This window comes from Xyrauchen texanus, chromosome 30 (genome assembly GCF_025860055.1).
Source record: "Xyrauchen texanus isolate HMW12.3.18 chromosome 30, RBS_HiC_50CHRs, whole genome shotgun sequence".
NCBI lineage: Eukaryota > Metazoa > Chordata > Actinopteri > Cypriniformes > Catostomidae > Xyrauchen > Xyrauchen texanus.
Genome location: NC_068305.1, coordinates 10,191,948 through 10,331,119, shown reverse-complemented (window position 1 = coordinate 10,331,119; position 139,172 = coordinate 10,191,948). Strand labels below are relative to the sequence as shown.

Below are 139,172 nucleotides of genomic sequence, written 5' to 3'. Positions count from 1 at the left end.
GTTCTATAGTCTATACAGTATTTAACACAATTACATCAGAAGTAACTGTAATTAAATAACTGAAAAATTAAGAGTAATCCCTTACTTTACTTTTTTCAATGAAAAAGTAATTTAATTACAGTTATTAATTACTTAGTAATGCATTACACCCAACATGTTTCATAATAGGGTTGCTTCTTTTGGATTTTCTGGGCATCCGGGAGCATGTAAACTGTGCATACTCCTTGACCACGTAACAAACCATGCATGACCTGCGTGATGGCATCTTACTCGACTATCACTATCACTGAACCACATGAACTTTACATTTGCAGCCGTGTTATTTTTTTGTGGTGTGCTGCATGTGAAAAAGTAAACTAAATGGTTTGTAGAAATGTATTGGAGAAATGTATTATTGTCATGTTAATGAAATCGGTTTGAGAGTAATTTAGCTAATTTTGACATGGTGCACTATCATGCGGGAAGTAGCCATTAGAAGATGGGTAAATTGTGGCCATGATGCACATGGTCAGTAACAATACTAAAATAGGTTTTGGCATTCAAGCGATGATTGATTGGTAATAATGGTGTTCCAAGAAAACATTCCCCACACCATTACACCACCGCCACCAGCCTGGACTGTTGACACAAGGCAGGTTGGGTCCATGGATTCATGCTGTTGGTAACAAATTCTGACCCTACCATCTGTGTGCCTCAGCAGAAATCGATGATTCATCAGACCAGGCTAAGTTTTTCCAGTCTTCAACTGTACTTTTTTTGGTGAGCCTGTGCCCACTGCAGCCTCGGTTTTCTTTTCTTGGCTGACAGAAGTGGAACCCGACGTGGTCTTCTGCTGTTGTAGCACATCCGCCCTAAGGTTCGATGTGTTGTACATTCCGAGATGCTATTCTGCTCACTACAATTGTACAGAGGGGTTAATTGAGTTACCATAGCCTTTCTGTCAGCTCAAACCAGTCTGGCCATTCTCCGTTGACCTCTCTCATCAGTAAGACATTTCCTTCCACAGAACTGCCCCTCACTGGATGGATTTAGTTTTTGGCACCATTCTGAGTGAATTCTAGAGACGGTTGTGTGTGAAAATCCCAGGAGATCAGCAGTTACAGAAATACACAAACCAGCCTATCTGGTACCAACAATCATGCCATGGTCGAAATCACAGAGATCATTCAAAATCAGTTGGATTGCTTCAGAAGACATGGATTAAACCACTGGAGTCTTGGAGCTTTAAAGCTCTGGCCACCTGCATTGTATGGACCTGCAGAGCTGAGATATTCTTCTAAAGATCTTAATTTATTTTCTGCAGAAGAAAGAAAGTTATACACATCTGGCATGAGGGTGTGTAAATGATGAGATTGTGACATGGCGGAGGGTGGGGCCGGGTCATGATTCTACACACCCGGCCCCTTATCAGGCTAATCAAGCCTCCGAGAGGGATAAAGGCCAACTGCGGACAGTGGTGTGACAGAGAGAGGGAGCGTTTATGGGCAGCTGTCTGTAATATGTGTGTGTTTGTGTCTTTTGATTTAAGTTCTTAATTAAATGTAATTTATATTGTCAAGCCGGTTCTCGCCTCCTCCTTTCCCTTGTTCCCCTTACAGAGATATTTTAAATTTTGTGGGTGAACTATTCCTTTAAGTACAGTAACATACTTTGAACATACGTACTTTGATACACACCTCTGAAATAAAGGACAAACCTCCATAAAGATGTGCTGATAATAGGACAAGGCAGTTACTTTTATGTGGTCAGCTGTCTTTTAAAAAAACAGTTGCATAACACCTTTGAGATGGAACTTGAACAACTTGCCAAACAACATTTAACTTTTCTAAACATAAAATTGAGAGAGGAAACATAAAGAAAAAGGAGTATAGTGTTAGTTAGTCAATGAGTATCTTCTGTTAGAGAAGGCCTTTGTGGTTACAGCATTCATGACCACACTGGGAATTTTTTTTTATCTGCTTTGTATTTCATATCCCCCTTATTGAAAGAGCTCAGACAAGCCCCCTAAAGTCACAGATATGACGGAGATAACATTAATTAAATAAAAAAAAAAATGAAATTAATTTTTTAGTTAAAGAGTAATCCTAATTAAAATATTATTAAATTATTATTCAAGTAGAAAATCAAGTACAGTAATTATAAAAACATTATTATGTATCACATACAATCAATAATTTAATCAAAGTGTAACATTGGTGGTGACACTTTGATTTCAATGGAGATTTTCACCACCAGATGTCTCTGTTGTGGCATAGAAAATGTTCAATGTGACTATAAGGTTCCTGTTAAAAATGCTAGTAAAGTTAATTAACCATGAAGGTAAAAATGCTACTGTAAAAACCGGATTACCTACCGTGTGTGTGTGTGTGTGTGTGTGTGAGCATGTATTTATCACTTTGTGGGGACCAAATGTCCCCATAAGGATAGTAAAACCCGAAATTTTTGACCTTGTGGGGACATTTTGTCGGTCCCCATGAGGAAAACAGCTTATAAATCATACTAAATTATGTTTTTTGAAAATGTAAAAATGCAGAAAGTTTTCTGTGATGATTAGGTTTAGGGGTAGAGTTAGGTTTAGGGGATAGAATATAAAGGTTGTACAGTATAAAAACCATTATGTCTATGGAAAGTCCCCATAAAACATGGAAACACAACGTGTGTGTGTGTGTGTGTGTGTGTGTGTGTGTGTGTGTGTGTGTGTGTGTGTGTGTGTTTGACAGTTAAGTTATGGCAAACACTGCTGCCAGTTTTTTTTCTTCTTCCCAACCACAAAAAAATCTCCATATACAATACGTGAAACAGATTAAAAAAACAGATGCACTTTTTCTCTCGCTGTTCTGTTCATTTCATACTGTATACAGTTTTAGTATTTGTGCTGTTCAATGTTGTACCATCCATTTACAGTGAAGGGTAAGTCAGAAACAAAGAGGCAGTACATGTTTATTTGTCTGTGACCTTCTCCGGAGGGGGGGTAGGAAATCTTTCCGAGTGGTTTAACAGACTGAAAATACTTCTGTGCATTGCCTTGTGTACATTTCTTTTTGCAGTATTATATATCTATAGGAGATTTTATAAATATGATGTGTACATTACAGTGCCACTGGGGCTCAAATCATTCAAAGTGAGTGATGGAACGTAAGACACATGCACAGGACTTGTGAGCTGTTGGCTCACAGAGACACAGGTTTGAATCTGTCCTGGGTCATGTCTCAATTCCAATCACTCACTCTCACCTCTACTATCTTGTCTATGCTCTACTGCCCTCTGAAAATCCACAATAAAATGATAAATGAAAGATGTCAACTGTTTCTCCCTTTAAATATTTGTACAGTTGTAGTGGGAGGAGGAGGTAAAATGAGGCACAAGACAGGTATCGTGTTCAATGAAGCTCCCAGAGGCCATTGCTGAACAATTACACCTGGTGGAGTCCTGATGTCATGCAATGTGATGTTGGTCCACTGGGAGTTGTGGAGAAAAGTCACTAAACTGATGGACCAGGGCCTTCAGCTCTTTCTTCTGGGCTAAGGAGAGATGTTAACTCCTGCCGTTTTATCGCTGGCCAAGAGAGCGGGGCGGGTGGCAGTGTCTACCCATTGCTTCAGGTGGTAGATCTGCTAGACACGACATCTCCCTGGCTGCTTCAGCCAGTAGGTCACAGGCCACACCCTCATCACAACAGTATACTGTAGAATCCCAGTCTAGATGACAAAATAATAATAAGTGCAATAAGACAAGGACACGGTCACACGGGTGGAGCTCACAAGCCTAAGCCAGTCCGTTGTATGTTTGCTGCTAGGCTTGCTGGAATTACAACATGTGTTCTTTCACGAGGGGTGTCTCAATCCTTTCTGTCATAATCCAAAATAATCAGGAGTGGATTGTTGGCCCCAGCCTTCCTTGTCAATGTCCAATAGTCCTCAAGGTTTAAGACTGAATAATAACTCAAAGGGAGTGAACTCAGTTGAGGCCTTGGGGACTTCTCAGATTCCAAAGAGCATGTACTCTAGAATGAGGACCAAGTCGTGCACCTCCTCGGCTAAAACTCTGTGTAGCATGCACTTCAGTGTCTGGTTGAATCTCTCCACAAGAATGCTTGGTTGCTGGAATGTTGTTGCTGGCACACTTCACAGCTATGGCAGAAATGTTGAACCTCGTCATCCATCTCTGGCCAATGAAAGTGGTTGCGGATACACTCCACCATATTTTCGGCTCTGAGGTGCCCTGCCATGATGTGGCGGTGTGCCAGGTGGATGACCTTATCCAGCTTCATACGAGGGACCACCAGCAGATGTTTTGTCTCACCCGCCTGGTTGGGATGCAGTTCAACAGGCCATTTTGGACCACGAAAATGAGGAGAGAAGTGGGGGCTGCACTGTTGTGCTTTTCCTTCAACGATTCTGGACAGCTTTGTTAGGCTGTCATCCTTCCTCTGTAGTCATCCAAACTGTGGACCTTTTTACTTGTCTGAAAAAAATTTGGTTAAACTTTTATTTGCCAAGACTCACCCTCTCGCTTACTCTCCATGTCCTCTTTCGTGGAGTCTTGAGTGGTTTTCGGGAGGCGGGCTGCCCTGTTGCACACAAGAGGCTGTCCAGCCCCGGCCAGGATCTTATCAACAAAATCGACATGGGCAGATCCTTTACAATTCCCACTTCTTTTGTCCAGAAGCTGGAAGCAGTTGATATGGTGATTGTCACAAATGTAGTGCAACGAAGGCAGACAAAGGTTGAGGATCCAAATGCAGCTTTCTTTATTATAAACAGAACACAAAGGAAAACCCTCAATGGGGACATAAACATGAACAGAGAACTAGGGCAGGGGACACAGACCAGGCTAACTACATTAACAAACATTCAACGAAAGACAAGGACTGAACCAAAAACCAGGATATAAATACACAAGGACAGGATGATTACAAATAATACACAGGTGAGCACAATGAACAAAATGGCAGTGATGATGACAGGTGGATACTGGGAAGTGTAGTTCTTTTAAACAATAGACTAGTGAGACAGTGGAGCTAAACAAGGGACAAAAGTGAAAACTACGGAAAACAAAAGGGACAAAAATGGAAACCAAAGGGGCAATGGTAAAACCAGACAAGGTAACCCTAACAGTGATGGTGTGGGTGAGGAAATTCCACATATCTCTGTCCATACAGGTAATCGGAAGAAGGGCGTGGCCAGATTCGTCCTGCTACGTCACCTGCAGAGGGTCTACCATCAAGAAGCAACAAGTTTGCCAGTCTTGAGGATCTCTCTCTTTAAAATATCCTAATCAATTTCAGCGACAGCCTGCAGTGAGAAGTAAACCCGTTGACACCCTGTCTACATCGGACACGTCCGTTGATGTGAACACAATAGCTCGAGGCTGTCTACACTGGACACATCTAAACAGTTTATTAGTGTGTTTCCATCGTTACCAACATAGTTCAATGAATTGGTGTTCCCAAAAATCATAGTTCCAACAAACATTCACAAACAGCATCAGAAAGTTGTGTGGTTAGAAGCATAGTGAATTGTTAGTTTGCTGTGTGGACGTCATTTGACTCTTTATCTTTCATTTCATATATGTGATATATTTCATTCTGTCAAGACTATGACCATGTTTGCATGCACTTATGAAAACTGCCTATTCCACAGTTTTGCAGAAAGCACCATTCTGAAACTTCACGTAAATGCAGCCGTTTAAGGGCAGAAAGGTTGTTAAGAGAAAGCGCTTAAACACACACTGTTTCTGTCAGAGAACACAGCTTATGTGTCCATATTAGGGAGTGCACCTGCCCGGCTGCTTCCACCCACAGTTTAGCCAGCTCTTTCACATTCTGGTTGCTTTCAGCGAGATGATGGCGGATTATGTCTTCAATCCCTGGGGAGTTAGCTGCAGCTGGCTGGGGTGCCTGCTTATGCCTTGGCACAAGATAGGTATGGTGTTCAATCAAGCCCCCTGGATGCAGGTTTATTTTAAGTGAGAATAAAGTGGCATGACCAGTCCAAGGGTGCTTGTGCTGGTAGTGGCATGAATGGTGTTGGAGCTGTGTGGTTTCAGTGGGAGTTTCTTCTCAGGCTGCAGGCCAAAAGAGATGTCTGCTGGTGGGAGCATGAAATGGCATTTTTAGTCGCTTCCTAGAGAGAGACAAAAGAAGCCAACAGACTGTTAGACAAGTATGTTCCTCTAAGATCCTTTTCAGTGTTCTGAGCTCCCGCTGAAGTTTATAGCTCCAATTCGAAATGGCCTTAGGTGTGGCTGATCAGTCAAGAAGCGTTGTTGATTACCACTGCCAGTGGAGACGCTGATTGTTGCATTGGCCTCTTGCTACAACAGTATAATTACTTTGAATTTAAATTAGATTTTGACAGACGGCACAGCGGGAAAAGGCTCTATGGCCAGTGCATCCCTGGCCGTGCACTTTGGTTGTATGGCTAACACTCTTGTTAACATTAACAAATTCTGAGAGAGATCACCATGCTTTTCACGGGTGTTCAGTGATGTGCTTGATGCATTCCAGGGCCACACAGTACATACACATAACTTTGTGCACTATTGTCATCAGTAAAATCACTGCATGGCAATTGAGTTACAATTCAGTAGCTAATCAGTAGATTAGCAAAATATATAAAAAATAATAATAAAAATAAACCAATAAATCGGTTACCTGTCAAAAAGATAAGGCAGTACGTGAACAGCTGTGGTATAATATTGATTGCTCCATGCATAAATACACTGCCCCCATGTTGTCTGTTTTCTCTATTCATCTATTTATAAATTAGATTTTTATTTGTATTTTCATTTGCTCCAGATGAACATATAAAAAAACAAAAACAATAAGACAATAATATACAAAATCATACTTGACCAATAGAGAGTGTGCAGTGGCACAGGCTCAGTGATGCTCATTCATTGATGAGTGAAGGAGAATGAAGGAGACCAGCGATCTTGTGGCTCATCCATACATGATGCGTTTTCTTTTGTTGTGGCAGGATCAGCTACATATTTGATTGTTATGGGAAATAAGCTAAAACGTGACTGTTCACGATTTATTTGTCGACAAGTACCCAATATGTTTTCTAATTCAACAAGAGATGAAGAACACAGTAACTACAGCTTAGACATTTTTACCTCTAAACTTTCACCAGCTGCTGATATTGCGGTCGGACTTGCCATAATGTCAATAGGTGAGTATGATGTGATTCTCTTGTAAACTACTTAACGGTTTGGTTAACGTGTCCGGATCGCGAACTAACCGTTCATTCGAAATTCTTCCGTTTAACGAATTGGTTGAATCGATTCGCTTATATGATAGCGTGTACCTTAATGTGATATGGTGGTTCTTTAAAAAACAAATGTTAAAGATTTTATGTTTAAATAAAGGGGTCTCATCGTGAGTTTATTAAAAGAGGTAGGCTAATTGTTGCCTACTATGAAGACATACAGAGCTCAAAGCTCGATTTAGTGAAATCTAAAAAATCTTTAAAAACAAAAATACAATTTCGTAAAAAATTGTAAAAGACAAATGAATAGGGTACACCTTGAGGAAAATGTATCAAGATTGACAAAATACATACATTTTTATTGAATATTGATAGAGCCATCATTTTGCCAGCATTTGAGTGAAAATAAATAACAGAAGGGTATTTTGATTCAAATTCATAAAAAATAAATGTGGTAGGTGGCAAGGGAGCATTTTACCCCACATTGGGGTTATAGTGACATTGTGTAAATATAGAGACAATAGTTATATGGCAAAATTTGACAGCTTACAGCAAGATGCTTTTTTAGTAACACATTTAGGTAATACCTATTCAAAGTAACCACTTCAGAATTTTTTTTTTTTTCCAAACAATTTTGGCATTTCAAAACATCTCAGTTATTCTATAAACAAATGAATCTCCGCTGTGATTGGATCAGTCAGTGTGAGCACACTGAAAATGCTTTCATAAGAAATCTTTGCCCCATTTTAAAAAAGCAATATGTTTACTGGGGACCTTTAGCACTTGCAACAGGGGGGCTTTTTTTTACCCCAAATACTATCCTTTCATTTACTGGACGGTTTTGATTTTACCACCTTGAACAAAACTGAAAATAAGTATTTTGTCTCAAAATAAATGTGATTTTTTTTTTTCAGGAATTCTCATTATCTACAAAATTTGCAACAATTAAAAAATTATAATTAAATATTAAATATTAGATCATATGACCTAAAAATAAAACTTTAGACATGGCAATGATCTCATGGATCATACATATTTTGTTGTTCATATTGACAAGCAGGTTTTAAGGAAAGTTCTGGGGTAATTTTTGTTGTTATTTAATAGTTTTGGAGAAAATTAAATTACATTTTACCCATAGGGGGTCTTTAGCACCATTGTACCATATTTAAGCTATGGAGTTACTCAAGACACAAAGAAAACATGGATGTAAACAGCCAATTTTCTACGTTAGGCCTATAAACGCTGGTGCAAAATTGGCAGGACATGTGGGTGACATAAAAATTATTTATTTAAAATTTGTATTTATTTTTATGTCCAAAAAAAAAAAAAAAAAAAAATGTTTTTTCACAGAAACACAAACTTTTTAAACAGGTAGTGGCAGTGTGAATAAACCTCTGAATTGTTTATTTGAATTGATTCATGAAAACAAACAGAAAAAAAATCATGATTTACAAATGTGAACTACTCAGTGGAGTGTTGCACTGACCCTCCCCTATGTACAAAATGTTCCATGACTAGCTATTGGCAAATTTAAGGGTCGTATTTTATTCTGAAGTCCCAATACATCCGTTATAAAGGCTAGCTGTTGGCTAGCTCACAACTGAATGATACAAACCGATATTTTGCAGTATTCACATATTAATTTCATTTGGTATTGATTTTCTCCAAACTGATCTTTCTCTGTCTGCTGTTGCAGTGATACTGTCAGTGCTAGGGAATGGAGTGGTTTTGGTGATCTCTTATCGCCGCAGGAAGAAGATCGTTGGTTCGGAACTGCTCTGTGTCAATTTGGCAGTGGTTGACTTTCTGTGCTGCATCTTCTTTTACCCTCTGTCAATCATATCATCCTTTAGCCACACATGGCTGGGACGTCATGCCACCTGTGTGTATTATGGTCTAGGCTGCTTCATCTTTGGCCTGTGTGGCATGTTCACCATTGCTGCCATAAGTGTCATCCGCTACATCAAGACATGCTATGGTAAGATTGTGAGTATAGTAACAAGAGTGAGTCTAGGATTTTAGCCTTTATTGGGGCTCAGTCCCTTGCTTGAATAAGAGGTGATGGCTAAAGCTCCCCCTAAACAGGGTCTACCAATGTCTAGCAATGAGTAAACAGAGAAAGACAGACAGGAAGTGTCTGATTAATGCTGTTAAAAATATTTCTTCCCTTGTTCACACTGTGAATTTCTTTGCCTTTTCCACAAATCTACCTAGGGGAATATAATTGATTTGAATGGAGGCAGTACCAGTGTCAGACATTATATACAGGGATATTGTATGCCTTTAAATGGCCATTATTTTCTAACCAAATAATTATAATTTTTTATGTCAAATGCCTTAAATATATAGTTCACCCAAAAATGAAAATTCTCTCATCATTTACTCACCCTCATGCCATCCCAGATGTGTATGACTTTCTTTCTTCAGCTGAACACAAACGAAGATTTTTAAAAGAGTATCTCTGCTCTGTAGGTCCTTACAGTGCAAGTGAATGGTGGCCAGAAATGTTGAAGCTCCAAAATCCACATAAGGGCAACGTAAGAGTACTCCAGACGACTCTGGTGGTTAAATCCACGTCTTCTGAAGTGATATGATAGGTGTGGGTGAGAAACAGATAAATATTTAAGTCCTTTTTTACTATCAATCTTCACTTCACTTTCACATTCTCCATCTTCTGTTTTTGGATATTCACATTCTTAGTCCATATCGCCCCTACTGGGCAGGGGGGAGAATTTCTATCAAAAATATTCTTAAATATTGAACTGTTTCTTACCCGCACCTATCATATCGCTTCTGAAGTCATGGATTAAACCACTAGAGGTGCATTGATTACTTTTAAGCTCCTTTTATGTCGATTTTGGAGCTTCAACATTTTGGCACCCATTCACTTGCATTGTAAGGACCAACAGAGCTATTAGATAGATAGATATTCTTCTAAAAATCTTCGTTCGTGTTCAGCTGAAGAAAGAAAGTCATATACATCTGGGATGACATGAGGGTGAGTAAATGCTGAGAGAATTTTCATTTTTGGGTGAACCATCCCTTTAACTAGTTTGAGAGTTTATTACCTCTTACACATAAATTCAACTTGTACTTTATAAACTAAAATGTATTACTATGCCTAAATAGAGGAGTTCATTATGGGGGCATTTGAAATTTGGGGTATTTTTGTCAATTTCAGTGGCATTTTTGCCACAATCCCCCCTTAATTTCTGACCCTGGGCAGGACCCATGTTTACAATTTAATTGAAAATGCATAAAACCATTTCTTTTAAAAGAAGATCTATTGGTACACATTGGTAGCAAACAGAAAAAAATCTAAAACATTACAATGGACTGAAGCATTTTTTACTCTTTAGGTAAAAACCTGGAAATGTGAGGGATCTGTAAAATTGTGTTTTCCAAGCCTGCAAAAATTTATGGAAATGAGTAAAATCTTAAATATCTTAAATTTTCTAATTTTGCTCTGTTTAAAAAAAAACTTTAATCAGCTTGAGATGGCTCTTTGCGAGTGATTGTGTAGAGTAAAACTTGCCTGCAAGCTAGCGTAAAACATCAGTCTATCTGTTCAGGGTCCTTTTGGAAACATTTGTAAGAATTATAATTTTTATTGATTATTCTTAATCTAAATTATTGATACCTGGCCTCAAAATTGTGGCAACAGTAGAACAAAACTAAAAAAGGTTTCCCAGCTAAGTTTTTTATTTGTTGGAAAGGCATCATTAGAATTCACGAGTAATGTAAATCAGCTCATTAATAATTGCTTTACAAAATATGAAATCCTCTGCGTCTCCAGCTGTGTGGCTAGAGGGATCCAACATCCATCTGGTGTGTGCATTCACATGGCTAATTGCTGCTGTTTGGTCGTCCTTTCCGCTGATCGGCTGGGGCGAGTACGTTCCTGAACCATATGGCATCTCTTGCACAGTGGCCTGGCGTCGTTACCACACATCCATGATGGATGCCATTTATGTGATCTGTTCATTCGCCTGCTTCGCCGTTGTTCCAGTTATGCTCATTGTGGCATCACAATGCAAAATCCTGTTGAAGATCTACTACTTTTCCCGTGCCCTCTCCGCTAAGGGCATCCACAGCAACCTCCGCCGAGCAGAAAAACATCTGTCTGTGGTGAGGCTTGCATTGTTCAAAAAGTACTGCTCAAGTTTAATGATCAGATTTGACATAACTCTTTGATTTTTGATTCTTGAACTCTAATCTCTTTAGTTAAACTTGCTCTCTCTGTATTCAACAGATGTTTTTCTGCATAAGCTTAGGCTTTATCCTTGCTTGGGCTCCCTACACAGTTGTTTCCTTCCTGTTTATCTTCCATAAAGACGCTAGGTACATGGCACCAGAAGGCTTCGTCTTTCCTGCACTCTTTGCCAAAAGCTCCCATATCTACAACCCTTTCATTTACTTTTACTTCAACAAAGCTTTCAGACGGGAGCTGCAAAGCCTCTTGTTCTCTGTCTGCCCAAGACTGGCCCATAACCGTGTTGGAGTCTACACAGGCAAAGATGTTCATCCCATCCAGATCCAACTACAGGAGCATGTTGTAGGCTATGGTGGTAGAGGCTCTAACCACCTTCAGGACAAGAGTGATAAAAGGTCAGGTCTATATGGTCACATGGTCTGCTGGGTCTCCAAGATACGAGTGACCCCAACCAATGGTGAGCAGAGAGCCGATCGTCAGTTCTTACCTACCTCAACTGAAGAATTGCCCAGATAATTTGGGAAGCTATTTGAATGACTAAGTTTTCCATGTCTGTACCTCTGCGAAGTAGCTGAACCAAGCTTATCTTCATCTGTTATAACTCTACATGGTGTTTTTGTATTGATTCATAGTTACTTACTGAATGTAGAACATGAATTGTATTGCATTGCATTTGTACGCTGATGTCGATTATCGTCTACACTCTACGTTGAGAATTTGAGTTCTGTTAAAGGCTTTCAGGTTTAAGATTTCAAGGCCTTGACCAAAAAACATAATGGAATATTACGGGTTCAATACAAGTTAAACTCAGTTGACAGCAATTGTGGCATAATGCTGATTACTACAAATAAGAATTTCAACTCGTCCCTCCTTCGCATTAAAAATAAATCAACCAATCAAATAAAATAGAGGATTGAAGCACTTACAATGGAAGTGAATGGGGGCCAATTTTTGGAGGGTTTAAATGCAGAAATCTGAGGCTTATAATTTTTATAAAAACACTTATATTAATCTTCTGTTAAAACATGTATATTATTTGTGCTGTGAGTTGTTGAAATTGACGTTTTAGGGTTTCGTGGTTTATGCTTTACATCATCATGGCAACTATTAGTAAAAGGTTAGTAAGTGATTTTATCACATTAAAATCATATTTACATGCATATTGTTTGTCTTGTGGATATACATTGATAAAGTGTGTACTTTAACGTTCAAAAATGGGCCCCCTTTCACTTCCATTGTAAGTGCCTCAATGGAACCTTGATTTTTTTAAAAAAAAAAAGAAAGGGTAAAAAAGAATTTGTGTTTATCAACATTATTCCACAAAAATGCTGTTGATTGCACTTAATTTTTATTGACCATGAATATTCCTTTAATGAATGCCAAATGTAATAGTCTGACCCTCCCATATGTTACATGTTGTGTGTTTTAGCTCTGTGTATGTTTTTGAACAAAATGATTGTGATGTTCATACAGTTAATGGCCAAGAGGTTCAGGAAGTCAATTTTTAAATGTCATATTTGTGTCATGTGCAATCAATAAAATGTTGATGTATGTTTTTAGCCTTCATTATTTAAACATAATTTAAAATAATTATTTATTACAATGGATTCCAAAGGCACTCTTCATTTATAGGGTCAAATTTGGTGTCTTATTACTTTTTCAATGAAAACCATTAGATATGTTAGATGAACTATTATCGAACATGAAAAAAAAAAAAATCTGTTGTGCTTACTGTATTTATCAGTTTTGGTTATTTAAAACATCATTTAAAATCTCAAAGGGGCTACAAGCGTTGATGACTGATTGATTGATACTCTGAGACTAGTCTCTAAACTATAGTCTACACTACAGTAAAACCTTGTCCTAACCAGACACGTCACAATAAGATTTCAGTGACAAGCAATCTGTCTGTCCAAGGTGTGGCACGACATTGCGATATTCATACACTAAAATAAGGATAATTCACAATAAAACTTTGAAAACAGAGCAATCACAGACTGAACAGTATTTTTATTGAACGCAACTAATTTTCTCACATAAGTGCCTTAACGCTTTTCAAAAAGTTACTTATGAATCGCATCCTTATTCAGTCTGTCTATTTATATTCACGCAGTACTTCTGTTGTTATTTCGCTGATCTCCACATGACAGGGATGCAGAGGGAAAGTTAGGTGTATGCCGGTATGTCTCCCCACTTCCATTCTGAACCGGTGTGTGTGTATGACAGAGCTTCGCTGAAGAGAGCGAGACCTCAAGCACATCAAACGTTAGGTGTGTGACACCCTCCAAAAGCCAAAATCAGGTTGTTCTGAACCGGCTAGTGAGATGCCGGCTTTAATATACTGTAAAAAGAATGATTTTAGACCCATTTGTTGACTGCGCTGCCTGGTTCGACATCGGAGAAATAGAAACCATTCCAAAAATAGAAAGCCCTGTCGCTTGTGATGTGTTGCGGCTGGTTAGGACAAAAACTCTGATTAACATGGAAAAGATACCTTTTATCGCATCGCGGCGTAGCATCTGGTTAGGACATGATGTAATGCTGCATTCTTACTAGGAAAAGTGCAATGGATACTTGGAAATTCCGATATCACCGAGATGCAGGTGTGTGACGTCATGTTGGAACTCAGGGAGATGTACAAAGTTAATGATAAACATTCACTATTATTAAATTTATACACATCAATGAGTCAAAGTTCTCACATGATTATATGTTTAATGATAGTAGTTTAGGAAATGTTTGCTCTAAAGACAGGTGTTTAAAACATGGTTCATTACACTCCCTTTTGATAATCGTACACCTGTGTAACAAATGCTTGCATTGCTGCATTGTTTATCAGTCTGGTTTCAAGGAGACGTCTCTGTTGACAGTCAAACACCTGCTATGCTAACGGGAGCATTGCTGTTTTGTTTCCTTTATACGTCATCTTCCCAGCATTGGCCAATGGAATGCCTTTATATTCAGCATTCAGAGATATAAAGAAGGAATATCCAACACTTGACTTTGAATGGAATGCAGCATAGTCTATAGTGTCTATTTAAGTAGACACAAATCACATTTTCAGATACCCTAAAGTTATCCTAAAGTTTCAGGGCCATATGGGATTTTTCCACTATTTGGTATTTACTGTTTAAAATGACCAAGAATTGGCAAAAGATAATATCTGGGCTAGACATCCAGATTACATTAGGGCTTCCAAATTAAGACCTACTTCATGAATCAAGTACTACAAATATTACATTTATCTCTTGAGTCTGTTTAGATTAAGTTTTTGCATGTACTTATTTCTGACATTCAGTTCCATCTGAATTATTTCAAAGAATGAGGCTTCATAGTTATCCTAAAAATCTAATTGAGGAGAGCTGCTGAGAAGGTATTCAAGAGGGGGATATGAATACATTATTATATTCACAGGGATACTTTATGAAGTCCTTTAACTTCCTCCTCATAGTCTGAACCAAGTAGTTATTAGACTCCAGCTTGATTTGATTTGCACATTTCAATTCAAGCAAGAGAAGACAGAGATTACTGTAGGACCTCTAGATGGACAAGCAGATTCTGTGAATGACTCATTACTTTACTCAATTTGCCATGTGATATGCATTAATCGTTAAACATGGAGTGAAGTGCGTAATACTTGTGTTAAAATAATGGGCGGCACTGGTGGTGGGCTACCGAGCAAGTCCCCAATGTTTTTAGTAAAGCCCTGAATGTTTTTATCATCTTTAAGGGATCCCAAAAGTACCAGTACTTCAGTATTAAGTCGATATTAAAATATAAATATATTTTAAGTATAATTTGAAGTAATATTAAGTAATGATGCCTGTCTTTATATAGTATTGGTAATACTTATTTGCATGCAAGTAGAGCACTTGCAACTTTCAATTTTGGCTGTGTGTGCACAGTCAAAATGTCTGTCTTGGATATATCGAAAACTGTGTTGACATGGTCCCTCCAGATGCAATAAGCACCCAATATTGAGACACAAAACCATGAAAACAAAGAATAATATACAGATGTGCTCTAGGTATTTGAAACATTTTACAACACTCTTTTACTACAACTCAATGCCATGACCCTTGCAACAATTGTTTCTCATAAGCACCTGTTTCCAGCTAATTAAAGCCTGGTTACTGGGCTAAAGTCCAAATATCCACTGACCCTAGATCCACCCCTGGTTAAAATACATTATTCTATGCTAGCTTAATATGTACAGATAACTATAAGTAAACCAATCGCAAAATGATTCAATTGAACTATAATATGCTTAGTTGTCCTGAATTGAGTGTCACAATGCAACAAAAAGAAAAGAAAAGAAAAATAAATTATTAAAAGTCTATATGCTAGCACAAAGAACTGACTTGCAATTTCAAGTGTGTGTTTGCACAGTTACCTGATTTTGCATAATTGCTTGAATTGTTTTAGAATTCACCAACAGGAAAATGAAAGTTCTGCAGAAATCACTCTGTGCTTACCGAAATTCGAACCACTGCCCCCAGTGGCCAAAGCTAGAAATGTGTTTGAGGTGAAATGTCCACTTGGTGGCACTAAAAGTGAGTTGATTTTAGTTGTAAAAGTTGTAATATTCAACAGGTATGCATATGGTATGCATTTAATTAAGCCTACTCCTTAACCCAAACCCTAAACATAACCGCAAGTGCATGAACATTTGGAAGTAGCATGTTGATTTCATGTGTGATCATGTTGGCTAAAACAAATAAATGATGCTATCCGTGTGCGCAACTCATTTTCAGTGAATACCCCCATTCCTGTGAAAGGGATTATCACTAGTTTGTAAACAGGAGAGCGGCAGCTTCAATTGTGTCAGGCCAAACCGACTGAAAACCCCTAAAGTAGTGGCTGCCACAGTGAGCATGTTTGGCCCAGGTCAAGCGGAACCACTCTCCCCTCCCATTTGTTCTCCATGCTCCTGCGTTGTTCTCATCCTCATTAGTCTGAAGATGCCAGTCAAGAGATGCCAGCACACTTTGCAGGCTGGATTGCAACCGTAGTGCTGAGAACTCATTTCAAAGGCTCCTGTTCAGGAAAAGGATCTTCAGGATAAACGGTGTGGGAATCTGGAGGAGAACGGTGACCTAGAAAGAGCTCTCAGGATGAGGAGAGGAAGTTATGATGGCATCACTGCCTCCATACAGCCAGTGAGTATGGCCTATAGCTCTCATGTTGGGAGCAGCCTGGGTCTTACTTAACCGTTAAAATTACAGGATAAAAAATGTTGTTGTCAGATAACCTAAAAACTTTTCTTCATGTGGTAACATCTAAATCAGCTGGTTTTATTCAAGTCAAAAATATTATTCAACATGACTAATGCAGCTTGACTGCAATTTACACACATTTTACACAATAAACAAAAGTAACACATTCTTAAGGATCAGATCAAGAAGAAATAGATCCTTGAGGTAACATTTGCATGTTTTTACATGTTCATTGCATTTTGTTTTTACATTTGATATACATTGTTATTCAGTTAGTATCAAGCAGATTTTGTTATGTGCCTGATTTCTAATAATAGTGTTATTATATCAGAGAGTGATACATTAATATTAAGGTATTTATTTATTTATTATTTGCTTGTTTGTTTTTTGTTTATCAGACCTTATTAAAATAGAACATACATTTACATGCACATTGTAAAGTGTAAAAAGCTATTATTATTGACTTCCTCAACCTCAAAAGTATTTTTCTATAATAAAATTTAAGTTTATTATATATATATACATATATATATATATATATATATATATATATATATATATATATACATATATATATATATATATGCAATAATGTCAATAATAATAGCTTTTTAACATTTCTTTTAAAACATAGTGTGACCTCAGGTTGTAAAACTCTTGACTAAGTAGCTTATTTTTATTTCTTTGTAATATATAGCCAACATTTCAATGAGCTATTTACTATTAAGCATATATTTGCATGTAATTAAAAGCTGTTACCATAGTATGATTATATCAGAGAGTGACAAAAATATATAATTACTTAATTTCAACTATTTAACATTTCAAAACTATTTAACACTTTTTGTGGAACAACAGTGATAAATATCAGTGATTAATGTGGGATATTGTGAGGGGAGATAAAGTCTTGCATGCCTTTATACCATACAGTCAAGAATATTACTGGATCTTCAACCAATTCAAATGTTTTAATAAAGAGAAACATGGTTGCATTGAGTTTAAATAAAGAGCCTATCTCTCCATTTTGCAGCTAGAGTCCATTGCCAATCTCAGACAGACTGATAAATTGGTTCCATGCTAAACAAATGACACAGACTTGTTTTTCACTGGCTGCATGAACAAGTGATCATTGTTTGGGCTGCATAATTGCCCCAGAAAGCAATGGTGCGGAAGAAGGTTCCAGTAGGGCTCTATAATTATGCCATGTTGCATTAATATATACTAAATAACTGATGCATGCTGTGCTTGAATTGTTTTTGGCCCCCAGTGGGACTGATGTCAAGATTCCTGAATCCTTATGATATTAATGAATATTAAACTGGCTCTTGAAGTGTATGCATAATGTATTATGTATGCAATGACAGCGTGCATGATAATTTTCGAAATGCATGTTTGTTTGTAATCCAACATGTTTGGTTTTGAAACTTCTGGCTATTTGTATGTAAACTAGACAGGAAAATGTACACACACACACACACACACACACACACGAAAAGTTGACTAATAAAATGAGGTTTAATAAGCTACATAACAAAATAGCAAACTAATATAAAATATATTGTTTGCTGATGTATCTGGTTTGCTGTTTTGGATTTAATACATTAACCTTAGCATTGAATGTCAATGTCAGGGGGAATAAATGACAAGCAGTAGTGTGATAAAAAAGGGAAAACCCCCCCACAAAAGATCATGTTTAATGTAGCTTAAAGTTTAAATGACCCTTGGTTAGATTAATGATTTGTCCCAATCAAAGGGAGTAAAACGCTGTTTAATCTGAGCCAAGTAAGGCCCTAACAAGACAAAAGTATGTTTACTCACTTTTTAAAGGAAAAGGAAATAATGAGACCATTTGCTCTTGAAAGTTGGGCCAAGACATTACACTTCCAAAAATCCTTTTCTTATGCAGTGTTTTGTCTTAAATATTTTCAGTGGAGAACAAGACAAAAATACTGATTATACTGACTGTCATTAGAGAGCATTCATTCATTTAGCTAATAGGAGGTGCACAAATAAAGCAGTTACTGTATGCAAAGACTGCTGTAAAGATTGTTCAAGCATAAATACCTGTAACTAAAGAAAATCAGGCCTGATTTGAAATCTGGGTGACCCCAGACCTCCCTTAATCCACGATCCGCACAGCCCTGCTCTGCAGTGTTAAAAAAGACAAGAAAAGCGCTGATCCTCTGGACTGCTCTCTTGTTCTTGTGTCCTTGTTATGCACTTCAATATTGATTCATACAAATCTGTCAAATGACCTTTGCTGAGTAGTTACTTTGTGATTATTTAAGTGACACTTAAACATTGCTCTGAACCAGTCTTCACGTTAACTTATAGATCTCTTAAAGGTCAGCATGTTTACCATCTCTACTTGCCTTGGCCATGTTACTATGGCAACAGATGCACAATTTCCTGTCTTATGTTACATAATCCTGTTCGATCATGTCAAGTAAACTGATGGGATGCTGACAACTTTGATTCTCTTTGTTGAGTCTTTAGGCTTTAGATAAGCCATAGTTTGAACTTGCACTTTGATGTTGTGTGGCTGTCAGTTTTTTGCAGGTTGTTGAGATTACTGAATTAAAATGAAAACTAAAGTAATGCAATTCTAGAACATTTTGTCACAACTTGATTTCATTGTGTTCCATCCAATTAAATTGCTAAAATGTAAGTGTACTTAATCCATTTGAATTGGGACTACGTGAATACTTTTTGTAGCATTGATGAAACTGGACAGGGGTTTTCCATTTCCCAGCATGGTTTGCATGGGACTGGATAGTGATAACAAGTGTTTAAATGAAGTGTTATTTATACATTTTTGAGCATGATGAGAACAGGAGGAGATTTGTAAAGATTTGATGTTCTGTTATATTGGTATTGGTAGAGGTTGTGTTAGGCTGGAATTTTGGGGGTTACCACTGTGTGAAATATTTGTGTTTAGGTTGAAGATGGGATTTCCCCTTCAAGGGATTCATGATCCGAGTGCTCTGTAAGCAGTTGATATCAAATTGAAAGTGCAACAATTTCACTGTGCTTACTTGCTCACCTGTTATACACTAATGATAAATAAGATCAAATTAATTTGACTGAATTAATAAAATGTAACATTATTAAACTGAGTTTGATGAACCTAATAAAGTTGAGTTAAAACCATTAAAGTACTAGGGATGGGTGATACCACTTATTTTCTTTTCGATCTGATACCAATAATATCAAGTCAAATATCATCGATACCGATACTTCTGTTAAATAATTTTTTTTTCGATTACTTGGGATAAAATGGGTAATTTAAAATACTATTTTTGTCATTATTCATGTCATTATTTTTTTTAAGCCTAAACAGAAAATTATTAGACTTCTGTTTTGTTTACCCGTACAATAATTAACCATTTCACTACAGTAACTATAGTTTATCCATGGTATTTAGTTAAACCATAGTTACCACACAATTAATCAAGGTTACTACTACAATATTACTGTAGTAAAACAATGGGTTCCAAAAAAAAAATCGATCGGAAGTATCAATACTTTAGGATCGATCAGCCCATCCCTATAAAGTACATTGAATTGACCTAATTTAACTCAAATATGTTAGCTCAATAAAACTGACTTAAATTAATTAACTCAATTGTCTGTAAAAACTCAAATTCAATTAAGTAAGTTTAATGTTTATGGTTTTTTGAGTATAATCAAGTAAGTACGTGTAATTGGATTAAATTACATTTGAAAACATACATTATCAGATTACATTTTATTTTCTGGATTACATAATAATCTGTTTGATTCATTTCCAATCAGTTAATGGCAATAACTAATAGACCTCCTGGAAAAGCTAAGGTTGCAGCTGAAAGTGATCTTTGGGAGTCCAGTAGGGGGTGCTCATCGTGTGGACTGTGTAGGTTATCATGCCCCAGTATAATGATGTGGACACTATACTGTAAAAAGGCACAATCCTTCAGATGAGATGTTAAACCGAGGTCCTGACTATCAGTGGTCATTAAAAATCCAAGGACACTTCTCAAAAAGAGTAGGGGTGTATCCCCGGTGTCCTGGCCAAATTCCCCCCATTAGCCCTTATCAATCATGGCTTCCTAATAATCCCCATCCATTAATTGGCTGTATCACTCCACTCTCTCCTCTCCACCAATAACTGGTGTGTGTTGAGCGTACTTGTGCACTATGGCTGCTGTTGCATCATCCAGGTGGATGCTGCACACTGGTGGTTGTTGAGGAAAGTCTCCCTGTTCAATGTGTAAAGCGCAGTGTCAGAAAAGCGCTATATAAATGTAACGTTCATTCATTCATTCATTCATTATATTGCTATATGTTAGATGCCGGAGTAATAGTTATAGGGAACAATTTGTAAACTTATGCAAATAATTTTGAGACAGCAAGATGCTTTTTTGAGTAACAAATTAAGATAATACTTATTGAAAATAATGGGTGCATAATTTCTTTGTTCATTTCGATCACATTTTATATTTTATAAAATCTTCTGAAGTATTCTATAAACAAATGAATCTCCATTGTGATTAGATCAGTCAATGTGAGCCCAACTTTGAACATTTTCATTACAAATCTATTCCCCACTTAAAAAATCTGTGTTTAATAGGGGCATTTAGCCCTTGCAACAGGGGTGCTTTTTACCCCAAATACGATCCTTTCACTTACTGGACAGTTATTGAATTTTTTTTATATAATCACGTTGAAGAAAACTGAAAATGACAAATGACTCGATAGTTTCCAGGATATTCATTAGCTACATAAATGTACATTTTAAAAATGATTACATATTAGATCAAATATCAATCTTTAATATCAAACTTTAGCCATTCACGCAAAGACATCATGGAACAGGACATTTTTGCAATGTATAGTGACAAACAGGTGTTTAGGAAAGTCCTGTGTACATTTGTTTTTATGCTAATTAGTATTTTGGGAGAAAATAAAATCAAAGGAGCCTTTTGCCTCGGAGAGCCTTTAACATCATTGTACAGTACGCATTTGTCTGCTGGTAAACGCACTGTATATAGATATAAAATAATCGGGGGAGGGGCTAAAGAAGGGTGGGCATAACTTAAAAAAATGGATGAGGCACAGGGGGTGGAATGAGGTCTCTGGTCACTAAAGACCCACGGTATGAGTTCAAGAATTAATGAAAGGACTGTTAATAATTGGTGCTTAAAGGAATATTCCGGGCTCAACACAACTTTAGCTCAATCAATAGCATTTGTGGCATAACGTTGATTACCACGATAATACATTTAGACTCGTCCTTCCTTTTCCTTAAAAAAAAAAGCTAAAAACGTGGTTACAGTGAAGTGAATGGGGGCATCACTTTTTCAAAAGTATAGCCACAAAACAAACAAATTGTATGTTAACATGATTTTAATGTTATAAAATCACATTCTAACCTTTTCTGTGTGAAATTAGAGACACTTTTACAACTTTATTGCCATGACGATAATGTCACCAAACCTTAAAACAACTTTACAGCTCAAATAATACATGCGTTTTAACAGAAGAGTTAATGTAAGAGTTTTTATAAAATGATAAGCTTCACATTTCTGCTTTTTAACCCTCCAAAAATTGGCCCCCATTCACTTCCATTGTAAGCTGTTGTCAGGGTTTGTTCAGGGAAGAGGCGAGAGAGTGGGGATCCAAACAAAGAACATAAATAGTAAAGAAAGAATAGGATACAAATATGAAGGTAAATATTCAAAAGAAAGAAACAAACACTACAGCAAGACCTGACCAGGATGCAAGAACAAGAGGGTATTTGTACACATGGGCTAACAGGAAGAGGAGTAACACCTGGGACACAATTAGGGCATTGTACACGAAGACAGATATATCAGAGGTAGATACAGAACTTCAAACTAAGAGTCTCTTCAAACCTCCAACATAAGAGTCCTTGGGGAAAACATAAGAATGATGTGACGTGACAGCTGTAAAACCTTATTGTTTTGTTTTGCTTTTACTCTGTGAACATATTCTGTGGACCTGATTTTTTAAACTCAGCTGTTAATAATTTCTGTTATATTTAAAATGTAAAAAAGACAACAATATTATTATGTATACAATATGTGATTTTAAGGTATTACCCAACTTGTGCATGCATAAAACATAAATAAATCATGCTAATGGTGTGTAATTTAGATCTTTCATTGCTGCTGAATGAATCTTGAATTACTGCAATATATAATTTAATTAACTTAATAAACAATTCTTAAAACAACGATTGTTTAAAACAGCACCTGCGCAGCCTGGCACAGAGGAGACAGTCTGCACCAAACCTGGTGCTGGGGAAGGCTTTAGGAATGTCATGGAGCCCGATAAGGTATGTGAATGTCTTTTCTTTATCTTATTATACTGTATAATTCAATGAATCATTGTGAATGAGCGTGTTCATCTTCAGGGAGGAAGCTCAATGCCTGGTGGCAGTGGATCAGTGTCCCTTCGTGCTGGGATTGACCAATGAGAAGTCAGAACTGATTCTGGATGAATGTGCTCAGCTGACTGTAGGGCCAAAGACCAGGGAAAGACACCTCTTCCTTCTCAGTGACGTCCTGGTCATTGCCAAGCTCAAGTAATGGGAATTCATTTCACATGGACAAACATGCATAAACATGCCAATGCGCAACGTTAAAGTACTAACAATTGCTTTCGCTTTTAACCTGAAATGGGGATTGCCTGTGATGTTTTGGGACTCTCCCCGACACATGTCCAATTTACATGGGGCTAAAAAGAGGTTTTTTGCAAGTCTTTGGTTTGGTGATGACTAGGTTAAATGGCCCTTGTGGTGAAATAAAATGAACTGTAATTTGGCTTTAGAGAAGTCACAATTTCCCCTATAGCAACATTCAAACACAGTAGAAAGAATTGACACTGACGATGTATTGTATATGAAAAGCACTTTGTTGGTAATCTATTAATGAGAAAAAGGAGACGCTTGGTGTGTCTATTTTAAGAGGTTGTGATTTCTCCAGGTCACATTTGTTAGTCTTGTTTCAGAAAAGCAAGGACACTCTAAATGCGACACTCTGGAAGTAAAAATCCCTTTCATTTTTTTCCATAGACAAATTGATTTTCAACAATAGCTTATAAACCTTTAAAGGCAGACCTACTGTGAGCTCCAAGATTGTCCATTGATGGTATATGCTTCAGTTGAAGCCATCAGTCCACATTATTTCAACTTCATTGTTTAAAACAACTACTGTTTAGAAGAACACAAACTAACATTTCTGATATGTTTGTTTTGAGATCTTTTCATCTGGAAAGCATCGCAATCTAATTAAAATCTGCTAAACATCTTAAAAAGATCAGATTTACAAACATTCTAAATCACAAACATCTCAAAGACATCTGCTGAATGTCTCATTGACATCCGTGAGAAATGTCTTATAGATGTATTGCAGATGAGCAAACAACCTAAAAAATACATCTTGCAGATGTAAAAACCAGGGATGGATTAACCGACCGGGCCAATGGGGCCAGTGCCCAGGGGCCCTTGACTGGCCGGGGGTTACCTGGGCTTTAAGGCTGTGCGTTCTAGTTTGGTGACCTCGCCCAAACGTTGCTTCAAAACCCTTTTGGAGTGGAGGGGGGCCCTTGAAGATATATATTGTAAAATTAAGTATTATAACGTAATATAAAAGTACAGGTGCAAAAATCCACATTCTTTATCTCTACCTCATTATAACTCTCCTAAAATTTGCCTTAGAGATTCTGTTTTCACAGATCACTCGCGCTGCCATAGCAGCTATGATACGTTTAGTTTCCATTTGTCCAACCAAGCCCGTCTCCTTTAAACAAAGCTAATTCTATGTTGAAGACGCTTGGTATACCACTGCATACAGAGGAAGTGTCCTACCTAGCAACAGCCTACGTAATGAGACACACCTACTATAACCAAGGCTTTTGTTACATTTTTTTTTAGCACTTTTCAATTCAATTCCAGCCTTAAACATTACAAAATGTAACTACGTGCAGAAATCAGACCTAACCCTGATAGCAAAGTTACATCACCCTGATGTTTATATGATGTGTGTGTTTATATCTGGAAGATATATTTTTTATGTTGTTTGCTCATCTGCAAGAGACATTCAGCAGATGTCTTGGAGACATTTATGATTAGAGTTTGTAAATTTGATCTTTTTAAGATGTTTAGCAGATGTTAATTTGCATCAAAAGGTTTTTAGATCACGTGAAACATAAATAAAAATCAAATGTTCTATCAAATCTTTACCTTTACCATTTAATTTAGATGTAAACCACATGAAGCACATGTTTTACTGTACATGTGGCTAAAGCACTATGCTTGTGCACTCTGGTCTGTAGCTGTCATATGGAAACCCCGTGAACTTTACCTGTGGTTTATCTCTGGACAGCCCATGTCATGCTGGCTTGATTATAATCATCTCCCCTGCACAGTCTATCTGCTGCGCCTTCTGTATTGACTGTTTCCGTTTATATTGACTGCCTGTTTGGCCTTAATGTGATAGAGAAAACACAGGATGCTCAGACGCTTCGGCCACTCATGGGGCCATCACTTTTGTGAACTCTCACTTAGGATCTCAGAGAGCATTTAATCTAAGTTGCACTAAGTGGAAAGACTAATCAAATATACTCTATCAAGTTTTGATGATCAAGTGACCCAAGGTCTAAAGCTAAAACACTAAAAGCTCCTTTAATTTGCAGAGAACGGTTGCTATTACATAACACAAGGCCCGTGGTGGGGCTTATGCAATGTTTGTTGCCTAACAAACTTTTAGAGGTGATGAAAAAAAAAAACGGCAATGTTGAAAACGAAAGCAACAAACAAAAATCTTATATAGTAATTTTAGCAAAACAAATGGTTCAAATATCAGAGTTTGAGCAGCACGATACTCGCGTTGTGTTTCTTTCCAACCGTCTAAAATTAATTAGTGTGGTCAATCACTTAATCATTTGTAAGAGTGAATTTACAGCAGCCGTATTAGCACAAAGGACATTATAGGTATATAAACCATATGACAATAAACCTGTAACAGTCACAAATTACACTGTTTTTTTTTTCACCACCATTTCTGAGTTTTTTAAACCGCTGAACTGATTAAATGAACATGTCATAGAAACAGAGGATGTCATATGGCATTTCTAAATGTAGTTTCTAGAATAAATGCTAGTATTTCATGAGGCTTCATTTTCTCTTCACTTTTAAGCAGCTATTATATATATAATATATTGCAAAGTAAAAGAATAGGATGGTGCAGGTCCCACCAAAGTTAGTATTAAATATGTCAGCATAATGTGTAGCTACTTCATGTTTTGATCATACATATTACATGTTACGTATATTATATGATTGAAAAGTACAGTATATCTATTCATAGTTATCCCTAGATACAGAACTTTATTTATTACACGGCTTTCTGGAATACTTGATTCTGATATTTCAATCACAGCATTCTGCAGTCATATATTTATGTATAATGACCACTAAACTATAATTAATCCTTCAGTCATGGCAACTCTCTGAATATATGTAAGTAAGAGATAATGGACAGCCAGACGGTTTTTATCACAAAATAAACCCCCCGACAGGGAAATCAGGCCCCAACCTGAAGCAGATTATTACACGGTAATTAAATGGCCACTAATAATATAAATAAATAAATGGACATAAAATATTCATTTGCATTGAAATTATGTAATTTATGTGAGAAGCAATCGCTGAAGAGCTAAATTCCACCACCGAGTTTGGTTGGAGTTTCTTTAATAAATAATGACCATCTGACTGCTCAATATCTATCTTATTACAAAACTACTTTCAAAATAAATAAATAAATGGACATTGATTTGAGTAGCTTACTTATAGAGATCGCACAGTGACCCGAGAAGTAGGAAAGATGGCTCGCAATACCCGCATGACCGGTCTGAAATATCTTATCCCCAGACGTGCGGTTGTTACTCAGTAATATCAGACTGCTAGATGGCACCATTGACAATTCATAATCATGTATTCCAGAGACCTGTGTATTAAGGTGTTATAAAAGATATGACAAGTTGGTTGGTCTGGTTTTAGCGGACTAGATTACAAAGACTTGCAACTGCTAGATACACAGATCATGTAAGAGATGTTGCTGCACCATTAGACATACACACAATCCCCTTGAACTATATCTGTCACGATTCCCTGGTTGTCTGCCCCATGTTTTTCTGTTATAATGCAGACAAGGGGAGACAAGGAGTGGGATCTAAATGCGGGTTCTTTATTTTAAATCAAAGTGAATACAAAAAAAAGCAGGAACAAAAGAAACATCCACGGGGGGAAACTGAAATTAAAACATGAACACATCGGAGAAACACGGAACGGGGAAAACACGGCAGGATGAACACAGCTGGAAGGGTAGAAACATTAAACACGAGAGAGACATTTGTAAACATTCAACAATCGACAAGGGAATGGAGAACAAACAGGGTATATATACACAGACACAGGGTGATTACAAACGACAAACAGTTGCGAACAATGACACAATGTTGAGGACCGGGAACCATGGTGACGGTGACATGAAAAACACGGGGCAGACAACCAGGGAATCGTGACAGAGTGTTGGGGACCGGGAACCATGGTGACGGTGACATGGAAAACACGGGGCAGACAACCAGGGAATCGTGACAATATCTAGACCAGTGGTGCTGAGGAGGAGGAGGGTTTCAGAGAGAAAGCTCTCGTAATATGCTGCTGTGAAACCAACTTACCTGCAAACAACTGAAGCAATTTAAATGTTAGACAAACAGAGAGTTTGCAAGCTGATTGCCTTACTGATCACATGTTCAAAAGTCCTACAGTATCTTGTGCCAATTATTTGTCCCAAATAAAGTACATGTCTCTCGTAACACTCTGCGGTCTTGTTCTTTTCACATATCAAAATAATTTAAAGGGGTCATGACATGAGAAACCAAATTTGCCTTGATCTTTTGGTATATAAGAGGTCTTTGTATCATTAAAACGTCCTGCAAGTTTAATATTTTAAGACGTCCTCCCCATTCTAAACGAATCATTTATTTAATCAAGCTCAAAATACAGCTCGTTCTGGATTCATGGTTAGAAGTGACGTGTCGGTTAGAAGTGACGTTACAGCGTTTGCATATGACCGCCTCCAGCACAAGATAACTACGCTTTAAGCGCAAGACAACTACGCTGATTTCGTATCGCCGTCGCCTCACAAGTGTTCAGTCGATGGACAGCGAGCTCTGACAGAGACTACTTGTGCACAGGAAAATTACGATGCCACACAGATGTGCTGTTCCTGGCTGTGGTCAAACAAAACCTCTGAATAAGCTGCCGAAAGATCCAGACGTCAGGGAAAAATGGATGCAGTTTATTTTTTGAGGACGTCCCAGTCACGGCAGTGTTAACTTAAGCGTTTGTTCTGTACATTTTAAGGATGACTGTTTTGAGAACAAATCTCAATATGATGCTGGCTTTGCCAGAAAACTGTTGCTCAAAGATAAGTCCGTGCCGACTATTCTGGGAACAACGACGACGCAAACTGTAAGTAATCTATTTTAAACTTTAAACTACTTTTTAAAGCGCAATTTCATTCATTATGAATAATCACAGTGTTTTTACTTAGTTTACTTGCATATTGTTCTGGCTGGGGGCGTCAATAATTGATACATAGGCACTGACGTTAGCCAGTCATAACAGTGGGCGTTAACACTGAGGTCTTAAATGGAAAACGCCCCCAAAACAGACTGTTTGAATCAGAGGATGAGAAACAGGGTGGGAAAAGGTCATAAATCACTAGATTTTAAAAGTTTTTCTTAAAAAAAAATATATTAATACTATAATTGCACCTAAGGGAACATAATAATACAATAAAAAAACCCATGTCATGACCCCTTTAAACTCCAACTTCATGAATATATAATGCCATTTATTTATCTATTTGGCTGGTAGCAGTTTAATAAGTAGAATTCCGCTTTGCATCAGTGTCCTTAATCTGATCACCCTGTCAGGTTTATTTTGGGATATTAACAGTGTGACTCTACTGTATATCACCATGCCATAATACAGAACATAACAAGACAATATATCTGAGATCTTTGTGTACAGGTCAAATGCAAGTTACAGACTGAAACACAGGATTGATTTGAAGGACCTGTGGGTGTGCAGCTTTGAAAATGAAGATGAGGAGACAGAGGATGAAGATAGAGGTGTTGAATTAAGGACGTCCATCATATTGGCCTGGTCTGTCTTTCTGTGCCTGGTGTCATTCCGGTGAGTTTTTTGTTTAATGTGTTAAATGTGTCATCACATTATTGTATCTGTACATAAAAAAATATATTTAACATGTACTGAACATCAAGTTAAGCTTCTAATAGTCTCACAGAGCCAGTTTTCTGACCATCAGCTAATAGTGTGGCCCACATTGCAGCTTATTCTGCTCAAGAAAAGCTGGCTCAGACAGGAAGGGCCTGTATGTCCAATATGTAAAGTGACCAAACACAATTCATTTTGTTGACTGACATTTAAGGGTGGGTAAATCTGAAATCGATGTTTCCACAATAGTAGACCGGAATGCAAAATGTAGAAGCTCAGTGAAGTACTGAATACTGCTCCTGACAATGCCAAAGAAATGAGTAGACAATATGTGCATATTTTAAAGGTCACAATTTCTGTCTGTCCAGAAGCCAATTCATATTTCATAACAACTTGGACATTACTTGGAAAACAAAGCAGAATATACAGTTGCTTTCTTCTACAGTAATGGTCTCAAACATAACTTTTGAATATTTTTCAAACATTTGAATGCAATGAGCCTTACAAACTTCATATTCAGCAGCAACTTCCTCCTCAGAAGTGCTCATTGTAGAAGTTTGCTAACTTGATAAAAAAAAAAAAAAGCCTTAGCAGACTGATGAAACCGGGTGCACCTGGACTCCTGGAATTGCATAGCAGTCAGCCAATCAGATTGGACCTGGAGGTTTTTAACAGCTTTTACCATCGTTCGTGTCTAGATGGTAACCCTCATGCTGCAAAACTCTGGCATTCATTAGATCAGTAAAACAAGCGGTTTTAATCACTCAATGGTTATTTAAAGTAATGTACGTACGTACATGTAACCGGTCCTGCTTGACCCACTTCAATTGGGATTCGATCCGGCTTCAGCCAGCATTGGAGGCGGGTGTGCTAAAGTGAGGTTTACACATACCGCACAGCTATCACTTACCAGCTGGCTCACGTTACATATAATGTACGCAGTACAAATTGTGTAATTTGTAGGGCTGTCGATCGATTACAATTTTTAATTGAATTACATGGTGTCCCCATTAATTAATCGCAATTAATCGCATATACAAATATTTGCTAAGAAAGCCCCTCATATAACAATAATCAATAAAGATTATACATATTTATATCAATATATAATTATACATAGTTATCTTTAAATATTTAAAAATTATATATATATATATATATATAATACAAAATATTCAGATAATTAATATGCATTACATTCTTGTGGCAGAAGAGTTAATCATTGATAAGACAATACAAAAAGCAGCTTTAGAATACAATGTATTGTTTAATACCATATTGTTGATCATATGGGCTTGTTTAAGGACCCGTCAATCTACACCTGCGTCAGACATGCTTGTGTAGCGTCTCGGGTGCGCCGTTGCATCATAAACATAACATTTTTAGTTCACTGTTTCAAATTAAATATAGTTTAATACTCAATCTTTAAACACATCTTGAGATCCCTCAGTTCAAATTTGCACTCCATCAAGTGTTTTAATTCAAGAATGTAACGTTTGCGTTGTTATGCCTACTGAAGTGTTTTCTTCACTGTATAAACTGTGCGTTGTACATACAGCTGAAATTTCACTTATTGCCCTCTGGAGTAAACAGGTGGTACTACAAGCTTGCGTTTCTCATCCTTATTATGGTGCAATTAATTGCATACATTTTTTAACGTGTTATTTTTTGTCAAATTAATCGCACTGAATTAACGCGTTAAATCAACAGCCTTAGTAATTTACAATGTTTACATTCTGCATTCATAGCGTTATGCTAATTTTAAAACATTAAATATGGCCACTTATTGGTTAAAATCTCTTATTGTATTTTATAGACTTTTGTAGGCTTAATCTAAAAAAAAATAACATGACACAGTCTTCGAAAATGTCTCTATGCGAACAATCGTACAAATGTAAGTTTGGACTAGCTTGGCAGCCCTGCACTCCTGTGTGTTCATGTTGTCTGAGAAACAAAATCAAAAGGAAAAAGTTGATGTCAAAGTAGGTGAATCTTTGAGTCACACCAACTTATGATGTGAACCAATGGCAGTAAGGTGTTTAACAGCCAGTTCAAAGTTTCCCTGAAAATATGCCCTGGCAAGCTGTTTCAAATCACTGCAACAAACTCATCAACCTTCTTTTGGCCCAGAATTTTTTTAAATTATGTCACACTTGTTCTTTCTTCAATATTGCTAGAAGTATACTGATGCCTTTACCTTAAACCCAACCCTCGGTAGCAGCAATTATGCAATTGCAAAAATGTCTGCAGCATGTGGGTTGCCGTTTTTAGACATTTAGACATTAAGGCTGGTAACTCTTGTGCTGCACAAGCTCTTGCGAGACTGCATTTGCTTCTACCAAAGGATAGGGTTTGTAGTAGTAGGGATGAAGAGGGTCTTGCAAGAGTCTACAGCATGATGAATGTTATCTATGACTATGTATCATACGGTCCATTGGAGGCATGTTGGTTGTTCTCTGCATGTGCCGTCTGAAGGTTGCTACAGTTATTGTAAGATACATGTTCTTGTCTGACAACAAGCACAGGCCAATTGTAGTGCAGGTGTTTAAGGAAGTTATTTAGTCATTGTGAGAATTAAGAGTAGGTGAGTCTTTTGAAAGTGGCTGGGATGTACTCTATAGCTGGTTGCGCCAGTGAGGAACAAGTGGCCTGAATTGTAAACATTGAATTCCTTAATATATTACTGTTAAGTTACAGTTACTGCTGTTGTTCAGTTGATTCACATCCCTATGCATGACATGAATGTGTGGTTTTAGATGCAAGGGAAAAGGGAAGTCTGGTGAATAATCATAATTAAAGGGTAGTATTGAAGCTCAGCTGTGGGTTCAATCACATGTTTTCAAAAGCAGCAAAGGCTTTCCAATAATACTACTGCAGCTAATGGGAAACAAGGCAATGGGGGCAAAGAAAGGAACATTTTACTCAAAGTTGTTGTAAACAGCAAAGAAGAGTCACAGGGATTTTTAGCCAATCAGAAATGCTCTCTGCCTGTCAATCATTTTACATGTTTTGTTGACGTTGAGTTGGCTGATATATCTTTGAAGGGCAGGGTTTTAGAGAGAGGGCGTGTGGTTGTAGGAATGGGGGTACTCAATCTGTGGTTGGCTTAAATGAGCAAAACAGAAATTGCTTACTTCTTATTACTATATTGTTAGTGTTACTTTGAGGATAAAAATATAATTGTTTAGAATTTTATATTTTATGAGAAATATTTAGTTAGGCTGAGAATGCATGTGTAATTATTATCATATTTATGCATATTTATCACATTATCTCACACCTACATCATTTTTACATCAGTCATACATCGTGACTGATCTGAGTCATCGTGGATTCCATCTTGCAGGAAGAATCCATGCGTTACACTATTCCAAAAAATAGATGTTTGCCAAAATTTCACATTCCTCGTATCCTAGTGTTTCAATGGGCCTAACCTACCTTGCAACTATAAACTGCAGAAGAGTAACATTTACACTTGTCAACCAAGCCGCACTCTGAAAAGAGGAAGTGGTAGCTGTAGCAGTGATGCTGCTTCCTGCCCCCATGACTCACTGAGACTTTCCTGCCCTTTTGGTTGTGAGGAGGTTGAGAGTGTGTGGCCTGTTCACATTCACAACATCTGCGTGCACTCTGAGCTCTCTGCGCTCTCTCGGTGTGGACTAGCAATTCACACCATGTTTTTCTCTCACTTGCAGACTGCCTGAGCTGAGGGATCTCTGGTTAGATACTCTACACAGGTGAGCTGAACAAATTCTGTTGTATACATGTCAGCTATTAGAATCACTTATCTTAGTTCAAGTAATATACAGTGGCCCCTAAACGTATTCTGACTCTTTTGGACATTAAAGCCACACATAAAAATGTATGAATGTCTATGCATTACATAACATAATGGCAAATTGATTGGCATCTGTAAACATGTTGCTAGAGCCATTTTTGATATTGCTACTATCTTCAATTTGTGATTTTCTTAAAGTATGTTCATACTATCCATCTTTGTAAATACAGTACCACTTGCTTTGATATTTTGTCACATAATGTGATGACATTCATACATTTTTAAGGGTGGACTTTAGTGTCCAATTGCTTTTCAGGTCCACTTTTTATCATCAGCTAATCAATTTTTAGTAGGTTGAAGTACATTCATTATAATAATGTTTACAAAAATAAATGCAAAGTCTTGTTGACTACATACAAGTGTGTAATTAATATTCAAGTCAGCCCACTATGAAAATAAATGTCAGGTAACCTTAAAAATGTGCTTCATGTTGTAACATCTAAATTAATTGGTTTTACTCTATTAAAAACGGGATTTAAACTGACGAAATGTACCTGACAAATAAGTTCACACCAACAAAAGTATGTTTTAGAGGTTAGATCAAGCAGATACAGATCATTGAGGTAATTTTCATTGCTTGTTTACCAGTCTTGCTATTTGTATGAGTAACTCAAGAGACATTTTTGTGTACTTCTTGCTGTAAGTCACTATATTAAATTTAGCCATTTTTAAATTTCATGGCAGGAAAACTGCAGAGGCAAGATCGAGAGCAGACAGCTCTTCCCCACCGCCCAGCGTCCTCATGAAGGTGTTGAGTGGCAATACCACGGTAAATATTCTTCTGTCACTGACACATAAGCATTAGTGGTCAGCTGCATAAATGCTTTGAATGGGATATTTTTTTTCTATGGCTTTCATCTCAGATGATGTAAGTCTTTGGATGTGGTGTGTGTGCAGAAATTAGACTTGCGACACAGATAGAGAACTGGCATTCACTTTGCTCTCTTTCTCTGGCTTACAGAATAAAACTCTAAGTGGAGTTGGGATGGACTCTGTCGTCGAGTTGCCTCTTGATGTGAGCACTCAATATTTCTTATAATCATCACCTTATATTTATATTTTGCTCTTATCAAATGTGTCCCTATTGGAAGGACCAGCTTATACCAGCATGGATTTCCATGCTGGTCGACACTGGATTATGCTGGTCTGGAGCATGGTGGACCAGCAAAATTCAGCTGATGAAGTTGGTTGACAAAGTTAGACTTGCTGATTAAGCTAGAGCATGAGCTTGGTGGCAACAACAGCACCCAAACACAACATATGCTGGTTTCTAAGTGAATTTCTTGAAAATTATAACAGCAAAAAATTAAGGTAGAAAGCACATTTGCAAGATTATGCAATATCTTAAAAGTCTCTTTTCAAAGTTTTGACAGTTGCAAGTTTGTAAATAGAAGTGTGATTTTTCATTTGTTAATACATTCACACCCTACTCTTACATCATTTGCACATGACCAATATATGCCTGTTTCCAGGGTAACGGCAAAAGCACCGCAGTCTCAAAACAGTTTCATAATCAGGAGGCGCATGCACAGCAGCCAATTGGTGAGTTCAAACCAGTCAAAATGGCTGTTCTCAACCACATGTTTGGTTTTGTGCCCGCCAGAATCAACCAATGAAACTAAGCGGGAGTAAAAAAAATAGTGCAAGAAAACAAATGTGTGAAACACACAGTCTGAAGGCAAAGTAGAGTGTAATTTGTGTAATCGCTGAAGTAAATTGTAAATAGTCTTAACTGTGCAATTCAACAAAAAAAATTAGAATGACTTAAAGAATTTTTGAGAGGTTTATTGCAAAAATCTCTCTTGTCCTCAGGAGAAAACGGGACCAAAAGGAGCTTGTTCTCGTTCAAGTTTAAGAGAAGTGCCACAAGCCCAATTTTACCGGCCAATCCTGAGTCCAATGCGAAGAACTTGCTGTTTGGACGACATCTCCAAGATGACACCACAATTCCAAAACCAATAACTGTATGCCAGTCTATTATATCAATGTATTATTGTATACAAATGTTTTGTTGTTGTCCAGAAACATGTAAAAAGTGATCTGTAATCTGTCTTCTATAACATCTTCACAGAGTGAATACCACAGCAAAGAGTAGAAAATGTTATGTTCCTTTGATATGTGTCTGACACAGTTTCCTGCTAGCCTTATCGCTACCTCAATCAAGCATTTCTCACAGAGATCCATTTGCCAGAAAAAAAAAATGCCAAAAATAAACTTACAAAAAAATGACATGCAAAAAGGCAATACATTTAGCATGAAACAATATTTGCAACCCATTGAACTGATTGGCTTGTGAAAAGTGGCCATCCCATAGTTTGCGGCAAATTTCGGAAGACAACTCTCCTCCTGAAACACCGCCAGAAACCACTGGTTGAGATTTAAGTGACCTTGTCAGCCAAAAAGACAAATTTTCATTGAAAGATTCTGAATTAAAAATTGTTGAGGCAGGATTATCTGTTAGTACAACCAATAGATGACTGGAATATGTTTAAAAACATTGATTATTTTTGCAACTCGAATTGCTGACGCTAGTGGCGCATAAATTATACACATCGGACAGTGACACCTAGTGGTGTGGATGCAGCATCATTCAAAACCAATAGTTTTCCGTTACAGATGCCATTGTAGAAATTCACTACTAACAATCAGCCATGATTAATTTATTCTAAAAGTGAAAGTATCCAATAACAAGATGGTTACTGAGATTAAGTATTCAGTCGGTCATGTGATTCTAAAATGGTAGCCTCCATGAGGGCACCCCTAGCCCAAGTAAAATAAAATAGCTTTTACAAGGTTACTGATATGCCTAGAGTCCTCATCTCATGGGAGTGGTCATGATTTTATGCATGTTTCAAAATTACAATTCATTTCTTTTGGAGTAACTCTTTTTAATTGGGAACTAAATTACTGAGTGCATCTTTAAAGCCTCTAAAAGATTTACATTTCATGTTTTCTTCCACTAGGAAATACTATTGCTGTTGTTCAGGAAGGGTCCATTCACTGAGGGTGTATTCAGAGTCCCATGTAACAGCAAAAACCTGAGTGCTCTCAGAGATCAGCTGAACTCTGGGGCTAAGGTGGACATGGAAGCCCTGCCTGTGACTCTCTTGGTTGGACTGTTGAAAGTAAGTCATACATAACGCAAGGCCTTGCCTTTGCCTATGTCTCTTGCCTAAACCCCTTCTTGCAGTTCTAACTTTTATTCAAGATAGTGAGTCATTACTTATTTTTAACATAATGACAGATATTCTTGAGGGATCTCCCTGGATGTCTGATGGTGTTTGAGCACTATGAAAGCTGGATCAGTGCTTTGGAGAAAGAGAGGACACAGGACATTCAAAGTGAGCTGAGAAGGTAAGAAAAACTCTCATTTGACTTTTTGCCACTAAACTTACTTTACCCAACTGAAAAGACCAGCATAGATGGTCACTAGCATAATGTAGAAAGTTTTCTAACAGGCCTCTTAACTAGGCTAACCAACTCAGCTTCAACAGCTAAGTTTAGCTGGTCTACCAGCTAGACCAGCTCCACAACAGCACTAACCAGCAAAAACCTGGCTGGGCCTGCATGAGTAACCTCACAGTGGATGGAAGAGAGAAACTTTGAGGATTCTGATTAAAGAAAGTCCCTTGCTTTCCACTGTTTACAAAAGGCAGTAAAGAGGGTTTGTTGTGGACTTTCTATGGACTATTCGGAGATTTAGAAATAGGGAAATTATGAGCTGAAGGTTGACCACAAAATGTCAGAGAGACAGTTTTGTTTTTAATCTCAACACCCCTCCCACACACACACACACACACACACATACACACACCTTTGCCCCCCAACAAAACGAAATGGGAGAGTGTATAAATTAAAAGGGTTTTGTTCTCTCTTGTTCTCCTCTTTCAGAATGGCCGAGAAGTTGCCCAAAGCAAACAGCCTCCTCTTGCAGTATTTGCTGTGCCTGTTTCACCACATCAGTCAGCGTTCAGAAACTAACAAAATGGATGCCAAGAACCTGGCAGTGTGCATTGCCCCGACCCTGCTGCATCGTGACAGCCAGCACCCAGAAGTGGATGATGTAGACAAGGTCAGACACTTTTCACAAGCAGTACAGATTGCCTTTTTTTAAGGAACACAGTAGATTTATTATATCACAAATTGATTTAATTGGTGTGCGCATTGACCTCGGCAACACTAAACAGAGAACTTTGCCTAGCAGCAAGGACTGGATCATTGTCATATCTTTTCAAAATGTTTTTTTTTTTTTTAAGATACACCTCTGCACTCTCGTTTTGACTAATCTGTTGATTTAAGACCAAAACTAGCACTGGCATATGCATGGTGTGGTTTCAGATGCATACAAAACCACAACATCAAAAGCATTAGTACTCCTTGAGAGCTGCAAGCAAAACACAGTGCATCATATTATATTAACTAGACATTATTTTTATTATTAATGTTTTGCAGGTCACAAGACTCATCCAGTTCCTTATTGAGAATTGCTGTGAAGTATTTGGACATACGATCCTGACTCTATTTGGGGATTTTGAGGAGCAGGAATCCATAGACAAATCAGGTACTTAATATTAATTATTTATTATATAAACATTTTTGCACTTCAATTAACTGAAATATCATTCCTATATGGACATTAAGATCTATGCACCACTGATGGCCTCTTTCCAATGCTCGTGAACCCATTTTAAGACATTTTCCAACAAATCATGTGATGTAGTTCATTCAAAAACATTACATTTCAGAGCTCCATTTATGATTTTGAGGTTGGCCAGAATGGCCACTAACCTTAAGTATCAGCAGAAAGCCCACCATACTACTATAATAAAGTGCACATGTTGTGTTAGTACCTTCACAATTGGAAAAAACATTCCTTAACATGGATTAACCCTCCACAGATACAGCGTCCTTGATGTCCCCTGATATTTCCTTCGATGTCCACCAGCATGACTCAGCATATGACAGCGCCGGTCCTGATGTTGATGGTGACTTTGTTGAAGCTGAAGGACTGACTCAGGATGACAATGTTATGCCACACGGAAGCCCAACCTTTAGAAAGCTGGGCTGCTGTGACATTCAATCATGCTCCTCAGATGCCATATTTGACACTTTTACGAAACCTTTCAGTCGGCGGTGCTCAGAGCCCTCCATCTTCACTTCAACAACTATGACAGGTTTAAGAGAGCTAGCTCGCAGCCATGATGACTTTTCCACTGAGAAGGAAGACTTTGAGGACCAACCGCTCAAGAAGCAGAACTCTGATGACTCTTTTCTGCATCCCCACCGCTGTGAAAACAGAAGATCCCAGCCATCCCTCAAGAAACTGGTTGGGAGTTTGAACATGGACTTGCCCATCAGTGTGTCTTCTCCTGCATTTAAGGCTGGTTCCTGCCAATCCTTCTGTTCCTCAGATAGTACCTCCTCAAATGTCTCAGAACAATCGATAAGCACGTCACCTCTGCCATCCCCTGCAAGCCCCCGCAAAAATCAGTCGACAAGGCATTTATCTTTTATGATCAAGCCTAAAGCTACTAAAGGAGACCTGGAGGTAAACCGACGATCCCTCTCAATGAGGACCAAAAACCTTGGAAACTTTACATTAAACAGAGGGAGTCTGAAGAAAGGGGACTCCCAAAAGGAAGTTGTCTTCCCATGTGAAACTCTCCAAGAGGACTCTACAAACGAGGCAGAACACCGTGATGAGCTTCTTCGGCGCCAACGTCCTCTCTCCGCCATCGAAGTCTTCCAGCAGGTGGACAGCCGTATGCCATGCAGCCCTCCATCCTATGAGCAGGCGCTGCAGGGTGGATCCCAACCGGCCCCCCCTCAGTACAGGGCCATGACGGTCCAACACGCCCGAGATCTAGGCAGGAAATCTCGCCCTTTCTCTATGAACGACTACTTATTGGGCAATTACACAGTTAAAGAACCCACAGAAAGCACAGAATCTTTTACAGATATCGTTCAGTTAGATGAACCACAGTCAGTTTCATTCCGGCAGAGGGCCATGTCAGAGTCAGTGTCCCAGTTGAGGCATGAAAAAGTGTTGCGAAGGTGTAGTCAGCCTGTTTTTGAGGAGTTCTCCTATGCAAAGGAATCGTATGTGTGAGTGTTTCTTCTTTAATTTCAATGCTGTTAACTCTTTTCAGCACAGATTAAAAAAAAGCCTGTGACTGTTAAGGTGAAATATTCGTCTTAATAACATATAGGGGAGAATTCACTGAACAGTTGCGCCACTTTTCTGCATGTTATTTCAATGCAAAACCTGCATCTTATTCACATACTACCTGCAAACTATTTGAAGCAGACGCAAACAATGCTGAAATAGCACTGAATGTTGAACATTTAAAAGAAGTCAATGGCAATCCTATTCGCACAACCGCAGTTTCATATGCTAATATTAAATACTTTTAAAGGCATAGTTCACCCAAAATGAAAATTCTGTCATTTATTCACCCATATGTTGTTACAAACCTCGACATCTTGCTTTATTAGGGGGCAAACAAAAGGAGGTTAATCAGAATGACAGCCTCAGTCAGCATTCACTTTATTGTATGAAAAAAACACGTAATGAAAGTTTATAGCAAAAAGACTGTCAGTCCGTAATATTCTGCCCAACATCTCCTTTTGTGTTCCATGGATTAAAGAAAGTCATATGGGTTTAGAAAACTTGAAGGTGAATAATTTAAGATAGAATTTTCATTTTGGATGAATTACTCTGTAAAACTCTTGCCAGTATGAAGCTATGTAAATAGACCAGTAACAATAATTAAATTGTATAATATAGAAAAATAGTTTACATTGGTAACAGATTGAATAATTTTGATATAGTCTGAATGTACATCTGTATATTACTAAGTTTTGTGTTGTTGCTACTCTTTATTTCACTACAATAAAGAATCTTATAAGCCACTTTGTGAAGTTATCTTTGACATTCTCTGTTATTAATAGCCGTTAAGTGTTTCTTTGTTCCTTTGGGATGCCAACAGAAAAGCCATCCCTCGCTCAGGTTATGAGGAACTAACAAAAACCAGTCACTTTCTTACAGACCGCATTTTGATTGGCCCTGTTCACCATCCTTGGGTTGCGTAACATAGAGAACAAAATGTCATGCAGAACAACGTGATCTGTGCTGGAGAGGAAGTCAACGATCATGTGGACTTGTTTGGTTTTTCGCTGAATTTGGTCTCTTGCCTCACTTGCTATAGATATGCCCCCATTTCCTCCTTTTTCAGCTTTACTGAGAATCAGACTGCAATGTGTTAGAAGTCTGACGTTTAGCACAGTTTCTAGAGTAATTTGCACCTGCTCACATCAGTGACAACTTTTCCATAGATTCTGTTCAACACACTTTCATGGTGTATATTAGAACACTGTTTCTCTGATCAGCATTTTTAGCGGGTCTGAAACATTTAGATAACATCTGTGTTCACATTTTAATGCTAGTACAGGCTGGTTTGATGCTGGTCTACCTGGTGGACTAGCATAGCCATTTTCTTTACTAGCAAAAAATGCTAATCAACAGGCATGATCTTTCTAGTGTAGCTGGTTGACAACGGAACTCTTGTTGGTTAAGCTAGTTAAGTATGGTGGTGCTACCAGCAAACGAGCATCCCAAACTGGGGACTAGCAATAAAGGTTGGTGACCAGCAATGCAGGTCTTTCCAGCTGGGAATATCTTCCAAAATGTACAACAAGCAATGCAAGCCAACAGAGGTTAATTAATAGAGAACACTGATTAAAAGTGACAGGGACAAAGCAAAGGACAAATGTTACATAATAGAACTGTGAATGGTAACATGTGCTCATGAAAGAGGTCTCTTTGTTATATAACACAGAGGTTTGCCCAATGTTGCTATGTCTGTGTCCATTATACATTGATGAATAAGCACTTTATGTAATGAATGCTTTAATGGTTAATGAAGTTAAGTTATATTTATAACCAATTAATGACTATTCATTTACACAAGTATAGGACTGACAAACAAACCTAAATAGGGAACAATGACATTTAATTGCTCAGACTAAGAGAACAAAACAAATGTCATAAGTTCAAAGTTTACTTTCCATTTAGACCCATAAAGATGTGTTTATATTCCTATAGACTCAAGTTGTACAAATGCATGGATCTTCTGACCTCCTCACACACACGCTCTTGAGGTGCAACATCCTTCGTGGTTGTTTCCACCTTTGTGTCCTGTTGTTTGCCAGCAATTACATCCTCATCCAGAGCTTTTTCATGGGAGCAATGACTTAACCGTGAGTGTTGCCACCTTGTGAACCCACTTATTAGTGCCAATAATTCAGGCACATATGCATATGCATACTGCACGTTTAGAATACGCGTTGTTAGAAAAATCAGGCGGCAAGTGTTCAGTGCTCGAGCAATCTGCTATTGATGAAATTTGGTCATGCGTCCTGTACGTAGATGCCTAGCATCTATTTAATCCCCAATCACACTAGACTTTGAGTACGCGAAAGTACTTTGGGGATCGTAACAAACCTGGATATGGTGTCACGTACAAATAACAAACAATAACAAATAATATTATATTCAAAATGTTAGAATATAATGACTACTCGCATTTCAGCAACAATAAAAACACAAAACTTTGAAATATCTATTTTTATAATTGAGCCAAGAGGTGTGACTTTTCAATCTTCTTTTGGCTTTACGGCTTCTCGGCATCCAGATTAACAGGTTAGAGTTTGCTAAACTTGAATTTTCCTCTGCAGGGGAGTACGATGCGTGAGCATGTGTTTCTGGTCTTCCGCATTTGGATGGGTTTGAATGGGAGAGAATGGAGAGCGAAGTGTGTCAAATAATAGTGCATATATAAAAAGTTTTTTTTTTAATGTTACCATAAGGAAAGCAGGAGAAAGTCTTGGAGAAATAACTGACAACCTCATGCGAGCCACTGAAAAATTCAAACAGAATGAAGTGTACTTTTTCATTGTTGCCAGTCCAACATAGTAACATTGGCTCAACCAATGGAGTGAGTTTGGGGTGGGACTGTCAGTTTGTCCAACCCATGGGGGATGGGGAGTGTTCGGGAAATCAGTTTGAAGTCATTAGTGGTGCTTGCTGTAGCAAGGCGTCATTATTACTATTGCTCTGACCTTTGTTTAGGGATTTTCCAAAATCTCTAACGCAATTGTACTTCCACACCAAATTTCGGCATCTAATTTGTCCCACACCATTTGTGTTAATGAAATGAGTGATGGCTTCATTCATGCTACTTGTTAAGGAGACTGTTGCTATGACTTTTAAAAGCATTTGGGTATACAATGTTACAACCTAGCAACTTCTTAACCACACCCTAGCAACCATTCAGAGCACCCTAGCAACTGTACTGATTGTACTGAGGCCCTTGGTGGGATATTGTTGCAGCAATTTGTCTTGTTATTTTTGGAATTCCGTTTGGTGACATAATTACACTCTTCAGCTTTAATTAATGAACAGTTTTAACATCTTTTTTTTAACATTGTTTTTAGAGTTTAAAACTGTATTTTAAGGGCACAAAATAAATATTATTTTATATAATGAAAGACACTTTAAATCTCTGATAGATAATTTTCTTTCAAACTGCAAAGCTGGAACGTCACATGTTGACAACACTATTTACTGCTTCTAGGAATGACTGTTCCTCTGAGTTCTACAAGCCTTTTCTGTCAAATCTCTTCTGTGAGCTTTGGTTTCTCCAAGGTTTCCCAAGGTCACTTCCTTACTCTCTCTGTGGGGTTTGGTTTAAAGCCTCTGTAAAGATTCTTTGTGATATTTAATAATGTTAGAATTGCTATAAAAATAAACCTTTGTTAGACTGAATTCAATTGAACACACAAGCACACCACAGACAACTCGTTCCCATCAATGAGGAGCAAAGGCCGAAAATTCACAGCATAGCAATCAATCCCATTGAAAATCTTTCTTTTTATCAATTTCTTTGACGGAATCATAATTATTGACTGATATAATTCATTTTTCAGCATTCAACTTATGAATGCTTAATTCATATTTGGTTGCATTACAAGGGAACATATAGGCCTACTGGTCAAATCTATGCCTTGCATGCACTGTATGTGAATGTAAATGCATAATATGTAGGTTTAAATGAATGTAGGTCCAATATGGGAAAAGGGTCAGCAATTGGTCTTTATAGGCAGTTTTTGTTTTTCTACAGTAGCACTGTAGATATACATTAATGTAATGAGTGCACACTATTATGGTACATGTTTGCCATTTTTAACCACAACCACAGTATTGTTTATAACGAGAGCTACATTTGTGGGGACTAAATGTTTTCTGTCAGCATCGGAGTTTTGTTTCTTCAGATTGAGAACCCAAAGCCACTTCCTGATGAAAGTGTCACAAATGGTGTTAAAAAATAAACAGCAATACTGTATTGCCAGCATGTGGGATGCAACTCTTTACCTACCTGGACATTTACACACTGAGTCGTTTAGTAGATGCTTTTATCCAAAGCGACAAACAAATGAGGAATCAAGCAAGCAATTTGTCATACAAGTGAGATATGTCTCTCTCTGCTGGATATTGTGACACTTACTGCACATTATAAGATCTAAATTAAAATATGTTGCATTTTGGTAAAACCTTAAACCCATTAAACCCATTTTTTGGTAAAACCATTAAACCCAACCTTAAGCACAGATCTGAAACTATTTTTCATGAGCTGATGTATTTTAGCAAGGTAAAAGCCAGGTGAATATCAAAGATCACTAAAACATGCTTTTTCTTTGGTCCGCAGCTTATTTTCACATTCTCAGCATATCAATAGAAATATCTTAATCTTTTTATACTTTATTTTACTATGAATTTGAAGTACTTCACCAAATAATCATAAGACTAAACAAAAAAATACTCAAAAATTTGCCTGGAATCAGTGTTGGGTTAGTTACTCTAATAGTAACTACTAATTACATCTTCTACATTATAATTAGATTACTGTACTAATTACGCTGTCTGAAAAGTAATTGCATTACTTAATACTAATTACTTTCTAAAACCCAAACTCGACCAGATGAAAAATACAAGGATGTACAAGGATGTAACCATCCATCCATCCATCCATCCATCATCAACCGCTTATCCTGTGTACAGGGTCGCGGGGGGCTGGAGCCTATCCCAGCTAACATTGGGCGAAAGGCGGGGGACACCCTGGACAGGTCACCAGTCCATCGCAGGGCCACACATAGACAGACATACACTCACTCACACTCACATCTAGGACAATTTCTTTTGGAGACACCAATTAACCTAGCCTGCATGTCTTTTGGATGGTGGGAGGAAGCCGGAGTACCCAGAGAGAACCCACACAGACACGGGGAGAACATGCAAACTCCACACAGAAAGGCCGGGGCAACCAGGGTTTGAACCCACCACCTTCTTGCTGTGAGGCGACAGTGCTAACCAGCTGCACCACCGTGCCGCCCTACAAGGATGTAACATTTCTTTTAATTCTTTCAATAAATCTTATAAAATCAAATCAAATATTCATGAACCAGCCAAAGCATTTAAAGGGGCAGCGTTAAATTAGAAAGCATACATTTTAACATTAGACGTTAAATTTCAATTTTAAATTCACTTTTGTTTTATATAAAATTGTTCTTTAGTCAATACAGTATTTGATGCAATTACATCATAAGTAAATGTAATTAAATTACTGAAAAATTAAGAGTAATCCCTTACTTTTTAAATGAAAAAGTAATTTAATTACAGTAATTAAAATAATTAGCAATCCAATTACTTTTTATATTTAAGTACATGTAAAGTAATCTGATTATAATTTGAGGGAAGTAGTTAGTCATTTGTAGCGGATTACTTTTTTAGTAATTTACCAAACACTACTGCCATGAGAAATCACAGATACAATCTCGTAGTACTTCAAGACAACGTTTTGTCAGTATTTCCATACACTCAGAGGCAACAGCATTCCTATCAAGGGATAACGATCAGTCAACCGAAATGTAATTCTGCGCAGTAAGTAAACAAAAAACACTGCTAAGGCCAACAGCCATGGCTTGTTTTCCCTGCTTCCCCTAGAACAACAAGACAAAAGAACAGCTTTACATAATATTACTGACTGAACAGCATGACAAAAATATTATAAATATATTCTTGTCAGATGTATTACCATTCACCCACACATCTGGTGAGGATCCTGTATGGTTCATCCTTATTAACACTTTTAAGGGATAAGGAACTAAATAAAATGAAATCAAGAAGTGCTCATAGATGACCCATATACACAGTGTTGACTCATATAGAGTGATAGACAAGAAAAACACATTATTAGTGAGACAATGGAAGTACTGGTAAATACATTCTTAAACAAACTTTTACTGTATATAAACTTTTATTAACAAATACCTGGGCCTGAACATTGATGATTGAGAGCCATTGAAAAAATTTGACCTCCTGCTGAAAATAAATTAATCAGTCAATCATGTAGTCTCTTCATTTGAGTAAAATGCATGTTATGTTGTTAACGGTCAATGGCTTTAGTGTTGAAATAGAAATTATACAATTATACCAGAATTTCTCATTTTTCTCATCATTGAAAGCCTTGGGAACCAACAATATTGGTGTCTCAAAATTTCTAAAACACAATGAAATCTGTTGGTTAAACAGCACATTGTCATATTTTGGAGTTAAAGTCCAAAATGAAACGCCGTTCTCAACCCATTTTACATCAGTAATCTGAGGCATTTCTGGTTGAACAGGACACACAATGAGAAAAATGTGGGACTTGATTTCATCCATCAGGAACTGACTGGATCGTTAAAAGTGTCTGTTACATACCAGAAAGGAGAAGCAGGTTGGAGGGGAGCGGGTGAAAAAAAGAGGTTACGTGACATCATCCGAAAAAGAAAGTCTTTTAAAAGTGAAACAACTTATTAGATTAAAAAAAGAATATAAAGATCAAGAAGATCTTTGGAATGACACACACAGATGAATCGTGCACAATAAGACCAGGAATGTGTAAGAAAGTAAATAAACAGATGAAGCAATTATGCTAAAAAAGACAGTTATACCTGTCTTCTGAAAGTTGTGATAGGGAGGAAGGTTTGTATGCTTCCAAGTGTGTTCTGAGAGTACAAAAATACTCATTTTGTGCAGTTGTCGTGAAAACAACAACAACAAAAAAATCGGTAAGCGAGTCCGTGCATACACATGCTCAAATTAAATGTTCACATGCTCATATGAAGTCAGTTTTTTATTTTGAATAACAGGCAGGAAGAATCATTTACAATAAGACCAGGCACATAAATAAATAGTAAATATATAGTACATTTTTAAATCATCTACAGACAAAAACAAAAGAGCTCAAATTGATCATCACACCTGTCTTCGAACACTGGTGGTGCAGAACAATTCAGAAAACTCGGCGACAAGCAGCTGAAAAAATATGTGATTATTGCCCATAGATTATACTAAAACTTCTAGGTTACGGGGGTAACCTCCGTAACCTCCGTTCCCTGATGGAGAGAACAAGACGTTGTGTCGAAGAAGCGACACTAGGGGTCTCTCTTGAGCGCTGAATATAACTCTGATCTATGAAAAAAGGCCAATGAGAAGTTGGCAGACAGAATTTGCATGTCCCGCCCCTGGACATACGGGTATAAAGGCGGGGAAATGCGTCTGTTTCATTCAGGATTTTTCTGAGGAGCCGGAAATGGTCTGACCACAACAGTGGCTCGGCTCAGCAACGTGGCCGGGAGGACACAATGTCTCGTTCCCTCCATCAGGGAACGGAGGTTACATCCGTAACCTAGACATTCCCCGTCTGTCACTCACTTTGATGTTGTGTCGAAGAAGCGACACTAGGGGTCCAATTTAAATCACGCCATGCGCTGAGCTGTGTACGTGTACTGCTGACACAGGAGCGGGCAGGTACTTGGCGTGCCAAATCGACCAGCTGTATCAGACTGCACGTACCCTTCCCCAATGCCCCATAAAATCGTCGGAAACCCTTATAGTTACCCTAGACAGGGGAACAAGGCGACGCTTGCCAACATGGGAATTGGCCGAGCCTAGCCGGGCCTCTTTTCTCTCTATGTTTCTTGCATAGATCAAAATGGCTGGGGCCCTTACACGCATCGTGGGAAGGGGGTCTTACCCAGTTTCCTATTCTTTCAGGGGGAAAAGACCCTGCGGAGACCACACCCGCCCAGAGAGGGGGAGGGAAAAGTGGTGAAATACACCACATGGGCTTTTAGGTCACGGTGACCGGGAGGCAGCGGGAACTGCCCAAGGAAGACGCGGGTCCACTCGTAAGGAGACTGTACCATGGAAAATACAAACAGGCGGACCTATTCCAGTACAGGGTAGATTTGAGTACCCGCAGTGGATTGGGTCGGCGAATTCCTCTGCCGAATTGCGGACCCACAGAGCTAGGGAGGAGTCATCCAGGGAGCTGAGTGAGTGGGCTCTCCTGGGGGAAAAAGCGCACGGTATTACCTCAGCCAAGGTAAAGGCGCTAGGTGCAAGCGATTCACCCAGTCAATCCGTCGGCGGCGGCGTTCTCGGGGCATAGGTGGATCGCAACCACCCTATCCACCTGGGGAATCGCCGTGTACCTGTGGGCCGCTCCGCCATCGAGTGTAGTGAGAGCGGATGAGCGTGGCTGTGAGCAGCACGCAGACCCCAGGAACCAATCATCCCGCCACGACAGCTGTGGGGAAGATGGAGGGTTCCAGTCCAATCCCACGCTGGCGGCGGCCCAGGCAAGCATGTCTGACATCTGGGCATCAGCCTCAGCCTGGGCATGAAGGTGGCAGCCCAGACGAGTCATCCGCGTCAGCGGCGAGCTCATCCAGCTCGGAGGGCTCAAGAGGATAGGCAGGCTGGCTGTGAGGTGAGCCGCTGTTGCCTTGAGCCTGGACGGAAGTCAACGAGCATGCCGGGGGGCGGGAAGTTCGCGGGGACATACGCAGCGAAGCCGCGCCCGCTGCCATCCCCAGATCACCTCCATCGCCAGCAGCATCGTCCTCAATCCCGTGGGAAGAAGGAGCGACGCGGGGGGTGGCTGGAGTGGCGTTCCTTCGGTTGAAGGAAAGCCGCAACCGCAACGTTGCCATGGTCATGTTCTCACAGTGAGTAATTGTGCATTGACTTTGCATGGTCCAGTAGCATTTGTTGAATTAGTGCTGGTCAGACATAGTCATACTGAGCATTAAGAAAGATGCAATTAAGATTATTCAATAAACTGCTAATTTTTACCACAACTTCATCTCCTGTCTTCTGCTGTATTACCCCTGCTGACTCTGCTGACTCTTGGGCTGGTAGGAGAGTGAGTTAACGTAACAAGCTGTTGATGTTGACTGTTTTTGGATATCAGACAGAACTCTGATATATAGATATCTTCTGATGGAGAGAGAGGTCTTGTGAACACAAGCTCTAACATGCATTTTAACTGCCTCTTATGTTTTCATATTCTAAGCATATTGAATACTGTACATGGCATCATATTTTTGTCTAGAGGCTATATACATAGGGGGTGGGTGAATGAATTGCAGGACATTGGTACGTTAATACAATTAAGTAAAGAAATAAATAGATAACATTTAAAATACATTTTCCCCATCTGAATCCATATATTAATTTCAGGATTTTCAAATTGCAGGTTCTGCCTACTGTACAATGATCAAACTCCATACAAAACTCTCCAAATGAATAAATTGCTGATTATTGTTCTTTGTACAGATACCAGTATTCAATATACATCTCAAATTGATTCCTATTGAGGCTGAATTTACTACAAAAAATTTTGCAGACCCCTGCTGAATAGACCAACTAAAAACAGCTAATAGACCAACTAAAAACCAACCACACACACCCACACAATTTTAGCTGCATCATTTATTCATTTGGCCTGCAGAGCTCTATATAACAGCAAAAAGAATATAGGAAAAAAGCATGTACTTGCTCCATAGCCTAAACATTAGAAAATGGCGCCATCTGGTGGAAATATTAAGGCAGCGCTCTGGAATGAAAGCATAGTTTAATAGAATTCATGATTTTGTGCTTTAATGGCACTGGGATCAAATATTGCCGTTTTAATGGGTTTCAATGAGGACATTTTTGTCCGGAAGGTCCTGAATGTAACAATTTTGTACACATTGTATTATAGGAACTGAGGTTGATATAAAAAAAAATCCCCCAAAAATACACACATTTGGCAAAATGTATGCCGTTGGCATTAACACAGCCAAAATTATCGAGAAAAAATTAAAAAGACAAAAATTTCCCGAAGGTAGCAAAAGGGTAATGCCGGAAGTATAAGAGGTGGGCAACAGACAGTTGCTGGAGACAGTCACCACGGCAACAGTGACAACAAATGCAGAAACGAGTCCAACTCTCAACACTATTTATTTATTTCAGCCTCAGTTACACATCTGATACCCCCGTTTAAAAGAAGGAAATGACCTCAACATTACAGCCACAGAATGAGTCGCAGAGCGGGGTTTACACGTTTTCCAGCCGTCCGCGTCCGGTTCCCAGCCGCCCCAAATACAGAAACACCGCTCCACTGCTGTGAGTCTCTCACGTTCACTTTCATCTTTTGCCCATTTAACAAGCTCATGTTGTTCACAGGCTTTTAGTAAATATCTCTGAGACATCACCTCACAGTCACTACTCCAAAAACATAAATTAAGGACATAAGTCTCCTTTAAACAGTGTAAGAAAACTGTCAGAATCCTTGTCATTTTGTGTAATTTTTTAAAGACAGTTGTGGCTAAAAGATACCTCAGTTTAATTGTAGTAATGATAATTGTTGAATTTTGTCGGATTTTGTTTTAAATTTTTTCTATGTTTTGGTAAAGTATCTTGAACATGGATTTCTCTTCGATACAAATGAAGGATCTATACGGGGGCGTGGTCAATTCTAAGATGATGACGTATACATATAGTCTACTGTAATGTTATTAATAATAAAGTATAAAAGACAAAATGTTTGAATAACCTTAAATGAGTGCTGTTTTAATAGTTGTCTTTTTCTTCTGCATTCACTCAAAACATTTATAATTTTAAGGTTTACACATTTCGATTTCATAACAAAATTCCAGAGGTATTTTTAATGAAATAACATTTATAAAAACGATGGTTAAAAATTACACAATTCAATTAGATTGAATTTTGAAATTGACATGTTTAAATTTTAAAAATAGGCTAAAATATTTTTTAGTGCTTATAATAAGTTTTTATAGGTTTTGGCTGTCTTGTAAGAAAGATCTGGTTAAACAGAGGTTGGTTAAATAAAACTCTTGCTTCACTGTATGATGCAGAAATGAAGAACAGGGCAGTTACGGAAACATCATGTATGACCGACGAGTTTTCCGAGGAAACACATATGCTCAAAATGTACTACCCATTGTGAGTATTTCTATATTCAGAGAGCGTAGAATCCTCTCTTATTAGAACAGACATAGTTTGTGTTGTCTGAAAGTTTCATGTAAGAATTCCTTTTTTTCATTTAAGAGTGAATAATGTTGTTTCTTTTTTTACTGTTTTGGTTTGTACTGTCCACATTTTACCTAAATTGGTTGGCAATACTTCTTGCTCCATGTTGATGGCACCTACTTTGATTTTAAAGCCCTTAATTAAAAAGAAATGTGTTTTTCAGACATCTCAGCCCGATCCAGTCGAATTCCTCAGACAACAGGAAGCCAGAAGAAAAGCTATGTCCAGGAAGAGGGTGAAGGAGCAGTTTGGGCTGAAAACACCAGAACCACTGGAGGGCAGAAAGAACATGGATGTGCAGACAGGTAGGGAAGGACACACAGTCTGAGGCTCTTGTTGTTGAGCTCGAATCAAAATTAAGTCACAAAAACACTGACTTGAGACTTGTCTTGGACTCCAAATTAGAAACAAAATATTTTCTCTGAATATTGCAACACTGTTTAGATAAAAGAGTCTGTCACGCACTTGTTTTTGCTGCGCATGTGTAATAATTTGCATGTGTGTTCCACAGCAGTGCTTCAACATGATGACAACAGCTGGATTAACATTGCATGGTTTAAAGTCATTGAGGATTGGACATACAAAGTGTCTGATGAATAAAATATTAATATAACTATAAACTAAATATAAACTATTAATTAAGTGCATGGTTTTAAAGGTAAAAATGATCTTCTGATTCAATTAAAGCCTCACATACTCTCTTTTATACAGTATTAGATAAGTGTGACTTAATGAAAAGGAAATCCCTAAAAATAAATGTATAAAAGTGTATGAAAATACACATTCTCCTGAACGCGGTAGTGTTCCACGATTCGACTGTTTTCAATATCCGGTCTCCAGTTTTTAACTCGCATTGGCATATATTCTCCAGTGGGTAATGGAATGTTTAAGGTATTACATTTGTAAAAATTGTCAAAAAACATGTGGCTGCACTGTGCAGATACTTCACAGTCGAGATTACCATTTTTTTTTATTGGCAGTGCCTCAACTGACATTATATGACCTGACATGAAACGATGGTCCGAAATGAGTTACTGTTGTTATGTAATGACAGCCAGTTCAGTTTTACTGCAAGAAAACTTGAATGGTTGTTGTTCTGTGTGGGGCGGCTGGGGCTCAGTTGGTTGAGCGGGTTGGCCACTAATCGCAGGGTTGGGGGTTCGAATCCTGGCCCACATGACTCCACATGCCGAAGTGTCCTTGGGCAAGACATTGAACCCCAAGTTGTTCCCAATGGCAGGCTAGCACCTTACATGGCAGCTCTGCCGCCATTGGTGTATGAATGTGTGTGTGAATGGGTGAATGAATCACAGTGTAAAGCGCTTTGAATACCGTTAAGGTTAAAAAGGTGCTATATAAGTGCAGACCATTTACAATTCTCCATCTGGATCACTTGTTTTTGTAGTTTTTACATTGCGTCTCGAGACCACAAACAGAAAACCGGCAATTAGAATCATCATGGTTGCTCAGGAAAACTGGATACAGAGATTGATTCTTGGATGGAACTTACCACAAAGACTTGAGACTTGACTTGCACTGAAAATACTGATAAGTTGACTCTACTCAATTAATTGACCTAACTAATTTCCTCAATTGAATTGAGTAATGGCGTCTCCAAAAGGTGAGCAATGAAGTTCACCTAACTTGGGGTTCCTATAGATTTAAGCTAAGGTGACTAGATGCAAGTAGATCAAACTCAGATTTGTTATTTAAATGTTGTTGTTTCAACTAAACAATTTAAATTGAATGGACTCAAATTCAGGTCATACAATAACACATCTTAAATAATGAAGATTATAACTGATTCTTGATCAATCATCAAATAAACGTATTTCTCAGCATAAATGACTGTAGTTCGGCTGCTTATGCACAAGGAGAACTGAGATAGTGTTAGCAGGGTCCATCCAACTTAACCAAAGGGGACACAGATGTATGGAGTGAATGTTTAAGGAAAATAAGCCCAAAGAACTTAGATATTTGAGTTTATGCCAAAAACTTGACCTTTCACGCAATGTTTAATGAAGACAACTTGATTTTTCCAGTAATGACAACATTAGGGCAGTGTACATCAGTGTAGTTTTGGCCACGGAAAGACTTGATTCAGACTTGTAACAAAAGAACTGAGACTTGACTTGGACTCTGAGTCTGAGTCAGGGACTTGGTGTTTAGCACCAGAGCTCAAAAGGCTGATCAAGGCTCTTACTGATGCATTTTGTAGAGACGTATCTCGAGGAGTTGAGTGATCATATAGATGACACCAGCGTGGAATGCCAAACAGACATGTTCCTGGACAAACCGGCCACTCCCCTCTTCATTCCAGCCAAAACTGGACGAGATGCAGCCACACAGATAGAAGAGGGAGAGGTGTAGTATGGATTCTCTCAGTAGTCAGTTTTTGCATGCATATTTTCTTGCATTATTTTGCAGTTCTCACATCCTTTGCATTTCATGCCCTCTGTTCAGTATTAATGCAACAGCAGTTAATTGTAGTGACATATTTAATACTATACAATCAAGTTAATTCAGTCTTTAAAATGATGTCATGCAGGTAACCATGGCAAGTGAAGGTTTGTTAAAAAATGTTGTGGTTAACATCTGTTTAAAGTCTGATTTTGCTGCTGTTGGTCTTGGTCGCAGCTGTTTGATTTTGATGTGGAGGTGCAGCCCGTGCTGCAGGTATTGGTGGGGAAGACAATAGAGCAGGCCTTGCTGGAAGTGGAGGAGGAAGAAGAGCTCACCAGCTTGAGGGCCCAGCAGCAAGTGTTCAAGGAGATCCGCAATGCTGAGCTGGTGGAGGTGCAGAGGATGGAGGAGAGGGAACGGCGCCTCTGTTTAGAGAGGGTGAGAATCACTCCAATTTCATTCAGCTCAGCCACAGGTGTTCGTCGTCGTCATGGCAACAGTGAAACAGGCCACAGAACCATTTTATATTTTGTGGCAATAATGGCACGATTTGGTGGAAGGTGGTTTAACTGGTTCATGCTTTAGTGATTGGTGCATTGTGACCTGAACTAGTTTTGATTTGCTAGAGTTTGCTCATCACTCCTGAAGGTGTGAGCTGTGCGTTTATTGTTCTAGCAAAGTGCATGAGTGTTGTTGGCAAATGACATGGAATCTTTTATTCAACATCAATATTTTAGGATAATATTAATGTAGGATATGTTCAAGGGAATCTATGGCAGGAGCAGATGTAGTCTCTAGCTTTTGGTCTAATTCATTTGATAAGTTTAGGCTTAAACATTATAAAAGCTGTAAATTAATGAAGTTCTGTGCAATCAGTCTCCCGCCTTTCCAGGAGGCCTGTTCATATAAAAGTCAATCACATACGTTTACATTATACATTTAAACAAGGTGTGATGTGTATAAATATTTACCAGCGCTCATAAAAACATGTATTTAAAAAAATTATTTGAACATTTTATGAAGATGTGAATGGTCTTTGCCTAAGCAAAATTAGTTTTCTGGTGGTTGCTAAAGTGTTATATTTGCTTTGTAGCATAATTATGCTACATTATGTGGTAACTAGTGTTTTCCTGATGGTTGCTAAGGCATGCTATGCAGTTGTCAAGGTGATCTCTGCTGTGTGTTTTGGCACATTGCTACAGTATGTAGTTGCTAGGTTGTTACTATGCTGTTTCTAAGTTCTTTTCTGTGTTTTTGCACATTGCTCTGCAGTTGACAGGGTGTTCAAGGTGGTTGTCAGGTTGTTGCTATGCTGTCATTAAGTTGTTTTAACTGTGTTTCAGCACATTGCTATGCAGTTACCAGTGTGTTCTGGGTTGTTGCTTATTGGCCCAAATTAAAAAAGCCCACCTCCACAAGTCTCTGTTTTGGTCACTAATATGACTCAACTCCCTCCCTCGACTGTGGTGTTAATTTACACATCCCATAAATAGGATTATTCTAATGTGACTTGAATGCACCATTAAAGGGATAGTTCATTTAAAAATGAAAATTCTCATAATTTTCTCACTCTCATTCAATCCTAGATGTGTATGGCTTTAATTTTTTTTTCTGCAGAACACAAACAAAAAAAGATTTTCTGAAGAATATCACTGTTATGTAGGTCAATTCAATGTAAGTGAATGGTGGCCAGACCTTTGAAACTCCAAAAAGCACTTAAATGCAGCATAAGAATCATAATTAGTACATAAGACTCCAGTGGTTTCACCAATGTCTTCTGAATGGATCCAGTTAGTTTTGGGTGAGAATAAACCAAAATATAACTCCTTTTTCAATTATAAATCTTTACATTAGCAGTCTCCTTGGTGATCAGGATTTCATGCTCGATTACACTTCCTATAGCGCCATCTAGGCATCAAGCACTAGAAAGTGAAATCAAGCTGGAAATCATGATCATGCTTAGAGATTGCAATGGCAAGATATTCAGTGAAAATGAGTTACAATTTTGTTTGTTCTCACCCAAAACCAACTGAATCATGTCAGAGTACATGGATTTAAACACTGTAGTAGTATGGATAACTTAATGCTCCCTTAATTTGCTTTATGAAGCTTGAAATATCTGGCCACCATTCACTTGCATTGAATTGACCTACAGAGCTGAAATATTCTTCTAAACATTTTTGTTTGTGTTCTGCAGATGAAAGAAAGTCAAACACATCTAGGATGGCATGAAGGTGAGAGGTAAGTTGCTATGAGCTTAATGAACTGTTCTGTAATTTATACAGTTTACATGTACTTTAGATACTTAAGTAAATGTAATATCAGTTACTTTAATAAAGTTGTTTCTCATGAGCTACATTAACTTCTACTTGAGTCAATTTCCATGAAAGCATCTTTACTTTTACTCAAGTATCACAAATGGATACTTTAAACAACACTGCCCAGATGTGTTTAACTTTCTTCTGCAGAACACAAACGAAGATTTTTTATGGAAGAATATCTCAACTCTGTAGGTCCATTCAATACAAGTGAATGTTGGCCAAAACATGAAGCTCCAAAAAGCAAATATAAAGGCAGCATAAAAATAATCACTACAACTCCATTGGTTAAATCCATGTCTTCAGAAGTGATATGATCGGTGTGGGTGACATAGCCCTATTTAGGAGGGCTTCAACCCCCCTAAAATTCATCTCAGCCCCCCCCTAAAAATTTGTGACTCTGCAGTCAGCATAGATATGCAGAATATTTGAAACTGCGGCAATCGCAGCACTGTGCGAGTTTGAAGCGCGAGACTGCATTGGTGGCATTGGTTGAACTCTGCTGAAGTCTCTTAGTAGACACACAGCTTTTAATAAAGTATAATTATACTTGTTTCTCTCAAAAGTGTGATTTCAGAAATGAGTAAGTGAACAAATTTGAACTAATCTTTTTTTTATTATTATTTTATTTACCAGGTTAGACTATTGAGATTAAAATCTCTTTTCCGAGTGATTTTTTCTTTTGAATGAATTCAAAAGACTCGAGTCACAAGTTAATTCCATACAGAGAAACATCACCTGAGTTAGTTCGCTCCACTAAATAAAGACCAAGCAAAATGTAACATATAATAATAGGTTTTTGTAGTGTTTGATGTAACTTTAATCTACAGAAGTTGCAAAATTGATTCATGTTACAATTTTTGTTAATAAATGGAGAATAAATAAAAAAAAAGAAGTGGTTTCAGTTATTTGTATAACTTTATATGTGTTTATTCTGAATGAATATTAGCTGTCTATGAAATACTGTGAAATACCTTAAATGTGCACATCTTATAGTTTCTTTGTAGGCTGAGCCCATCTAAGACTTAAATCCTAAAATCATGCCTGGTGGGTGATAAACAGATCAATATTTTAGCCCTTTGTTTTTGTAAATCTCCACTTTTTGGTGATTCACATTCTTTGTGCATATCGCCCCCTACTGGGCTGGGAGGATAATATATAGTAAAAAAGGACTTATATATTGATCTGTTTATCACCCACACCTATCATATCTCATCTGAAGACATTGATTAAACCACTGGAGTCATATTGATTACTTTTATGCTGCCTTTATGTGCTTTTTGGAGCTTCAATGTTTTAAAACCCATTCACTTGCATGTTATGGACCTACACAGCTGAATTATACTTTAAAAACCTTCATTTGTGTTCAGCAGAAGTAAGTCAGTCATACACATCTGGGATGGCATGATGGTGAGTAAATGACGAGAGAATTTTCATTTTTGGGTGAACTATTCCTTTAATTATGATTCAAACACAAAATTCTAAATAGCCACATGCATTTCCTGATCTTGACACAGTCTTGTGTTGTTTAACACAAATCCAATTCACTGGGTTTTAATATGTCTTTGTATATTTAAATGAACCTTTCTTTGTTTTTCTCCAAATTCAGGAGAACCGGATAAAGCAGCAGATGGCAGTGCTGGAAAAGGAGAAAGAGACAGCAGAGAAAATCGCTGCGAGAGCATTTGCTCAGCAGTACTTGTCTGACTTGCTACCCTCAGTCTATTCCAATCTGAGGGATAGTGGCTATTTCTATGACCCTGTGAAGAGAGGTAAGTGTGCGTGACAAGTAGAAAAACTGATTTATTTTCTTGATTTGAAATGCAACTTCTGCAAATACAGAATTACATACAATTACAAACAACATAACTACAAGAATGACTAAAACACACTGCTCTGTTTAGTGTTACCTTGAACAAACATATTATACATTTGAGTGAGTTTTCATTCTCTCTGCTCCAGATGTAGAGACCGGATTCCTTCCTTGGCTGATGGAAGAAGTCAGCAGTACTTTAGAACAGAGATATGTGGCTAGAACAGTGCTTGACAGTGAGTGAATGCTTTTCAGGCAAAGTTCAGTTTTAACTGTAACTTCCTTACTGTGGTCTTTTTAAAAGATTTTTTGCTGTTAATATTGTGGTTGTCTTGTTGAGATAAGGCAATGACAGTATTTTTGGCATAATTTAGACTTGTTCCCCTTGTTCTTCCACAGTGCTCATTCAAGACGTCACTAACCAACGATTTGAGGCCTTTCAGCTGAAAGAATAAACTATTGCTTCCAAATGAGATTTCCCTTTACTAGAGGTAGATGGGATCAAACATTATTCACTTTAACACATTTGTTATAAAGTCAAAAAACACACAAAAAGCACATTGTTACATGATTTTTGTTTGGGTCAGCAAAAATACAGAATATAAATAATAAACTTGTAATAAAAATTATTATATAAACAATGTAAACAATTATTATTATTTTCTCCCCTTTTTCTCCACAATTTGCCCAATTCCCACTACTTAGTGATCCTCATGGTGGTGTGGTTACTCACCTCAATCTGTGTGGCAGAGGACAAGTTTCAGTTGCCTCCGCTTCTGAGACCATCTTATCACATGGCTCATTGTGCGTGACACGACGGAGACTCATAGCATGTGGAGGCTTATGCTATTCTCTGCAATCCACGCACAACTTACCACAAGCCCCACTGAGAGCGAGAACCACTACTCGTGACCATGAGGAGGTTACCCTATGTGACTCTACCCTCCCTAGCAACCGGACGAATTTGGTTGCTTAGGAGACCTGGCTGGATTCACTCAGCACAAACTGGATTCGACCTCGCGACTCCAGGGGTGGTAGTCAGCATCAATAATCGCTGAGCTACCTAGGCACCCATAAAAATTATTATTGCATAACAACAACAACAATAATAATTAACTCTTTAATTTTTAATTTAATTTTATTTAATTTTATTATTAAATTAATTATCGTAGTGGCAGTGTGGCAGACAAACCTCTTGTTCAATAGGGAAAGGAGGAAGCAGGAAACGGATTAACAATCAACAAGACTTTAATTACAACATAAAACGCTGAACTGAAACATAACGACGCACACACTGAGCGGCCATGTGCATCTCACTCTCTCTCTCTCTCTCTCTCTCTCTCTGGCATCCCCGGCTCCTCCTTTATCTCTCTCCTGCTGACGTCATGGCCTGGACACACCCTCCTCCTCGTCACATACCCTCAACACCCTATTCAGGCTGAATTGGAAACCTCCAGCCTGACTTACCCCCACTCCCCCCACCCTTCCTGGAGGGGAGGAATTCCGCCACCGACTGGTCTTCCCCGCCTCCTGGGAACCTGGGTAGAATGAGGGGAGGGAGAGGGTAGAGAGAAAGTGAGCGGGAGAGCACGAGAGAGAGAGAAAAGAAAAGAAAAAAAAACTCTGGTTCCCGACCACACCGCCATTCGGTCCTGAGCCAGCTGTCCAGCAATCCTCCGCGATGCCAGGGGTGACAGCACTGGATTTCGCCTCCTGGTGGACTGTTTAGTAACATCGAACCAATCCTCCCCTCAACGTTGCGCTCCTCTCTCAGCGGCGAGGGCTCTCTGACGGCGCGTCTTCCTCCAGTCCCAGGTTTCGGCACCAGTGTGGCAGACAGTGTTGCCAGATTGGATGGGTTCCCGCCCAATTGCTCAAAATTTGGGCTGCTTTGGAATTATTTGGGCGGGTTTTTAAAATGATATAAGAATTTCCATTGCCCATGCAACTAAAATAAAGAAAACGTGTCCACACACAATCATTCAATCAAATAGGCAGAACACTGATTGACAGAAAATGTGTTTAATCCTGTTCAGAAGAACTACAAGTTGCCACACCCACCAGTGAGTTCTGAATGTGGGCGATCTGCAGGTTTAGATTTTTATGATAGAGATTAGGAAATCTTAACAATGACAAAGTGGTAAAATTGTAAGAGATGACCCTGATATTCATGATGACCCTGACGGCCACGCCCTCCTCCTCATCACAGGCGGTTCCTGTGCTCACAAATAAATCTGTCCCGTGACATCAGATGTGTCCACTTTGAGCACATATCATGTTCTCTACATTTACACACTTACCTACTGTTACTCATTAATTTAATTGATTTTATGATTTTGTTTCTTTGCCGTAACCACAAGTGTAGTAACACATCTGCTGTATTTCCAATAACATGCTCAGGATTTTTGTCAGCCAAAGATCTCAAAACAATATCAGATTAATAAGTGTTTTATCTCAAATTGTGCAGCGAAAAATAAATGTTGAGGTGAAGAATTAACCTTATATTCCATTATTCTCATTTCAGGTCCTAACAGGAGTTGAAAAATGCACCTGGAAAAGATTTTAAGTGTGAAAATTTTTTTTTTCTTCTTCTTAATTTTCAACACATTTGTTTTTGATTTAAGTAGCATTTATAAATAGAATGGGCAAATTTAATTTTCATACTATGAGTGAAATTCAAACTGTCAATGTTCTGTCTTGATGTACTTTCTTTGAACTGCATTTTTAAGGACTGCGCTGTAGATGGCGCTGCAGAGTCGCTAAATCATCACTTGAGATTATTCATTCTCCTGGCCACATGATCAATTTAATACATACGTCATGTATTGAAAACTTGTGAAAGACCCTCGTGGTTATTTTGATTGTGTTAAAACTTCGTTTTGGTGTTTGATATTGATGAAAGTACAACAGCTAAATGGGTTGCCATTTGTTGTGTAGCAGATATAAGAGCTGCCCACAAAACGATTCGCCATTACTATCTCAATAAAGTGTTGTGGTTATTGTCGCGCCATTATTCTCGTTGTCGCTTTTAAATCAGCGTTCGTTTGAAATGAAGTGATTGTTACATTCTCCTGTCGAGCTGACTCGTCTGGGCCGGTGACATTTCAACTGTTTACAGTTCTGCTACAGCGTTCATTCACTTCACGTTATAGACTATATACGACTCTATTTTAACCCTGCTTCTTTATTGGTCAGCTCTCAGCTCTGACCACGCCCAAGTTTCACTTTGGGCTGATGCGGTTCTTAGAATTGGTAACGCAAATAGAAACGAGTGTTTTGTTGTAAATATAACGTAAGGAAAGACCTCTGAGTCACATAATCACACTGTACTGACTTATGCAGACCTCAATAGACGTAAATGTTTGCATGACCTAATAATAAGGCTATTGTTGGTCATTCAAACATATGTGGGTTTTTATTACAATTTAACACACTATACAAGCTTCAGATACAGAGACCTTTTATGGGCAAAGTCTGCATCTAGAGAATGGACTACAAATTCTCTCTCTCTCTCTCTCTGATAAACATTTGCTTTTAAATATTCAGCAGTTTGCAGTAGTACTCTGGTGATGAAAGGTTTACATCATGTTACACATAGCCTGCCATATAGGATATTTATTTGAGCATGGTTACAGTAATGACAGTAATGGTCAAGTTACCTGTCAATAATTTCTGAGTTTGAACATGGGCACACACACACACACACACACACACACACACACACACACACACACACACACACACACACACACACACACACACACACACAAACTCACACACACGTTGGTCTACCTATCATTATGAGGACTTTCCATAGACATAATGATTTTTATACTGTACAGACTATAGATTCTATCCTTTGAACCTAACCCTCACAGAAAACTTTCTGCATTTTTACATTTTCAATAAAACGTAAACAAAAAGTTTAATATGTTTTTTAAACTATTTAAATTATTGGGACACTACAAATGTCCTCATAAACCACATTTATAGCATAATACACTTATAATTACCAGTTTGTAACCTATAAAAGTGTCCTCTTAATCCACATAAACACACACACACACATGTTGTGTTTCCATGTTTTATGGGGACTTTCCATAGACATAATGTTTTTTATACTGCACATACTTTATATTATATCCCCTAACCCTCACAGAAAACTTTCTGCATTTTTACATTTTCAAAAAACATAATTGAGTATGATTTATAAGCTGTTTTCCTCATGGGGACCAACAAAATGTCCTCACAAGGTCAAAAATGTTGGGTTTTACTATCCTTATGGGGACATTTGGTACCCACAAAGTGATAAATACATGCTCACACACACACACACACACACACACACACACACACACACACACACACACACACACACACACACTTACTTAGCTCTCTACAGGACACACTTCCTAATTTTTCAATATGAAGCCAATTTTAATTATACAGAACCAGAATATGACTTGAATGTTTAGAATTACTGCATGTTCCATCAATTGTGTCCCCAAATACAGCTAAATAAACCCTAAAAATACATATCTCTGTCAGACAAGAGTATTGACATTATTTTTAGATTTTTTTTAAAAGAAGAAATAAAACCATTAATGGATCAAATACTATAAATCCGTTATTGTACAGATGTTAAAGTGGTAAGGGGGATTTTATAGAATCTGGATCTTAACAGAAAAGGCTTGAATGAAGTGAGAGAAACACTATTTTGTGGCTGTCCTTAAATGTACAAAACTATAGATCACACTTATAAAATCCTGTTCATGTTTCTCAGAATTGTGGAAAGAAATGTAGAGGGAAAAGAGGAAAAAACATCTATTATATAAAGCCTTTTAAGTAATTGACTTGTATTCCCAGCTGTCCGGTGATTCAGTTGCCACAAATACTGTACATTGAACCCCATTGAATAAATCTATCTGAGAGGTGATGACAGTAATTCCTCCCACCAAGCTTTTTATTGGTTCCTCAGTTTTGTTCACACACTTTCACTTTAATGAAAGATGAACAGTATAGCTCCAAACACCTGTACTTTTCTGCCAACGGTCCATCTGTTTGTTGAAGTCATTCAGAGAGTTTGCAGGTTTATTATTTGGGTCACTGACAAATAAGGTTGTCTGAGGTGATAAAAATGAGAAGTCTTTTAAACTTTACTTTCAAACACAAGTGTCAAGTTCATAGAAATGTAATCTTAGCTTATAATTATGATTATGTTTTTGTAATATTTTTATTTTATTTTTTGGAAAAGCCTAAATAGGGACCTGAGGAGCAACTTGGCATGTGCTATAATGTCCATGTTCAATGCATCTTTTTCATTTTTTTTCTTGTTGAAATCATGTTTTTGTATTATCCTTACACAATGAAATAAATACAAATAAACATTAATGAAAACATGCTTATCTAGAAGAGCTTTATTCAGGTAATTATTTTCTGTGAATTACAATTTTGATGTATTTTTAAAGGATTTAATAGATCTGGACCAAAAAAAAGAGCATCATTGACCCGTTTGAGGGTTTGGAAGAGTGGCATAAATGACTTTACCAGTATTTATAAGAAAAATACATGTATCCAACAGGATGAAGAGAAGTCATATATCATATTCATTGACAAAAATAAAGATTTGATAATTCTTTCAGTGAGTGGTGATGCTTTAAAAAATATTTTAGCCTATTTCTTTTAAAATGTATGCATTTTAATTTCATTAAAGAAATTCCATCAATACAAATTGAGTAAACTTTAACAAGCCAAAATAAAAAACTAAATTTTTTAAGTTTGAGTAATTTTTATTTATTAGAAAAATACACCATTAAATTATATTTGAGATCAGTTAGAATTGTATGTAACAAATTCGTAAATCTAAAAAAAGAAAAATGTGAGAGGTTTATGACAAAATACTCAAAATATGACTTTCAAAAAAAACGTGTTTTAATCAAATTATATTTCACAAAGTTTTCCATATGATGATGTAAAGCACAATAAAATATTCCAGAATACAGAAAATGTGCACGTCCATTTGCAGAGCACCTAGTTCCTAATCTACCAGCATGATGCACATAATCTGTCTTTGCAGGTTTTTGTATTATTACAAAAAAATAATAATAATATATATATATATATATATATATATATATATATATATATATATATATATATATATATATATATATATTTTTTTTTTTTTTTTTTGCTGCAGACACCTCTCGTAATGTGAAAGGCCTTGGATGTCACTGTGGCCTGCAAGCTTCACTCTAAAGCACTGAGCTTAACAGAATATTCCGGGTTCAATACAAGTTCAGCTCAATCAACAGCATTTGTGGCATAATGTTGATCACCACAAAAATACATTTAGACTCGTCCGTCTTTTTCTTTAAAAAAAAAAGCTAAAATCTGTGTTGCAATGGGGCACTTACAATGGAATTGAATGGGGCCATTTTTTGGAGGGTTTAAAAGCAGAAATTTGAAACTTATAATTTTATAAAAGCACTCATTCATTCTTCTGTTAAAACTCATGTATTATTTTTTGAGCTGTAACATTGTTTAAATCATAATTATTACAGTCATTCTATTCTTCCATTTTAAGTGCCTCACTGTTACCCAGCTTTTTTATTTTATTTTTAAAGAAAAGGAGGGACAAGTCAGAATGAACTTTTGTGGAAATCAATCTTGTGCCACATATAGGTGATCTTGTATTGACCTGTTTCAGTGATATATCATATTTGTGACCATCAGAGAAACAATAGTGTTGCATGGAAAAACGATATCAAGAAAAACATCAAAAATGGCTTTTGATCCATGCCAAGTCCCAGGAAAAGTTCATACAGTCTGAAGGCAGCACACATATTGCCAAACTGAACTTTTGCAGACAAAGATTTTATTTCATCCACAATTCATATCTGTATGCCGGCGAGTGTGATGTTTGACTGGGAGTAAACGCCCACCGGCACATCAACATAAACATCTCTCATTCAGCAGTTACAAATGTTTTGTGTTGTTGTTTTTTTTGTCTTATTTCGGCACAGTAAAAAAAAATATTCTGTAATGACCTTGTCTGTATGAATGTAGGAGGTGCTTTTAACTCCTGAAGAAGGTTTTTGTCACTTCTCACAGCACAGGACAATGAAGGTATGTGGAATATTGGTCACAAACATGGCGGCATGTCACATGAAACAGGTCAATTGAACCCGGACTATTCCTTTAATTGCAATGCCTGGAAGAGAAAACACGCCCCCCTCATTACCATACAGACAAAGAAATGTGGAAATGAACAAATGTGAAAATACATAAATGTTAGAAATAAATAAATTAGGAAATAAATACACCTATGATTAAATGTGTAAATAAATAAATAATGAGTACGTAAATAAATGAACGTGCAAATAAATAAACAAATACAATAACGCATAAATAAGGAATTATTTATTTATTTAAATCCATGTGCACGTTTTTCCATTTTTTTTTTTTTTTTGCAAATGTAATAATATATATATATATATATATATATATATATATATATATATATATATATATATATATATATATATTTTTAATATTGTCACATTAGGTCCTCCATACCTTTGTGCAGAGTGTGTGTGGATAGCATGCGCCGTCCGTGGGCGTCAGCGCCGCAGACGTTTCAAACAGGAACTGGATCCGCTGTCATTCAGCTGAGCTTACAAAGGTGAGCACACCGTCAGCCATTTCCCATTGCCGGACTCCGTACTCGTTTCCGCGGAGGAAGGGAAGACTTTCGGGCGAAGCTGGATTCAACTGACTCACCGTGATCTCACCTGCTTTGGTAAGATTTGCGCCGTTCGGTTTTCTCCTGGGTCAAGGACCACAATACAGTTAGTGCGACTATCATTCAAGCGTTCTCTTTGTACAGACGCCGCCCAGTCCTTAGCGAAATCTCCTCTAACAGGTGTTGCTCTGATTATGGCAGTAGAATGGATTACATCTTAGTTTACAGACGGGGTCTTTTACAAGTCGTGAAAAGAAAAAGTGGCAATCAAGCTCCCCTTTGTGTTAATGTCCAAAAATACCTGACATATAATCTAGTCTCGATGCAAATGTGTCTTTTGATGGTAATCTACGTATATCAGACCGTCTGTCTCCACTATTTCTGTTTCCTATGGGCTAATACAAACTCAAACATGGCAGACTACTGGATGTCAAGTAAAACTGTTGTTTTACTGCAGTTAGACAGTAAAAGACAGTGTAACCTATTATTACCCTTCTGTCAAGATTGTATGTGACTCTTAATGAACATCACATAGTGATCTTCCAAACTTCTTTGATAATAATATTTGCACTCCTTTAAGGCAGGTGCCTCTATATTAGTAAAGGAATATTCAGATTTTCAAGGGTCTATATTTGGGAAACACAGACTCGAGTAAATATTTAGAGAATGGGGTGGAGACATGAAATTCAAAGGCGGTGTTACCTCTTCTGGCATTTTGGGTGAGGCTTTCATATTCTTGGGTTCCAGTGCATCAAGGCTCAGTCCTCGGCCCTCTCCACGTTTTAATGACCGGTACATTGTGCGCTAGTCAGTATCACTTGCGCTGCTCAAACACGTTTCTCCTCTCTCTGTTTTAGGAGGCTCCGTGGAAAGTTCCGAATTGTTCTGAAGCTTTGTGTCATTTTGACACGAGATTTACAGCAGGATTCAAAATGCCGAAACCTGTAAGTATTCACCGAAGCTCACTGTTATTGTTGTTCAACTGTTAGACTGAAAAGTGTGTGTTTTGGTTTTATTTCTATGCATTGTTTTGAAATGTACTTTGTCTGATAGTAACCTAGTTTTATGTATCTTGACTTCTTGGGATACTTTCACTTCAAGCTAGTATGAAAGACACTTCTTTAAAGGTTGCCTTTCTTAAAAGAAAACTGATATTTTCACTTTACGTGAGACTAACTAGGGAATTCTGTCCATTCTTACTAAAAGCGACTTCTAAAAGGCAGACGTATTTATTTTAAGTCAGAGTTTGTCAGGTTTTGTTCTCATTTACGCCTGCTTTCTGGCTTGTTTGTCTCCAAGGGTTCAGGATGTGTGACTTCTATGCCGTTTCGATGGATCAGTTTGCGTTCATTATCAAACCACATCTCTCGGCTAAACTGGAACAGTTCAGTATTGAATGTTATCTGTGTTTGCTAGTAAAAACTCACTCCATTTTCCAGGCAGTGCTTTGAAAAGCAAATGCTGCCTGAAGCATGTGTTGTCCGTTTGTTTAGGATGGCTACACGGTTGTCAGGAGCTGTACAGAGGAAATGACATCATTGTGCTGCTTTCCTGTGAGCTGCCCTTTCATGCTGGGCCCTGAGCACTGCCGGCCCTTTGCTATGAATGTGTAGGCTTGTTCTTGGTGCCATGATCATGGTTTGGGTGGAAGCGGAACCGTTTTTGAGTTAGCCAAGACATACATTTAAAGACTTTTAATTGGAGATGGGATATCAATAGTGTTAGACCAATACAGGATATTTGCCCATTTTACCTACCAATAAACACATTCGCTTGGCCGATTAACAGAAATTGTTAATGGAATATTCCAGATTCAATACAAGTTAAGCTTAATCGACAACATGTTGCATAATGTTGATTGCCACAAAATAAAATAAGTTTGAATAATTTCTCCTTTATAAAGGAAAATAAATATTGTTGTCACAGTGAGGTACTTACAATGGAAGTGGATGGGGTTTAAAGGCAGAAATGTGAAGCTAATAATTTTATAAAAGCACTTGCATTAATTCTTCTGTTAAAACTTGTGGATTATTTGAGCTGTAGAGTTGTTTTAAGACGTTGTTTTGGTGACGGACTACTAAATTACCGGGATTGTTACATTTAAGGTTGCGTTACATTGTCATTACAACGAAGTTGAGCTTTTTGTGGTAATCAACATTATGCCACAAACGCTGTCAATTGAGCTCAACTTGTATTGAACCCGGAATATTCCTTTTAAACATTGTCCGTTCCAAAATCTGCCAGTTGAACTGTTAGTGGCTGTTTTTAAGGTATTTTTTCTTCTTCAAGTTTAAGCAAAATTGAGTAAATATTGTATAAGTGTAAGTTTTTTTTTGTGCACATCTGATTTGCTGATTTATGAATATCAGCATTTATTTCAACCATCGGCCATCCTACTTTCCAGAAATCAAAAAACCCATATCAGTCGACCAGTACTTAACAATTCAATTATTGGTTATTATTTGATTAATTAATACTATATAGATATCTAAAAGGATGTACTCTAAACACCTCAAAATATATTTTCCATCTTTTTAACTTGCTGTACGACTGGTTTACTTGAGATACTGCTCAACTTGGCACATGATCTCTCTTGGCACTTGCATCATTTCTTGATTGTCAGATCATACTGTACAGATATATGGAGTTATTAAGCCTAACTAAATTATTACTTAATGTGAGAAGACCAGGAAGTAAATGTTAGTTTTCAGTTTAAATGTATTTTTAGGGTTACCATGTGTTTCTAGATTTCTATACTGTGCCTTTATTATGCTCACTAAGCACTTTATTAGGAACACCAGTAGACTTACATATTCATGTGATTATCAAATTAGCCAATCATGTGGCAGCAGTGCAACATATTAAATCATGTGGATACTGGTCAGAAACTTGAGGTTAATATTCACATCAACCACAGGGCTCCAGACTGTGACTAAAATGGTTGATAATGCAGCCAAAAAATAATTGATTATGACAATAATTTAAAATCTAGTCGCCATTGGCGACAGTCGGGTTGTGTGGGTTCATATGCAGTTACATCAGATATTATCTTGTGAGTTATTTTATACATCTTTAGAGCCTGTACCATTGTGTCTTTTTGCCTCTTCATCCATTCTTTTTTTTGATGTGCTCACTGCACCATACGCAACTACAAACAGTACGAGAGTGTCATGCCAAATGACTCCTTTGAACCGGATCTTTCATGAATCACCCGAAAAGAAAGAGGGTTTGAATTCAGGAGCTCAGGTTAGCAGTTTGAATCAGATTCACTTTCTCAGAGAATCTCAGCCATTAGTGAGCTCACAACTGGGAGCACAGGCATTTCAATATAGGAGTCCCATTTTTATTTAGGGTTTAATTATAATTAAAAGTTCTGTATTGTGTACCACTTTTTTTTTTCTTCCAGTAATTATTAATTGAGATTGGAGTAGCACAATAAACTGCATCTGCAATTTCATTCAATTTGCACTCTTGTAGTCCCTGTGTCTAGACCATCTGGTAACTGTAAATAAAGACTAAGGCAATATTTTAAAACTATTTTAATTATTTATATGTGTATATATATATATATATATATATATGACACGCACACATCCAAAAATTTGGAATAATGTATAGATTTTGCTCTTATGGATAAAAATGTGTACTTTTATTCACCATAGTGGTATTCAGTTGATCACAATGTATAGTCAGGACATTAATAACGTGAAAAATGAATATTACAATTTGAAATAAAAATTCTGCACTTAAACTACTTCAAAGAGTTCTCATCAAAAAATCCTCCGTGTGCAGCAATGACAGCTTTGCAGGTCCTCTGCATTCTAGCTGTCAGTTTTTCCAGATACTCGTGTGACATTTCACCCCACACTTGCTGTAGCACTTGCCATAGATGTTTTCAGGTACTTCTCACACACCGTATAGTCTAGCTGATCCCACAAAAGCTCAATGGGGTTAAGATCCATAACACTCTTTTCCAATGAATGTGTTTTTCTTTTTGTTTTTCTGTTTGAAAAGGGGATTTTTCTTTGCAATTCTTCCCATAAGGCCTGCACCACTGAGTCTTCTCTTTACTGTTGTACATGAAACTGGTGTTGAGCAGGTAGAATTCAATGAAGCTGTCAGCTGAGGACATATGAGGTGTCAATTTCTCAAACTAGAGACTCTGATGTACTTGTCCTCTTGTTGACTTGTACATCTGACCTTCCAACAAGGACAAAGTCTTTGAAGACTGTAGTGTTCACCTTTGTATGAAATCTTCAGTTTTTTGGCAATTTCCTTCATTCCTCAAAACAATGATTGATTGACAAGTTTCTAGAGAAAGCAGTTTATTTATTTCTTTGCCATTTTTGACCTAATATTCACCTTAAGACATGCCAGTCTATTGCATGCTCTTGCTACTCAAAAACAAAGACAATGTTATGCTTCATATAACAAACCAAATAGCTTTCAGCAGTGTTTGATATAATGGCAAGTGATTTTCTGGTACCAAATTATCAATTTAGCATGATTACTCAAGGATAAGGTATTCGAATGATGGCTGCTGGAAATCGGTTCTGTCTAGATTTGATCAAAAACTTTTATTTTTAAATATTGATGGTGCTGTTTTTTTAATCAGTAATGACCTGCCTATACTTTGTGATCAGTTGAATGCCACTTTGGTGAATTAAAGTTCCAACTTCCTTCCGAAACAGCAAAATCTGTTCATTATTCCAAACTTTAAGAGACAAAAATTAAGAGACCACTGCAAAATGATCAGTTTCTCGGGATTTACTATTTATAGGTATGTGTTTGAGTAAAATGAACATTTTTAAACAACACAATACTTAAATATTTGGTGGAATAAACCTGATTTTCAGTCACAGCTTTCATGCGTCTTGGCATGATCTCTACCAGTCTATCATATTGCTGTTGGGTGACTTATGTGACTGCTGGCACAAAAATTCAAGCAGCTCTGCTTTGTTTGATGGCTTGTGGCAATCCATCTTCCTCTTGATCACATTCCAGAGCTTTTCAATGCGGTTCAGGTCTGGTTATTTGGCTGGTCATTACAGGGTCTTGATCCGGTGGTCTTCCATTCACACCTTGATTCACCTAGTTGTGTGTCATGGAGCATTGTCTTGCTGGGAAGAAAAAAAATCCTCAGAGTTGGGGGGAACATCAGAGCAGAAGAAAGCAAGTTTTCTTCCAGGATAAACTTGTACGTGGCTTGATTAATCCGTCCTTCACAAAAACGACAATGACATGTTGTCAGTAATTTATAGAATAAAAAAATAAAATACATTTTACTCGTCCACATATATATAATTAGTAAATCCAGAGAAACTGATAATTTTGCAGTGGTCTCTAATTTTTTCCAGAGCTGTATTTGAGATCAAGCTTTTGATACATTGGACAGTTGAGGGACGTGTACACAACTATTACAGAAGGTGCAAACTTTCATTAATGCTCAAACACAACACACTACTATATGCATACTTTATGTAAATATCTGTAATGTAGATTCTGAAGAGCAGTACTAAAAAAAAAAAAAAAAAGAAAAAAACTTTTCTCTTATATTTGTATAAATTATGAAAGGCATGTGAACATTTGAGACAAAAGGGAATGCAAACATAACTATATGTACTGTTTTAAACCTCAGAGCAATGGGTTATCAGCTGTCTTCCTTCGGCTTTCTATCTTGTTTGCAATCTAAATCCAGCCATTTTGTGAATTAGCTACTAAAAACAGCCATTTGGCTCCTTAATGTTTCAGTTTAGGAGCCATTGGCTCCCGAGTCATTTTTTAAAGTCTGGAGCCCTGAACCATCAAAATGGGGAAAAAATGTGATCTTGTGTTTTCGACCGTGGCATGATTGTTGGTGCCAGATGGGCTGGTTTGAGTATTTCTGTAAACTGCTGATCTCCTGGGATTTTAACACGCAACAGCCTTTTAGAGTTTAATCATAATTGTGCCAAAAAACATCTATCGAGAGGCAGTTCTGTGGACAACAATGCCTTGTTGATGAGAGAGGTCAACGGATAATGGCTTGACTGGTTCGAGCTGACAGAAGGGCTATGGTAACTCTGTACAATTGTAGTGAGCAGAATAGCATTTCAGAATGCACAACACCTCTAGCCTTGAGGTGGATGCGCTACAACAGCAGAAGACCACGTCCGGCATTTTATTATGAACCCTGTGGTCCTAATAAAATCCTCAGTAAATATGTATGTTTCCTGCCAGTTTCATAACATGTTTCAGGCATGTCTGAAATAAGCAGCTGAGGTTGTTTCCTCTGAGTCCCAAATCTTTATAATTTGTTCTTCTGAATAATTGATACCCAAACAATGTCTGATACGCCCTTTGGTGATGTAGCACAAAAGCTCATTGTGTTGAAATCAATCCTCATGTGCTCTATGGCTGTAGTTCATACCAGCTCAACAAAAGACTAAAAGAACCGTTCAAATGGGAACTTTAAGTGAAAGGCAATTCGAAAAGTTCATGTAACTCAAGACAATCAACTCTTTACAAAACCATTAGACCAAGCTTTTTGTCCCCTACTTAAGCACATGAAGGCAACATTTGCAGACCATACATTTACGCTGAGTTAATGGATGGTTTCTCTCCTGTTGCTTTAGCCCATTTTTTTATTAGGGAAAGAGGAGCATCAAGCTTATCGATTGGTCAGTTTTGTAGTCAGAATTTTTTATACTAGCCATTTATTGTCTGTAAATGTAAGTTGCTGTAGTAATAACAGGTTTTTAGACTACTGTCCTAAGTAAATCGCAAGCCACTTGGGCTGCTGTGATTGGCCAACTTGATTAAATTCTCAAATGAGAATTTAATGTTTTTAGTTGGTTGTGATTGCTTTAACCATCGTGCAACAGAGATTGTTTGGGCTAATGTTGTCTGTGGCCAAATTACACTAATCAGAACCTGAGCTCGGCATCTGTGCTAGACTTCGCCAGTGTATTACAGCCAAAAAAGTTTGTCTGGCAGCTAAAACCTTTATTTCTGCAAGCTGAGAGCAATGCACAAAATGTGGGACTCTATTGAAATGCAGCCTGATGCAGAAGGTGGATCACTGAGAGGATGTTCCTGAAAGAGACTCTTTGTTGTGCTGGGTAAATGGATACCCCTCCATCTCGCCCTCTTGGGCTAGTAGAATGCCAGTCTTTAAGCTGATCTCTTCACCACCAGATTTCAGATGCTCATAGCTGGCCACTGATGATCTGTGTTATTTAAACATTATTGTCAATGGAGGCTCAGTACCAAGTTGTTTAAATTAATTCTATATTTTATTTATCAATTAATTAACACCAAGCATGGGTGTACAAATTGGCCATGTGAATGTGATTGTGTGTTTAACTGGCTGTAAAGCTGCTATCACAGTGCTGTTTGCAGCGCTCAAGATCAGTCCCAGCAGTCCTCTATTTGTTCAGTACAGGAAGTTCTTTCCATATTATGAGTGCTGTGGTGCTCATTGTGCACTAGAACTGGTGACAGTCATCCTTATAAACAGTGTTTGGGAGTAAGTTACTAAAAGTAGCGATTCTACAACTTCATTTTTCAGTAGCATGATGGTAGCTCATACATTTTTGCAATAGTGTAGCTTTTCCAGTAAATAGTAGAGCCACAAAATGCTACATTTTGCACATTGTATTCCAAACGCATCAGTGGAACCGAGGAAGTTATCAAACTCACTCAACTAAACCATCCTCGCATGTGGTGCTGGGAAAATCATTGAAGTGAATCAGTTCGTTCAGACTGTTCATGTCAATGACCCAGTTAAAATAAGCAATTCACCTATATTTAGAGTTGTTTTTTTTTGGATGCGTCTTGTAAACACCGTCAAACCTAATTAGTTCCAAAAAGCATGCAAACCAATTGCCTTAAAAATCTAATAAACTTATTTGGCTCAAGTAAACTAAACGGAATTTATGTTAACTAGTTACAAGTAAACGTAACGCATCTGTGATTAAATTATCATATTTTTAAAACTGCTTTACGTATGATTTTTGGTCAAAAATGAACACATTGCCATTATTGATCAAGTACAAAAAGAATCCGTGTTCAAATCAATGCCCTTGCCTTACCCCGATTCAATTCGGTAAGTCTGTAAAAAAATTGTTTGTATTTTGAGCTGTCGGGTCAGATTTGGTGCAAAATCGCTGGCTTATGTCCTTCCACCTTGCATAATTACCTCAAGTCTGTTAACACAGGAAAGAAGTACCGGCTTTCAAACGTTCCAGCTGAGGACACTGTTCAGTTTAGTCAAACTCGCTCAGTTCAGAACAGCATCGCAGCAGGCTGAATGGATGTTTATCTGTTATCCGTTTGACTAAGTTGTTTACCTGCAATAATGCTTCGATACAGTATGCAGTGCTCTACAGTGCGAGTGTTTCACTCAGATTTGCCCCTAAAAATAGATATGTGCGAATAGGAAAAATTATTTACGAGCACCGTGTGCGAATAAAGATTACAAACGTAACCCCCCTTTTTAAGATATTTGTTTAAAAATTACAAACCCACATTCCACAAGCGGAGTTTTCTGTGATGACGCGGTTCAGCCAGAGAGAGAAAGGTGAACAATGGAAGTAGCGGTATAGGCGACATCGCATTTTATTTTAAGCGAAAAAGAGATGAGGAGGAGGAGGAATTAGGCGAGGGGGATTCGCAAGGTTCAACTAACGAAGTCTCTTCACTAGGTTTACCGGAGACGGCTAACGGATGCTGAGAGCAAAGCTACCGTGACCACAGCTGTCACTTCAACGTCCACTGTAGCCGGTGAAGGGAGAACATATAGATTCAGTGCAAATTGTCTCAAAATGTTCCCATGGCTAGAGTTCGAAAACGACGTCATGTTCTGCAAATATTGTAGAGGGCAGAAACCGGTGGGCATCTCGTCCTTCGTGTCAGGAAACCCACATCTGAAATAGTGATGGGTCATTTGCGAACGAGTCGGCTCTTGTAGGTGAACGTTGGGAGCCGGCTCGCATATCAGCATCTATTTATACAAATATTACAAAAAATTAAGATATGAATAATCAAAAGATTTAAAAATAACGAAAAAAACAAATAAAATAATATAGGCCTAAATGCTCAAGCGCACACATTAGTTCTGACTGTCTGCTCAGACTAAAAGCCTCACCTGTTGTTCCTGTCAATCACACACGCAGTGTCAACCAATGAACCAAAGATGCGTGAGGGAGGGCGGAGCCAACTTATGTTGTTCAGATTGTATTTGAATTGTTACATTTATATGCACTTTGTTATGTACATTTGAAAAGTTATACTTTAAATGCACACGTGAAATAACATCCTCCTTTTTTACATTTATTTCAATTTGTGGGATGCTGCAGTTTTGCAAATTATTTATTTTTCTTTGATATGGTGCATTATTCTATTATCAGTAGGCTACTGCCGCTACATACATGCATATTACGCAGTTTGCGTAGGGCATCAACTCCCTAGGGGGGCACCATCTTACCATAGGATGGCACCAGAAAGTCCACCGGCTGCCCTTACTCATTCGCTATACGTTATTCAAGGACCCGAAAGCAGTTGAGGAACACAGACAATCGCTTCACGCTCATATCACGTGTAGGGCATCGATTTGGGCAGCGGTGGCCCTGTCTATTATGCTGTTCGGACTGTATTCGTTTTGAATGGTTAGATTTATATGCACTTTGTTTATATACAATAAGTTATACTTTAAATCAGTGGTTCTCAACCTTTTTTGAACAAACGCCCCCCTGACCTCTTCATGATCCTCTTAACGCCCCCTAAAATGCAAAATGCAAAAACACATGGATTGTTTGAAAGGTATTGCAAATGTATTTAGAAATTCAAACAAATTCAGGCTCACACACAAATTTTTTTAAGATGAACCAATCACGTGAACAATAACGTAACTAACCTAAATGGCCAATGAAAAAGCAGCGGTCGTTCGCACACTCAATATATACTAGGCTTCAAATTTGAATAGCCTACGAACGGTCATTTGATTTCAAAGACGACAACAGCTCGGCCACCTGAACTGAACCGAAGAAAAAACAACGTCAAAAACAGCCACTTTTTTTTTATTAATTATGGTCATTAGTGTGAGCCCTGAGCACTAATTATGCGCCTAATTATGTATTCCGCGTTATGTACAGAAAAAGCCGGTGAAAGCGCCTCTATTTTGCGCTGAAAATTCTCCGCCTCTTAAAAGCATGTGTAACTTAGGAAGCGGCTCTCCTGGCATATCCTCCTGGTGAAGTAGCAGCAGTAATCCGAGCAAGACGAAGACATAGGCTAAGGAGAAGAGCTGAAAAGATTTTTGCGCAGGCCGCCTGTTGAGTACCTCTGAGTAACGCCCCCATTTGTGCCTGAGCGCCCCCCTCTCTGCTGCCTCGTTCACACCGCCCCCCAACACTGTCCAAACGCCCCCTAGGGGGCGGTACCGCCCCCGCTGAGAAACGCTGCTTTAAATGCAAAACTTTAATATAAAGTTTACGAAGACTTCTGAAATTGATTTGTTATTGTTATATTGCATATTTAAGCATTTTATTTTCATGTTTAAGAAAGTATATCTTATCCCCATCATTATTGCTTGTTTTATGTTTTTAGTTTACAGTGTTATTACAGTTTCACTTGCATTAGCCTCAATTTAGTAGTTGATAATTTTGAGTTGGTATTTCTTGAAGAAAGGAATTCTAACATTAAACAAAGGCAATCGGAGTAAACTCAAAATACAGTTTTTAAATGATTGTTATTTATTGAAGCAAAAAAGTTATCCAATACCAACTGGGCTTGTGTGGAAAAAGTATCTGCCCCTTAGTTACAAAATCCCCAAATCTATGAAACCGCAATGATAATGGGTTTCCGCTGGACTAGACACACCCAGGCCTGATTTCTGCCAGCCCTGTTCAATCATATCAACACCTAAATAGAACTTTTTCAGCAGCATGAAGTTGGCTAAAAGGTCTCACACAGTAGCACACTATGACAAGGTCAAAAGAAATTCCAGAAATGATGAAGAAAAAGTGATTGAAATATATCAGTCTGGGATGGGTTACAAAGCTATTTCAAAGGCTCTGGGACTCCACCCCCAAAAACAAAAAAACACTCAGTGAGAGCCATTATCTCCAAAACTTGGCACATGAGAGAACATTCCCAGAATTGGCCGACCTTCCAAAATTCCTCCAATAGCACAGCGACAGTTCATCCATTAAGTCATAATAAAGCCATGGACAACATCCAAGGAACTGCAGGCCTGTCTCTGATCAATAAACTTCAATGTTCATGACTCTACTATCAGAAAGATACTGGCCAGAAATTCCATCCATGGAAGCGTTGATAGGCGAAAACCACTGCTAACCCAGAATAACATTATCGCTTGTCTGAATTTGCCAAAACACACCTTGATGATCCTCAAACCTGTTGGGAGAAAGTTCTGTGAACTGATGAGTCGAAAGAGAAACTATTTGGAAAACCGGTGTCACGTTACATCTGCTGAAAATCAAACAGAATTCCATTAAGAACTTCATACCTGCGGTCAAGCATGGTGGTGGTAGTGTGATGTTTGGGGATGCTTTGCTGCTTCAGGACCAGGGTGACTTGCAATAATTAAGGGAAACATGAATTCTGCTCTCTAACCGAAAATCGTAAAGGAGACCATCTGGTCATCAGTCCGTGGGTTGTAGCTCAAGCACAACTGGATTATGTTGAATACAATGAGCCAAAGCATAGGAGTGAGTCCACCTCTGAATGGCTCAAAAGAACCAAGGAGTGGTCTAGTCAAAGTCCTGACTTGAACCCGATTGAGATGCTGTGGCAGGACCTTAAATGGGCAGTTCAGTTTTCAATAAAATATTTATTTAATTTGTGCTTTTTTTTCCTCTATATTTTGACTTGGTTAAATTAAAATAGGGTGTTTTCTAGTTTAATTTTTATATTTAGTCCTAATGTACAGTATATGCTCAACAAATGTTGTCACCCTTATAGTTCAATATCACCCTAATTAAAAATCATCTGATTAGATCCAGATCCAGAGAAAATATATTCTTCATTGTAGTTAGCTACTTTTTGTTAGTTACTTGTATTGTAACACATTTCTTTAAAAGAGCAGATTGAATGTAGTTTGTTATGAGAAGCTTGTAGCTTAGTTTCAGAATAGCTTCCCCAACACTGCTTATAAACCCAAATAACAGTATGGTTGTATATGTTAACATTAGTTAATGCCATAATGAAAATGGAATTAACGTGTAACCAATAATTAGTCTTTGTTAATGTTTTTCTACATATACAACTACATTTGAACATTACAGTTGTATGCATTTGCAATAGTTATTGTAAAATGAATTAACATGACTGTAACAATGAACAGTATTATATTCAGAAATGACAAACCAAGAATGATAAATTCTGTAAAAATTGTTAGTTCATGATACCTATTGCATTAATTAATCTTTAGCATATAGGACCTGTCTGTAAAGTCTCAACATAAGTTTACAAATCTATATTTATTATCCATTTACTTGCATAAGATTACATATTAAGGACTGATCTGGTGTGACTGAGTTATGCATAGGTTAGTTATTGCATAGCGGGGAATTTAATATTTTTTGTAAGTTACATAATTACAATTATTTTTAACTTCTCAGACAGTGCCCACACCCAGTATGTTGAGTTTTGTGATTCTCCACCAACAGTCAACACTCTTTCTTTTTGTTCAGCCACCTTAATTTCCTTACTTTTGTTCATCAGTGCTCATAGATATCACATGAATATGAATCACTGAATAAGTTTTGTGCTTTGTTCAAGCTTAAATGGGTTTTGTTTTCTTTTCCTGGGTGAGTTAAATTAAATGCTCTCTCTTCCTGACGTATTTTTATTGGTTTTCGCAAATAATGCCATTGTTCCTCGATTCTATGAGACTGTTGTCTGTTCTTTGGGAGGAAAAGCCTCCGTTTCATGTCCCCTGGGAAATTGTTTAAAAAAGACTTTATTTTTACCTAAAATGGTGCATATTTGATTGAAGAATAGATGGATTGTAGACGGCCTTTTTTCTTGTTTACTTGGTCAGGTCAAACATTTACTCTAGATTGGCATTTCCCCTTTCTCAAATAGTGGCTGAAGCACATTGTTCTTCGCAGCCACTCCTGCGTTTCCCCCCTAACAGACTTACAAGTGGTCTCTTTTAAACCATGTGTTTGTGTTTGAACGACGAATGCACCTGCTACACAATCCAATTTGAGTTATCAATATAGGTTGTTGTTAATACCTTCGTCAATGGGACACTTATGAACTCTTTTTGTCAACATGCCTGTGATAGTCTTATCATTGCAGGATTTTTATTGCCTTTGCCTAACTAAGATTTCCAGTCTTATCAGATAGGATGTTTGCTACTGTAAAATGTTAACTTCTGTAGCTCAATTGGCAGAGCATGGCGTGGCCGAGGTAACCGGTTTGATTCCCAGGGAACAGACTGTTGATAACTAGTGTACCTTGACGGCAAAATAATTTGCTTTGGATTCACACCAAAAATGAAAATTCTGTAATTCATTCACCCTAAAATGGTTTCAAACCTGTATTACTTTCTTTCTTCTGTGGAATGCAAAAGATGTTGGGCAATATGTTGTCCTCAGTCAATATTCAACCATTAAACTATCCCTTTAAATGGAAATGGAAACGGTTAAATAGTTGTAACCATATTGGCTACAATGAATGGCAGTTTTCTTCTGACACCTGTGGTTATTAATACATTTCTCTTTTTCTCTTTAAAGCTAAATGTTCGCGTCACTACAATGGACGCTGAGCTGGAGTTTGCCGTTCAGCCCAGCACAACTGGAAAGCAGCTCTTTGACCAGGTCTGCACAACTACACACACTGCTACACAACTGAATTATCACGCATGGGTTAGGGTCGGGTCATGTGCTAGAATGCTATCTGGTGGTTTCATTTGGTTAAATGAATGCTACATTGTACATAAAAGAGAGGGAAGGGAGATAAAGGGTGTTGGCTGAACCCGTTGAAAAGCCTTGTTGCATTTGTGGAGCTACTAATTGACTGGTTGGAAATCCATTTTATCTAAAGTTTTTCAATGATTTTGTGAATTGAAATAAAATTTGAAGTATTGTTCAAGAGAAAACTTGTCAACAAATAGTCATTTAAATGCTACATAAAGTTTGTTGATGGTTAGTAGAGAATTATTTCCAGTTGCTGTAAGATTGGAGTAGCTGTAGTGTAAAATAAACTCAAAGCTGTAAGCCACAAGATGCCGTAGTTAATGTGATTTTTACCGTGGGAGTTCTTAAGCACAGGATGCAGCAGATTGCCTAAAATCCCCTTAAAATCCTGGTGGCGACAGCAAAAAGATTAAAGACCCCAATATTCAACAAATAATTATATATATTTTTAAATAGAATAATAATCACAAATAATTATTCTGCTAAGTAATAATGTTCATTTTGGACAGTAAGTGGTTGATTCTCATGAAACCTGTCAAGAAAATACCCTGTTCCTATTTTACTCCAAAATCAAAAGAAATATTTTAAGATGCATACTTTAAATTGCATATAGAAAATAAAGCTTATTTTAGGGTCATTTAGATTTCTTGCACTGTGACAATATTTTTATTTCAGTTACTGACATTTTACACACCATTAATATAGAAATGAGTTGAGACACAGTTGGTCACAGGTGTGCGTGTATTGCACACTGACTGTTTTGCAATGACTTTGTTTTAAACAAAACTTTTAGTAATGCAGTTAGTAATGTTTTTTCCCAAGAAAGTTTCAATTTTGCCTGAAACCAGAATCAGAAAGTGGGATTTGGTTGTACTCCTCTGATTCTCTTAAAATAGACAATCAATTTTACCACACCCCTATAAATTCCAGTTGTGTTTACAGACATTGTATACTGAACATCTGTAATTCATCAATGTAATCCCTCGATGACTGCATCCCATTCTCTTGCCAAATTCCCTTAATCTTAAATAAATTTGTCTCTCTCAGCTAATGCAGATAGTAAAAGAAGTTTTAAAGAATTGTAAACAGTTATTCAAAGACATTTTATAAGGTAAATCAAGACATATAAAAGAGCATTTTACATGTGTTTTCATAGTCAAAATGCCTGTCATGGTGGGCTTGGGTAACTTGGTGAGTAAAGACGCTGACTACCGTTCCTGGAGTCGTGAGTTTGAATCCAGGGCATGCTGAGTGACTCCAGCCAGGTCTCCTAAGCAACCAAATTGGCCCGATTGCTAGGGAGGGTAGAGTCACATGAGGTAACTTCCTCGAGGTCACTATAATGTGGTTCTCGTTTTCGGTGGGGCACGTGGTGAGTTGTGCATGGATGGCGCGGAGAATAGCGTGAAGCCTCCACACACGCCATGTCTCCACTGTAACGCGCTCAAGTCACGTGATAAGATGCACAAGTTGATTTGTCTCGGACACGGAAGCAACTGAGATTCATCCTCTGCCATCCAGATTGAGTCATTACGCCACCACGAGGAATTTGAGCATTCAGGGAATTGGGCATTCCAGATTGGGAAGAAAAAGGGGAGAAAAAATTAATAAAAAAATAAATGCCTGTCATACAATCTGAAGCAGGAGGGTAAATAAGAAAGTCAATGTAATTTAAAATCTATAAACATGATCTGTGTAACTAATGTTAATTAATTGTGTTATTTCTGTGCCACTAGTGTCACCAAATGGAATTGCAAAAAATGAATGATTGTTTTCAAACCGATTTTACAAACACTCTCCCTTCTGCTATTGGTCAGCAAACCAATTGTCCCAACCCAAACTCACTCCAAAAAGCCCAACAGTTGGGTTCTGGATGTAAAAATTACATTTGTTTTTTTTTCCATGGACGAATTGGTTTTTAACTATAACGAATTATCATTTTAAAGACAGACCTACCATGAGCAGTGAGTTAGTTATTCAATGGTATATGCTCTTGTTGAAGCCATCAGTCCACGTTATTTCAACTTCATTTGGGAAAAGCATATTGAATTGCGGAATTCCTGTGAAGAATTACACCAACCATGAGGCTGAACAGAGATCCACCAATCAGAGAATCGCTCTCTCTTCACTCTAAAACTGCTTAAATATTCTATACTTTTAATCAACAACTTTATATCAATAGTTTTATATTTTTCCATAGTTTTTAATCGGATTACATCATTCCCAGTGCTTCAGGGGATTGTAGTTCTTTCCTTCATACATGGTCTTTTATCTGTGTGCTAACTCAATTTTGACAAAATGTGTACTGTAGTTACTGCAGTTTAATTGTCTCTGCATATTAAACTGGGATTGGAGAAAGTAGTTAAACACCAAAAAACTAGATGCATCATCTTTAAGGACCACGCAAGTAAAAACTCTGACAATTCGTTGGGAAACTGTCTGTCAGTAGAGCCAATGCCTATGACCTAATTTAATTACTGGCTTGGTGGCATGGGATAATCCCCTGCAAATAGCAGGACAGACAAACACACACTTAGAGTAAGCCTCTCAGGATGGGGTTTTCTTTTTTAGGAGCATATCCCTTGATGGATGACTCATTGACCATTACATTGGGCTCATTGACTGCCATGAATGTGGAAACATTGCATAATGGTTGTGGTTTGCATCCCTTCAGTTTGGAGCATCTACAGATTCTCTCTGATCACACTTTAAACTTTTTTTAGTTTTCCCTCAGAGAACACACAGCTGAAACTGTCTCCTTCAGTGCGAGTGCTCTTAAAGGGCCAGTCATGAATTCTGCATGGCAAACAGCACAGATATGAGAGATGTGCACTGAACACCTCTGGACGTAATGCTGGCATGCTGACTTGCATGCATAACAATCTATTGCATTTCAAGTTGGGCTGCTCGATTATGGCAAAAATCATAATCACAATTATTTTGGTCAATATTGAGATCAAGATTACTCATTGTCTTTGGAAACATCATGCATTGATTGAACTTTATAAAAAACTTTGTGTTTTTAACAGTGCATTTCCTTGAATTTTAAATGTAAATTACACTGGGTAGGGGAGGAGGCTATTGTCATATTATACTTATTTTATATTACGTACAGTCGAACAAAGAAAAAGCCTCCATCACCATCATTTACAGCAGGGGTGCTCACACTTCTATGTAATGAGATACTTTTCATCATGTTATTGCAGCAAGATCTGCCATGTACAATAAAGGCTATACATTATCAAAATACCAAAATTTCAGTAGTCTGTAGTGAAATTTGGCGATTCTGAATACTGGCTTCAAAACCACAACAAATAATAACACTAACTAATATGTTAGTTATGGAAGAATGGCTTTTAAGTAATTATTAAAGACTAGTAAACAGTCATTGATAAAATAACAATAAAAAAACCAGCAATGAATAGAAATAGATTAAAAATGATAGAGAAAAAAAAAATACAAATTAAAAAAATTCCATGCTTTTTTAACAGCAGTAGGCTATCAAGTATTCAAGGAAACATTCAGAATGAAATGCAACAGAAAACTACTCCTGGCTTCACTGTATGATACTACATTAATACTTTTTAAAGCTTCTAAAGTTACCCGGTCAAAGTGAGTTTTCTTGTTGTGGTTGTTTAATTATTATAATAACATACTAGACGGCAGCAGGTCTATTAGCTTACATTTATATTTACAAATCCAACATTTTAATACAAATCCACTTTTATCTCCACTGTTTATGTTCACTATAGACATCACTCTGTTTACATGAATACCTCACCAAGACGGGCATTTTGGCAGAATTTTTAAAGTTCAGGCATTTTCGGAACGCGCATGTTCAGCGCACACACACACACACACCGCCACCTGCCAATTAAACAGCTGTTACTAGATAATTTGCGAATTTTAAAAATATGTGCTCTAGATTACATTCAACAGCAGAATAAAGGCCCAAACATACTTAACACAAGTACGCGAACACAGACACATCTTGCTACGCAAGCTCGATTCCACACGTCATTGCGTAGGGCAATGTGCAGCACTCAATTCCCAATGCAAGTATGGGCATGATCAGATTTTCTGTTTTCAGTCAACATCTGTCATGGCAGAGCAGCAACTTACTGAACAATTTATACAAACATATATATGACACCCCCCTCGTCCCCTCTCCATTTGAATAAAATGGCGATTGAAAATGCTTGGCAAGAAATTGCAGTTTCCCTAAATTCTTATAATGATACTGTAAGGAGAAAATGGAAACCACTACGGGACCGATTTGTCTGAGCTAGGAAGAAATGGAAAGGCATCCGCAGCGATTTTTGACTTCATAAAACACCGGACCACAGAGTAAAATTTGTGATTCGGTAGTGTTGTTTAAATGTGACTGATCATAAGGACGTTTTATCATTGTTATTAAAAGCAAACTTCAATGAATACCACTTATATGAATGCAAATTACTATTACCAAGATACATTTTAGAGGCATGGAATAGTGCTGAAGACTCAATGAAGTTTTCTTCAAATTGCTTCCTTAAAAATATCCTCACTGCCTCTGACCAATAGTGACCCTAGTTAATCCTTTGCTAAGCTCCACCTGCTTTGATAACTTGCTTGCTGTTGACACATTTTACAGGACATCCCATATGAATGAATTGGATAAATTGGATTTCCCATTAATTTGCTTATAATGTGGTAAAACATTTGTATTTTATTAATATTCGTATGTGTGCTAGAATGGAGTGTGACTGTGCAAAGCATTTTGATCTGCTGTTTTTTCTTTAAAGAACTGTTAAATTATGTAGAAACATGATTTAAAACTGTGGAGATTGCCTGTTTAGAATCCAGGCAAACAAGGGAGTTATCACAGTCAATTGAAAAGATAAACGTATCAATCATTAACTACAGCAATCAGCAATTACAAATGATAACATTGTAAGTGAACAGAACTGATCCTAATGTTTTTACATCACACTCACTATGGTACTGTGAACTCTTTAGTTACTATCGCCTTACTATCATTTTAATTGATGTGTAAATAGATTAATGTTGGTTACTAATTTAACTTGGTGCAAATGTAGATGTCCTTACTGAAGTCTTAGTCTATCTTCATAATCCAGACTGTGCTCTGGAAAATCGAAAACAAAATACTGTATGTATTAGGGATGTAATGGTTCTTGGTAAAAGACCCAAACTGTTTGGTTTGCCACCCACGGTTCAGTAAGCATTGGCACCGTGGTTCACCAAGTTTAATGACGCATCTGGTGCACAAGGTTTGGCGAAGAAAACAAAGCGTCAAATAAAACCTCTGCTAATGCTCCTGTATGGCTCTGTAGATGGACGCACTCTGCCTGTGTTTCACACAGATGACATCTCTGTTCTGCACGCATTGTGTGTAGTTGAAAACGGCAAGCCGAGAAAACGAGCCGCTGATAGAGAAGCCCCCTGCGAGGGTTTAAAATGGGCAAGCGAGTTCTTCTTGTTTCCTCGCACAGCTGTTATTGATCATGCACATAAGAGTCAATAATGGCTTTAATTTAATTATAATGCCATTTATAGTAATACAGTTGAAGTCAGAAGTTTACATACACCTTAGCCAAATCCTAGAAAACATTAACTGTCTTAGGTCAGTTGGAAGACCCATTTGTGACCAAGCTTTAACTTCCTGGCTGATGTCTTGAGATGTTGCTTCAATATATCCACATCATTTTCCTTCCTCATGATGTCATCTATTTTGTGAAGTGCACCAGTCCCTCCTGCAGCAAAGCACCCCAACAACATGATGCTGCCACCCCCATGCTTCACATTTAGGATGGTGTTCTTTGGCTTGCAAACCCCACCCTTTTTACTTCAAACATAACAATGGTCATTATGGCCAAACAGTTAAATTTTTTCATCAGACCAGAGGACATTTCTCAAAGTAAGTGTCCCCATGTGCACTTGTGAACTGTAGTGTTGCTTTTTTATGTTTGTTTTGGAGCAGTGGATTCTTCCTTGCTGAGCAGCCTTTCAGGTTATTTTTCGATATAGGACTTGCTTTACTGTGGATATAGATACTTGTCTACCTGTTTCCTCCAGCATCATCACAAGGTCATTTTCTGTTCTGGGATTGATTTGCACTTTTCACACCAAACTACGTTCATCTGTAGGAGACAGATTGCAACGTCCTCCTGAGTGGTATGATAGCTGTGTGGTCCCATGCTGTTTATACTTGCTTAATATTGTTTGTACAGATGAACGTGGTACCTTCAGGTATTTGGAAATTGCTCCTAAGGATGAACATGACTTGTGGAGGTCCACAATTTCTTTTTCTGAGGCTCGGAGTTTGAAGGTAGGCCTTAAAGTACATCCACAGGTACACCTCCAATTGACTCCAAATAGTTCATTAGCCTATCAGAAGCTAATTGTCTGAAGGCTTGACTTAATTTTCTGGAATTTTCCAAGTTGCTTAAAGGCACAGTTAACTTGGTGTATGTAAACTTCTGACCCACTGGAATTGTGATAGTCAATTAAAAGTGAAACAACCTGTCTGTAAACAATTGTTGGAAGAATTACTGATGTCATGCACAAAGTAGATGTCTTAAACGACTTGCCAAAACTATAGTTTGCTACTTTGAAATCTGTGGAGTGGTTGAAAAATGTGTTTTAATGACCTAAGTGTATGTGATCTAATCAGAATGAGCTTTATTGCCAAGTATGCTTACACATACAAGGGATTTGCCTTTTGTGACAGAAACTTCCAGTGCACAAAAAATACAACAACAAGACAGAGATGATAAAAATTAGGGATGCACCAATCTGATACCTGGATTGGTATCTGCTCCAATACTGAGGTTTTTAGATGGATCGGGTATAGGTCCGAGCCCGATCTAAATCCAATACTGTGTGTTTGTCATGTTCGTTCCTGTCAAGTTCCAAAAATGACATAAAAGAACCATACAAACACCATTTGAAGTAGTTAATATGACTCGTGCACTTTATTCAAAGACACTTGAAGATGTGTGAAAGCTCTGTGAAGCACAAAAGGCTGTAAATATATGTAATATGCATGTGCAGCACCAGCGCACTATTGAATGCCGCTGTTTACACACACACTCGCGCATATTTTTAGCATTGCACAATATGAGCGCTACTCACGAACAACATCTCAGATGTAGATGCTCAATAGGTCTGTTCACTTATAACATGCATTTAGCGCAGTGCCGGAGATGCATTTTACTAGAATTTGAATAAGAAGCTAATTAAACTACTGTGAACTTGCTTACAAACATAAAACCCAGAGGGTTTTTAAAGTTAAAGGTGCATGATTTAAATATATTACCATTGTATTTAAAATCTATAAGTTATTATTATTAATAATAATAATAATAATAATAATGTATTATTATTATTATTATTATTATTATTATTATTATTTGTTTACAAATTATGACTATATTTATGTTTAATGGGTTCCAAAAAATAACTGTGAATTAAAAGTGAACTGATATCTTAAAACTAAGTAAAAAACAAAAACTGCCGCCTTTTCTACTGAACAGTTAGACTGGAATTACTGTTCCAGTATTACTGAATTTTGCTGCAGCATTATCCAATAGACTTTTTAACAATAAAGTTTTTCTTAATGGTTTGTACATTTTATATTGAAATAATGTGTAGTTAAAGGTTTGTGTTTCTTAACATATAATTGGCATCACTCTGTGAGGTAAAGATATTCTAAACTGATTATGGAAAAAATAACACTAGTATCGGATCTTTATCAGCTGATACTGCGATTTCAGATATTGGAATCCGATCGGAAGAGAAAAAGTGGTATCGGTGCATCCCTAATAAAAATAAAAGCGCTCTCTCTCTCATATATATATATATCTCTCTCCATCCTGCCCCTCTTCGCATGCACTGTGTGAGAGATGTCTGACAAATCTTCTGTAAGGTATAGGCATAGAGACGGTAGAAGTGTTTTAAAGTTGCCAATGCAGTATATTTTCCATTACAAAGTATTTTACACAACCAGATTAAACATGTTCTAACAAACTCTAGTCTGCTGTCAAAAGCAACTCCTCACATGACCATAAAATGATGCTTCATCACACTTATAGTACAATAAAAAAATGCTTTTTAATACACTACAACAGGTGTAATGTTTTACTCTGACTAAAAGCTGTTTATTTTTGCACAGCATAGTTACAGATGTTATGAACAGATGTGGCTTGTCATGTTTCTCTAATGAAAAGAATATGAGAAACGCTTACATACGATTATTAAAAGCAAATTCTTCTGTTTTTAAACAAGTCCAAAAAAACAGTGATACGATGTGTACATTCTCTGTAATCTTCACAGAGCGCGTTTGACATCTGAACCAGTGAATGGAGGCGGGGCGCTGCTCCCGCTTAATGTGGATTTTTTCTTTTATCAACAACTCTATTTTGACCCGGTGTGACCTCTAGTCAGGTGCGACTTTATTACCGGAAAATACAGTAAATAAATTAATAAAGATTTATTTGCTTTGCTGTTAATTTGCTAGAACAAATCTACAAATTGGAAAAGACACATTTGTTGTTTTTTCATTATCCAATAAGCATTCTTGGCATCTGTGACCTCATTATACAGTGTAACTATGTTACTTGCATTTTTTTTGCATAGCCAAATTTCAAACATTACGAGTTCATGCTACCGAGACAGCTGGGAACATTCGAAGAAGCATAAAGAAAGATAAGCCAAGTCTAATTGATGCTAGCAAAGCTAGCTAGCTAACGGTAGCAATCTACCTCTTACATCATTCCATTCAACTCAGAAAGTTACTATATTTAAGAAAAGACCAAGAAAAGTGAAAACTTAAGGATTGAGTAATTGTTTGATATATTCTGTACTTTATGATGGTTTCTAGGGGAAGAGTCATCCAGAAAACATGATGATATGCTTGCACAAATCTTAGTTTTGTTTTGGGTGCATTTGTAAAATTTGGAAAAGATGATTAAGTTGATTTCAGCTCCTTAGTGTTTGTTTGTATTTGTTTGCTCATAGAAAACAAAAGAAAATTCACACACATACAATTCACCTCTTTAATGCCTTTTGATTATTTTTATCAAGACATTTCTCATGGTACACTGTATACACACACATATATGGTAATAAAAGTGGCTAATTGTTTTCTGTGGGTGTTTTTTATGGGAATGTGGATCTTTCAGATCAATTTGAGGAGTGCCTATGGTTTGTATTTTCAACGTTTTATCGCAAGTGTGTCATGCAGTGTGGGACTAGCTCTGGTCTCGGTCTCTGTCTCGCCCTGCCTTAATCTTAGTCTCGACTTGGGCTCAAAGTCTTGTTCTCTATACACTCTGGTCTTGGTCTTGACTTGGTCTCTGTTTAGGTGGTCTTGACTACAACACTGGTCAGGACATTACTGATGTAAAAAAACAGCACCATCACTATTTGAAAAAAGTAATTTTTGATCAAATTTAGAAAGACCCCATTTCCAGCAGCCATCATTCCAACACCTCATCCTTGAGTATTTATGCTAAATTGCTAATTTGGTACTAGAAAATCACTTGCCATTATATCAAACATATGGTCTTCAAAGACAAAGGACAACTGGCTCTAACAAGGACAGAAAGAGATGTGGAAGACCAGACTAAACTAAAAAAGAGAAGTACATCAGAGTCTCTAGTTTGAGAAATAGACGTCTCATATGTCCTCAGCAGACAGATTCATTGAATTCTACCCGCTCAACACCAGTTTCATGTACAACAGTAAAGAGTGGTGCAGGCCTTATGGGAAGAATTGCAAAGAAAGTCACTTTTGAAACCAAAAAAGAAAAGGTTAGAGTGGGCAATAAAACAGACATTGGACAACAAATAATTGGAAAAGAGTGTTATGGATCTTAACCCCATTGGGCTTTTGTGGGATCAGCTAGACTGTAAGGTGCGTGAGAAGTGCCCGTCAAAATGGCTAGAATGCCAAGGATCTGCAAAGCTGTCATTGCTGCATGAGGATTTTTTTGATGATAACTCTTTGAAGTAGTTTAAGAAGTTCTTCACATTTTTTGTAGTAATTTTACACTATTATTGTCCTGACTATATAATCTGATCTGTTGAGTGCCACTTTGGTAAATAAAAGTACCAGTTTCTTTCCATAAGAGCAAAATCTGTACATTATCCCAAACGTATGTGTGTGTGTGCATGCGCGCAAATACAAATGTGTTCTATACAGTGCAAGGGAATATAATGGCAGAAGAGGTTGGATAAATATAATTAGACAAAGCTGTTTATTGCACATGATTATTTTTCAATGGGCAGTTTTAACTGTTCATGACATGGATAGCCTGAGGGGAAAAAAAAAACTGTTCTTGTGCCTGACTGTTCTGGTGCTCTGGTTAACCATGGTTTTATAACAGTAATACTGTAGTTTTCCATATAGTAACCACGGTTTTACTAATATATTGTAACCATTACAGTAACCATGTTGATTTTGTGGTTACTTTGATTTTACTACAAATACCATGGTAAAATTGGTTGCTGTTGTAAAATCATGATTTTTATTAAGGGCAAAAGTGTTTATCAAATAGAGGATTCTTTGGATTTGGCTGTAATGTGTTTTTTTTTTTTTTTCTGAGAAATATGAACCGTTACACCACTAATATGTATTCTCTCTGGGGACCTTGCATTACTATTGGAAGTGCACTGGCAGCCATATTTTTGCGTCATTTCTATACAGCTTAAATCATACAAACACACAGGATGTTCCATATACTGGCATGATGAGAGCAAACACTTTCCTGATAATATGGTGGATGGCATTAGTTGCTAAGGTTGGAGTGGTCAGTAAAGTTTAAGGGGTTCTGGTTTTCGATATCGATTTCCTATGGAAAGACTGCATCTAGCCAAAAATGCTTTTTAAAAACCTTGAGCTTTAAATTTCAGAAAGTTCCAGATGGCAGATGCTCTCTCTGGTCCGCTCAAAAGCCACCTAAGGGTGTTTTCTTTTTTTTTGTTATTCATCATGAACATGCATTAATAATGTGCCTCGATGATTGTACTAGCTCAGTCTATTTATTTTTTAATTTATTTTTATTCACTGTAATAGTATAGTGTAGATGGACAGGAAATGATAAGAGGGGCAATGTGTCTGGGAAATGTCAATAGCCGTCTTCGATAAACCAGTCAGCTACATAATAATCTATTCATTAGAGGTGGGCATTGATGCAGATTATTCAGTTCAATTATCCAATATTCTTACCACCCCCTACTATTCATTCAGACTACCAGTACAAAGTTTGGACACACTTGACTGAATTTAAGTTTCTCATCTTATTGAAACTATTTAATTAAAGGCTTATGCTTAAATTCATGAAATCACGGATTTCAGTTTGGTACTTTTTTCATTCTTTTTTTTTTTCTCCCCTTTTCTGCCCAAATTTGAATGCCCAATTCCCAATGTGCACTAAGTCCTTGTGGTGGCGTAGTGACTCCGGGTGGCAGAGGACAATTACCCCATGTTACTCTACCCTCCCTAGCAACCGGGCCAATTTGGTTGCTTAGGAGACCTGGCTGGAGTCACTTAGTATGCCCTGGATTCAAACTCGTGACTCCAGGGGTGGTAGTCAGCATCTTTACTCTGAGCTACCCAGGACCCACTTCACAGTTTTGATGACTTGACTAAAATGGGGAAAATGACAATAATAAAGACTGAAAGTTGGTATGCTTAAACTTTCGATTGGTTGTGTATATATTGTTTTCTAAAATGTAATATTTTTCCTTACAGGTGGTGAAGACCATAGGATTACGTGAAGTATGGTACTTCGGACTACAGTATATGGACACCAAAGGATACCTTACATGGTTGAAACTTGATAAAAAGGTAATCGTACTGTATATGACCAGTTTATTGGCGATAACTGTATTGCAAAAGCAAATTGGCCCGATTTCTACAATGAAGTATATACATGTAAAAACTGTATTTGAATCTAACTACATTCCCTCTCCTAAAGCATGTTGAGTCTTTAAGGTGTTGGATTATTACACATTCAGTTGGTTAAACATTTAAATTATGTTTCCTGGTTGTTGTCTTTGAGCAGCTTGATGCAATATATTATAAAGGAATGAGGATTTCCTCACTTGTGGAACTGAATAGCTTTTGGAATTAGTTTTGGTGAATTATGATACATTTCTGCAGGAAAAGAATTAGCCCCATTTGTACTTTTGATCATGTGAACATGTTTCTTTTTTTTAATCGAAATTTAATACAGAAAATTAGGAGTTTAGTGCCTTGTTCAAGGACGCAGTGGTGGTGGCTGTGGGGATCAAATCAGTGACCTTCTTATTAGCAGTGGCTTTATCCCACTACACCACCACCACTCTATATTTTGTGTATGCAAGGAAATCCAATTTATTTGTTGTGCCTCTGTATATCTTGGACTGCGCAATTATCCGTAATTATTTAAGTACATGCAGGTCATATCTGAGGTTTATCCCATCAATCTAGGGCTGGGTGAAATGTCAAAAAAATTTAATCTCAATTTTTATCAAACTTGTGGATGATTCCCAATTAGATTAATTTTTTCCTCAACTTTTAAATTTACCCCAATGTACTTGCCTCTAGCGGTTCACGCTGAGCAGTGCAGATATATTCAATTATTACAATTCAACTCGCAAAGTTTGTCAGAATGATCGCTTGCCAAATGTTGGCTATAGATGCAGTACACTTGAAACATGTCACAGAAAAATTCAATAATTATCAATCTTTCTGAATCGTCATGGTAAAAGGAGCGGTGGATATTTGATTCTCCCTTATATATCCTCTCCATGATTTGAAATGAAGTGCCCATATCTGTCTCGTAACTAACGCTTTTTATAATTAAAAAGAAAGGGGACATGCGCAGAGGCCAGTTATGGTCTTAAGCTGGTGTAAACCTGCTACAATCCCACTGTGTACAATCGTACTGGGAATATTTCCACTGTCTTTTATATCAGTCTCCGTTTTGTTTACCTGTCACGTTAATTTGGAGCGCGCCACACACCAGCAGCTGATCAGATCAGGAATGGCATTAAGACAAGTTCTATGAATAATTTTTCTCTTCCTTCTTCAGCCTTTGGAAAAATTGCCCATTCCTACATCAAGCTAAATAAATAGGATTAGGAGCAGTAAAAAAGACAAAAGGGACATTTTCTGGAGAAGGAACTTGTTTGGCTTCATTCCATTTGTAATCATCAGATCAGAGCTCAAAATGAAAGCACGTAAGATCACGTGTTTAACCTTGAAACAATCACTTTTGATCAAATGGAAACTGGCTAACTTAAAAGAGAAACTTAAAGGACACTTCTGAAAAGGAAAATCCTTTTTGGTCTTGTTTTCCTGGAAAACTGCATTTTTAGATGCATATAATCTGCTAAAAAGATCATCAACTTTCTGAGGTACACTAGCATATCGACCTCAAGCTAACAGAAATGGGCTAAAAATTACAAACCCCTATTCAAATTGAAAAATAAGTTTTCTTCTTAAATACAGCATCGTTTTGGCTGTATTTTAAGAAGAAATGTGTGGAAGCATATTTGGAGAAGTAGTGTATTCCAAAGTAGTTAGAGGTGTGACTGTCCTAAATAAGAGATGTGTCTTTGGAATCAATGATGTGGTGATATTGAAGTGATTAACTTAATTTGAACTGTCTTGCCTACTGCACTCTTGGGATTTCTCAGCAATTTTGTGCTGAGAACATAAATAGATTTATTTTATTAAGCTGCTGTTCTTATTGAAATCAAGACTGACCATCTCACAAATGATTTTCATAACTTCACAGGTCTCCTCTCAGGATGTAAAGAAGGAGAACCCCCTCCAGTTTAAGTTCCGTGCCAAGTTCTTCCCAGAAGATGTGTCAGAGGAGTTGATCCAGGAGATCACTCAGAAGCTGTTCTTCATGCAAGTGAAAGATGGCATTCTCAGTGATGACATCTACTGTCCTCCAGAGACTGCTGTGCTTCTGGCCTCCTATTCGGTTCAGGCCAAATTTGGCGATTTCAACAAGGAAGTGCACCGGCCTGGATACCTGACATCTGATCGCCTCCTGCCCCAACGGTGAGGACTTTGAATGAGCCTTGCTCTGATAATTAATTAAATTGTTTAAGAAGAGACAATGTGAAGCCTGTTGTAACTTGTTGATTGTCATGCCCCACTCGAGGTCTATGTGATTCCCAACCTGGGGTACAGGTACCATTGGGGGTATGTACAGTAAGCAGTTTCCAGGCATACTCGAAAATAATTGGATTTATGCTATGTTGAACCTCACATGAAAATTACATATATAGCTTAAAATTAAAATAATTAAATTAGGGGTGGGTAAAAATATAGATTTTTCCAATTAATTACGATCTTCATTCGATCAATCCTGATTTAGATCTTTGACTCTGTGAAGTAGAGCCCAACCGATTATGGGGTTTTTGAGACAGATACTGATTTTTGAGGGGGGAAATTCACAGATTACCGATATAGTGGCCGATGTAGTTGATTTTTGAGCTGGAATGAAAACAGACTATTTCTATGTGGATTGACTATGAAAAGGTACTCTGAAGGCTGGTTTCTTAAACATGGACATTGTTTATTTATTTTCCTGCATTGCATCTCACTAACTAGGAAACAAAGTAGCACTGTTGTCAGAAAAAGATGCTCTGATGCTACCTTTTAATTAGGAATGCACCGAAATGAAAATTCTGGGCCGAAACCGAAACTGAAAATCCAGGATGCACTTGGCCGAAAACCGAAACCGAAATTTTTACCTATTTAAAAAAAAAAAAAAAAATGGTGTGTGTAATTGTATTCATTTTATACTTTTTCATTAATTTCATGAATTTAATGAATCTGAATTGTAAAACTACAAACCAATAAAATAAATCACACTTTTATTGAAAGTAACACCAAAATTGGACAAAAAATATATTAAAACTATATTAAATATTCTTCTTCTTTCAGTTCTGTAAAATCTAATTTTACAGATTTTATTAACAGTTATCCAAATAATTTAAAGTTTTAGAAAACTATTATATGAAAAACAACAGTCAAGTAATGAATTTAGCTAACATCTTTCAAAAAGTTTAAATATGCAACAGTAATTTTAATTAAAACAAAAGGCAGAGGGCCTCTATTCCACTGATCTATATATAACTATAATATATAATAATATATATAGATCAGTGCTCTATTCTGTTTATGTAAACGTATGTACAATTTAAGTGAAAATCATTGTGCAAAACAACAGTGCAAAACAGCAGTAATTGAACTAAATCCAAACTCAACTGTAAAAGACAGATGTATCCTCATGTGAAGTAGGGCTGTCAAAATTGCTCAAAAATGACATTCGAATATTCCCTCTAAAAAAAACACATATATTCGAACTATTCGAATATCTGGTTGCGCATTTGGTCAATGACGCGCATTACGTCAATAACAGGACAAATTAATACAAAGAGACATAACTATTTGTATAGGTAGTTTATTTAAGTTTAAACATATTTGACAACGTATTACCTACACAAAAACAAGTAAATCAACTAATGGCCAAGACCTCACTCTCGCTCGCACGCGCAGGCACTCTTTCTCTCTCTCTCGCCCTCACGCTCTCACGCATAACGGTTTAAAAGAACAACAACAATAAACAAATGTTGAGTGCTGATCAAGAGTTTTGTGCAAGCAATATAAGGTCGCGACTCTTGTCCCAAATATAGCAGGCTTCATTCAGTGATTAAAACAAATTATTAACATTAATTGAAGTTTTACAGTATATAGAACCGACATTGAACGCTCGAGCGAGCTGTGCTGTGGTAAACATGGAACTTTTCCTTGACATGAAACGGTAAATAATCAAACCAGTGGAAGCCTGCAGTGCATGAAACTGCTGTATCTAACCTACCTTATTCATGCAACATCTATTCAGTCAGTACAGTAGCCTTACATTTTAGTCATGTTTCTGTTTAACGTTAAATAAAACGAGGCACACAATTCCGAGAAATGTGACAACAAAGACCCCTCAGGCAGCACCCACTCGCAAAAGCAGACAGCCGCACATCTGCTACCGCGGGCGCTGTTTTTTTCCACATTCGAATATTAATTTTCACCTTCGAATTTCTGTTTTTTAAAACTATTCGAATATATATTCGAATTTAGAATATTCGTTGACAGCCCTAATGTGAAGAACAAGTGGAATGTAATTGCTATACACATCATATTGGACCGCTTTCTATTTGAGTACAAGTGACAGGTTTCGCTTCAAGAACAAAAGTTGCTAAACTTTCTGTCAGTCTCTGCTGTCAGAAAGCTCATCAAGAACATGAAATGCTGCACAGAACAGTCTCTCACTCTGTGCTGCTGCTTGGGCAGATAAATACCTGTGCGCAATCCACGCAAGCAAAGGAAAGCGTCTTTGTTTATGCGACCGTAGTCAAGGGGATTGTCGCTTCTAGCGTATTTCCGCTAGATACGCCTCAAGTTGTGGTGTAGCTGCGCTAGTTGTGACACTTTCCTGTAGAATCTCTTGGTGTGTGTGTTGTGTGTGTGTGTGTGTGTGTGTGTGTATATATATATATATATATATATATATATATATATATATATATATATATATATATATATATATATATATATATATATATATATATATATATATATATATATATATCTTGACATTTCTGCTGAATAAACACTGCAGATCGCAAATGTGATGTCCTTATCAGAAACTTTGAAGAATTTCCACACCGCTGACATGATTGGCCTTTGTTTGGTAGCGCCGTTATAAGGGCTAGATCGATCCAGAGTGAAATCTGAGCACTGAGGGGCGGGGCGAGGAGGTATTTTCGGCTCATATTTTCGGCCTTTTTTCTCTTTCGGCCAAAAACCGAAAGTGCCATTTTCGGCCGAAAATTTTCAGCGGCCGAAATTTCGGTGCATCCCTACTTTTAATCTGTAACGTTACTGACTGCACTGACAAACCATTGACATGGTATTCAGGGACAGGGTTAACGTTATACTGAAAAGGGAAAATGATGGGATCATTGTTTAATATCTTTCCAGTATGTATTTCACAAACTATTTAGCAACTTACCGTGAAGACACCGCTTAACTCTGCACTGTCAGCAGAACCACCAACAGCTCAGCTCCGTAAACAATGGAGTCGGAGTGCGCTCTACGTTGTGACACCAAATCTAAATCACCCCAAACATTATTTTCTGCATTATATGTTCTGAAGAAAGAAAAAAACAAACTTTTCATATCTGTGCATATTGGAAAACATTTATGCCGATACCAATATATCTGTGAAAGTCCAACATCGGCCCTAATGCAAAGTTTGGCATCGACATCCTTACACTGCTTTTTAAGAGCAGAAGTTTGATTTGACACATTCCATGTAATGTGCTTCCAAAGACGAGATCGTTGCAATACATTTCTCATTGAATAATGTCTCTTAATACATTTTCTGTTCTTTATAGTTTGTTGATCAAAAGCAAAAAAATAAACATTAATTCTAAACAAACATCTCACAGATGCGCTAAAGAAACGTGCATGTTCTATCGTTAATATTCGCTCACTGGCTGAGCTGCTGCCTGTATTCTTAAAGAGACATTACCGTCATAACTCTTGTTCTACATATCAATCTAAATGATGCATGCAAATTAATATTTTGTAACATACCAATTTAGTAGGTACCTTGTATAATTATATTTATAACGGCTTTAGCTAAGGGACCATTTCTTTCCTATGCTAGCAAAATTATACATCATTTAAATTCGGCCATATTTGCTCATGGGCACTGAGTTCTGAATTTAAGTTCTTTTTAAGTTGATCACCTGAGCCGAAAATGCCATGCTTACTCATCAGTCTGAAGATACAGGAATATGATGGTTCTAAAAAGCTCCTTGGTCATACTCCATAAAGCATGGGATGGATTTTAGTGTGGAAACTTTGGAAAATGAATTCATGTTTCTCTCCCTGTTGTTTCATTGACCATGTCCATTTTTTGCTGTAGGGTTCTAGACCAGCACAAGTTATCGCGTGACCAGTGGGAGGAGAGGATTCAGGTGTGGCATGAGGAACACCGTGGAATGTTGAGGTAAGCCGATGTTCACTCCATAGACTCTTTTCACATTTCTGGGTTTGGAATGTGGACGTAAACTACAGTGTGGTCAACTTTTAAATGGGAGAACATGGCACATTTTATTTTTGTGTTCCCATTTGCTCAAACAGCAAAAGAAAAAAAAAAATCCACTATTATAATTTCCCATGATTTTGACTTTGAATAACAAAACCGTTATTCAATTATTTGAATAGAATGTACTCAAATTTAGCAACGGGACAATATTCAAACTCCCATATTGATCACTGAAGCTGAAACTCGCAGCAGGTTTACAATGTTTAAGCCTTCGTGTATTTACCGTTTAAATCTCATGCGAGCTACTCGACATGTAAGAAATCCAAAATAATTCCAAATTACAGACTACGCTTCTCATTTGTTCTAAAACTTCTTTTTGAGTGTCAGGTGACATTTCTTCAGCACTCATTTTTGTGTGCCACCATGAACAGAGGTGAAACAAAACAATCATCTGGGGATCAGATTGTTTAAAACTAGCACATTGGATAGGGTGTCATTGCTGCTAGGATAATAGACTAATCTGCTCTACAGTCATGTCTGGGATTGGTTGGAATACTCAACCGCTGCAAAAAGATGTTATTTGAAACTTTGACGCAACAGGAGTAGACCATAATGGAATGCTGTAATTGGCAGTTTTCACAATTAGATAATCGTGACATCCACAATCTTAATCTCGATTACTTTTTTGAATTGTGCAGTCTTAATTTATGATGCTATATTAAGGAAATGTGTCATCATAATCTTAAAGTGTATATAGCAATCAATGGCTGTTTTATGGCTGAAATATTAGGCCTACTACTTCTCATCTGACTTTCACTTATCCCAGTTTGTGGTGCAATTGCCTCTATTGCAGGCAGATGTCTTGGAAATAAAAAAATCACACAACACTGTGTAAAACAGTTAAAGGATGGGCAAGGAGGAGGCGAGAACCGGCCTGACGATAAAAATCATAGTTTAATGGAAAACTTAAAAGACAACACATGACGGACATGTCCGCTAACGATCTCTCTCTGACGCACGGCCCTCTGCAGTCAGCCTTTAAACCTCACGGATGCATAATTAGCCTAATACGGGACCGGGTGTGTAGGATCACGACCCGGCCCCGCCCTCCGCCCTGCCACACACTATTTTGCATCGTGTGAACTAGTGCTGGTCATCTTTGATAGTCGTGCTCCATCTTGGTATTTTTTCAGCATCTTGTGCTGGAGTGTTGCATTTTTAAGATGCCATTTCAAGTTCAAAAGAACTTCAAATGTTGAAAACGCATCTCTCGACACATGCATTCTGTTTGTTGGGCTGCATTTAGTTTTTTTAAACACTAGAACACGTTCGTTCTGAATGGTCCCTAAGGTGTCCCCACATGTTATTGACTGTTGAAAGCAATGGTTGACCAAAATAGATTTTTCAATGACAATGGAAACTGTGGTCAGGGTAGATGGTAAATGGTCTGCACTTTTTTAGCACCTTTTTTTTAACCTTAGAGGTTACCAAAGCACTTTACACTGTGTCCCATACACATACTCACACTTACACACCAATGGTGGCAGAGCTGCCATGCAAGGTGCTAGCCCAACGACACTTCGGCATGTGAAGTCGTGTGGGCCGGGAATTGAACTGCCAACCCTGTGATTAGCAGCCGACCTACTCTACCACCTGAGCTACAGCCAGGTTAGATGTACAGTCTGTACAATGGCATGCACTGTATAAAAGGTCCTAGATCCCATGATTTTCAGACTTTTTGGCAGAAAGGTGCGCACACATACTAACGATTTATATAAATGTTTTCTGCTCGCGTTTCATGAATAAGGCCCATTGAACGGACTGTACTTCTGTTCCTCACAGCCTCGTTTTCATTAAAGTTCAATTAAAGCCAGACTGTAATTTTTGCACTACAAGAATCACCTAACGGATTGCAAAAATAAACCTAGTTTTCAAACTGCTTTTTTTGAAAACTCCCTGTCTGCCATTAATCTAACAAACAGATAGCTCCACCCTCAAGTCACGCCATTGGTTGAGTCAATGTTGTTGTGTCTGGCTGGACGGGTCTCTCAAAACAAACAGCAAGTTTTATAGCACCGAAGAGAGTTATGTTTCTCCATAATAAGCTGGGAGATGATATTTTTAGTTTTTTAAACTTTTTAAAGAGTGCTAGCACTAAGCGCAGCGTTATGCCATAATCAGAAGCACAAAGTCAGATTTATTTTAGGTATTTTTGTGCAAGCATGCATAAAATATAGGCGCACATGGGTTTGGCAAAATTGGCCGTGCAACACGCTAATGGGCGGAGTCTAGTGCAATTTAATTCTGAGGTTCTTCTATTAAATTGTCCATTCCCTCAAGCTCCAGTGATATAAACAAAGACAGCACATTCATTCAAGTTGGTTGTGTAAATGTACTGTATGAAATGAACCTGGACACTCTTATTTATTTTTTTATTATCGTCAAGATTTGGATGTACGCTCCATTAAATTATAGAGATTATAATTCATAATTTTCATCTCCTGACACAAAAACCATGACCAGTATTAATGTTGACCGTATCAGCACAAACTTCACTTCTACCAATTGATTTTGAACAATTAAATTACAAAGTATTTCACAATTCAAATTACACTTCAAACAAAATGTTGCACACACTCTGAAATGGATCCGATGGCGTCCACCAGCCCAAAATTGGCCAATCAATTTATAATTGACTGACATCCAACATCAGTCTCTTACTAATTGAAAGTGATAATTTTGTTGTCTAATTTTGTTGTTTTATGCTCTCCGTAGAGAGGATGCAATGCTGGAGTATTTGAAAATAGCTCAGGATCTAGAAATGTATGGAGTGAACTATTTTGACATCAAGAACAAGAAGGGAACAGAGCTGTGGCTGGGTGTGGATGCCCTGGGCTTGAATATCTATGAGAAAGATGACAAGTGAGTTCAGCCTTTCCCTTCATTCATTTAACATTTGTCATATCTGTATCTGTAGTGGAGTTACAGTTTAAACAAATCTTTTCATAGACTTATGATGGTTTTGTTATACATAGTGTATTTCTCTGCTTTTGAAAATTAAATTCTCTTCCTTGATTGCAACACAATGGTAATGTAGTAGTTTCAGAGAGTCCCACCATTGTTCTTTGTCATGTACTGTGTCATTATTCTGTATGGTACCATGTTCTATACATGGCATCCAAGGTACTCCAAAGGACCATGGCACTACCATTGTGGTCTAAAATTATACCATGTGTTACCATTATACTATACTATGTCCAAAAATATGATAATACCATATCACCTTTTTGTAAGTGGTGTTTTGTCTTTTATTTGTCTTAATTTATACACATCTGTTACTGAGAAGCGTGTTTTTTTTACTTGTCAATGACGTCTGATATTCTGACGTTTGCTCAAGAGTTGGGGAACATAATCTGGAGAATGTGTTATTTTAAGTAACATACATTTTATTTCCAGTGCACACAAACAGAGATCTCTTTGTGTATGTACAGAACTTTAGTGGCGACTAATGGCTTTTTCCCTACAGTGCCCTCTATTTTAACCGTAGCAACAAAGACTGGTTTTTCAAGGGGAGTGTGAGTGTGACGGAGAGAATAAGACTTCACAAGCACACACATGTAAAGATAAGAATCCATGTTGCACAACAACTTGTGAAATTGTTCACATTCTTGAATCTTTGCATTGTTTTCTTGTGTGCTATTTTTTGTGTTTTGGCTTCAGTGTGTCTGCTGAGTGGCCCATATCCTTAGTTTCACATTTGTTTGAAAGGAACTACCTTTGAAAAAAATGTCAATCGCCAACTGCACAAGGTTGTAACTTAACACTACACACCGAGTAATATAAAGGCAATGTCCTGAATGTCCCACAGTGATCTAAAAAGCCTTTATGACTGAAATTATACTAATCAGATGTTCCAAGGTAAACAGTGGAAAATTAAGTATGTCAAGGGGGTCCAGAACATGATGTTTCTGTCCACTTTCTATAAATAAAATATATTACGGTTAAAAATCAGTAATTTGAGTATGGTTGAAATGCCCTACTTGCATTCAAACCTTTAAAGACCCCTTGAAATCTATAAAGCTATAGTGGTACATCACTTAAAGAATTCAATGTGCATTTCTCAGACTCGCACAAGTGTTCCGGTTCATTTATTGATGATTGAAAAGTCTCAGGGTTTTAGCGAATCTGTGCTATTTGTGATTTTAAAATGCCTTTTTTTTTTTTTTTTTTTTGTCTGGCTTTAAAGAACAAAAGGGATATTAAAAGACACATTATTCAATGTAACTGGAATGTGGGATCTCCTCTTTGATGGACGCTTCACTGAAGAAGTGTTCGTTTAAATCTCAAGCACTTTTCAACAAAAAAATGCGATTTTCCTGGTAATCCAGGGCTTAAATTTCTAAAAGCTAAATTCAAGCATTTAAGCCATTTAAGGACACTGTGCAAACCCTGTAAACAGTGTAGAAAAAACCAAGCGATATAGAGATCGATAAGTTTGATGGGTCATTTAATATTTGATCACATGGACAGAAAATAGTGTTGGAAATTTCAAAATATCGTCCTGTCCCTACTGTCTATAGTTAGTTAGTGTACTCCTTAAAGCTGACAAAATAACTTTTTTGTACATTTAGCAGATATTCGCATTAAAAATGTAACGTCTTTCTTTTTTGGTAAAATGGACCAAAATTAAGTTCACAACTCATCTTGCACTCAGGGTATTTTGTCCAATGAAATGCATTCTAAAACGAGAATGCCCATCCCCCACTAAATACCGTCTTACCTCTTAACTAGCAATCGCTAATTAATGGTTGTTTATCATTTATAATTGGAGTGAATGGTACCTTAGATTTTGAAGCCCAAAAAAGTGCATCCATCCATCAAAGTAATGCATACGGCTCCAGGGGGTTAATGAAGGCCTTCCTGGATAAGAAAATTATCCATATTTATAACTTTATAAACTATAATCACTGGCTTCTTATTGCGGCCGTCCGCAGGTTCATGAGAGAATCGAGTTCCGGCATATGACATATGCATAGCGTAAGCTCTGGTGAGAAGTGACGAACGCAGAAGCGCACGTTGTTTACAGCTAAGGAAAACGTAGAAAAGTAGTGAGTTGTTTTAGCTATACTGTAGATTTGTATTAGTCTTAAAATGGTCCGTTCATGTGTCTATCCAGTCATTCCAATCATCCATTCATGGCAGCATACACTCTCAGCCTCTGTTTGGCATTACCTCGCATTTCCTGCATGAGCACCAACTTGTCTCCCGTACTCTCCATCTACCAGATTCTTTTGTTTGTGCCGCTGCTTCAGCCTCCTCCATCTCCCGGAGATCCTGGTCAGTGTACTCCATTCAAACAAATAGGGCTGGGCAAAAAACTCAATCTCCTCTTATAACGAGTATTAAAAATACTCGTTGTTGACTTCTAATTTGTGACCGGCGTTTTGTTTTGCTCTATCCTCTGCGCTTCCACATTTGTCACTTCTCACCGGACCTTACGCCACTCCAACGTCATACGCTGGAACTTGACTCTCTTGTGAACGTGCGGACGGCCGTTACCGCAAGCCAGTAATTATAGTTTATAAAGTTATAAACATTTGTTATTTTGATACAAAAACACATCGCTTTGCTTCAGAAGCCTTTATTAACCCCCTGGAGCCATACGGATTACTTTTTTTGATGGATGGATGTGCTTTTTTGGGCTTCAAAATCTAAGGTACCATTCACTCCCATTATAAAGCTTGGAAGAGCCAGGATATTTTTTTTATATATAACTCAGATTGTGTTTGGCTGAAAGAAGAAAGTCATCTACACATATAATGGCATGAGGGTGAGTAAATTATGGGATAATTATAATTTAATGGCTAATTCCAAGTTATACTAACTATGACTTTATTAACTATATTTAATTTTTGAATCAAACTATGGTCACTCTTTGCAAGGTTAACTAATAAAAAGCAAAAGTCCTAAAATAAAATTAAAAGTGCCGGATCTATCATTTCATCATTTTAGTTTGAAGTTTGCTGTGTCACATAAGGAGGGCCACAGTTGCATTGTTCTCTTTGCTACAATTTTAGACAATGTGACATGCACATTGGCAGGCGTAATCGCATTGACACTCCCATGAGCTCCACAGAGCGATCACACAGCTCACTCCTTACTGTGATAATGTCATTCGCTTACATTAGTCACAGACCCTTCCTTGTCTTCAAATTCCTTGAGTATCTCGATGTTGGACCTTCACGTGCCTTTTGGTACAGCATTCTCAAAGCACAAACATTTGGCATATGATTAGAGAGATATCATCATATGTGTCATATTTTAAAAGATTTCAAGACCAGTGCCATGTTTGCTTTGTGACTCTCTATGTTTGGAATGAACATGTTTGTTTTGTTTTTGTTAACTCTTTTGTCATTGCCTCTACAGACTCACACCAAAAATTGGATTCCCCTGGAGCGAAATAAGAAATATTTCCTTCAGCGATAAGAAGTTTGTCATCAAGCCTATTGATAAAAAAGCTCCAGTAAGTGAAACCATGATTGTGGCGCAAGCTGTGAGCACACAGTCCCACCTGAAACTGAAAAACTGCTTTAACAAGAATTGAATTTCTCTTATTCCGGCCTTATGTACAGATGTTTTATGTCCTTCAGCTCATTACCAATGTTACAGCTTTACTTTCTACTTTAGCTTTACCCAACAAATATTTTGGAAATGTGACCCACCTAAAACATAGTTTCCGCAGAGATGTAATTTCTGGAAACATCCTGGGGTATTTTAGGATATAATTTTTGCTTGGAAGACCGGGAAAGTCTGCAGTATGTGACAGTGTACGGTCAGCCGTTCGTTATTGCAAAAAGACCTAGACGGGATGATCAGACCCAGACGCAAACCCCTGAAGGGGCTTATTTTGTTATAATGACCAGCTGACTGAAGAAATATTTGAGATCTGAATGCAGTTATTGACCAATCTGAATGTATTATTTCAGAGAGCTGTGTAGTGATAAATCTTAAAATTTGGGAAATTCATTGGTCAAAATGTATAGGAACCCGTCAAAAATCTTTGGTTAGAAAAGATGGCAAGGTGCTTTCTAGGGATGTGTAGGTTTTTATTTTGCAAGCATACGTGAATCAGCGTAAAGACTGATTTCCCAATAAACAGACATGGCTGTTGAGCCTGATAAATGGCGACAGGCAGACTTTCATACAGCCTTATCTCAGAGTGTAAGCCTGTCTGCCTTTATGGCTGCTCAGAACAATGCCTTCTGTATTTTTTTTTTTCGATTATCATTTTTTCATTAATTGTTTTTACACACAGCGGTTCTCAACTGAAGGATCGCTCCACAAAAATGGATCTCAGGTCTGTATTGATGGGGTCATGGACAGCAGGGCAGAATCAATGCCAAATGCAAATAATACTGCAAATGCAACTAACCATATTATCATGCATACTGCATTTAGAAAATGAGAAAATGCTTCCCATATTTATTTAAAAAAAATAAAATTGTCAAAGGCTGTGTCAAATCAAACTATACAGTATTTTGGCCTATAGTCATATTTAGCCAAGTGTTTGTCACATATTTTAAGGTTTTTAAAGCTCAGTGCATCAATCGTGCGCGCGTGTGTGTGCGCACGTTCGCGGCCGGCTCTGCTAAAGGATGACAGGATTTACTACAGTACTGTTCCCTCTTGACGTGATTTGATTTGTCAAATGTGACTAGCTGAGCAGGATAATAATACAGATAGCAGTATTGGGGAACATTGACACTTGAAACCATAGCTTCTCAAGAAACAAGCTACGGATACGCGCTTGCGTGCGTATAAATTACGGCGGTAAATCGATAAAAAAAAAAAAACAATTCTGTGATTTAATCACAATTTAAATTGGTGCATAATATATTACAAAAAACATTTGGTAAATCATCATAAATGTCTCAAAGAACAGTCATCGTTTATATTAATGATTTAAATATGGTTTTTTTTTGCGGATAGTTAAGACACATTTTTACATGTATAAATCTTTGCTTAGATGTTTATGTATGCATACCATAAAATCATTGGACATTTTGTAATTACAATTGGGCTAAATATGCCATTTTTTCAGTTGACTTTTTTTTTTTTAATAACAGGAGCAAATGGGCAGATTCCATTCATATCAAACTTACTGTAAGTGTTCATTGCCAACGCATTATTAGACACTATATATACAGATATTAAAAATATTGAATGCTGACGTTTCATTTGCTGAAGTTTAAAATCTCAAAACTATTATTTTCTCTGGCTGCTGTTCGGTCTCTACAAGTACAGCTGTCTGCAGCTTGCTGAACGGCCACGTTCTTCAGTCACTTTCGCGCGCACACTGGTTCTCTCTCAGGCGGTTTTGCTTTTTGAAATGGGTTCAGATGAAAGTTAGTTAGCGTTTTTGCACAATGCGAGGAGATACAGCAGCTTGCCCGTAGTGCTTACCTGCTTTCGGATGAAAAGTATACATTCTCCGTACGGTAAATCCGCTTCTGTGTTTATTATGCTCGGGCGTGCGTTGCGTGTAATGAATATGCGTGCACTGCTTCACACAATCACTTTCTGTGTGAGGATGTGCAGAGCCGAGCGTGCACCTCCTGAAAATGTATAGGCAATATTAGCCACATGAAGTGGGGGTAAACATTGGTGAAGTTGATTTGTTTTCTTTATTTCCCAGCTCAAATATAAATGTTAAAATGGGGCACAATGATTTATAAGTCCTTGCATCTGTGTTTCTCACTTCTTTCTTCTGAACCCTGCAGGATTTTGTGTTCTACGCCCCCCGTTTGCGCATAAATAAACGTATCCTACAGCTGTGCATGGGGAACCATGAGTTGTACATGCGCCGCAGGAAGCCGGACACCATCGAGGTGCAGCAGATGAAAGCGCAGGCTCGAGAGGAGAAACAACATAAACAGATGGAGAGGTGAGGATGAGTCACCATGGCGATGTGAGCAGTGATGTCTTCTCAGAAGCAGATGGCCCTCTAGAGAATTAAACAAGCTGCCCCCCTCTCCCTCTTAAATATCTGGGGCATTTTTGTCACTTTCAGTGGCATTTTAACCACAAACCTGGTTTAATTTCAGACCTTGGGCTGGATAACTTCCACACTCTTGTGTATTTTACACTGTCATTAATCAGGATAGACGAAGTTGCTTAATACTGAATGTTCATATGTAAATCTGGCTGGTAGTGATTTCATGTCATGGTTGTGATGTCACGAAACCATAAAGATTTCCATGAAGTTTCAAGAAATTGTCTGGGGGACTGGGAAGGGAGTTTTGCATTGTGAATGTCCTGTTTCCCATTTATATGACCACTTAAAGAGGTCTAAATGATACAAAATGAAATGGTCTGCTTTAGCAGGTCAGTCAGAGAAATTACTTTTTGTGTGCATTATGTGGGTTTAGATTGTGCCCGAGCCAACGTCACAATGTGTCTCTTTGCTTGTGGGTTATCTGCAGAGCTCAGCTGGAGAATGAGAAGAAGAGACGAGAGGCCATAGAGAGAGAGAGAGAGCAGATGGAGAAAGAGAAACAGGAGCTCATGATGAAACTCTACCAGTTTGAGGAGAAGACCAAAAAAGCAGAGAAAGGTAAATGTTCAGTTTGCGAGTCTCTCCTTGGTTCTTTGAGTAATATCAAAAGAAACATGTAAAATCGTGTTTAGTTTTGAATAAGATTAGTCTAATTCAAAGTAATTGCATTTGGAGTACATAATCGCAATGAGTCATTCTGTTGATTTGTTCTGTTTAAATGTTAAATGTAAAGGTCTTCTTTAAATTTTTTTATTAAAAAATTTTTAAAAATCCTTTATAATTTTAGAAACTAAGTTTTATAAAAAGGCAAATACGGATTGTAATAAAAAGCTAACGACCGATATTTATTATTATTTTCTTTTTTTGCGCTTGTCTCAGATTTTTCCATGTGGAAAATGTGAATCATATTCTGAGGTGCAAGTTGGTCTTTTCAGTTTGTTACCTATTTGCATGTTGGTCCTATAAAGCGGAGACATTGTACTGTGATCTCCGGTGTTCTCGGACTGACGATGTTGTTTGCTGACAAAACAAACACAAGCTGATATCATAGCACACCTGTTACTGTCACTGCTATTCACACATGCTTCTTTTGTACTTGCCTCAATGTTGCCCAGTTTTTGATTAGGCAATCAGATGAAAAAAGATTTCAGAAAGGAAGATTAGCCACATGCAGTCCAACTTTGTCTTGACAAAATATTCATCCACCACCCCCCCAAAAAAAAAAAAACCTAAGAGAGTTTGATGGTTTAAGCTAGTCTCCCAGCTTGGCCAAGCCATTGCTTATTTGTTTTGGCTTGGAGTTTTCCAGCCTGATCAGCTTAAAAGTGCCCAAAACACTTTAATCCTTCTATTGTCTTAGACCCCTTTTCCACTTGGTATTAAGATGTGTATTTGCATCTGATCACATGTGGTGATTTTGGCTGTTTCTGAAGGCAATTTGGTATTTTAATTCACCAAAGTGACATTCAACTGATCACAAAGTATATTCAGGACATTAATGATGTACAAAAACAGCACCATCACTACTTAAAAAATGTAATTTTTGATCAAATCTAGACTGGCCCCATTTCCAGCAGCCATCATTCCAACAACTTATCCTTGAGTAATCATGCTAAATTGCTAATTTGGTACTAGAAAATCACAGCTGAAAGCTATTTGTTTTGTTAAATGAAGCTGAACATTGTCTTTGTGTTTGTTTTTGAGTTGCAAGAGTATGGAATAGACTGGCATGTCTTAAGGTCAATATTAGGTCAAATGGCAAAAAAGAAATGGCTTTCTCTAGAAACTCATCAGTCCATCATTGTTTTGAGGAATGAAGGCTGTACAATGCTTGAAATTGCCAAAGAACTGAAGATTTCATACAAAGGTGTACACTACAGTCTTCAAAGACAAAGGACAACTGTCTCTAACAAGGACAGAAAGAGATGTGGAAGGCCAGATGTACAACTAAACCAGAGGATAAGTACATCAGAGTCTCTAGTTTGAAAAATAGATGCCTCACATGTCCTCAGCTGACAGCTTCATTGAATTCTACCCGCTCAACACCAGTTTCAAGTACAACAGTAAAGAGAAGACTCAGGGGTGGAGGCCTTATGGGAAGAATTGCAAAGAAAAAGCCATGTTTGAAACCGAAAAACAAAAATCAAAGGTTAGAGTGGGCAAAGAAACACAGACATTGGACAACAAATAATTGGAAAAGAGTGTTATGGATCTTCACCCCATTGCGCTTTTGTGGGATCAGCTAGACTGTGTGGTGCGTGAGAAGTGCCCGACAAGACAGCCACATCTATGGCAAGTGCTACAGGAAGTGTGGGGTGAAATGTCACACGAGTATCTGGAAAAACTGACAGCTAGAATGCCAAGGATCTGCAAAGCTGTCATTGTTTCACATGAACTACTTTGAGGATTTTTTGATGAGAAATCTTTCAAGAAGTTCAGAATTTTATTCAATTTGTAATAGTAATGTTTCACGTTATGTCCTGATTATACGTTGTGATCAGTAGAATGCCACTTTTGTGAATAAAAGTACCAATTTCTTTCCATAAGAGCAAAATCTGTTCATTATTCCAAACTTTTGGTCACCAGTGTAAGTATGTGGGCAAAAACGTATGTGACTGCATCACATTTGATGTGTAAATGTTAATCCGTCCTGAATGCGTCCCGGCAGCAGCGAAGTGCCATCCCTCACCTGTCAATCAACCACTGCGCAAAAACAAGAGTTTAAACTGCTAGTTAGGGGCGGTTTAAAAGGAAATAACCAGCCGATCAGAAAAATAAGAGCAAATATATACGTCTTCATTGTGTCTGATATCAACATGGAGGGGCACTTATGAGAAGCACAAACATCTGCAGTTCTGGTTAATATAGGCATTAAAATAATGGACAATTCTGTGCAAAATAGTCGTTTGTGCTTGGATTGAATTTCAGCTGCATCTGGGAGAAATAGTGCACCATTTTTTTCACACTTTGTCTTTTCCAAGTTGTTGCGGTTTATTATCATGCAGTTACTCACTGGCATAGTGATTGATGAAAGTTGTAATGAAACAGAGTCCCTCACCTCCAAATCTGATCACAAGTGGTCACAGGATGTGCATTTAAATGGCCAGGTGTAAACGGCGATCTCATCTAACCACATGTGAGCAAATCGCCTGAGACGCATCTTAAAACCAGGTGGGGTCCTAGTGTCGTTTTTACAAGAGTATGCTATAAATACTGCCTAGGTTTTGGTTCTGAAACCAAACATTGTGTCTTTGTTAAGACTATTAGAAAAAGAAAAAAAGAAAGTAAATTTTTGTATACAGTGGTTTGAGAGAAATTACAATTACTTCCATTGTTTTAACGTGTCTATTTTGAACAAGTTGTGACCGTTCACCTTTGGACTTTCTGCATGCTATACAGCTTTAAATAGTTTTTTGTACATCTATGAAATAAATGACATATGACCTAAAATATTTCAAATTTAGCCTCTAGCAGGGTCCTGGGTAGCTCAGTGAGTATTGACACTGTCTACCACACCTGGAGTCACGAGTTCGAATCCAGGGTGTGCTGAGTGACTCCAGCCAGGTCTCCAAAGCAACCAAATTGGCCCGGTTGCTGGGGAAGGTAGTCACATGGGTTAACCTCCTCATGGCAGAACCTTATTAGGGGTTCTCTCATTCTGTTCTGTAGCCCCCCTACCTGCTCCGCTGGGTACAAAATCTTTCCCAATAATTAACTGGTAATCTTTCCTCTCAAATAGATGTTGTGCACACATGCACATGTCCACATACATGGAATATTTTTTTATAGTTTTGAACAGGTTATATGTTAGTAAATAAGTTTACTTGAGTTTATATGATGGGGCTAAAGGCCCCCCAGTGGTAAAAGACCTGTTGGATGGCATTTTCTCCTAAAACATTAGATGGCTAAAGAAATACTACGGCAACTTTTTTTAAACCCCTGTAGCACTGCAATACATTTTTGACATCAGTGGGAAGGAATGGATTCATTGCAATTTTAATGCCATTGTACACTAATCAAGAATTTATGCATAATGGCTTTCAATACCGGTTGACCATAAATACCATAAATTACCAGAAGGACTAAAGTAGAGTGTAGTTAAAACCATCCAACCGAACAGCCTGTCCAGACAACCAAAGTCCATTTTTCAGCAGGCTCCTGGATTAAATAATGCTCCTGGATTATGAAGACGTTACGTGTGGCCCTACATGCTAAATCCATGAGTCCATCTGCTGTCTCTGACCACACACAGTGCAGTAAAACCACTTGAATGTCTTTAAACCAGCCTCATCACAACATGACATCACTTCCTCCTTTGACATCAGCAGACAAATTACAGGGACCGTAACTGCCTTGATCAAGCATGAATTAATCACCCCATCTAGGTTTGAACTAGCATACTTTTCATTAACGTCCCAGATATGTAGCCATGCTAAAGGAACCAGCACCCTTTAGTCGTCAGTGCCTGACCTCACTGAAGTTCTTGTCTGAATGCTTGTTATTCAGAATAGTGTAGCTGTCAGGGAGGACCAACTCTCTATTAATGCCATAGATTTCAAATTAAATGTTTAACCAGTGTTTGGGTGTTCACATACTCTTGGCTATATAGTGTATAAATTGTGCTGATGGTTAATGAAATGTGGACCTGTGTGTTAGACCTGCAGGAGCAGATGCAGAGGGCCATACAGTTGGAGCATGAACGGAGACTGGCAGAGGAGGAGGCCACCAGATTGGAGTCAGAGAGGCAGAGCGCCCTGCTCGCGAAAGAGGAACTGGCTCGACAAGCTCAGGATCAGTTGAAGAGCCAGGAACAGCTGGTGAGAACCCTGCCATATTTCTCAGAAAAAATGACCTGGCTGTGAAGTGTGTTTTCTATTTAACAATCCTCCCCATTCATCTGTCTCAGGCCGCAGAGCTGGCCGAACATACTGCTCGGATTGCACTCCTGGAAGAAGCCAAAAGACGCAAGGAGGAGGAAGCTGAGACATGGCAGAACAGAGTAAGAGTAACATTTGTGACTTCACCTCAAAATGTAATGTCTGAATAGGTATTTGGCATATCAGAATAGATAGTGGCCATTTGGACACTTCAGTCACCTTTTTAAAATGTATGAATGTTTTTACAGACATGTAGTATAAATAAAATGTATTTGAAAGAAATACAGCATAAGCACACTTTATAAACACAATAATCACATATTCAACTAGGACACCAACTTGAACTTGAGTAGGGGTGGGATGATATGGTTATCTAAGAATTCAGTTCGATGTACTGTACGAGATGAGGTTCACAAGCCGACATAACACGTAAATAACAAAGTATGATAAATGTTTTAGCAAAATGGAACTTATCATTTTTCATCTGAATAAAGTCGAATACACCACATGATTATAACGCCCAATTATATAAAAATATCACAAACAATGGTGTGGGGTTTTTAGTCCATGATTCCAAGTGACTTTGCTCAGTGTGTGCGTGCTGTGTATTCCCAAACAATGAAGAAAACATTTATTTCTCTCCTTCAACGTCCATCCTTTCTTAATTTTTGTTTATTGTTGTGCAACGTGAGCCCTATGCAAATACTCCGGAACAGCTGTTATGTTTCACATTTTGCCTATGTTGAAATAGTGCTGTTTGGGTGGAGTTAACTTGTATGTGGCTTGAACAGACAGGTGCATTTACACTTAACCGAGTTTTGAATGGAATGCGAAATCTGGAGTTATCGGATTTATATCTGTCTCGAATTTTTCTTGGAGGGCATTTTAAATTGTAGCTCTCAGATCAGTAAAAAGCATGAAGTGGCCAAGTGTAAAAACCCCCTTAAGCACTTTATAGACATTATGCAAACCCTGTAATTAGTCTAGAAAAAAGCGACAGAGGTCTCAATGTGTCATCTGATTTATGATCACATGGATTGAAAACAAAGTTGCAAATTTCGAAATATTACATTTTGCCTGAACGTGGTTCGTTTATTTTGGTTTTTAATATTTTGAAATTCGATATATTGAAACATCCCTACACTGACTTCATAATCATCTCATGCAATGACAACCAGACATTTTCAAGTGGGACTAAAGTGTCCAAATTCTCTTTGGGGGCCAATGTATGTCCATACATGTGACAAATTTGAGAGTTCTTCAATACTTGAATTGGTAGATTTGTATTTGACTGTCTTCCCCCAGGCACGGGTAGCCCAGGATGACCTGGCGAAGACTCGAGAGGAGCTTTACACAGCAGTGTCAACACCTCTCCCTCCACCACCGCCTGCCTATGAACAATATGAGAATGAGTTGGAAGATGGGGAGGAGAGCGCCAGTAGCTACAGCACAGACCTGCAGACTGAAGGAATCGACGACCACCGCTACGAAGAGCAGCGAATTACTGAGGCAGAGAAGAACGAACGAGTGCAGAAACAGCTGCTGGTGAGAGAGACTTTCATATACTCATCACCTCACTTAACATGCTTGATCAACATCCTTTATTGTTCTTAGAAAAACATTCCTATCAACTAGTTATTGCCCTCTGATTTATTGGTTCAGGTTAGGACTGGAGTTAGTGGCTTTGAACGGGGTTAATCATTCCTACTTCTGGAGATGCACCTTCATGCATAGTTTCTAGTTAACTTTACACAAACACTCCTGAACCAACTAATCATGGTCTTTGGATTTACATGAATAATACAACCAGGTTTGTTGGAGCATGACTGGCACTAAATTCTTTAGGAAGATTGCTCTTCAGTTGCAACAATTTACCCAGGCCTAGGCTAGAACAACATTACCATCTTCCAATCATTACCCTTTGATTTTAAGGGTTAATTGAAGTTGGGGTTGGGGTTAGGTTTAGGGTTGGGGATAGACATAGGCTATTTTTAGTTGACAAGAATGTTATTTCAGAAGCAAGAAGGGATGTCAATTCAGGAACATATCCTAATTGTGTTCATTGTTTTGTTTCATAATTAGATAGTTACTGTGATTTTAACCAATTAACAGGTTTTACGATTATTTGCAAATTTTCTTATGCAACAGCACTTAAGCAAAACATCATATTATATCACAATTGAACATGTTCATTCATATATTTCTAAGGGATATACACCACTCAGCCACAACAATAAACCCACCTGCCTAATATTGCTCTGTTTCTAATGGGGAAAAAATTTGATCTCCATGATTTGGAGCGTGGCATGATTATTGGTGCCAGATGGGCTTGTTTGAGTATTTCTGTAACTGCTGATCTCCTGGGACTTTCACACACAAGTCTCTAGAATTTACTCAGAATGGTGCCAAAAACAAAAGACATCCAGTGAGCGACAGTTCTGCAGATGGAAATGCCTTGTTGATGAGAGAGGTCAACAGAGAATGGCCAGACTGGTCGAATTGATAAAGTCTACGGTAACTCCGATAACCGCTCTGTGCAATTGTGGTGAGAAGAATATCATGCTATCAGTGCTATTCTGAGATGCGAGTTGGTGCTGTTTTAGTAGCACTAGTGGGACCTACACAATATTAGGCAGGTAATTTTAATGTTGAGGCTGATCGATGTATGGATGTATAGTGCAGCTCTACAATAACACCACAAATGGATTGTATAATAAAGTGTATAATAAGAGACGCTGCAACATAGGGCACAACACAGGGGGCAGCATGATGTGCTTCAATGTAATGCAAGATTAATGATAAATCCGCCATTATTATCAATCTCTCCTCAGAAATTCCCTTTAAATTTTAACTAACTTTTCTAATGATAAAAGGCAAATATCAATAAAACGTTTATTATATACTGTCTGAAAATATGCAGATATCTCATTTAAATGGACGTAATTCACAAATCTCACAAAAATCCAGAGTTTTCTTCACATCGAGCGGTCCTCTAATGTCTTCCTCTGAAGGCAGAATCACAACTTCATGATCAAAAGTTCCTCTGATTCACAAATCATGACCGTCTTTCTGTGACAATCTAAGTAGGTGATCCAACTTTCAGTAGTTTGCTGCTGGACCCGAACGAGCGCGTGAGTTCAAAGTAAAAACACTTCATGTGCAGTAATGAGTATATGTCTTATTCACTATGCACTGTATGAATTTAAAGTCCGATAATGACTAAAATTGGAAATTGTTGAATTTTGTGAATTTTTACTCCAGCCTTGCTTTAAATAATGAGGATGATTTAAGACACAACTTCTCAAAGTTACCATGCTGAAAGTAACTACACGCACACTAGGGGTAGTTAAAAATATCGATTTTCCAATGCATCGCAGTCTTCATATGCAACCATCTCAAAATCGATTCTTAAATCCCAAGATCGATCTTTTACTCTATGCCCAACCCTCTACTACAATGAGAGGAAATCACTCATTTGCTACCAAATTTTGCACTATACAGCCAAAATGTACTGTGTATATATTTGGCAACTGGCTGGTAAAATGTTTAGAGTTTACTCCCCTGTGATTGTGTAATATAGTGGTGGAGTATTCAGCAGCGAGATCTAGGGATGCCAAGATTATACTGTTTCTCTGTTAACCGTGATTAAAAATGTCACGGTTAATTTGATCGCAAGAATTAAGAATTCACATTTAAAAAACATAAAATACTTTTAGATTTGGCAAAAATCATATATATAATGTATAAATATACTATAGTTTTTCATAAGATTTTGTAAGCCTAAATGGGAAAAACTCTGCTATGGTTACGGACGGTGACCGCTTGGTGCTTGGTCATGTCTCACAGACTGAACGTGAACTTTCAATTCACGTGAAACTGGGGCTACTACACACTAACTCCAAATTATAACAGAGGAATTCAATCTACCAGACTCCTCCTATCCACCAAAAAAAGTGACTTAATTCGGCTGTTTGGGAGCAGTTAAATGACTGACTGAAGACGATGGATGGGAAACAAGCAGACAGAAGTCATAGAAAGAAACCCATCCAAATGGGACAGGATGCTCCACTAATCATCCAACAATAAATTAGTAGGTTTCATATATTTAGCTGTGGTGATTTTAAAGTGATGAATTAATACGAATCACTCTGACAGCATGCGGTGCAATTGTGTGCAGTTACTACAAGCGAGTAAACTTGGAAAAGTTGCATCTTAAATCATCCTCATTATTTTAAGCTTAGCGTCTGTAGAAATTGATCATGTTCAACAAGAAATGTTGAAAGGTTTATAGTCCAAAGGTTTATTAGTGAGATGTTGAGGACAGTATTTTTATAGTCTATTGTCGATTCTTTATGTTGGGGTGTAGGACAGGCAACAAATCGTTTTAATAAACTGCTGCAGAAGTAAAAACTGTTGGATGCCATGAACTGGGCTACATGTTGCGCATCCACAATAATCTTTTGTAGTACAACGGTTCCATTGAAGCACCTCACTGAGCTCGGGATGTGCATAAGCCGAGTGTGCCCTAGATTGGAGTGTATAATATATCTATTATATACCTCCTATTTATTTTTTGTGTATTTATCAGTTTTCTAATTGTATAGCTGCCTTTAGCATCTACATATCCCCCAGAAATACATCCACTAAGATGTTCAGTTGTGATATGTGCATTTTTTGCATCAGTGCTGTTATATAATAAGAAAAATTGTAAATAATCATAAAATCGGTTCTACGCTATTTATTTTTTTTACATTTATTTTTCTCAGATGGTAATCTCACCATCAAAAACTTGCATCATCCCTAGTGAGATCCTTTTTCTGCATTTTGAAGGGTTAAAGTTGTTCTGTGTAATCCGTGTCCAAAGACTAAATCCATGCAACCCATTTTCCATTGAATAATGTCTCTTCAATACCATTTCTGTTCTCTACTGTCAATTGTTGATCAAAAACAATTATTGAAATCCAATCATACATGGCACAGACGAAATAAAGCCGTTTGAGTCTCTCGTTCAAATACTCTCATCTACAGACACTCAAATGCCAGGTTTCTTAAAGAGACAGTACCAGATTAAGCACATGTTCAACAAATCAATGTAAATAGTACAAATTATGCAATCATGCTAAAAAACATGTAACAAAAAATTTGATATGAAATATAATGTTATTTATTGATTAAAAACTAATAAAATATAATTAGTAAAATTGTATATTTTCGTAATGTTCCTAGTTAGGTGTATTGTATAATTAACAGCATTAGATTGCAGAGAATGTATTTCATATGTAAGCAAAAGGGACATTTTAAATGAAATACATATGAATCGATATCGGGATATCTGGATCAATAACCAGCCCTACCGTGCATGGTCAGCACATTTAAACATTTCAAATGTTGCACCTCTCATTTCATACTTTTAAAAGCACCACAGATAAAAATATCAAACTTTGCTAGTATGTTGTTGAACAACTAGTGGAACATCCTGTTCCATTTGTAGCGGGTGTACCTTTTATATGATTTCTGCATACTTCAGCAACCCTCTATCATTCAAATGCTCCCAAACAGCCCATTTTAAGTTGTGTTTTTTGTTTTTGGATGATGTGTGCTGGTAGATCCAATTCCTCCATTATATTTAGTATTTTTCATGTAGCCCCAGTTTCACGTGGATGAAAGTAACATAGGATGCGTCTCAATCAGTTCCCTAGTTCAGTAGTCAGGGCACTGATCAGGGAGTCAGCCATTTTTAGGGCTGCCTCAATTGCAGAATTTCATTCCCTAACAAATCCCACAATGCACCGTAGAAACCAGGGAGCATCGTTGCTCACTATGTTCACTTAACGGAAACGTCATCATGTCTGCTGAAGTCTAAAGTCGTTAGATGACGAGCACAAGTGTAAAACTATGAAGTACAAGCCTTATTTTCTCTTTAAAAGAGATGTTGTTTGTCTTTCATTCATAATTACCGTGAAAGTGAAACAATCTTTTAAATATTTGAGTTGTTAAAAGGTTTAAAATACACTCATATATATAATATATATATATATATATGCATTTTTTTAATGCCATTAATCTGTTATAATAACACTGTACGTTTGAATTTCAAGGAAAATGAATGATAGTGTAATTTATACATGTATGGTGCTTCGCTTCTATGAGCGAGCTCATTGAGTTCTAAGTGTCCCAATGTTCAGTTGATCAGTGCCGAATCCGTGTTCCCGATATACTGATTCACGACACCGGGTCATTAACAGCTGCACTCATCAGCCAGGAACAAGCGCAAGAGATTTTTAAATTATGCTTGCACAGAAAAGCTCTTTTATATGATCTATCCATGTGTAAATTAAACATTTCACAGTATAAATACTTACGGTTAAGTTAACAGTGACATTTTTATTTGAGGTTAATGGTGAAACCGTTTAATCACCACATCTCTATTTAAATCATATTTTTTTATTTCACCTCACAGGCTCTGACTTCAGAGTTGGCCCATGCTCGTGACGAAACCAAGAAGACTCCGAACGACCTGCTGCACACAGAAAACGTGCGTGCCGGCCGAGACAAATACAAAACTCTCCGGCAGATCCGTCAGGGCAACACGAAACAGAGAATTGACGAGTTTGAGGCCTTATAAAATATTCAGACCAGGAAATTAGACTTTGGTAGAAAAGGAAGCAATGAGTCTCTTATGTCCTTGTCTGTTTTTTCTGTCCCTACATCTGAGTGGTCAATGCAAGAGTCACAACACTTTTCAAATGCAACAGCTTTGATTGGGTCGATTGGAGAACACTGGTTTGACGCTCTAAAATCTGAATGAAAACTATTAAAAATCCACAAGGATTATTGTTACATTTATTATAACTCCACATAGATAAAGATGTTTACCCCTTAATGGCATAGATCGTATTTCACAAGCACAAACAACTGACTTTTTCACAGGCTGTATTGAAATAAATCTGTTTTTGCCATGAAAAATATGAACCTCCATATTTCAACACATGTGCCAACAATGCATCCCCTTTTGTTATTTACATGATTGTTTGAAATTCAGTAAACTGACTAAATTACAGTTCTAACCAGTTTTGGGTTGTAATAAGGCATTGATTTAAAAATAAAAAAATAAAATAAAAAAAGTGTATATATATTGATAATGACACACTTAGCGCAGGGCTTGGCAGTATGATCTTAAAACGTATGTAATGTCCTATATTAAAACACACTCATTCATGTTGAATATACATTTTGCTAGACATTTTATTATAGTGTTTATTTATTCTGTCTTTGGGTTATTTAAGAAGGTATTTGGGTAGATGTGCTTTTGCTTCTGTGCTATTGATGGTGCAGTATCAGAATTGTTTCTTGATTCTGTATTGACCCCAATGATTGAATTCTCAAATCTGGGATATTTCTTTAGATTAATTATTTGAAGAGATTCATATGCAAGTTAGATATATAAATATATGTGTGGATGTTAAATCATTAGATATCCTATATTAGATACAAACTGTTTTTTTATATATATATTTTTATATTTACTCATGATTTTCAGCTAGTTACTAAATGTTTAGATTGTCATCTCAGTGGGATAAAGGAAGATATGTTTTCAGAAACTCTATGGCGTTTAAGTGCTAAATTGGCCGCACTGGGAGTAGAGTTTACAAGCAGCTCTTCATATGTTCATTAGAAATGGAAATATATTAGAAATATAGCACAAATGAAGTAGTGTTAAGACACCTTCATTCTGCTGATGTGACTAAATGTAAACTATATTCAACTATACAGTAAGAAATTAAGCATAAGTTTGACAAAATATGACAATTTAGTAAATTGTTTCTTTTGATGCCTGTAACAATGCCATGCCACGTACAGAAAAATCGAATATTTTTGATGATAAATCTTTTAAAATTTGTACCACTGTTACAACACTGTTAATTCATTATTTGATTATTCCCTGTCAGAATCCGCTGTTTTACACACCATTTGTAAATTCATACACTAAAAAGCTGTTCACAGTATGCTTAACTAGAAGTTTCACCCTTGTAATTATGAAAAGGGGTTAGCCCCGCTTTTAACCCGGGGTTATGTAGCCAAAAAGTGGTGTTGAATGTATACAATGTTTATTATTATAAAGAGTAAAGAGTGTAAAACTTTAAAAAGTTAACCTAGGGTTGAAAATGACTAAGTTCAAAAGGCCTTTATTACATACTGTACGTACACACACACACACACACACACACACACACACAGTAATTTTAAGAGTTACAATTCATAACAAATTCTATTAAATTGAATTCAGTAATTTTGAATATAATAAAATCATAAATATTTTAAGTTTTATTTAATTTACTTAATTACATATTCAATTTGATGTCATTGTTATAAAATTAGTGTAAATCTTATAAATAGGATTAAATATTAGTTTTTTTTTTATACAGATATGCGTTTATGTAGATACTGTGTGTATACACACACACACACACACACACAGTGCATTCAGAAAGTATTTAGACCCCTTAATTTGTTTATGATGCAGCCTCATGCTAAAGCTAAAATGATTTAAAAACTAATTTTCAGATCAATCTACACTCCATACCCCATAATGACAGTGCAAAAACCAGATTTTTGATAACTTTGCAAATGTATTAAAAATAAAAAACTGAAATATCACATTGACAGAAGTATTCAGACCCTTAACTCAGTACAGAAACAGAACAGCGATTACAGCCTCAAGACATTTTGGGTATGATGCGACAAGCTTTGCACACCCGGATTTGTGGATTTTCTGCCATTCTTCTTGGATGGGACTGTTGGTGGAAAGCCATTTTCAGGTCTCAGATGTTTGAGAGGGTTCAAGTCCAGGCTCTGGCTGGGCCACTCAAGGACATTCACAGAGTTGTCCCTAATCCACTCTTAAATTGTCTTTGCTGTGTGCTTGGGGATATTGTCCTGTTTGAAGGTGAACCTTTGACCCAGTCTGAGGTGCTTGGAATTGAGGTCAAACAGTTCAATCTTAATTTCATCAGACCAGAGAATCTTGTTTCTCAGTCTGAAACTCCTTTAGGTGCTTTTTGCAAATTCCAAATGGGCTTTCGTTGTCTTGCACTGAGGAGAGGCTTCCATCTGTCTACTCTGCCATAAAGCCCAGATCGGTGGAGTGTTGCAGTGATGATCTCTGGAGCTCAACCAGAGTAACCATCGTGTTCTTGGTCACCTCTCTTACCAAGGCCCTTCTCATCTGATTGCTCAGTTTGGCCGGGTGGCCAGTTCTAAGGAAGAGTCCTGATTGTTCCAAACTTCTGTTTAAGAATTATCGAGGCCAATGTGCTCTTGGGAATCTTCAATGCAGCCGAAATTGTTTTGTAGCCTTTCCCAGATCTGTGCCTCGACACAATCCAGTCTCTGAGCTGTGCAGGCAGTTCCTTTGACCTCATTGCTTGGTTTTTGCTCTGATATGCATTTTCAGCTGCGAGACCTTATATAGACACATGTATGCCTTTCCAAATCATGTCCAATCAATTGAATTTTCCACAGGTGGACTCCAATCAAAGTGTAGAAACATCTCAAAGATGATCCAGAGAAATTTGATGCACCTGAGCTAAATTTAATAGCAAGTGTCATAGCAAAAGGTCTGAATACATATGTCAGTGTGATATTTCAGTTTTTGTTTTTTTTTTAATTTTCAAACTTATCAAAAATATGTTTTTTGCTTTGGCATTATGGGGTATGGAGTGTAGATAAATGTGGGAAAAAAAAAACTTTTAAAGCATTTTAGCATGAGGCTGCAACATAAAATGTGATTTTTTTTTTTTTTTTTTTAAAGGTGTGAATACTTTCTGAATGCAGTGTGTGTATGTGTGTATATATATATATATATAAGTTGCTAATATAAGTAAAACCTCAAGTACCATGGAGGGTTACAATTACTGAATTTATTTTCTCCTAAGACAAGGTGTTTATTATAATACATATAAAGACAACGCTATTCCGTTATGACCTCATGTTCATGTTGACGTTAGCATGCAGTGGAAGAACAAAGTCATGCCACACTTCTGGCATCTGCAGGAGACGTTGCCATGATGATTCTGCAGAAATAAGCATAGAGGTTGTGAGACATCACACCAGACCATTTCCTTTAAACCAGTTTCCCTCAGAAAATGGTGTGTGCCTGGTGAGACTTTTTCTAGAGAATTCTACTGATATAAATGAAGAGGATCAGCCTTTTGACTTAATTCTGTGTCATATTATTGATATCTCCTTCATCACAGTGTTCAATTAAACTTTAACATACACTCACATCAGGTTTGTTTATATGTCCACAAAGTAAGTGTGTGTTTGCTAGCTGATACAATGATCTGGGACTTTACTAAATTGGCATCTATGAGTGTGGCTACAACATCACACATTTGCCAGCCAAGTAGTAAAACAAACAACACCTTTAATGTGTGTGTATATGAATGTATAGGGCTCACCTTCTCCCAGTCGTGCCGATCTCAGTAGGTGATCGGTGCGACTGAAGGTGGTTTTCTCCCACAGACTGAGCAGCAGTGTGGCCTGCTGGAGCTCCTGATGCGTGAATCTGCTGAAGATCATCTGGAGGGTACCAGCTGTCTTCTTCAGCGCTGGAGTCCTCTGGACCAGCTCTCTGTCTCCAGGAAGGCACAGGATCCTGGCAAGCCAATACCCCAATTAATGCAACTGACCTCTGGTCATGTTAGTTGATAGTTTAGTCAGATTATTACTGAAAAGTTTCTTCTATTAAGGCATGAAGTAAACTTGTAAGCCACGGACACAAAACTTAAATATCAGTGGTTCTTAAATGTTTTGGCGGAATGTTATGGACCATGCGCGACACGGACAGGTTAAGCCGTTGCGCACCATGTCTACAGGATGCAAATGGTGTCCAAAACTCATTTTTAGGGTGGCAGCTGCCACCCATACCACCCATATGGCCTTGGCTTTGTGACCCACCAGTTAAAAACCACTACTGTATATCCTTCACATACAGAGAGATGCTTTTATTTAGCATTTTCCTAATTTAAAGGGATGGTTCATCCAAAAATGAAAATTATTTAATCATTTAGTCACCCTCATGCCATCCCAGATGTGTATGACTTTCTTCAGATTGTTAGAAACATATCTCAGCTCTGTTGGTCCATTCAATGCAAGTCCATTGTTTGGCCACCAAGGCCACCATTCACTTGCATTGTGAGGACCTACAGAGACTGAGATATTCTTCTAAAAATATTTGTGTGTGTTCAGCGGAAGAGAGAAATGTCATACATATCTGGGATGGCATGATGGGGAGTAAATGATGACAAAAAAAAATTGGGTGGTGAAATATTCCTTACATTTTTATTTTGTATCATAAACTATATTATCAGCATAACAATGTTACACATTTTCATATGATTAGTGGCCTACAAATCGTGCACTGCAGAATCTTTAATAGTTTGTATTCATTTTATGTAATTATGTTTTATTGTTCTCCTTTTTTAAAATCCTAAAACATTCTGCTTATTTTCATGTTTAAATCAGATGTTGAATCCCAGATTTTCAATGTGTAACTTGCAAATTTCACTCACCCCTCAATATAGGCTGTTTTTGGAGTGCAGTGCAGCTTTGGTAGGCCTGTGATGACAACAATGAGCTGTCCGGGTGTGCCAAACAAAATATCTGTACAGACATAAATTAAAAACCTATTTTTTTTATTGTTTTTTATTTTTATTTTTTTGCATAAATACATTTCAACAAGTATTTATATACAGTGCTGAAAGTTATGATGGTACAAATGATATTTGACTCTTTCTTTCATACAGTCATCTATTTCACCGCTGTCTGTCATTTACAGTCAACCTGAAATAGCAACTCATTTTATCAACATCAAATGAAAACAGAGTCAGAGTAATAGAGTCATGTTCTCATACCATCTGTATGTGGGCGCGTCTGTGGCGCCTCCTGTGGCGCCTCCTGTGGCAGGAACTTTAATTGAGCTTTAAGCGTCAGCTCTGCAGTGTACTGCTCCACAGCGTCCCCTTGTGGATGTTCCTGCTATGAAATAACAGAGTCAATCCACTTCAGTAGTCTTTTCATTTAGCCTTTTTACTTGCATTAAACCATTTATTATTTTCACATCAGCATATAATATACTTGAAAATATGCCAAACGTGGATGATACAGAGGTAAGCTGATTCATGCTGTGTGGATATGTTCCGTCCTCTGTTACTTATCAAACTTCCTTTCATGTATTTGTTTTTATTATTATTATTTATTTTATGTAAAGCACTTTACTTTACTATATGCACTTAAATGGATTTAGGTCAACCAGCATGCTAACTTAAGTTTAGGCAATGGTTTGCTTGTTTTCAATTTAATTTAATTTAATTTAGATGTATTTTATTTTATTATTTTATTTAGTTTAATTTATTTAATTAATTTTCCTTTAATTTATATTTAATAAAAAAAATAAAAATCTCAAGAAACTATTTGCACAATCCTGAGCAATTAAACACATTTTTAATAACTTAGGTTTAGACCACCGTTTGCTTGTTTTACCATTTAATTTAATTTATTTGATCTTATTTCATTTTTAATTTTATTATATTTTATTTCATACATCTAAATTGTATCTCAAGAATATATTTTCTCAATCCTCAGCAATTAAACTAATTTTCTAGCACAATTTTTTTTCAGTACAATTAACTTAAATTTGCTAGTTCAGAATAATTTCTCATTCTATCCCTTAATAATTGGTTTCATGTCTATTTGTCCTGAACTCAAGGACTGGCTAAATGTAAAGGAGTTTGCTATTAAAAAAAAAAAAAAAAAGGTCAGCTCAGTTTGATTATCTTACCTTTGGACCAAGTTTGTACCAGACAGAGCATTGAGTATCGAAGTGCCCCAGATACCAGTCTGCCAGCTGGAGAGTGGTCTCACCCAGAAACACCTTCCTCTTGAGTCCTCTGTTGTGCCACACTGAGGCCTTAACTACACTGCTGACCAGCTGCTCACGAATAACAACACACTGCAAACACAACACACACATTTTACTTGCATAATGACTACTACTATCCATCAAGGCCTGGTTCAAGATGAGGCTTTGGGTGCTAGTCACATAAGGATATCCATGATTATCCTGTGGTGACTGTGACGATTAAATTTCGGGGACAAAAGCATAGTGTGGAAGCTGCGATTAGTTCACGCCTCACCCATCTGCTAATTTTGCTGGGGAGCTGGAGCCAGGGCCATCTACACCAGCTCCACATCAGGATGATGTAAGTCTAGGCTTCCCCAGGCTTAAAGGCTTCCCCGCTGGGAATTTCCTCTGGAGCAGATGGGAGACGAGACTCTTAGGCAAGCCTTCAACCAAGTGAAAGTGATTGATGGTCACCATCTTCAGCCAGACATTGCACTCACCTATCCATACTTATCAAATGAGCGGTTGTATCGAGAGATGCAGGATGCTCAGACAAAGGAAGATACAACCTAGTTATTGATACAGAAGAACCATCGGGAAATGTTATTCCAGACGGCTCATTATAATCCGGTGGTGGATCACATAGAGCAGGAAAAGACACTGAAGCATCTAATGGCCGTTTCTATTGGCCGGGCATTCGCAGGGATGTTCGCAGATGGTGTGCGGCATGCCGTGAATATCAGCTGGTGAATCTGCCGGCCACCCAAAGAGTGCCTTTGCGCCCGCTTCCTTTGATCGAGGTCCCCTTCGAAAGAATTGGTATGGACCTCGTCGGCTATTAAAGCGGACGGCACGGGGGCATTGCATTGTGTTGGTCCTGATGGACTATGCAACATGATAACCGGAAGCAGTGCCATTGCACAACATCTCAGCACATAGTGCTGTGGAGGCACTCTTTAGAATGATCTCCTGAGTGGGGATTCCGAAAAAATCCTCACTGATCAAGGCACTACTTTTATGTCTAGTACATTACGCGAGTTGTACGAATGATTGGGTATTAAATCGATTCGGACAAGCGTGTACCTACCGTACATTTATGGCTTGGTCGAACGGTTTAATAAAACCTTGAAAAACATGATTCATAAGTTTGTGCACAAAGATGCTTGGAATTGGGATAAGTGGCTTGAACCCCTGTTATTCACAGTTCGAGAGGTCCTGCAAGCCTTCCCAGGGTTCTCCCCATTTTAATTATTGTATGGGCGTAAGCCTCATGGGGTCTTAGATGTCGTGAGGGACAATTGGGAGGAGGGACCTCCAAACAGCAAAAAAAAAATTTGTTTTATTGTTAGACAATTCATAAGAGAAAGGTTGAGAACCACGCAAGAGATGGGGGCATAACTCAAAAAAATGTATGAGGTAAAGGAGGTGGATTGTGGTCCCAGGCCACTAAAGACCAATCAATACATATTAGTTTTATTCATATTGGTTGTTAATTCTCACCGTGAATGTTTCGTTGTAAATCGGGTTATTTCCTCTCTTGACCGATGTCTTCATCTTGTTATTCTGATGTTTCTTCTGGAGTAAACAGACTTTCACATACCTGCGTGTTCACAAATAAATAACATATTGTTGGCGTCAGATGATAGATGTAGTAATATATCGTAACATTTATTGAATTCTACAATATGGCTCTTATTAAGAATAGTTCAGGCAAAAATTGTCAAGCTCCAAAATGACATATAAGCATCATACAGGTATCAGAAAAGAGGTCCGTATGACCATACATTGTTATGAACCACCTTTATGATACTTTATGGTGCTTTTTTGTCATTTTGAAGCTTGAAAGCACTTGAAAGCTTCACTTTCCTTAAATGGAAAAGAGTGGCCAGGATATTCTTCAAATATTTAATTCAGTGTTCCAGGAAAGAAAGCTATATGGGTTTGCAGCAACATTATGGTGAATAAAAGAGGTCAAACCAATACTTCACCAAACAACTTACGGATTACATTTCTTCTTCTTTGTCATATCTCCGAACATCAGATTTTTGCATGCTTTGATAGTTATCTCCAAACAGGACGTCCCGTTGTTATAAGCAATGGCAATCTCTATTTCTCCAGTCACATGAGTGTTTTCAAACGTCCCACCATCCATTCCTGTGCTGCTGTTGCTGTCCTGAACAAAACATGTTTTTGAATAAATTCATTGTTCAATCATAATTACTTATATATATTTTTCTAACTGTATATTGATTTATACAGCTAAAGAAACTGAATGAATATGACAAATACTCTAAAACATGAGCCTGCAAGAGTTAACTAATTGACGTCAATGCGTTATCAAAGAATCTTTGAGACTCTTGCAAACCTTTTGCTTCCTGCAAGTTATCCAATTAATGGTTATCTGATTAAATCAAAAACTGATTAAATGCTGAGTGAATACACACCATTTGCTCATCACTGTATGCAGATAAGTGGGAAACATCAAAATTTGTTAGGCAGACCGTACTTGCAGAACTGTTCGGCTCCGTGTCTCTGGTGTTCTGGGTTAAGTTGGGAAGACTTGGAGCTTTGCACAGCTATGAAAAGGACAATATCAGTTAGGACATCATTCATTCCTTGTTCTAAAACGAATCAGGAAAAACCTTGGTGCTTACAAAAAACATTCAAACATAGGAGATAACAAGTACAACATTCTATTTTTCACAAAAACCTTTGTCTTAAAACGGTCATTCTGCTTTTAGTGTATAGGAAATACCAATTTTAGATTTCAAATTTCCCTTTGCAAATAGTGTAGAGCTGAATTGAATTCGAACAAAGAGCCCTAGAACAGTTGGTATGGCCCAAACAGATCTCAACATCATCGAGTCTGTCTGGGATTACACGAAGAGACAGAAGCAACTGAGACAGCCTAGACAGATTGAAGAATTGTGGCAAGTTTTCCAAGAAGCTTGGTACATCCTATCTGAGGACAACAACCAAAAAACAATGTGTCCAGGTGTAACTAGGAGAATTGGTGCTGTTTTGTAGGCAAAGGTGGTTACACCAAACGTTGATTTAGCTCTTTAATGTTTACTGAATTTTGTATGATGTTAATTGATAAATGAAAACTATTTATGGCATTACTTTTGATGACATCCTCACCATGCAACATTTTTCAGAATTGCATAAACTTTTGCACAGTACTGTATTGAAGGTTCTATGAAGGTTTTATATATAAATATATGTAAATTCACCAGATGAGGATTATTGTTATTCAAGTTGGAGATGCAATGTATGTGTTGACGAGCATGTTTCCATATAGTCGCATTTTTCTATGCATGCTCTCGTTTTCATTTAGAACACTTGATTAACAGTTAAAATAACAAAATATGGATCAAAGTGAGGATGAAAAATATGGATGAATATTGTCAATGATGATTTATGTATAGCAAATCCCCACGAGGTGTCAGTGATTGTTTTTATTTAATTTCTTAATGTAATCATTTTATGTATTAAATGCTATCGGGAACTATCGGCATAGACTTCTTGCAGAAAACCGATCAATCGGTAAAACCAATATATCGGTCTACCTCTTATAGCAAGCATAAAAAGGGCAACTTGCATCCAATTCTTGCCAAATAATGAGCATTTTAATGAGCACTTAATGTATATTAATCAGAAACATAAAATTATGTCAAAATGTTGCAAAATTGGTTATTATGGTGAGATTAAAAGTAAGTATCATGTGATTTTTAACTGTCTGCTTTGTGTTTATATTCATTACTGCTTGTTGACAGCATATATCAAATAATAAAGCCTGATGATCATTAAACCATACTGAACTTTATATACATTCTATAGGTTTCTATTATTGGCAACTCCTTCTTTGTGTGTTCGCTTTACATTAAGGTACATTTTCATAGGTATGTTGAACAAGTGTTAAATGTGTACTCAGTAAGTTTTTGTTAATGTTGTCTTGAAATTACACTAAGGGGCATGGATGCCACCTCATATAAAGCAACAGTTTTCAGTTTCAGATGCCAGTGTAGAGAATCACAATTCATAGTCAGCTATGATTCATTTAATCCACCACTGAAAGTGTCCAATTACAGGGCGGTTACTGAGATTAAGCAGGTCGTTTTCGGTTGGTCATGTGATCCTTGTGGTCCATGTAGAATAAAACAGCTTTTATAAGGTTAATGATATGACTGGAGTCCTCATCTCATTTGAGTGCTCATGATTTAATACATGTTTCAAAATTACAACTAATTTCTTTAGGTGTAGCTTTTTTAAATATTACTGGGTGCACCTTTAAGCATTTTTAACATCAGGTCAAATGCATACTGTTTGGCAGGTATTACATAAAAGTCCATCTTTAATGCATGTTGTTATAACCGCATATCAATGATTTATAATGCTATTTGTAAATGAATTATTAGTCATTAATTAACCCACTTGTAATCCCTTAACATAAGGAACATTAATTTAAAGTGTTACATTTGCCTTTGCTCAACCTCAAATTTAGATCCCCATTCACACATCAACCCACACACCCACACACCATCACATGGGTCCATTACTGCAGCTGATCATACAAACACCTGACTTCTGACCTCATTCTCACGGCCACGTATTAAGAACTCCATTAATCTATGACAAATTACGTTTCTGTGCGGAAAGCATGCTTGTGCTCATAAAGAAATCCTTCCTTTCCTAAACCCATTAACTGATATGTGTCAAAGGGGTTTCTGGAAAAAATGAATAAATGTGTCACTGTTGAGAATAGACAAAACCTTCCATGCATGCAAAAGTTCATAAGTCAGAATTGTTGCCGTAGATGAACATGAGTTTGTTCACTTGATAGGGTATGAAGCTTGAAGCTTGTTTAAGCAATAATTCACCCAAAAATGAAAAGAATATTAACCTTTTCATGAGAGTAAATTCCCCTGCAGTGCCCCCTGGAGTGAGTTATTTTTGCACGTGACATGGCACAGTCAGTAGAGGTGGGCAACGTGAAGGAGTATTTATTATTTATTTTAATTTAATTTTGTATTTCTTGTCATAACAAATAAAATACTGTATATACTGTAATATAGTAAACATGTGAACAAATGGGTTATGTCTGCTGTACTGTATTTGTTTTATTTATTTTGTTTTTATAGCTGTAAAAATCAATGAACAATTAAAATCAGCTGTATGCTTTGCCTATATGCACTGTTTGACTTCTCAGACAGTGTGTGTGTGTGTGTGTGTGTGTGTGTCTGAAAAGCGCTTGTGTAAACAGACTTGGCTGCGTGCAATGGATAATCACACTCGAGTATACAACTATTAAACTGTTATTGTGGTGCTTTTGTGATAGTTTGTCTGTCTTTTTCAGAATACAAATGTAATATATGCTTGAAAAGACTGTTTGAGTTGCTGTTTGTGTGAATGAAAACCGCATCTGCACCTAATAAATAGAAGTGGCTGCATGCATGGGAAGATCACATTTAGAAATGAAGGCTGTGCAGATACAAGCTGTGAACTGTTATCATGGTACTTAAGTGACTACACAAAATAACCATAGTATGTGCTTGAAAAGACTCTTTGAGTAGCTGTTTGTTTGACGCATGACAACAGCTACTAATGTAAACAAATGGCAGCACGCATTGGAGGAATATCACGTTTGATCTATTGACTGCACATGTAAGAGCTGTAAAAAATTGGTACTTTGTTGATGAGTTGGATGTATGTATATAAAATAAAATAGAATAAAATTATTCTGTGGTTTAAAAGACTGTATGAGTAACTGTTTGAGCAAATCTAAATTACAGACGCTTGACTAGCACAGCCTGTGTCAGCGCGAAAGCCGTTTTGAACCTGGCTGCTAGTAACGTAACTGGCTGTTGCAGAAACACATATGTGTGACGCTACTCTGAGGGGCCCAGCTGTTAACCGCCACATATGTGTGACGCTACTCTGAGGGGCCCAGTTGTTGACCGTCACATATGTGTGACGCTACTCTGAGGGGCCAGTTGTTAACCGTCACATATGTGTGACGCTACTCTGAGGGGCCCAGTTGTTGACCGTCACATATGTGTGATGGTATGTATAAAAGGGTTAAGGGCTGATAGCCTCAGTCACCATTCACTTTCGTTGCATTTTTTTCCACATGAAAAAAAGAAGTCACAAGGGTTTTTAGTAAATGATGACAGAATTTTCTTTTTTTGGATGACCTATCCCTTTAAGAGCTTGCACACAACACTAAATGCACAATTTACAGTATGAATAACCTCTGGATCCACACAGAGAGAACACAGCTAGCTCTTACATTGCATGCTTTGTCAATGGCACCCTCTGATTGGCTCTTGCGACCTGAGCTTAGCTCCAGCCCATTGTCCACTGTCAGGTGACCTGCTTCCACACTCAAGTCATTCTGAGATTTGGAAAACTCTAGAATCAGGAACAGACCAAATATCTAGGATCAGACTGTTGTAAACATACACTTTGAACGCTATAACAAATTATGGACAAACTTGGGAAGAAATGGCTGATTTCTGCACTACTACCATCATTCTGTAGTTACAACTATCACTTTTAAATCACAATGTACACTGAACATACAATGCAATGCCTCTCTTGTTAATATCTGAGTGCTAACAATCACTCGTTTTATTGCCTTACTTTTAATGTGAGCACTGACAGACACCATCAAGTTCTCCATGGATTTAGTAAAAGGCTTTGATTTTTTGAGTTCCTAGATACAAAGACACACCAAATGCACAAATATTAGGTGATGAGGAAACACACACACACACACACACGCACACACAGACATAATCCTCTTCACCTGTGATCTGTTAAACGATGCAGCTTCATAATACGGAGGAGGTGTTGGAGGTACGACTGCGATGAAACTGAAGCACACAAGAAAAAAAAGCACAAGAATTGTAATAAAGCAAGAGTATGCTATTTTGATTATTGTAACATTTCCTTAAAAGTTTTTTAGTAGCATTTAGTGAGTGCTGTCCAACCTGAGTCGTTGATAAGACTGTAATATTTTGTCTCCTGTGGTCTCATGTTTGTTTTCTACAAGATAATACAACAAGGCAACATAAGTGTTATTTTGGGCATATTTATTTCAGTAGGAAACAAGTTTGCATATTTTGTTAATGCAAGGCATGTCTGGAAAGTGTGTAGTATGAATGTTTGTGTAATGTACTGTACTGTACAGTACTGTATGTGTAGTGTTGTGCATGTGCAATATAAATATTTAGGCCATAGTGCAGTTGAACAATGTTTCTGTTTAAAACCCCAACACCAATTCCGAAAATGCCTGAAAATGTTAAAGAAATAGTGTTTTGTTAATTCTATCAGCTGAAAACCTGAACAATGGTTGAATGGGGGGAAATTCTGCTTGCTAAACTTAACAAACTTGTGTCTTCATTGCCCAAGCATGCACTTAATACGTGTTATTAGAAGAAATGGTGACGTTACATAGTAGGAAACACTCAACTGTTCCAACTTTATTGGACTTATTGTAATCATCTGATTTGTAATGACAGTATATATATATATGTACATGTATCCACAATAATTGATCATATTCATCAGTTAATAAGAGAAAACAAACCTTTAGAATCAGGAAATTTCTTTTCTTGCTGTTCCAGAAACCATCCACCAGATTTGATCTTAAATTCCCTGCAAACCAGACAGCAGTTTTTTCTTATTTAAAGGAATATTCCGGGGTTCACAAGTTAAGCTCAATCGACAGCATTTGTGGCATAATGTTGATCAACACAAAAATGAATTTCGACTCGTCCGTTTAAATGGAGGTTCCAGTGAGGCATTTACAATGGAAGTGAATGGGGCCAATTTTTGGAGAGTTTAAAGACAGATATATGAAGCTTATTTTATTTTATAAAAGTACTTACATTATTCTTCTGTTAAAACTCATGTATTATTTGAGCAGTAAATTTGTTTATATTGTCATTTTTACAGTCGTTTTAGAGTTTGTTGACATTTCATCACCATGGTATCATAGTTACCACAGAAAAGGTTAGGAAGTGATGTTATCACACTAAAAGCATGTTTACACTCATATCATTTATGTCTTGTGGCTATAATTTTACATAGTTCAAATCATTCATAAACTGGCGTTCACAACTAAACTAATCATGTAGGCGTGCCTTTACCTGTACGCATGACACACTGTGCACTTCCAGTCCTTCGCAGACCTGACGACCTGACACCTGTTACAGATGCGGTGACTACATCCACAGCACACGGAACCGCAGTCCCAGAACTTTCCCAAAGGTCGCTGACATCGTGCACATGATCTCTGACCAGACGGACGAGTAAATGTCTTGGCACCCTGGCGACAGATGTCTTGCAATTCTGTCCTCAGCCTCCTAAAACACACAGTCAAAAGTAAGCAATCTAGTGCCTTCATTGTTTGTTTTTCATCGATGCCTTTATCAGTTTTATTGGCTTTGTTCAACTTTGTCATTGTCTCTAGTACCGAGTAAAAATTAACGTTTTAATGATTCTTTACAAATAAACCAATTGTGAGCAAATCAGGGTAAATAAGAAAGAGCTTCAAAAAGTGTGTCTACTCCATCGTCCGGCACAGGAGGAGGCCTTATGGGAAAAAATATTATTGAGCCTATTACAGTAAAATAAAACAAATGTATTTCTTCAACATTTTGGTACCTGATTCTGCCAGCTTCAACAGTTCGAAGCGCTTTGTCTCGCTGAAGAACCTCCAGGACTCTTTCTCTCTCCAGAGCCTGGAACAACCCGAGATCCGTAATGCAGGATTCATGTTGCCTGCTTTGCCAGTTTTCCTGTTCTAATTTCATTTCCTCCTCTGTTCGGGAAGGTCTCACTGTGCTCAGATTCTGTTATTTAAGAACAAATTGGGTAAAACTTTACAATAAGGCTCCATTTTAACATTAGTTAACATGAACTAACAATGAACAATACTTTTACAGCTTTTATTAATCTTAATTAATGTTCATTTCAACATATACTAATGTGTTATATACTCCAGTGGTTTAATCCATGTCTTCAGAAGAGATATGATAGGTGTGGGTGAGAAACAGATCAACATTTAAATCCTCTTTTACTATAAATCTCCATCTTTGGCCAGCCCCAACCAGTATGATATGCACGATGAATGTGCTTCGCCAAAAAACAAAAGATTAAGGTGGAAGTGAAAGTGAAAGTGGAGATTTATATTAAAAAAGGACTTAAATATTGATCTGTTTGTCACCCACACTTATTATATCATTATTAATTTATTAAATAATATTATTTATATTATTATTATATCACTTTTGACAATATGGATTTAATCACTGGAGTTTTATGGATTATTTTTACGCAACCTTTATGTGCATTTTGGAGCTTCAAAGTTCAGACCACCATTGCACTTGCACTGAATGGACATACAGAGATATTCCTCTAAAAATCTTAATTTGAGTTCAATAGAAGAAAGTCAAACACATCGTGGATGAATTGGAGTAAATGAGAAAACTTTCATTTTGTGTGAACTATCCCTTTAAACACAGAGGCAACTATAATAAACCCACAAAGCAAAGTGTTACAACGCATTATAAATTATTAATAACAGATATGGAGCAGGTAATCTAACCACAGTCTTTTTTTAAATGATGTCAGTAATCTGTCCATCTGCAAAACTAGCAGTGGTTAAACTGAGTCAATAGGCCTGAATGGAATCCAGAGGAGTGTCGGATGAGTCTGCAGTCATTTCAACCGTTCTTTATGAGATCATTTACGTGAAGTTACTGTGATGCACTCTAGTGCACTGAGCTGTCATGCAATGATGGGGTTATGTGGGAACCCACAATGTTTGGCCCTGTCAACTCACTGTGAGGGGCTTTTGATGCACAACACCCATTTCCAGGAAAAGCTTAACAAATGCAACGTCTGTTTGATGTAGTTCAAACTGAATGTTTTAGTTGGAATGTCTGTTCAAGATCCTTTATTACTTTGAGACATGCATGTATAAGACTCACTCTAAAGCAAAAAAATGAAATGCATGTTAAACATTACACAAACACTGAATTGAACTACAGTGACTACAGTTAATTGGGTTACATGCATCGGATCATTAACATCTAACTCTCTCTATTGGGGTCAAACAACAGTGGATATTTCTTAAACCTTAACAAAGGTGGTAGAAAAGGCCAATAACTCAGATTAATCGGTATAACCATCTACAATTACTCTCCAGCATATGTTCTGACCATTGTTACTTGTGCAAAGAATATTTAAACCCAGGAATGCAAAACCCCATGAAAATCTGGGACTAAAAACCTAATTTAAAACTGGAAATAAACAGAAAGATTCATGTTTTTGAAAGATGCAAACAAATTAAATACATTGTTTTTATGACATAATATTAATTAATATTATATAAAGAAATATTTAAGATACTTTCACTAATCAAATAAGCAAATTTGTGACATTGGTCAAGTTAACTTTGTACAAAAAGTCAATTCCCTTGCATTTTGAAACACATACATGATGCTCCTTGGAAAATTCCCATGCCATGCTGGTATAACATGCATCATAGATGTTTGTCCGTGCCAGCTCGAGTGCATGTTGTCATTAAACCAAAAGGGGCACATACCAAATACTTCAGATATTCCAGTTAAATCTGAACTCAATTTGTCATTCTGATAATACAGTTTGTAATTCAAAAAGTTTAAAAATATTAGAAAAGGTCAAAATAGATGCATTTTTACTAGTGGTCTCAGACCCAACTGTATGGTTAACATAATTACTTTTAGTATTTCTCTGTTAATGTGACCTACACAAACTGGTGCAGAGCTTAAAGGGCTAATAACCCAATATTTACTGTAAACACTGTAAAGGTTTTGCAGGTATTCTAAGTTGCAAGTTCATTCACATCCATGAACACCTTGTTGTTCACCTTCTCTTGTCTATGTAGCTCATTCAACATCTCCAAAAAAAACTCTTGAGAGGAAAGACATTCAACGCATCATTCAAAAGTGTTGCATGCATAGACACTTACCTTTCTGCTAGTTTCATGAGACAGCTCAAAGGGCTGAAATCTCAACCCTATTTAAAGAGACTGAGCAGTTCGTCACCTTCCACTTCCTTCCTGTATAGATGATGACGACACAGGGCTGAGAATCTGAAATTGAATGTTGACATGTATTAAAATTTGCAGTGTGCTACATCAGTAAGAACCACTGACCTGCAGAAATCAAATTAACTTGATAGTGAACTTCTAATTCAAACAACTTGCTTGTAAGAGGACAGAGTGTATCCTGTTGCAGTGATCAGGGAGGAAATACATTTGAAGCAGGGGAGAATTTTGTTTTCACCAATGCTGCTAGACTGGGGCTTGTTGTCAAATGGGGAAGCGGTCACATATATCTCAGTAAGTATAAAGTTTTAACTCAAAAGTTAAATTAAATAAATGTGTGTGGTTTTTCTTGCATGTTGGTTTCAAACACCTAGTTTTGTAAGGTGTTTTAAATTAGAATGCATTTTGTGAATTTGATCTTACAAATAAATTCCAATATTGTCACCATCATCATGGTATTGTAATAGCTGTTGAGTAAAGTAAACACAGTAAAATCAACCTCACTGGCATGAATATCAAGGGGTATTACCATCAATTAATCACATAATAAATGTGAGTACACATTTTAACCATTATATACAGTATATATATATACACACACACACACACACACACACAGTGTTGGGGAGTAACAGAATACATGTAAGGGGATTACGTATTTAAAATACAAAATATAAGTAACTAGAAACAACACTGCATAAGATTGTGACAGGGCAGAGAGCAGGGCCGGTTTGTGATTACGCACACCCGGCCCCTAATCAGGCTAATCAAGTCTCAGAGAGGGATAAAGGCTGACTGGAAGCTGCAGTGCGGGGGAGAGAGAGATTTATGGACAGCTGTCCGACACCTTTGTGTGTTTGTCTTTTTGTTTAGTTCTTCATTAAAATATTATTTATATCGTCAAGCCAGTTCTTGCCGCCTCCTTTCCATTAATTCCTTTACACTAGTGCCGAAATCCGGGAAGGAGGAGGGATGCGCCATATTAGAGTCCTCGCCGCTACCATCCACCCCAATGGAGCAGCCGCGGCCATCCGCCGGAGGACATAGGAGTCTGGCCGCCTGGAAGTGGAGGCAAGGCCGCCGACCACGAGGGGGGTCTCCCAACCAACCACCTGGAGCAGTTAGCGCTGCCAGGGGTGGGGGAGACCCCTACTGTCCACCAAAAATGCAGCGGGGAGCTCCGTCCACCGGTGCCGGAGGTCTGCCTGCGATCCATCCGTGGAGGTGCGGCTGTCGTACATTAGAGGGTGGAGGAGTGTCTGAGGACCAAGATATGGCGTATCAGAGAACTGGCGAGTAAGTGTTTTTTTTCTCTCTCTCTTCCATTGCCGCTCCTTGTTGGCCTTTCCCTCTCTTTTTAAATGATTTGTTAAATTGGCACAATCGCCGTTACAGCGTGTAGGTGCCACACTTTTTTTTTGTTTCCCTCCCCTTGTCCCCTCCCTCATCCAGGTAGATGGGGATGACCTGCCAGCAGAAGGTGCGGAAAGCAAGCAAAGTTTTTCTTGGTTGTTGGTAGATAGGATGTTCCAAGCTTCTTCGGAGAATTTGTCGTAATTGCTTCTGTCTCTTCATGTAACCCCAGATTGACTCAATAGGGGGTCTGTGGGGGCCATGATATCTGTTGTAGGGCTGCCAGTTCTTCTTTTCTAATGTTTTCTATTTACAAAAGTAATGTTTTGGAGACTAACATTTATTTTTCCTATTGACACACTGAGGAAATACATAACTATCTTAAGATAAATGTTTTTGAGAAACATCGTCTAGGTTACGTATGTAACCTCCGTTCCCTGATGGAGGGAACGAGATGTTGTGTCAAAGAAGCGACACTAGGGGTCTCTCTTGAGCGCTGAATATGCCTCCGATCTATGAAAAAAGACCAATGAGAATTAGGCAGACCTTATTTGCATACCCCGCCCCCGGACATACAGGTATAAAAGTGGGGAAATAAATTGAGTCCATTCAGGATTTTTCTGAGGAGCCGGAAATGGTCCGGCCACCACAGTGGCTCGGCTCAGCGACGTGGCCGGGAGGACACAACATATTGTTCCCTCCAGCATAACCTAGACGTTCCCCATCTGTCGCTCACTTTGACGTTGTGTCGAAGAAGCGACACTAGGGGTCCAATTTAAATCACGCCATGCGCTGAGCCGTGTACGTGTAATGTTGACACAAGAGCGGGCAGGTATCTCACGTGCAAAGGCGACCAGTTTTGTCAGGCTGCACGTACCCTTCCCCAATGCCCCATAAAAGTCGGCGGAATCCTTCTTATTACCCTAAACAGGGGAACAAGGCAACGCTTGCCAACCTGACCCGAGCCTAGCCGGGCCTCTTTTCTCTCTATGTTTCTCGTATAGAGCCAAACGGCTGGGGCGCTCACACACATAGTGGGAAGGGGGTCTTACCCAGTTTCCTATTCTTTCAGGGGGAAAAGACCCTGCGGAGACCACACCTGCCCAGGGACAAGGAGGTAAAAGTGCCGAAATACATCACATGGGCCACTCAGGTCACATGTGGAAACATGGCGCGGTGGTAGATCCAGCCTCAAGGAGGGGGAGTTGCTATAACATGGCGACCGGAGGGCAGCTGGAACTGCCTAAGGGAGATGCGTGTCCACTCATAAGGGGACCGTACCGCGGCAAATACACACAGGAGGAGTCCACGCAGGAGTCCCGACCTGTGGAGCACCTATTCCAGTACAGGGTAGATTTGAGTACATGCAGTGGATTGGGACAGCGAATTCCTCCGCTGAATTGCGGACCCACAGGGCTAGGGAGGAGTCACCCAGGGATCCGAATGTACGGGATCTCCTGGGAGAGGAAGCGCACAGTTTTACCTCTGCCGAGGGAAAGGGCGCTAGGTGCAAGCGATCCACCTGGCCAGACCGTCAGCGTGTTACCGAGTTCTACTGGCTCGGACCTGAGAAAACATGGGACGATACTGACTCAACCCAGAACGTTTAAAGCTCTGCACGCGGTTCAAATAGGTATGCAAAGCTCGTACCAGTCACAGCAACGAAGGGGCTGTGAATTAAAAAAAATTAGGAAAAACTGAATATGGTCACATAAAATGTATTTGTGCATGGAACTACTTTATACGAGACGGATCAGAATCTGCCGTTGCTGGTTCAAATCAAATGATGCGTCCAAGCCTATGTTAGTAATTCAAAAATGTCACTTCAGAAATAGTATCATGGCTTGTGCTGTTTCAAGCAAGTTATTGGATAAACATGGATGGATGTGAGTGTGTGTGTGTGTGTGTGTGTGTGTGTGTGTGTGTGTGTGTGTGTGTGTGTGTGTGTGAGTGAGTGAGTGAGTGAGTGAGAGAGAGAGAGAGAGCGGAGTGTGTGTGTGATCACCTGTTGCCACACCCAAGCAGAGATGTTGTCAGCTTTCTGGAGATCAGCTTTCTCAGTGGAAAAATTGCTGTCCGACCGGGGGTAATTCTCCCTATTTCACTGTAGCCAGTGCGCAAGAGTCTTTTACTATAGAAACTACAATGTCCTTCGCCATTTTGAACAGTATGTCCTCTCTAATGTGGAAACTCCATTAAGAGGTAAGCGTCTTGAGTTGTGTAATTAATGTCTGTTGTGTCTTTTTTTATTTATTTATTTATTTATTTACAGGGGCAATGCACATTAATAAACATAAATGTAAACATGCCAGAATTAGCCCAAAAGGCTATTTTTCATCTGTAGACCCTTGACAGAATGTTAAACGGTCACCCTTAAAACAGAGACAGAGCATCACACATATACACATCATATGAAAAAAAAAAGAATAATAAAAAAATACAAAATAAATAAACGTGAATTATCTAAAACAAAGTAAACATGAGAGAAAGGAAAGAGAGAGAGAAAGATGGCAACAGAAGAGAGCAACATAGCCAAGAACAATTAGTACAAAGAAGTCTATTGTCAAGAATACAATACTAATGTTGACAGTGCTGAATTGTCAGTAACCATTTTTTAAGATGAGACTGAAAAGAACCAAAAGCATGTAATTGTCTAATTGTTGATGGGACAGAGTTCCATTCCCTTGCAGCTTTGACTGAAAATACAGACTGGCTAAAGTTACTTCTTTTGAGAGGGATAATACAGTCCCCTCTTTCCGCACCCCTTGTAGATCGGTGAGCAGTTGTTCTAATGTTCACAAACTGTTTTAGTGGTGAAGACAGGCTATGTATAGTCTTAAACAGCAAACAGATATGTACATATTTGATCAAGTTATCCCAGCTTAGCAAGTTGTATTTTTTTAATATTGAGCAGTGATGAAACCAAACTGATTTCTTATCAAGAGTTTTTAGTGCTTGTTTATACAAAGACTCTAGTGGTTTCAGAGTAGTAATTCTAGCTTGCGACCAAGTAGTTAAACAGTAGGTAATATGAGAAATGATCATGGAATGCATATACATCAAAGCGGCTTCAGACGACATATAATCACGAATAAATCTAAAATTTGATAAACTAAATCTGACCCGGTTACAGACCTTTTTAACCTGCGCCTTAAATGAAAGTTTGGAATCAATAAGAATACCAAGGTACTTATATTTTGATACAACTTGTAATCTTTCCCCTGATACAAATACATCTGGCACTATACTTAAATTCTTAGTTTTGGTGATAAACATACACACTGTTTT

The 139,172-nt window shown here is 37.7% G+C and overlaps 5 protein-coding genes across 5 annotated transcripts; 4 read left to right on the top strand and 1 right to left on the bottom strand.

The window, feature by feature from the left end:
• Positions 1-7,058: 7,058 nt before the first annotated feature.
• Positions 7,059-12,179, top strand: opn8c (opsin 8, group member c). The gene is made up of 4 exons (XM_052099262.1): positions 7,059-7,175; positions 8,908-9,189; positions 11,008-11,339; positions 11,464-12,179. The coding sequence occupies exons 1-4, from the start codon at positions 7,061-7,063 to the stop codon at positions 11,938-11,940; spliced, it is 1,206 nt and encodes a 401-aa protein (XP_051955222.1). The 5' UTR covers positions 7,059-7,060; the 3' UTR covers positions 11,941-12,179.
• A 4,227-nt stretch (positions 12,180-16,406) lies between these two features.
• LOC127624077 (rho GTPase-activating protein 20-like) lies at positions 16,407-39,694 on the top strand. The gene is made up of 14 exons (XM_052098720.1): positions 16,407-16,583; positions 22,892-22,977; positions 23,056-23,226; positions 28,744-28,908; positions 32,646-32,687; positions 33,473-33,557; positions 33,750-33,803; positions 34,261-34,330; positions 34,601-34,752; positions 35,752-35,913; positions 36,033-36,142; positions 36,680-36,860; positions 37,241-37,349; positions 37,687-39,694. The coding sequence occupies exons 1-14, from the start codon at positions 16,539-16,541 to the stop codon at positions 38,895-38,897; spliced, it is 2,643 nt and encodes an 880-aa protein (XP_051954680.1). The 5' UTR covers positions 16,407-16,538; the 3' UTR covers positions 38,898-39,694.
• Positions 39,695-49,134: 9,440 nt separating this feature from the next.
• Positions 49,135-62,196, top strand: LOC127624314 (radial spoke head protein 3 homolog). The gene is made up of 9 exons (XM_052099092.1): positions 49,135-49,343; positions 50,096-50,183; positions 50,434-50,575; positions 52,489-52,634; positions 52,908-53,111; positions 56,601-56,763; positions 56,954-57,040; positions 57,204-57,295; positions 59,329-62,196. Exons 1-8 carry the CDS (start codon positions 49,231-49,233, stop codon positions 57,257-57,259), a joined length of 999 nt encoding a protein of 332 aa, XP_051955052.1. The 5' UTR covers positions 49,135-49,230; the 3' UTR covers positions 57,260-57,295; positions 59,329-62,196.
• A 2,253-nt stretch (positions 62,197-64,449) lies between these two features.
• LOC127624069 (ezrin-like) lies at positions 64,450-117,753 on the top strand. The gene is made up of 14 exons (XM_052098702.1): positions 64,450-64,605; positions 65,406-65,492; positions 78,294-78,377; positions 90,231-90,326; positions 92,263-92,537; positions 96,475-96,558; positions 99,373-99,519; positions 103,024-103,120; positions 105,378-105,541; positions 106,080-106,210; positions 110,309-110,469; positions 110,559-110,651; positions 111,835-112,074; positions 116,990-117,753. Exons 2-14 carry the CDS (start codon positions 65,481-65,483, stop codon positions 117,152-117,154), a joined length of 1,749 nt encoding a protein of 582 aa, XP_051954662.1. The 5' UTR covers positions 64,450-64,605; positions 65,406-65,480; the 3' UTR covers positions 117,155-117,753.
• A 1,030-nt stretch (positions 117,754-118,783) lies between these two features.
• On the bottom strand, positions 118,784-134,462 carry sytl3 (synaptotagmin-like 3). Its single transcript, XM_052098701.1, has 16 exons — positions 134,454-134,462; positions 132,104-132,291; positions 131,587-131,802; positions 131,025-131,092; positions 130,426-130,480; positions 130,242-130,308; positions 130,076-130,148; positions 129,723-129,844; positions 125,878-126,009; positions 125,434-125,606; positions 124,934-125,033; positions 123,371-123,541; positions 122,445-122,568; positions 122,103-122,193; positions 120,990-121,186; positions 118,784-120,602 (listed from the first exon to the last, which is right to left on the bottom strand). The coding sequence occupies exons 2-16, from the start codon at positions 132,250-132,252 to the stop codon at positions 120,508-120,510; spliced, it is 1,833 nt and encodes a 610-aa protein (XP_051954661.1). The 5' UTR covers positions 132,253-132,291; positions 134,454-134,462; the 3' UTR covers positions 118,784-120,507.
• Between the last annotated feature and the right edge of the window lie 4,710 nt (positions 134,463-139,172).

Coding starts and splice junctions, on each gene's coding strand:
- opn8c (XM_052099262.1), top strand. CDS start 7,061: ATGTTTTCTAATTCAACAAGAGATGAAGAACACAGTAACTACAGCTTA. Junction 9,190..11,007: donor CTACATCAAGACATGCTATG/GTAAGATTGTGA, acceptor CTGCGTCTCCAG/CTGTGTGGCTAGAGGGATCC. Junction 11,340..11,463: donor CAGAAAAACATCTGTCTGTG/GTGAGGCTTGCA, acceptor TGTATTCAACAG/ATGTTTTTCTGCATAAGCTT.
- LOC127624077 (XM_052098720.1), top strand. CDS start 16,539: ATGAGGAGAGGAAGTTATGATGGCATCACTGCCTCCATACAGCCA. Junction 28,909..32,645: donor CTGTGCCTGGTGTCATTCCG/GTGAGTTTTTTG, acceptor TCTCACTTGCAG/ACTGCCTGAGCTGAGGGATC. Junction 36,861..37,240: donor AAGTGGATGATGTAGACAAG/GTCAGACACTTT, acceptor AATGTTTTGCAG/GTCACAAGACTCATCCAGTT.
- LOC127624314 (XM_052099092.1), top strand. CDS start 49,231: ATGACCTCAACATTACAGCCACAGAATGAGTCGCAGAGCGGGGTTTAC. Junction 53,112..56,600: donor GGCGCCTCTGTTTAGAGAGG/GTGAGAATCACT, acceptor CTCCAAATTCAG/GAGAACCGGATAAAGCAGCA. Junction 56,764..56,953: donor CTATGACCCTGTGAAGAGAG/GTAAGTGTGCGT, acceptor TCTCTGCTCCAG/ATGTAGAGACCGGATTCCTT.
- LOC127624069 (XM_052098702.1), top strand. Junction 78,378..90,230: donor GAAAGCAGCTCTTTGACCAG/GTCTGCACAACT, acceptor TTTTCCTTACAG/GTGGTGAAGACCATAGGATT. Junction 103,121..105,377: donor CTATTGATAAAAAAGCTCCA/GTAAGTGAAACC, acceptor TGAACCCTGCAG/GATTTTGTGTTCTACGCCCC.
- sytl3 (XM_052098701.1), bottom strand. CDS start 132,252: ATGAAATTAGAACAGGAAAACTGGCAAAGCAGGCAACATGAATCCTGC. Junction 125,607..125,877: donor CATACAGTGATGAGCAAATG/GTGTGTATTCAC, acceptor TGTTTTGTTCAG/GACAGCAACAGCAGCACAGG. Junction 122,569..123,370: donor GGTACAAACTTGGTCCAAAG/GTAAGATAATCA, acceptor GTTATTTCATAG/CAGGAACATCCACAAGGGGA.